The sequence below is a fragment of the Cupressus sempervirens genome, chromosome 5 (assembly GCF_028749045.1).
Source record: "Cupressus sempervirens isolate cs-2001-9-10 chromosome 5, ASM2874904v1, whole genome shotgun sequence".
Classification (NCBI taxonomy): Eukaryota; Viridiplantae; Streptophyta; class Pinopsida; order Cupressales; family Cupressaceae; genus Cupressus; species Cupressus sempervirens.
The window spans coordinates 851,245,700-851,389,878 of NC_143122.1; the positions used below are offsets into that span (position 1 = coordinate 851,245,700).

A 144,179-nucleotide genomic window follows, 5' to 3' on the forward strand; every position below is an offset into this window, starting at 1 on the left:
CAATGGTATTCATGGTTTCCCAAATGTCATTCCTAGTGATGTTAGACAAAGTTTGCCTAAGTTTGATGGGAACCATTTTGTTTCAGCCAGTCATCATGTTGAGTTGTTTACTGATTTAATGGGTGACTATGAGATTGCTCATGAGGACATTCACATGAAGCTATTTGTTTAGACATTGGAAGGTGATGCTAGGGATTGGTTTTCTTTCCTACCAGCATGTTCTATTTCATCTTGGGGTGAGTTGCATTCCACCTTCATGGAGCAATTTAGAGAATGGGTAAGCATATCTGATTCTTATGATAAGTTCTTGAATATTCATATTCAAAATGGTGAATTGGTTTCTCAATTTAACATCAAATTTGCAAGAATTTTAAATGAAATCCCTGAGAGTTACAGACCCAATGATCAAATGTGTTTAGCAGTTTACTTTGATGCATTTGAAAAGAAAATGAACTATCTACTAAGGGATAAATAAAAACAGACATTATACCAGGCTTTTATGACTACTAGAGATATTGAGAATAATTTGAAGTATGGATTGACTAGAGGTCATTTTTCCTTGAATGATTGTTGGTATAATGGTTTTGAAAGAAAGGATAAACACAGTGTTGATGTTTCAATTTCAAATCATAATGTCAAAACCCCTACTGTAATGTATGATCAAATTGAAAATCTAGATTAGAATGTGTGTGTAGAGAAGAGTGAGTTTATTACAAATAGAGACAGATATGTTCATGATGCTACAACAGTAGGATATATCTTAGACTTTGATAGGGTGCAGCATTATCTTGATTTTATGAATCAAGGTTTAGTTGCAGTAGTAAGTTCTTCTCATGATAATTATATGTATGATGATGTAACTAACATTTCAAAATTTGAAGTTGTTGAACCTAGATCTCAGTTTTGTGCAAGTGAGAAGGTTGAAAGTTATGCCCATAATCATGAGTTTGATGTTGTTGATCTAACATTTCATGGAGATATAACACAGGATTAAGAATGTAAGTTACACTTATCCCAATCATAGTCAGAAGAACTAGGCTCACATGTTTATGATGTTTCAGCAGTAGAGGGTAAGATGCATTTTCTTAATCAGCAATATAGGAAAGAAATGAATTATCTTATTGAGAGATTACATCATGTTGAAAGTGTTATTAAATATGAATTGGAAAGATATGCATCTCAATGTGAGTATGATGAAGCTGAAATTCGTCTTTCAAGGGCTAATAAAGTTGATGAATCAATGTATTGTGAAGAAGCATCATGTGAAGATAATGACAAGAGAGGTTGCTTGAGTCAAGAAGAGGAAAGTTCTAGTATGTTTTCATCTCCATGTGAGTTAGATATAGACTAGGAGGAAGAAAGAAATGACATAAGTTGCTACTCTTATGAAAGTAGAGGTATGAATTCTTTTTCTAAATCTGAAAAAGAAAGTGCATCTCAATTTTTGTGTTATACAAATCAATTAGCCAATAAAAATTTTGAAAGTGATTTTGTCCCCAAAGTATGAAGATAAAGAGATGTTGAAGTTAGTTGATGCTAATAAGTTTGAATATGAAGATTTCGGTGAAGATTTATCAAGTGTCCTTACATTAGACAGTAAAGGTTCAGCATATAGTGAGATGTTTAGGAATGAATTAGGGTCTATTCTTAATGGTTATCCTAAACAAGATAATGAAAAGGATGTTATTATAGACACTATATGTTTCGTAGAATAAATAGAAAGGGAGTCTTCGTATAGTTCTAACTTTTCTTCATATGTTGAAAGTTGCCATGAGGATAAAATGGGTAGTGAATTTAAAGTATATGACAACACTTTATATGATGATGCTTTTGAGGATGAGCAACCCATGATTTTTCCTAATGTTCAAAATGGATCACTGCATGGAGTCATTAACCCATTGTTTTAAGAGGACATGGAGTTTTCAGATTTAGCGGGGTTAGATGCAAATGGTGATACACTATCATACTTTTGTAATAAATCAGAATTTTCTTCTTCCATTTCTCATATTGAATCTTCTAATGATGCTTCATTTTGTGAGTTTGAAGATGAAGTGTTCAATGGAGTTTTCTTTGAAGAGAAACTGACACTTCAAAGTAAGTTTTATGTTGATTCACTTGAGGTAAAAGCTAATCAATACTTTGATTATGAAAATACATCAGAAGGTTATGAAATGCTTTTAGATTGTGATGATGATGTTATGTGTAAATGCAAATTTGACTACTCATTTGGCATTCAGTCGACAATATTTGAGGAAATGCAAAGTCAAGGTATGAGTGACATATATAACCCATTTGATGAAGTTGAGTATAAGACTTTTGTATTTCCGTTTGATAATGTTCATGAGTCAGTTTCTAAAGATAAGTTTCAGTTTGATGTCAATATTCATGAGCATGCTGATATTCTATTTCATAATGAGCCAGAGGTTAAATTTATGCCAAGTTTTCACATGTATTATGGAAGTGAGGGTGATGATTTTGTTTTTCCAAGTGATTCATTTTATGATGTGTATCTATTTGGTGAAACTGATACGAGTGATAATTTTAGTTTGCCTTATGAGGAAAGGAATGAAAATCAAGTATATGATAGAGGTAAACAATTTTGCTAAAGTTTGGTGGCCCGAGGTCATCATATGTACATAATAGTTGTGGTTGTTTCCTGTTTTCAATAAAGTTGTTTGAGAGAGTTTTTGAAGTTCAGGTGTGTGGTCTGCTTCTCCTAAAGATCTGAAATCTTGCCATGCCTACAAGGAACATGCATCCCTGGACAGAGCCACTATTGGCACTCAAAAGTGTAGCCCGAATTTTGAGCATTGTTGAGAAAATTGAGCCCTATAAATGCTTTTTTATGAGTTTCTACCCAGTTGTATCATTGAACCCTAAGAGGTGTTCAATGCTTATAACACCTTCCATTCAGACTATCCCCATGTTCCATGAAGTTATTTTGAGATTCTAAGCCATTTGGTGAAGTCCTATTTTGAGCAAATGTCAAATCTGCATTTTTCACCAAAGTATCAAATAGTGATAGGAGGCTATGTTCGCAACTGAATATCTTGCACCCAAAAATGTTTTGTGACTTACTACTTTTGGAATGTCTAGTGTGCATACCTGAGAACCAATGCTTTAGATTTTGAGTTGTTTCAAGTCCGTTTGACTAGGCTTTGAATCCATCAAAGTTGGTCATTTACTAATGTCATGTTAATACAGTTTGCGCATAATTCTAGGAAGCCCTATTTGATGTGCTATAAATTTTGACTAGTTGACTAAAATGTTGAATGTCCTTTTGCATTACATTATAGATCGCAGAAACTTTTTATATTTCAAGTTTTAGGTTATGACGAATCCATTTGATTAGTTTTCAAACGTGATTCCAAATGCAATTTATAACTTTTTACTCATGTCAGTATTTGTAGATTGATCAGTACCCCTGTTCATGATATCATAATTCAAAATCTGTGATTGGCTAGACCGAATGGATTGTACCATTTTGTAGTACACTAAAAATTCTTTAAGTGTGTCAGTTTTCAAGTCATGATGAATCCATTTGCACACATTTTCCAAGTCAATTCCATTTGCAAAAAATGTTTTTTTAGACATTGTTTCCTATCAGCAATTCTAAGTAGCTCACTTTGACCATTCGCCATTTGCATCCTATTATTTTTCATGAGCCCAAATCAAAAATCCATACTCTCGTCATGATAGAGCACTAGTGTCCCAATTTTTTTTCCTCAAATATCAGTTTGCCCAATTTTTGAAGCCGATTCTGAACCTAATTTAGTGTTTTTGACATGTTTTCTTGCAGGCAATTCTGAGGGGTCAACTTTGATAGTGAATATCTTTTGACCCTGAATTCTTGATGAGATGAGATTTGACAGGGTGCAATTGTGTGGAACAAAGAATCAATGCCCTAGTTTTCAAAGCTTAGTCAGGTGTTCGGATCAATTTTTAAAGCCAGTCAAAGGACCCGCTGGCATTAAATTGATAGTTTTCAATTAAGTGATAAAATGAGATTTAATTGATGATTCAGTTATCAAACTTTATTCTAATTAGTTCGAGATGATCAATAGATCAATTTGAGGATTTAGTTTTTGGAAATTGAATTTTTTTTTAGCTGGACACAATTTGGGGCCTGACTAAATTCCATCTAATTAATAAGGCATTGGGATTTTAAAAAGGTTTTAAAAGGGAAGAACAAAAAGTAGGAGCTCAAAAGATCCATCTGGAAGAAGATTCCCAATTGATTTTATGACGCATTGTAAAAGGAGAAATGGATGCATGGTATCTCAATAAGTACATAAAGAAAATCGATCAGGTACCTTTTAAATAAATTTGAAAGATTTTCGAGTAAGCCATGTCCTTAGGGAGACCAATGATATAGCAAACAAGTTATCAAAGTTTGGACAGCTGATAAAAAGAAAGTTAATGGTTTTACCTTGAATTTGCAATAAATTGATAATGGTGTTACAATACCTCCTTCTGGATGGAAACATGCAAAATGTGATAAACTTGACAACTTGTCGTTGAATCTTAAGGATGGAATGATCCTCTATGGGAGATGAAGTTGGGATAGAATAGGAGGAAATGATCATGATCTTTAACATTATAATGAAGCAAAATACCCTAAAAATTTATAGCCAAAAATATCATGTGTTGCCCCATACTATTCCATGAGTAATTGAACTTATGTATTATGCATTTTCCAAACTTAATATTCATTTCTTATTTGCCAGATTCAATACATTGCACCTCCTCTCCCTATGTATGTATTGATGATGTTTGCCAATGGATTGATAGTTCCCCATCTAATTTGAAAAAGCCCAGCTCGAAAGACTAATATCTTCTTGTTTTGATTTTCTTGCACATGGGTTATAAAATGGGAGAAGGCTACAGTCTTCTAGGTGGAAGCCGTGTAGCAAAAAGGAGCATCCATAGAAAGAAGAAGCCACCAATATAAATGGAGAGGCCTATGTTAGAGTCCAAGGAAATGTGGAATGAAGGAACACATGAATACAAGGGCAGGCACATTGAAGGGTGAACATTGCAGGAAGAAGAGGCAACATGTAAGGAATTTTTTGGCCTCCCCGCCACTTATCAAAGTGGCTTACAAACAGGGGCAGCATATGAGGCTTCATCCCTACCCTTACCACCAAAGAATGTTCTAAGCTACCAAGAAAGAGAAGTGTGACCAGCAAGGAGAAAAAGTTTGTGCAAAGAAAAGTGTAGATTCAGAAGGAGGCGGCATGAACAGAAGGTCAAAGCTATGAGTAAAGAAGGAATATCCACTCCTAGTGGTAGGTCTATGTCCAAAACAGAGGCAGTGTGAATAGTGAGGGTCCAACTGAAGGGGACCTCAATGAGCCTATGAATTAAAGGGAAGCTATGGGCATAAAAGGAGAAGGAGCAACCCTTTTCCAAGCAAGAAAGCTATAGCTTTCTTCAAAAAAAAAAAAAAAAACTTCCACGCCATAGAGATTCACATGCAAACAAAGAGCAATGTAAATTGCAAGTTTAAAAAAATGATGACATCTATAAAAAAAAATTGTAGGAGAGGTAGGTTATAAAGCCACAACCACAATACAAAGAGGGGCCCTCCATATATCTGCATATGGATATAGGCGAGCACAAACAACAAAGAAGTAGTAGATAAATGAGTGGAAAATCATGCCAATGCATAACAAAGAAGCCATCCATGAATGAAAGGGGAGAGTTTTCCTTTAAGCATATATCCCACATCACTTGCATGGGGGAATACTTTAAATTTTAAATACTATTCAACATGCATAGTGAGATGTCTTAAAGGAAATGGCTTTTTGAAAGCCAAAACCATGTGTAGAGGGTCCTAGTGTGCTAGTTGGAGGTGACTTCATCAAATTTTAACAGAACACGCAATCCAAGCATGATGATGTCAGCAAGTAGGGCGTTAGAAAAGTTAACAAATCTGGCTAGTCACTATGTCGCTAGCTAGAAAATCCAAGAAGTTCTGGCTAGCAACATAGCGACTAGCCAAAAAGTTCAAAAAAATTGGCGAGATACAAAAAGAGATTGTGGGTCCCGTGTCAGTGTGACATGGAAGATTTGACAGCAAATCACGTAGCGAGAAGTGGCAACTTGTGGGGTGTATAGGGTGAGTCAGTGATGATGTGGAGTTCCTAACAAATCAAAAGGTGCCATGTGGCACTAATTTTAAGGCACGGTGATGTGGCAAGCAAGTTTAGCAAATGCACAAGATCACAACACGTGGCGGATCATGTGGTTCTTGCTATGTCACTAAGAGGAAGTTGCTCACTCGTTAGCATAGCGATATAGCGAGTGCTTAGGTGGGAGGACTAGTTAGCGATGACATGGTGCCCTATTGTACAAGCCTGAGCCAATCAATGAGAGACATGTGTCACCCAGTCAATAGAGGTTTGACCCCAGATTCAAAGGATAGGAGAAAATTTGAAGAATATAAAAATAATTTTTAATTATTTTCTAAAAAAGGGTTTGCACGTTAGAAGTTTTAAAATTCAAAAGGTCTCTAATATAAAGTTTTGACCCTAGTTTTTTTAAATTTTTCAAATTTTATAATCAAGTGTTGTAGACAAGCCAGAGTTTCATAATAGAAGGGCATTTTTCAAACTGAATTTTTGGGCATTTCTAGAAGGCTAATATAGCGATATTATATATCGCTAGAATCATGAGAAGATAAAATTTCTAATTATGGAGTTTGTTTTTGCACAGGTGCTTCCTAGTTTGAGTTATAGCCTAAAAAGTGAAATTTGGGGCTTTCTCAGTGGAAAGGGTAAAAACTTAAAATCCAGTTAGAGGATTAGTAAAACTTGGTAAGAATGTAGTTGGAATTCACTTTGCTCACATTCACTCAGTAAAAAACAATTCATTTTGTTTATAACTAGATATTTTGTTTTCATTTTAAAATAATTCATTTATATTATGTATAAAAATGCTAATAAAGTTTTTTTTTTTAAAAATATTTTAACTTGCAATATATTATATTATATTATTAAGTGTATCCATTACACCTCTTGACATATACCAATAAATAATTTGAAACACTTAATATTTATAAACAAGTATTATATTATAAAACAAGTCAAAGTGTTAACTTTTATCTACCATATTTTTATTAACAAATATTATATGTTCTATTTTGTGTCTAGCTGATTTTCTTGCAGTCTCTAATTGCAACTTTGTAATATGCATTTTTTTAATATACAAATAATACATAAATAAATAACCCTTATCTATCCTATCAAAATTCTTTTAAACATCAAAAGGCTATCTAATAAGTTAATTTTCTCCATTTAATAAGTAAATCAAAATTTAAAATGCATTTCTATACTAATTGTAAACTGGGGATGTTTGAGGATCAAGAGTTTCTAAGCGAGACCTTAGCTTGAGGAGTTAACCATCGATGGATAAAATGAGATCATCAATCTCAAATAAGAAAATGCCTTCAAAATAATAAAATAAAATTTATCTCACCTAAGAAATTTCAAATGTTGACATTGCTCATGCCTTTTCATTTTTTCACTAAGTCTAGTCTTCTTAGAGTTTTCGCCATCAAATTATTGTCCTTTAACTGCAAGTTGTGCATAATAGTAGACCATTATAAGGCAAAATGTACCAAATAGTGAAACACACAAATGTAAAAATTGGGGGGAACAACCAAAGAATATAGAAAGCTCTATACTTCGACAAAAAATTGTCAAACTCTAGTTTTCACATGGTAGTCTATTCTTCAATTCTAATCTATTCGCTCATTTTACATATAATCCTCTCCATTTGTCATTCTTCACTCTTGTTCAATGTAAACCAATGAAATCCTCATCCTCATCCTCATCTAACCAATAAAAATCTATCTTAATAGATATACAAATTTTAATTTTCAGTCATGTGAGAAAGAGAAATTGATGGGTCAACATTAGTGTTATTTTGTAAATGTTATTTCTAAGATAAAAATGTTACAATAATCAAAATTGAGTTACTGACTAGAATCATGGCCTCAAAAATGTAGCAAGTTTTTTTCCACTCTACTAGGGTTTCATGCGATCTTTGAAACTTCTTGTGTATGGTTCTCCGTCTGAGCTTTCCTTCTGTGTTTTCCACCAGTCAAATCACATTTACTACAGTAGTTTTTAGGCTAGTTTATAATGGCCCTAGCCAGTGGTGACCCAGTTGTTGATATTGGTGTTCATGCTACTACTTTAGAAAGCCATGGCACCTCCATTGAACAAACATCCTCGCAAGTTTGTCCTGAAGGTTTGTCATGAGGTAATCCTAATACTATCCTTCCCTTGCAAGAATTTGATGCTACTTTTGATTGGTTAGAACAACATACCTTAATAGGGTATTTTGTGGGTAGGACTCCTCCTGAAGCTATGCTTTGAGAATGGGTTAACAAGAGTTGGATTCCTCATGGAGTCTACCTTGATGTTGTGCAAAACCTTACCAAAGGTTTTTTTTATTTCACTTTTCCAACCCATGATAGGAAAACATGATTTTTAGCAATGGTCCTTGGTCTTTGTGTTCTTCTCTGCTTGTTTTTCAAAGATGGTCAAGAGATTTCATTGTCTCTAACAACTAAAAGTTTAGGGTTCTTGTGTGGGTAGAGTTCCTTGGTTTACCCTTGCCATATTGGCCTTTTATTGAGTCCATTGCCAATACTCTTGGCAAAGTTATTACTAAGGAACATGAAATTTTTTTCAATGCTCATCCTCAGAAACATGTATGCATTAAGGTTGAACTTTCCAAGGATCTTAAGGATTCTATGGAGATATAGTTTGTTTCCCAAACCTTCTCTCAGAAGGTGCTTTATTTGAACCTTCCTAACACCTGTTATAGGTGTCAGTTCATAGAACACAAGATTAGGGATTGCCCTCTAGCTATGCCTAGGGTTAAACCCTACCTAAAGAGGTTCCTACCAATTCAAAAAAAGGGTAAAAAGAAGAATAGACTATTTTTGGGTGCAAGGGCAAGGCTCCCTTGGCTCCTAAACAATCATATGCAGCTATCATTTTGGTTTCTTCTATCTCAATAGGAGTGCAAACCCTAGCCAATGTAGGGATGAAAGCAATTTTTTCATAACCAAACCCTAGTGTTTCACGGGTTTCAAACCTTAGTTCATAGGGGATTAAGGTGACTACCAGGGCTAACACCTCGGTTGTGATTCACACTCCTCTTATTGCTTCTTCCATAATGACTCAGAATATGTAGCATTCTTGCAGTCCTCCTAGACATGTTGAGAAGCCAAAGGACAAATCTTGGGCCATCAGTCCAGAGGATTATCCTTCTAGCTTTAACCTAGTCTCAACTTTATTGCATAATAGCTACTCCTCTATTGAGGATGAGGAAGATATGGAAGAATTTTCAAGAATTTTTTATCATGGAATGTGTGAGGTCTTACAGACTTCTCCAAAAACTACTATGTTATGGATACCCATCATAGACTTGGTAATTTAGATTTTCTCTATATGTAAGAAGTTAAGATCTCTAGTTTCATGCTTTCTTCTGCATGTCACATCATTTGGCTGGATGAAATTATGTTTTCCTCTCAACACAATTCTGTCAGAGGTGGTGTAGTTAGTCTCTTGTCACCTCATCTTCATTCTGCTATTATTTCACATGGTTCTAACCCCATGCACAAAATCATTTAGCTTTTGTTTTCCATTAATAATCATCCTTTTGGAGTCATTAATGTTTATGTTCCCAATAATGCTATAGAAAGATCACAATTGTGGGGTTGGCTAGTGGACAACTTGCCTCCAACTACTTGGGTTATGTGTGGTAACTTCAATATGGTTAGCTGATCTCTGACAAAGATGGCATTGTCTTTTTACTAGACAACTAGGTAAAGGGAAGTTTGGTACTACATGTGCAATAAATTGGACCTTTTTTTATCCCAATACTAACTACCACCAACATAGTGGGGTTTGGCACACTTGGTCCAACTTTTGGGCTAGCTCTGACCGCATTTTAAAACATCTCGATCATGCCATAATTTTTGCACAATCTTTTTTCTCCTTTTCTGAGGATTGAGATTTACCTATCATTCCCTTTCTAGATGTGACGTTATCAGACCACTATCCCATTTATTTTTCTATTTGTGGCACATAGCTATCTAGAGAGTTGCTAGGTCTCAATTCTTCCTCAACACGTTAGTGTTGATGTATGTTTCCACTATTGCTCATATCCTACATGTCTAGAATTTGGAGCCATTTCTGCATTCCCAGATAGGGTGGATTCAGTGGTGGAATGATTCCATTACCAAAATTGCTCACTTTCTACACATCTATGGGTGGTAGTTGGAAATTTTCAAAAGGTGGTCTTATGAATCCACTACCACTGCTCTCAAAAAGGCTTCTAAGGCTCTCACCCTTAACCCTTTTGATGTTGATTTGTAAATTCAACTTGCCAACTTGCACCATGAGAAACATTTTATGGATAATTATGCTTCTTGAGGGGCCCAAATCAAAGCTCCCCTCCATTGGTTGGAGGTTGGCGATAAAGATTTGAAGGAGTTCTTTTAGGCTCTTCGAGTTTGTCATACCAATTTTGCGATTAAAAAAATTAAATAAGGCACTTCTGTTATCTCCATTCTCCCTGACATCCTACAAGCATTTGTTCATCACTATGAAATTTTTTTTGCTTCATAGGAAAATTCAGTTGCTCAAGAGGAAGCTCTCAGAAAGTGTATTTTTGTTACTCCAAACCACCTAGCAGTTGAGCAACATGCTTTTTGTGAACAACTTATTAACCTTTGAGACCTTAAAGAGGCAATTTTCTCCATGGAAGATGATAAGTTCCTCAAGTGTGATGGGTTTCCTTGTGAATTTTACAAACACCTTTAGGAGCATATCAGTCCTAATCTGCAAAAAAAAATTCTTGAAGCCTTTCATTCTAAAAGCCTAGGAGCTATTATCAACAAAGGAAACATTAAATTCATACCTAAAGCTGGAGATCCTAAGTATATTTGCAATTGGAAGCCCATTACCCTTCTAAATGTGTCATATAAGATTATTGCTAAGGCAATTTCTCTTAAAATTTTCCATCTCCTTCCTTTAATTGTGCGGCTTGAGCAAACTAGCTTTATCAAATCTAGATATATTCTTGAAAACATCATTTTTGTCTAGGAAGGTATGGAGTGCACTCACAAGTCCAATCAGTCGGCTATTTCTTTTGAAAATAGATTTTTCTAAAGCCTATGATCCAATTGAATGGCCATTCATTTTGGCTATGCTCCAGGCTCTTGGTTTTGGTTTCAATTTTTTGCAATCTGTGGAGATGCTCTTTGGAGATGGTAATTCTTGCATTACCATCAATAAATCCCAATCTGATGCCTTTGGGCTTTTCTGTTTCATTAGACAGGATTGCCCTTTGGCTCAGACACTTTATGTTCTTGTTGCTCAAGGGTTTGGCTACTTGCTAGCCCACTCCATGTCTTTAGGATTGGTTCATGGTATCTCTTTACCAGAATCCTCTTCCTAGTTGGTCAATGGTCATTTTGTTGATGATTCCTTTCTCACTCTTTTGGAGGATGAAGAAAAAATCAATAATGCCTTGAATTTCCTTGACACTAGCCTCTGGCTTTGCTATTCAATGGCATAAATCTCTTTGTTATTGCTAGTCTTTTTTGCCAGCCCCACCTTGGCTTAACTAGTTTGAATGGAAATGGGTCACTCACGGGGAGATTTTTCATTTTTTAGGTGTTCCTTTTGCCTTTCAAACATCGCCAGTGGATTTGTGGAATGTTGTGCTTGCCAAGATTGCTAAGAAGCTGGATTGTTGGCTTATGAAACTACTTTCTCTTGCTGGTAAATTCTAGATTTGTTCTAAAGTGCTTGCATTCATGCCTACTATTCTTCTTGTTGGGCTCCTTCAAAAGCCTCCTATCAGAAATTAGAATGATTGCTCTATGATTTTCTTTGTCCTTCTAGTTCTGATCATCATGGTTTTCGCAAAGTTACTTGGAATTTTTTTTGTCTCCCCAAAGAGTCTGGAGGCCTTGGCCTTCTCTTTGCATAGAAGCAAGGTCTTTCTTTGTGTGTCGAATGGATTATTTGTGCCATTAGTAGAGATGAAGCTTAGAATATCCTGGTTTGGCATTGCATTTCCTCTAGGTTTCCTATTAACAAAACTACATGGAAGGGGATTAGTTTTCAAACCCTTCTCATCATGCGATAACCCATGCACATATAGAGCTCTTTTGTTATCAAGAGCATATGGAAAGCTTGGGAAGCTCTTAAGCCTTGGCTTCATTGGTCTAGTGATGAGTTCCATGATGGGCTCTCTTTGAACAAGTAGAACATTTGGTGGTCTCCTGTGTTTGCCATCCAGGGTATTAGCTAAGATTCAAGGTGCTAGTGCTCTACATTTTTTCAAATGAGGCATCAGGACTCCTAAAGATCTTTGCTCTAGGGTCTCCATGAGTCTCAGATCTTGGGAAGATATGCAAGTCCAGTACCATCTTGCCTATTCAAATTAGTAGACTTTTGACTTATTGCTTTTTGCAATTCTAGGTCACTTAATTCATAAAGTGGGTATCTAGTTTGTTAGACCTTGGCAGAGTGATTGGAAGTGGTATTGTGCCACTCCTTTCACTAGCTACAAGCCAAGTCTAGGTTATAGATGGCTTTCTACCCATCTGTCGATGGTGGATATGGTCAATCAGAGATGGCATATGCAATCTTCCCTTTCTTAATGGAGAAAGCACTTTGACACTATTTGGAGTGCCATTATAGAACCCAAGATTGCTCATTTTGCTTGGTGCCTAGCTTTTCAAGGTCTTCCCCTTGGGCCTTAGCTTAAGCATATTGGGGTTCTGGATCCTAGGTGTCCATTTTGTGGTCAACTAGAGTCTTTCCCACATATTTTTTGGTTTTGTAGATGTGCTCAAAATTATTGGCACTAGATTCATGATTTTTAAAGCCATTTCAACCTGAACCTTTTTCTTGGCATATGGTTATTTTGGGTGATTCCCCCAGGATCCCTAGAAAATGCACCCAGATTTGGCATACCTTCAGGATGGAGATTTTGTTCACTCTATAGAAAGATAGAAATGTTGTTCTTTTCACTCACAATTTTCTTGATATAAATATTGTTATGTACACTAAGGCATGAATTTGTAATAATGTAATGATGCATATTCAAGTATAAGCAAACAAGGTGGCCCTAGAGGTGGCCCACCTTCAAGAGCTCCTAAATCACTAGGGCAATGCCCCTTGTACTATTGCTAGAGTTCCTCCAGATGCCTCGATTGATACCATACTGCCCAATGGCCACCACTGGGGGTGCAGTTCTTTGGCCCACCACTCTCACACGACACATTCATAGGCTTCCCACCGCCTCTCTCCTAGTCGTGGTGATGGTAATTGGTGGCACCGTTCAGTTTCCCTACCCCATGGTGGCACTGGCTAGTCCCTGGCTCCTCCTCTTGGTCCTCAGTGGGTGGTTTCTAGAAAGTGGCCCTTTTGCCTAGAGTTGACCATCTCACCTCTCTGGCCTAATACAAAGTATTTTGACCAAGCCCCTGATGATGCTACTGATGGCTGGACTATTCGTAGCCTACCTGCCAATCCTAAGGATGATTGGGTATTTCATGATCGAGATGAACCACCCCCCTTAGCTAGCACTACTTTAACTACTTGGGGGTTTCTTTTTATAAGTTTTTTTTGATGAATAGTTGTTGATTCTAGCTTCGGCCGTGTATATTATTTATTTATAAAAAAGAACTATTCATAAAAAATAAAATTGAGTTACTTTTTCTAAGCTTAATTTATGGGCCATCTTAATAATCTAATCCATGTTTAGAAGTCTTTGATCCAATCTTTATTTAAAAATGTACATTGACTATGGAATCAAATTTTGTATAGTGTTGATTAGTGGCATCCAATTTTCTAAGCAGTTTCTTTAAGGGAGAGGGCTAGGGATTTGTGCACCATAACTTTGAAATTATCAAATTCCTATGTAGAAATTTCAAATAATTTCAATATTTTTTTAGAGTGGTTTATTTTTCTATTCATCTCCTTATGTGGAATAAAATCATTAGTTTTCTTTTTGGAAAAAGATATATATTATCTGTAAGTATTTCTAGGTTTGATTGTGTTTAGATTTTTTCATCAAAGTTTCAAATGATAGTGGTAAACATTTTCTCCTTGATCTCTCTTGTTTTACTTAATATTGATAATGGATCACTGAATGTGATTAGAAACATTTATAAAAATCTAAACACAAACCCAAAAATACTTAGATTTAATATATCCTACAAATTTACAAATGTTGCATTACCAAAATAGAGGTGGTCCAAATAGTAGACATAGTACAATTTTTTGGTTTGATATGATGTGGCCCAACATGGAGTAGCCTCTTAAATGACTTAGATATCCTTTTTATTTCCTCTATCTTAATCTCCAGAGAAAAGTTCAAGAATATTTGCAGTCTATGAAATATAAAATCTCCATATGGCAAAGGATTTGACACTCGTCTTTGAATGCATTTTCATAGATGTTGCTCTGCTACTTCTAGATTATTTCATTTGAATTTTTTAATATTGGGAGAGTAAAATAAAACCTCTATAAAATCCCTTAAAGAGTTACAATTCAAAACAAGCGGTAAGGGAAGAGAAGCCATGGATGTAGAATTCCCAAACTCTCAACAGTAAGTATAAGCTTTTTAGATCTCATTTAAGTTACAAGCTTGAAGATGTATCTATGTAAATTATTTTCTCCTAGTTTTAAGATTTTTATATGAAAAAACACTAAGCTAGCACTATAGAATGAATATTTCACATTTTAATTGAATAAAACCCTTAACAAGAGTTTTCACTAAATGAACCTTTTACCTGTATGTTGTTTCCAGATTCAATTATGTTCAAGTTTTTCATTAATATTTGGGATTTCAATTATGTCAACATTTTTGCATCCACATTTGGAACACATTTTTTGATCTATCACAAGGATAATAGAGAATGGGGGGAGTTTTTTTAACTAGTTTTGAACTTTTCTATTATTTTCCTTATAGTTTCTATCATCCTGATGATAGGTCAAGAATTCTAAATTGAAACATTGTTACAAAAATGTTAACACAATCAAATTCAAAAACATGTTAATATCTTATGAATTTTAGAAATCTACTTGCTCTTAAGGGAACCTTAGCTTGATTTCTATTATGCCCCCATATTTGTTGTTGCAGGTTCACTGTTGGCCGGGAACTTGCAACATTGATTGCTACCTGTAGCATTCTACCTAAGGCTTGGGAGGGAATTTGTAGTGTTTCCAATAGTAAGGAAAATAGTTTTCTTCTGATACAAGATGGAGTGGTGGCTTATGTGATCTTTCCTTCTTTTCATAAAGAAGATTTTATGGTCCTAGATAGTAAATATGAATAGAGCAGTATCTAGAATGTGGAAATCTATAAAGATTGCCCCTGCAAAAGTAATGCCACATCAAAAATCTCCATAAAATGTGGAAAATTCAATGAGAATCAAAATCTTTTGAATATTGACTAGTCAACATTAGTTGATTAACTATCATTAATTTTTTAAAAATTGATACATATACATATATGCTCAAATTTAAAGGAAACATAATTTTGTTACCAAATTACCAATACTAGATACCAGATACCAAATGGTCTAACCATGATGATCAATGTTTAAATGAGCTCCAGAACTTGTCTAAGAACAGAAGGGTGAGAATATTGTAGGAGCGCTTTACCACCCTACCACGAAGCTGTTAAGCTTCCCTAGAATCTTTCCTAACATGAAAGATACCCAACCCAACATTGAGGAAGGATAACCATGCAAAACTATGAGCAATAGTGGAATTGTGTGGTAAAAATATATCATGTCCTAAACCATTTGTAATCACTCAGACACTTGCAATCACATATTTAGATCACAATCCATGTTTTGATAATCAAAATAAATTAATCATCCTTATTTCTAGTTCACATCACCACCTTCATAAACACATGTTATATATTTAAGTAACCATTGTAAGTAGGTCATAAAGTGGTATCATCAGCAATGTCACGTAAAAAGCATCTCATAATCAAAATAAGGCTTATCAACTTTTACATAAAAAGCATATCATCCTCAAATCATATGTTCAACCAATATGGTATGAAGGATAAAATGATCACCTAATTAGCTACATGAAAGAAATATCTTATTAAAATTTCTATAACAAATTATTCCTAGCATTTTCATGAATTGATCAATGTACAAAAAACTATGTATCTCTACAAACAATTCTAGCCAACCTATAGTGAAGAAATATAGCCAAATTGCGCAACAATCTATGACCAATCATTGCTATAGTGGTTCAGTTATAAGTTTAAATTTTAACTAAATTTCCAATGTTTCTCTGAGTGTCTTAATTATTTTTCTAAGGACACCATGTACAATACTTCATTCATGTAATGTATCCAAACATTGAAGCATCTTGCAGTTAATACATTTGTATCAATAATTCCATTTAAGAACTTAGAAGGATTCAATACTAATCCTAAAGGAAGAATTTCAATATAGATATTATAAATTTACCACAAAACATTAATTCTGCCTTCATGACTCTATCAAGGATCATAACCATAAGTAAAAAGTAGTCTCAAATACATAGTTAGATCAACTAAAATCACTACGAACCAAATTTAACATATCTACATAGGTACAATTTTTATAGAGTCTCCTTGTGCACATTTTCTAACAGAAAAAATCCAAAGTCACTAGGTTGAGAATTGGTTTATACTTGATTTTGTTGATCAAAGGATATGACAAAGAAATATCATATTCAAATAAATAGCTTATGTTATTACAACTACAAATGGGAATATCCTTGCATTGATTCCTATAATAGATATCTGAACATATCTACATCACTGAACATCTTACTCATTAAACATGAAATTTCTATTTACACCTATAGGTTTCTTTGTACAATAGATACCCCATCATTGGGGAAAAAAAATAAATTCAACAAGGAATATAATCATCCTAGATATTTTCTCATTAGCTAGTCACTCAAGAAATATAGTCTCTAAATGTTATCATCCTCCCATTATCTCTACGTAGTAAATTATAATTTGAAGTAGACGTTCCACTAATTGCCTTAGTCCTTTTTGTGGGTATTGGTATGATTGCTTTACTGCAAGGAAATAATACCCTACTACCCAACACAATTGAATTGTGGTTGCAAATTTTAGTTTCTCAATAGACTCTTATCCCCAACTGGAAATTTTTGGTCTAATAGTATGGCAAAACACTTCTTATTTGGACCATTGGATGACATTTTTCTGTAGTATGGTAGAGGTGAGAGAAATTCAATTTAATTTGAAAGATACTCTTAGAAGGAAGCTGAATTCAATAACAATAATTTTGAGCTTGTAGAGAATGAAACATGCAAAGTACTCTTTCTATTATACATACCCACAATGATAGAGAAAATATGCAAATCAAAAAGATGTGCACCACCATCTCACTTCCAAACTGATTTCCAACAAATAATTTTTCAAACAGAGATCTAGATTCAACCAAGAGAAAGGAACCTAATTCAATGAAATTGTAGCAAGATGTCTATTCTCTCTATAGCTTTAGAACTAGCAGGCTCTCATTAGATTTCAATATATTAAAGTGCAAATCAAAGCAAAGCAGAGCTAAGAATAGAGCAAATAGAATACAATAGCAAATTTCTAAGGATCAACCTCAATGCAATGGTAGTAATAACCTTCTCTGCATACCCCAAATTTGAAAGTAGCACAAGTAGTGGCACGACATGCCAAGAATGCCAAGATTTCTATTGTTGCAGTATGTAGCTATCTTAAGATGTGTTGGCTAAGCTAAGTATTCTTCCACTCTTTATCATGATTTTCATGTCCCACTTCTAATAAAGCTTAGTAAAATAGACAAATTAGGGCAATGATTTAGCCACACTCCCATATTGAATAAAAAAAGAAAGAAAAAACATTCCTACTTTCTACCATTTCCCTTATACAAAGACTACCCCATTTATGCCATTAGGGTTAGGTTTCAATTATGTAATAATAACTAACTCCTTCCTCACAACCCCATACAAAATTCTAAATTCTTATTAAGTTATCAACAAAATCCAGGTGGCAAGGAGATAACCAATTTATTCAAGTAAGGGGAGAGTGGGTTGTGACATCATCTTCTGATCTGCTGCCCTAAAGGGCCATGATGCTAAACTAGCCCTTGTTCATAAGGGAGCTGTCAACTGATTCTTGCATATTTTGGAAACTTTAGATTTTAAGGACAAGGTAAATATAAATTTTTATCCATATTATAAGGTTTCTTTGTGATGTAAGATCCCTAGTCTTGCATTCCAAATTTTGATTACTACACACTTCAAAGTTTTAATCTAATGCACTTTTCTTTGTTGATGTTATTAGTAAATGAAACATTGATTAGACTAATGCATGTCATTAAGTTCTTATATATTATCATGGCTGCTACACCCACAATATAATAGAACTTATCAAAAGTGTAGCAAGCTAGCCCTAAGCTTATTCATCTTGACCTTAGTAAAAGTTATAACAATTAAATAAATCCTCGAGTATGATTATCACCAATTTCTTGAATCAAAGAAATCTATTCACTTGGGAAAGCATTTAGCAAAGGAATGTTACAAATTTGTGGGTATATAACATGCAGCTTTGAGACCTATCATGATTTTATAACTGTATAATTTTTTTCAAAGTTCTAAACTGAAATAGGGCTTTGAGAAGATCCTAAGATCTTAAATGATTTACAACGTTGCTTGAGTGCCAATTCATTGTCATTCTTAAATTTATGATTATAGGGGTTTATGAGGGCTTGTTTGGTAGTTGAAATAGGAATAGGAAATTAGAATATGTTTTCTATTTTTGGTGTACTAATTGGAATAGGGAATAGGAATACATATTCCCATTTGAGAAATAGTTTTTATTGGAATAGCCATTCCTATTCTCAATTCTTATGTTTGCAACCAAATGGGCCTTGATAGAATTGACTCTAAGGAGAATAGGGTAGATGGAACCTCAAAATGTGTTGAAACCATTACATAGAAAGTCTATTAAATAAAAATATGTCGAACACTTTGCACTTGAAGGTTGTTATATATGGTGTATTGGCTAGGGAAAAGCAACGATCTAGATTTGAAAGTCTGTAAGCTTTGAAATTCTAAAGTAAATAACCCTTATTAATTAATATAACAATTTCTATTTATGATATTTATACTATTTTTAATGCAAGTGTATTGAGTTAGAGTTTATTATTGTTGGTCAGAGGTCAAGTAGTTAAGATAGGCATCATAACTTGAAACATAAATATATATAGGTTTAAATCTTATTGAGAACCCCTTGTATTAACATTTCAAAATTCCCAAGTTTTTGTGATTAATGTTAGTAAATTTTAGGACTATATCATTAGGCTTAGGGATTATCGAATAATATCTAGCTAGTTTGGTCAATAAAGGATTACAAAAAATCACTTGAATTTTTTGCCTACTTTGTTGCAACCACAATGATACAAGGACAAGTCTCTCAACATGAGTCAATTTGAGGTTTTAAAAGAGAGACTTGAACTATGTTGTCATGATAAAATAAAATAAAACTCTTGAAACCTATTGATGTTAGTTTTATGCCACTACAACACGCATAATCAAAGACTTAACAAGAAAATACCATTAGGGTGACTCATAGGCTCCTTCACATGATGCACTCCTAATTCTAATGATGTTATATGTTGGTATCATTAGAGGGCTTATGTTAGCTCACTAAGATGCATCAACCTTGACTTACAAAATATGATTCCATAATGTGTAATGAAAATATTTTGACTTCCAACTTGTAGAGCTTAAACTTATGAATCTAAACTACTTCTACTTCTATGCTAAGATAAAAGGAAATTGTGAATATCTTTGAGACTCTATAGGATATGGTCTTGTCATCAACTCCACCAACCTAGTGCAATCTTTTATAGTATACTTGAAAGATGTTCAAATCACTATTGTTTCATCAACTCCATCTATAGATGCAAATCAATGAGCAAGTATTATTTAAGTTAAGCTTACGGTTATGCCATTTGACCACAAAAGGCATACTTACAATTAGCAAGCAACTAGTGGTTTGGTCTAAGAAAACTCAATCAAAGAGGTATTTACAACAACTTTCATCCAATATAAACTAATTGAAGTGAGTTTGAAAACTAAGTACTTGAAAATAAAAATTATTTTGAGTGGGGAATGCAAAGAACAATGCAATACTCCAAAATAATCACCAATATTCATATGCAAACACAATAACAAATAGAGAGCAATTTTAGTAGTAGTTTGCCAATAATTCTCCAACATAGCTCTTTTGCTAATGAGGAGAGCAAGCCTTTATATAGGGAGCTATATTAAAATGAATGACTAGAATTAAATCAAAATAAATAACCAAAATTAAGCCATCAAAGCCTTAAAAAAGTTTCCATAACCACTACTAACAAATATTAAATGTCCAATGAATTATAAAAGAGCACATCCATGTGGGTCAATAAGAAAATTATAATCATTTTAATGGGCCGATAAAATAATAAGTTAGCTATATGGTATGTCTAGGATCATAGTATGCCAAAAAGTGGCGATGTGAAAAAAATGGAGTTTGAAAACATCTAAAAGCATGTCAAAATTTGCTCTAAATTTTTTGCACCCATCCTAATACCAAAGCTAAAAAGTTAGGACTAAGCCATTTCGGATACTCGATCGATAATTGGGTATCCAATTTATCTAATATGAAATCAGATACCCAAAACATGTAACATAGATTTTTTTTAAAAACACCTGAGAGCTCTTTTTACATTGCATTTTTTTTGGTTTGTGTGTTGACCTCCATTCATGTATCAGATTTCAAAATGGGTATACAATAAGGGTAAAAAATTTTAATTTTTTTTAATGTTTTGAATGAATATTATTATAAATTAGTTATTTTTAATTGAATTTGTTAAAAAATAGTTTTTTTTTAATAGAAATTGTTGAAATTTAGGTTGTTTTTAATAGAAATTATGTTTTGTAAATTAATAGGTATTGCTGACCCAATTGATGATACTGAGGTAGGAAACAATGTTCCTTGTAACCCTCCACCAAATGATCCCCTACCCCCTCAAAACCCTCCTTGAATTGAAGATTTGATATTTGAAAATCTCGTCGAACTAAGGGTTTTGGAAACCACATATAACACTATACCTACATTGGCTCCCATGTTATCCATGTTAAACACCATAGTGGATAATATTGAAACACTTACCAATGAACAAAATGTTGCTCTTCATTGGTTTGACCAAATGCATGCCATGTTTGTTGATGGTTTGGACTATGATGAGGTTGTGGCCCTAAATATAACTAAAGATGATATTGTTAGCCTTTTTGTAGACCCAAAAACTGGTAAACAAGTAGAACGTACAAAGCCCAAACTATCAATTAAATGGTGCAGAAATGAGGCTATGCATGCAAATTTTTGGGATCATTGGTGGATGGTTATTGACATCCCTCCATACAAAAATTTAGAGGTTCCATTTTATTTCATTAGAAAATTGAATGCCAAATTTGTGTTGCACCTCAAGGTGAACTATGGGAGCATGAAGCCTAACATGGGTGTAGGAGGAGGAGCTCATCAGGATAGCCCCTTTGCCTAGTGGAAGAAAGCTAGCACTTTTTTCCTCCCTACTGATGTCTCCCCCCCTCCTCTAGTGTAGCATCCTGATATCATTGTAGAGGCTAGCTCTCAGACTATTAGAGTCATCCATAGATTGAGTACCCTATTGATATCCCAGGCTCAGTCAATGTTGCCTCCCCGTGTTAATGATGTTGGTGTGAGTTCATCATGATGAGCTCATCACATGTTTGTGTGGTCCATACTTTCATAGCATGCAATAATATTTGTCTAGGTCCCATAGGTGATCTTTCTGAGTATCAATTTGTATTTGAGGAGGATACACTAGATGCATGTAGAGAGGCTCACACTTTGACGTGCGAGAGGAGGGGCATGTAGAGGCATGGAGTCCTTCTGTGTCGGTACATGTATACATATTTTTTTAATGAAAAATACAATTTAAATTTAATCTATATAATAGAGTAATTTTAATTTTTAACCCATACTGACTTATAAGTGTATGTGATCTTCATTTATGTTTAGTTGATGACCGAGGAGGAGCTCTGATAGGTTGATAATATCACACTCTTGACTATTTCACTTGGCCTTGAGACATCTATGGTACATTATATTTTGTTCTCATTATTTTTTTCTATTTGATATTGGAGCATATATGGTTTCTAACCTTTCTTTTCTCTTGCAAGTATCACTTGTGAGTGTGGGGCAGAGTGCGAGGGATGAGGCACAACCCATTGACAAGGTAAAGGTAATTAGGTGCTTTTAATGTGATTAAATATCAATGCATTCTTATAAAATTTTTATGGTAATGAAATTTAATTACTTTTTTTATTGTACAAGGCATGGCTACTGGTGATGAGTCTAGGCAGATTCCACATCACAAACTGTCTAACATTTCCATTTGTAGTGAGAGCCCCATCATATGTATAAGTATCATTTATTTTTATTTTCCTTATTCTCATAAATAAATTTAAAACTGATTTCTATGATATTAACAACTAGTATTGTGTATCTCATAGGAAACACCTAGTGCACAGAAGGTTGGATGCCAGAGTTTTGCATCTTTGTTGATGCAACCATTATATCCAGAGGAGGAGTCGACACAGGTAAGTTGTAGTTTGAATTATTGATTATATGTTATAAATTTAGCATGCTATGAATTATAATGTTATAGTTTAAGTTGTAGATTCATTTGACAAACATACTTGAACATACACAGGCCACAATCAACGAGGTTCAAGCATTGTCGAGGACATATGAGAGGATTCTTGACCGGTGCAAGAAGTCAACGAGAGAGGTATTTATGATGAAATTTTAATACTATAAATCTTCATTAAAAAAAGATCATTATGCATTTGAGTAATTCAATGTTAGATACATAGAATCATTAAATTTAGTAGTCTAACTTTGGGTTTTCCTTTTTTGTTTATGTAGGAGGCATCTGATCCACCTAGTGCAGTGAAGAGGCTACATTTTGATCATCCACCAATAGCATAGGATAGTATAGTTCTCATAGGATGCATCATGAGACATTTTGATATGACATATGCCACATTCTGAAGACATTATCAGCCACATTTTGTATATGGATCTATGTATTTATATATATATTTGTATAATTTGTCTATGGATACATGAAAATTGATATATATTTGTGTAATTTGTCTATGGATGCATGTATTTTGATATATATTTTTGTTATTTATGTGCACAATGATATACATATTAATTTAGTATAGTATTGTTCAATTTATCATGGATCATGTGTATTGTTCATGTTTATGGAATATCATTCATTTTGATCATGTTTGTTATATTCAATTCAAATGCAATAATTTGTGAATGACATTTTAGCAACCTTTATAATCAAATTTCGGTGCAATGTTTAATTTGAAATAATCTCAACAATCCCTTAAGATGTCACTATAGTTCACCCATCCAAAAAAACTTAGAGCACCTTGGAAATGAGATAGGTTATTGTAGGCCTTAGTATGACTATCTTATACAATTCAACATTTCATTGATAGCCCCCATGAGCTCCGAGTTATGACCCTTGAAAGATCGACCTCAAGATGCACTTAGAGCACCTTGAAGACTCTTCAATATGGGGTGGCCGTGAATGATCGAGCCTCTCTACAGTAATAACAAGGGTGTCACCAGGGTTCATCCACACATCTAGAGCTAATGGCAATGATGATTTGATGCCAAGATCAGTAGTTTCAAATTTATGCTATGATGCACCTATGAACTGAGGAACACTATGAGTTTTGGCATCAAGTGAGATCGCTATGCCAAATCCAAATGAAATGTGATCTCTCAAAAGTGAGATAGGTTATTTTAGGCCTTATCATGATTTTTTTTTACTATTTGATGTTTCATTGATAGCCCTCACAAGCTCCAAGTTATGACCCTCAGAAGATCAACCTCAAGATGCACTTAGAATAGCTTGGAGACTCTTTGGTATGGGGTGGCCACAAATGATGGAGGCTTTCTGCAACTAGAACAAGAGTGTCACTAGGGTTCACCCAATCATTTGAAGCTAATGGCATTGATTTGATGTCATGATAAATGGTTTCAAAGTTACGTTGTGGTGCACCTATGAACTGAGGCACATTGCGAGTTTTGGCATCAAGCGAGATCTTTATGTAGAATTCAAACAGAATGTGATTTCTCAAAAATGAGATAGTTTATTTTATGTGTTGGTGTGACCATCCTATAGCATTTGATGTTTCATCAATATCCCCCATGAGCTCTGAGTTACAACCCTTGAAAAATTGACCTCGAGATGCACTTAGAGCACCTTGGAGACTCTTCAGTACAAGGTAGTTGCGAACAATGGAGGCTCTTTATGGCTAGAACAAGGGTGTCACTAGGGTTCACCTACTCATCTAGAGCTAATGGCACTGATGATTCAATGCCAAGATCAATGGTTTCAAATTTACGTTGTGATGCACCTATGAACTGAGGCACACTATGAGTTTTTGCATCGAGCGAGATCATTGTGCCGAATCTAAACCAAATGTGATCTCTCAAAAATGAGATAGGTTATTTTAGGCCTTGACATGACCATCTTGTAGCATTCAACATTTCATCAATAGCCCTCATGAGCTCCAACTTACAACCCTTAGAAGATTGACCTCGAAACACACTTAGAGCACCTTGAAGACTCTTCACTATGGGGTGGCCGTGAAAGATGGAGGCTCTCCACAGATGGAAGAACCATTAACTCTACAACATAAAAATTGATCTAGCAAGTCTCTTGATGATTTTGGAAGACCTCTAGCACCACAATTCTCCAATATTTCTTTACTATGGAAAGTAAAATAGATGGAGCTTAATAGTTTATGGTGCATAGAAAACTTGATATGATATTTGCAACATGATGTATTTCAAATTTTAAGTGGCGCACAATAAAATGGCTTCATAGGTTCAAAAGCCCTTTGTGATATATGCAATCTTGGATGAATCTCTAAATTGTTTGAACAACATAGTTTGACTTACTTCCAAATAATGTTTAGGATGTGGCAAGTAGTCTCTAATGCCAATTCTCAACTTTAACACATCTTTAGCATTGGGTGATACTCTTGAGCTAGAATGCCAAAACTATGTAATTTCTTCTTTCACATCATCAGATAGCTTCTTATCAAAATGTGAAAGTCTCCCACAAAAAGCCCATGTTTCATTTTGAAGAGGATCATTAATTTTCTCTCGTCTACTAAGTGCTCTTCTCAAAGTAGTACGATTTAGGTTCAAGTCAATACAAGTTTGTCTCATATATCTACCCCTTCTCAAATGATGAATTACCAAAGAGGTTGTAATAACCCTTCACACAGTTCTCTTATCCTTCTCCCTACTATTTTTTCTAATGTTATTTAGAGCATTGAAAATATTCTTCACAATAATGGCATTTCTTTCAATTTTTTATTGACATGAATCTTCAATTTGGAAAGTATAGGTCTCATCTTTTGCATCTTTAATAAGTGCATAAAAAGTTGACATTTCTCCACCACTTTCTTGTTGTCAAAAAACATCTTATATAGTCTTCAAGCCCATAATCGAATGGTTTTTTTTTGTTTTTTCCCTTCCAAATTGGTAATAATCTTTTCATCAATTTCAATTATCCATTTTGGGGTTTTAGAACCTTCATGTTGATTATAATTAGGAGATATGTAACATTCCTGTGCATTGTCATTTTCGACATGGTCAATCATGCAATTTACATTATGAACTAGTAAAATTTCATTCTCCAAATTTTTATTCTCTAAATTTTCAATTTAGACATTATCATTATCAATTGGTGCATTTTCATTCCCCAACTATACATATTCATTATTTGACTCTATTATTTCACCTTCGATCAATACATCATCAAAGTCACTCACATTTAACATGCCTTGTCTCTTTCTTTAGTGATTTACCTTGTCCATTTCCCTATATGTTGCAATGTCTTCATTTGATACCTTCATTTTGCATTTAGCCTTTCAATGATTACTACTCCCCATTCAGAAAACAATATCAAACACCTAATCATACATTATAGAACCTTTTTCAATCGTATGGACCCCAAGAAATCTTTTTTCTCCAAATCTGTGAAAATGGCCCGCAAATAATGTGATTGTCGGATCTGTACTGATAGAAAATATTTTGGAAAAAGCATTCTAGTATTTCAGGTACCTAATCCCATATCAGGTACCCAAAATGGATGCCCAAATTTTGGAGGGAAGTCAAAATTTGGAAAGTGTGGGCAATGTAAACAAATATGAACAAATGTTATTATATATTAGTATTTTATTAAATATAATATTTGTATATAATTATTATTATGATTATTATTATTATTATGACCTATAAATATAATATATTAATAGGCAAGAGCCTACAACACAACAGTAACTTGTGAACCTTTCATGTGGGAGGTCTTGGGTTCGAATTCGCTTAACACATAAAAATAATTAATCAAGGCTTCAATCGTTTAACGATCATATATATATATATATATATGATTATTATTATTATATCTAATAGGATATTCTTAATGATTATTATATTATATTATATCTTATTATTATGATATGTACTATTATTATTCAATATAATGTAGTAATATATATTATTATAATAATTATTATTATTATGACCTATAAATATAATATATTAATATGTATGATTATTATTATTATTATATTTAATAGGATATTATATTTTATTCAATCAAATGGGTCGAAAGGGGTCATAGGCTAACCTATGACCCCTTTTAATGCATTTCATGACAACATATGTCCCTAGGAGTCCTAGGATCCCTAGGGACATCAACAAGGGTCATAGGTTAACTTATGACCCTTAACACATTTCATGACAATATTTGTCCTTATGAGACCTAGGACTCTTAAGGATCCATTTGGTTGGTTCAAAAGCGTTGAAAGGGGTCATAGGTTAACTTATGACCCCTTTTGATGCATTTCATGACAACATATGTCTCTAAGGGCTCTAGGACCCCTAGGAACCTTTTTGTTTGTTTTGAATGCATGAAAAGGGGTCATTAGATAACCTATGACCCCTTTCAATGAATTTCATCACAACATATGTCCTTATGGGCCCTAGAACCCATTTGGACCTATTTGGTTGTTTCAAATGCATCAAAAGGGGTCACAGATTAACCTATGAGCCCTTTTGATGCATTTCATGTCAACGTATGTCCCTAGGGGCCCTTGGACCCCTAGGGATGTCGAAAGGGGTCATAGGTTAAACTATGACCCCTTTTGAGACATTTTGTGACAAAATATGTCCCTAGGGGCCCTGGGACCCCAAGGGAGCCATTTGGTTGGTTCAAATGCATTGAAAGGGGTCATAGGTTAACCTATGACTCCTTTCAAAGCATTTCATGACAACATGTCCCCAAGGGCCCTATGACCCCTAAGGACCTATGTGGTTGGTTCAACTACATCAACAGGGGCCATAGGTTAACTTATGACCCATTTCAACTCATTTAATGACAATACATGTCCCTAGGGACCCTAGAACCGCTAGGGAACTATTTGGTTGGTTTGAATGCATCGAAAGGGGTCATACGATAATATATGATACTTTTCAATGCATTTCATAACAACATATGTCCCTAGGGGCCCTGTAACCCATAGGGACCAATTTGGATGGTTTAAATGTATCGATTTGAATGTGTTGAAAGGGGTCATACTATAACCTAGGAACCCTTTCGACGCATTTAATGAAAATATATGTCCTTAGGGACCCTAGGACCCCTAGGGACCCATTTGGTTGTTTTGAATGTGTCTAAAGGGGTCATAGGACCCATTTGGTTGTTTCAAATGTATTCAAAAGGGTCATAGCATAAGACCACTAGGGACCTATTTGGTTGTTTCAAATGAGTTTAAAGGGATCATAGGTTAACCTATGACCCATATCGATGCATTTCATGACAACATATGTCCCTAGGGGCCCTAGGACCCCTAGGGATGTCGAAAGGGGTCATAGGTTAACCTATGACCCCTTTCAACACATTTCATGACAATATATGTCCCTAGGCACCCTAGGACCCCTAGGGACATCAATAGGGGTAATAGGTTAATATATGATCCCTTGCAATGCATTTCTTGACAACATATATCTCTAACGGCCCTAGGACCCCTAGGGACCCATTTGGCTAGTTTGAATGTGTCGAAAGGGGTCATAGGTAACTTATGACTCCTTTTGATGCATTTCATAAATACATATGAAACCATTTGGTTGGTTCAAATGTGTCGAAAGGGGCCATAGGTTAACCTATGAGCCCTTTCGATGCATTTCATGATAAGATATATCCCTAGGCACCCTAGGACCCCTAAAAACCTATTTAGTTATTCCAAATGCATTAAAAGGGGTCATATAATAACCTATAATCTCTTTCAATGGATTTCATGTCAACATATGTCCCTAGGGGCCCTAGGACTACTAGCAACATATTTGATTGTTTCGAATGCATCGAAAGAAGTCATAAGTTACCTTTCGATGCATTTCATGACAACATATGTCCCAAAAGACCTTAGAACCCCTAGGGACATCAAAGGGGGCCATAGGTTAACCTATGACCCCTTTCAATGCATTTCATGATAACATATGTCCCTAGGGGCCCTAGGATAACTAGGGAACTATTTGGTTATTTCAAATGTGTCAAAAGGGGTCATAGGTTAACCTATGACTACTTTTGACACATTTCATGAAAACATATGTCCCTAGGGGGCCTAGGACCCCTAGGGACCTATTTGGTTAGTTCAACTATGTTGAAACGGGTCATAGGTTAACCTATGACCCCTTTCGATGCATTTCATGACATAATATATTCCTAAGGGCCCTAGAACCCCTAGGCACCTATTTGGTTGGTTCAAATGCATCAAAAAGGGTGATATGATAACCTAAGACCCCTTTCGAATAATTTCATGACAACATATGTCCCTAAGGGGACTAGGACCCCTAAGGATCTATTTGGTTGGTTCAAATGTGTTGAAAGGGGTCATAGGATAACCTATGACCCATTTTAACACAATTAATGACATGTCCCTAGGGGCCACCAATTTGTTTGGTTTGAATGCCTTGAAAGGGGTCATAGGTGAACCTATGATCCCTTTTGGCACATTTCATGACAACATATGTCCCTAGTGGCCCAAAGACCCCTAAGGACATCGAAAGGTATCATAAGTTAACCTATGACACCTTTTAATGCATTTCATGACAACATATGTTCCTAGGGGCCCTAGGAAACCTAGGGATGTCGAAAGAGGTCACAAGTTAACCTATGACCCCTTTCAATGCGTTTTATGACAACATATGTCCTGAACGGCCCAAAGACCCCTAGGGACCCATTTGGTTGGTTCAAATGTGTTGAAAGGGGTCATAGGTTAACCTATGATCCCATTTGATGTATTTCATGACAACATATGTCCTTTTGGGCCATAGGACCCCTAGGGACTTATTTGGTTGGTTCCAATGCATCAAAAGGGGTCATACGATAAGCTATGACCACTTTCAACGCATTTCATGACAACATATCTCCCTAGGGGTTCTAGGACCCCTAAGGACCCATTTGGGTGGTTTGAATTTGTTGAAAGGGCTCATAGGTTAACCAATGACCCCTTTCAATGAATTTTGTGACAAAATATGTCCCTTGGGTCCATAGGACCCTTAGGGACAAAGAAATAGATCATAGGTTAACCTATGACCCTTTTCGACATATTTCATGAAAACATATGTTCCTAGGGGCTCTAGGACCCGTAGAGACCCATGTGGTTGGTTCTAATGTATTCATAGGTGTCATAGGTTAACCTATGACCCTTTCAATGCATTTCATTACAACAGATGACCCTAGGGGCCGTAGGACCCCTATGGACCTATTTGATTGGTTTGAATGTGTTGAAAGGTGTCATAGGTTAACGTATGACCCATTTTGATGCATTTAATGACAACATGTCCCTAGGGGCCCTAGGACCCCCTAGTGACCTATTTGGTTGGTTGAAATGCATTGACCCTTTTAATGCATTTCATAACAACATATGTCCATCGGGACCCTACGACCCCTATGGACCTAATTGGTTTGTTTGAATGTGTCGAAAGGAGTCATATGATAACCTATGATGTGTTTCTAAGCATTTCATGACAACATATATCCCTCAGGGCCTTACGAACCTTATGGACATATTTTGTTGGTTCAAATGTGTTAATAGGGGTCATATAATAACCTATGACCCCTTTTGATGCATTTCATTAATACATATGTCCCTAAGGGCCCTAGACCCCTAAAAACCTATTTGGTTGGTTCGAATGCGTTGAAAGGGGTCATAGGTTAACCTATGATCCCTTTCTATGCATTACATGACAACATATGTCCCTAGGGGTCCTAGTACCCCTAGGGACCCATTTGGTTGATTTGAATGGGTTGAAAGGGGTCATAGGTTAAACTGTGACCTTTTTTGATGCATTTGATGAGAACATATGTCCCTAGGGGCCTTAGGACCCTAGGGACATCGAAAGGGGTCATAGGCTAACATATGACACCTTTTGATACATTTCATGACAACATATGTCCCTAGGAGTCTTAGGAGCCCTAGGGACCCAGTTGGTTGGTTCAAATGCATCGAAAGGTGTAATAGGTTAGCTTATAACCCCTTTCTATGCATTTCATGACAACCTATGTCTAAGGCCCCTAAGGAGGCATTTGGCTAGTTTGAATGGGTTAAAAGGGGTCATAGGTTAACTTGTGACCATTTTTGATGCATTTTATGACATTATATGTCCCTAGGGGCCCTAAGACCCCTAGCGATGTTGAAAGGGGTCATAGGCTAACCTATGACCACTTTCATGCATTTCATTACAATATATGTCCTAACCATTTGGTTGGTTCAAATACATACAAAAGGGTCATAGGTTAACTTATGACCCTTTCAATGCATTCCATGACAACATATGTTCCTCAGGGTTCTAGTAACCCTAGGGACCTATTTGGTTGAATCGAATGCATTGAAAGGAGTCATAGATTACCCTTTGACACCTTTTGATGCATTTCATAAGAACATGTCCCTAGGGACCCTAGGACCCCTAGGGACCTATTTGGTTCATTCAAATGCATCAAAAGGGGTCAGACAATAACCCATGACCCCTTTCAATGCATTTCATGACAATATATGTCCATAAGGGCCTTAGGACCCCTAGGGAGCTATTTGTTTGGTTCAAATGTATAGAAAGGGATCAAATGATAACCTATAACCCTTTTCAATGCATTTCATGACAACAATGTCCCTAGGAAACATTAGACTCCTACAGACCCATTTGGTTGGTTCGAATGCATTGAAAGGGGTCATTGGTTAACCTATGACCCCTTTCGACATATTTCATTACAACATTTGTCCCTTGGGGCCCTATGACCCCTAGGGACATCAAAAGGGGTCATCGATTAACCTTTGACCCCTTTCAATGTATTTCATGACAACATATGACCCTAGGGGTCCTAGGATCCATTTGGTTTGTTCTAATTCACATTTAATGACAACATAAGTCCATAGGGGCCCTAGGACCCATAGGGGCCCATTTGGTTGGTTCTAATGCATCAAAAGGGGTCATAGGTTAACCTATGATCCCTTTCAACACATTTCATGACAACATATGTCCCTAGGGGCCCTAAGACCCCTAGGAACCTATTTGGTTGTTTTGAATGTGTTGAAAGGGGTCATACGATAAGTTATGATCCCTTTCAATGCATTTCATGACAATATATATCACTAGGGGCCCTAAGATGCCTAGCAAAAAATTTGGTTGTTTCTAATGCATCAAAAATGGTCATAGGTTAACCTATGACCTCTTTCGATGCATTTCATGGCAATATATGTCCCTAGGGGCCCTAGGGAAGTCAAAAAAGGGACATATGGTTACTTATGGCCCCTTTTGACGCATTTCATTACAACACATTTCCCTAGGGGCCCTAGGACCCCTAGGGACCCATTTGGTTGGTTTGAATGTGTCGCATTTCATGACAAAATATGTCCCTAGGGGCCCTAGGACCCCTAGGGACCCATTTGGTTGGTTTGAATGTGTCGCATTTCATGACAAAATATGTCCCTAGGGGCCCTAGGACCCTTAGGGACCTATTTTTTCAGTTTGAATGTGTTGAGAGGGGTCATAGGTTAACCTATGACACCGTTCAACGTATTTTATGACAACATATGTCCCTAGGGGCCATCGGACCCCTACAGACCTATTTGGTTAGTTCAAATATCTCAAAAATGGTCATACAATAACCTATGACCCCTTTCAATGCATTTCATGGCAACATATGTCCTTAGGGGCCTAGGAAACCTACAGACCCATTTGGTTAGTTTGAATTTGTCAAAAGTGGTCATACATTAACCTATGACCCCTTTCGATGCATTTCATGACAACATATGTCCCTAGGGGCCCTAAGACCATTAGGGTTGTCGAAAGGAGTCATAGGTTAACCTATGACCTCTTTCGATGCATTTCATGAAAACCTATATCTCTAGGGTTCGTAAGAACCCTAGGGGCCCATTTGGTTGGTTCAAATGAGTCAAAAGGGGTCATAGGTTAACCTATTACCCCTTTTGACTCATTCAAACCAACCAAATAGGACCCTAGGTTTTAGCATATGTCCCTAGGGGCTCTAGGACCCCTAGGAATCTATTTGGTTATTTCAAATGCGTTAAAAGAATTCATAGGTTAACCTATAATCCCTTTCGATGCATTTCATGAAAAAATGTCCCTAAAGGACCTAGTATCCCTAGGGACCTATTTGGTTGGTTTGAATGGGTCAAAAAGAATCATGCGATAGCCTATGACCCCTTTCGATGCATTTCATGACAATATATGTCCCTAGGGGCACTAAGAGCCCTAGGGACCCATTTGGTTGGTTCAAATATGTCCAAAGTTTAAAGCATTTGATTACAACATATATCCCTAGGGGCCCTAGGGGCCCTAGGACCCCTAGGGACCCATTTGGTTGTTTTGAATGTGTCAAAATGGGTCATACGCTAACCTATGACCCCTATCGATGCATTTTATGATAGTATATGTCCCTAGGGGTCCTAGGACACCTAGGGATATCGAAACCTATCACCCCTTTTGACGCATTTCATGACAACATATGTCTTTAAGGGCCCAATACCACTAAGGACCCATTTGGTTGGTTTGAATGCATCGAAAGGGGTGATAGGTTAACCTATGATGCTTTTTGATGCATTTCATGAAAAGATATTTCCCTAGGGGGCCTAGGATCCCTAGGGACCTATTTGGTTAGTTTGAATGCATCAAAATGCATCATACAATAATGAATGACCCCTTTTAATGTATTTCATGACAATATATGTCCTAAGGGTCCATAGGATCCCTAGGGACTTATTTGGTTGATTCGAATGCATCAAAAGGGGTCATAATGTAAGCTATGACTATTTTTGACACATTTCATGACAACATGTCCCTAGCAGCCCTAGGACCCCTAAGGACCTATTTGGTTGGTTCCAATGCGTCAAAAGGGGTCATACAATAACCTATGATGTCTTTCAATGAATTTTATGATAACATATATCCCTAGGGGCCCTACAACCCTTGCAGACCTATTTGGTTGGTTTCAATGTGTCAAAAGGGGTCATACGATAACCTATGACCCTTTTTAATGCATTTGGTGACAAAATATGTTCCTAGGGGACCCATTTGGTTTGTTCAAATGCATCGAATGGGGTCATAGGTTAACCTATGACCCCTTTGGATGTAATTCATGACAACATATGTCCATAGGGGCCCTAGAATGCCCAGGGATGTTGAAAGGGATCATAGGTTAGACTATGACCCCTTTCGACACATTTCATGACAACATATGTCCCTAGGGGCACTAGGACCCCTAGGGACCTATTTGGTTGATTTGAATTTGTTGAACAGGGTCATACAATAACCTATGTCTCATTTCAATGTATTTCATGACAAAATATAACCCTAAGGGGCCATAAGACCCCTAGGGATCCATTTGGTTGGTTCGAGTGGGTCGAAAGGGGTTATCGGTTAACCTATGACCCATTTTGACAAATGTCATGACAACATATTTTCCTAGGGGACCTTAGACCGCTAGGGACATTGAAAGTGGTCATAAGCTAACATCTGACCCCTTTTAATGTATTTCATGACCACATGTGGCCCAAGGGGTCCTAGGAACCCTAGGGACCCATTTGATTAGTTTGAAAGTGTTAAAAGGGGGGTCATAAGACCTTTTTGATGCATTTTTTGAGAATTTATGTCCCTATGGGCCATAGGACCCCTAGGGACATATTAGGTTGGTTTGAATCCATCGAGAGGGGTCGTACAATAACCTATTACCCCTTTTGACACATTTCATGAAAACAAATGTCCATAGGGGTCTTATGACCCCTAGGAACCTATTTGGTTGGTATGAATGCATTGTACGGGATATTATGATAACATATGCACCCTTTCAATGGATTTCATGTCAACATATGTCCCTAGGGGCCCTAGGACTCCTAGGGACCCATTTGGTTGGTTTGAATGCATTAAAAGTGGTCATAGGTTAACTTATGACCCCTTTCAACATATTTCATGACAACATATGTCCCTAGGGGCCCTAGGACCCCTAGGGACATCAAAAGGGGTCATAGGTTAACTTATGACCCCTTTCAATGCATTTCATCACAATATATGTCCCTAGGGGCCCTAGGACCCCTAGGGGCCCATTTGGTTGGTTCCAAAGCATTGAAAGGGGTCATAGGTTAACCTATGACCCCTTTTAATATATTTCATGACAACATATGTCCCTAGGAGCCCTAAGACCCTTAGGAACCTATTTGATTGTTTCAAATGCATTGAAAGGGGTCATACGGTAACGTACGATCCCTTTCGATGATTTCATGACAACATATGTCTCTTGGGACCCTAGGACCCCCAACGATCTATTTGGTTGTTTCGAATGCATTGAAAGGGGTCATAGGTTAACCTATGACCCATTTCAATGCATTTCATGACAACATATGTCATTAGGGGCCCTAGTACCCCTAGGGATGTCGAACCTATGACCCTTTTAAATGCATTTCATGACAACACATGTCCCTACAGGCTGTAGGACCCCTAGGGACCCATTTGGTTGGAATGAATGTGTCCAAAGGTGTCATAGGTTAACCTATGACCCCTTTTAATGTATTTCATGACAACATATGTCCCTAGGGCCCCTTGGACTCCTAGGGATTTATTTTTTTGGTTTGAATGTGTTGAAAGGGGTCATAGATTAACATATGACCCCTTTCAAATCATTTCATGACAAGATATGTCCCTAGGGGCCCTAGGACCCCTAGGGACCTATTTGGCTTGTTCAAATATGCCGAAAGGGTTCATACAATAACCTATGACCCCATTCGACACATTTTATGACAACATATGTCCTTAGGGGACCTAGGACCCTTAGGGACCCATTTGGTTGGTTCAAATGCGTCAAAAGGGGTCATAGGTTAACCTGCAATCCCTTTGAACACATTTCATGACAACATATATCCCTATGGTCCCTAGGAACTCTAGGCACATTGAAAGAGGTCATACATTAACCTATGACCCCTTTCTAAACATTTCATGACAACATATGTTCCTAGTATCCCTAGGACGCTTAGGGATCCATTTGGTTGGTTTGAATGCATTAAAAGTGGTGATAGGTTAACCTATGACCCTTTTCAAGGCATTCAAACCTATCAAATAAGTCCCTAGCAGTAACATATGTCCCTAGGGGCCCTAGGACCTCTAGGGATCTATTTGGTTGGTTTGAATGAATCAAAAGATGTCATAGATTAAACTATGAATCCTTTTGACACATTTCATGACAACATATGTCCCTAGGGGCCCTAGGACCCGTAGGGACCTATTTAGTTGGTCTAAATGCATCGAAAGGGGTCATACGATAACCCATGACCCCTTTTGATGCATTTCATGACAACATATGTCATAGGGGCCATAAGATCCATAGGGACCCATTTTGTTGGTTCGAATCCATCAAAAGGGGTCATAGGTTAACCTATGAACCTATGACCCCTTTTGATGCATTTCATGACAATGTATGTCCCTAAGTGCCCTAGGACCACTAGGTTCCTATTTCATTGGTTTGAAAGCATTGAATGCAGTCATAGGTTAACCTATGACCCCTTTCAATGCATTTCATGACAACATATGTCTCTAGGGGCCCTAGGACCTATAGCGACCTATTTTGTTATTTTGAATGTGGCAAAATGTATTTTAACATATTTCATGACAGCATATGTCCCTAGTGACCCTAAGACCCGTAGGGATGTCAAAAGGGGTCATAGATTAACCTATGACCCCTTTCGATGCATTTCATGACAACACATGTCCCTAGGGGCGCTAGGACCCATAGGGACCCATTTGGTTGGTTTGAATGCATGAAAAGGGGTCACAGGTTCTTTTTGAGGCATTTCATGACAACATATATCCCTAGGGGCCCTAAGACCCCTAGGGGCATCATCCCTTTCAATGCATTTTATGGCAACATATGTCCATAGGGGACCTAGGACCCCTAGGAACCTATTTGGTTGTTTCAAATGCATTGAAAGGGGTGATATGATAACCTATGATCCCTTTCAACATATTTCATGACAACATATGTCCCTAGGGGCCCTATGACCCCTAGCATCCTATTTGGTTGTTTCAAATGCATCGAAATTGGTTATAGGTTAACTTATGACCCCTTTGAATGCATTTAATGACAACATATATCCATATAGGCACTAGAACTCATAGGGACCTCTTTGGTTAGTTCAAATGCATTGAAAGGGATCATACAATAAGCTATGACCCCTTTGAATGCATTTCATGATAACATATGTCCCTAGGGGCCCTACGACCCCTATGGACCCATTTGGTTGGTTTAAATGTGTCAAATGGTGTCATACAATAACCTATGACCCCTTTTGATGCATTTCATGACAAGATATGTCTCTAGGGGCTCTAGAATCCCTAAGGACCTATTTCTTTGGTTCAATTGCGTCGAAAGGGGTCATATGTTAACCCATGACCACTTTCAATGCATTTAATGAAAAGATATATCCTTAGGGGCCCTAGGACCCCTAGGGACCTATTTGGTCAGTTTGAATGCATCGAAAGGGGTCATACGATAACCTATGACACCTTTTGATGCATTTCATTATAACATATGTCCCTAGGGGCCCTAGGACCCCTACAGACCTATTTGGTTGGTTCAAATGGATCAAAAGGGGTTGTATGATAACTTATGACCCCTTTTGATGGATTTCATGATAACATATGTCCCTAGGGGCCCTAGGACCACTAGGGACCCATTTGGTTAGTTTGAATCCATCGGAAGGGGTCATAGGTTAACCTATGACCCATTTCTACACATTTCATGACAACATATTTCTTCATTTTGGTTTTGTACTTCCTTATTGACATCTTCATTTATGTTCACCTCCATAGGTTAAACTTCACCGTCATTCAAAAGGGTCTTGATGTCAATAATATCATTTTTGTCATCTTGATGTTATTTATTCCTTTGAGGGGGTGAATCTATCTCTTTCTCATTCTAATATAACAGAATGTTGTTAGAAGGCTTATTTATTTTTAAATCAATTATAGATTGCAATTGCACTTCAATCCAAATCACTAAGAGGTTGGTAAATCAGTTATCATAAGCTAATTTCCCTTAAACTCAATTGATTTGGAACAACCTTAATTCAAATAGATAAATAAAATAAATATGAACATGAAAGAACATAAGAACATCGTACACAGTGAAAACCAAATTTGTATGTGGAAACCCCAAGATGGGAAAAACCACAAAGAATACTAATTCTCAATAATGACACATCGATCAAGGTAATTTTTCCAAGGGTTTGTCACTACCAATTTTCTCACTGCAGGTGGGCTTGTAATCCAGTTATCAAAGCCAATTGGAAAAATGGATCACTATCAATAGAAGAACAATGATAAAAGAAAACCACAACTGAAATAATCATCACCAACTACAATACTGTAGGAACCCTATGATTTTATGCATCTGGTAGGACACTTTTTCATATTTAACAATATTTAGATTTATCTTTTTGGATTAATCTTTTACTTATACCATTCCATGCCTTCATAATTTTCCAAGTCAAACAATCACAATTTGAATTAGGTTACCACCAAAAACATTCCCATGGTTGTAAGGAATGATATGTGGACCACATAGAACCTTCTCATTCAAAACAACATGCTACCAAAATACCATATATTCAAAGCGAAATGAAAGACTTTATATGTTACAATACATATAATATTTTTGATGCATATTAAAAAAAATCATATCAGTATTAGACCCAAAAGAGTGTATCTCATTATGTAGTAATATTAATGGGACTAGGTTAAACATTGCCAACGATAAAGCATTACAACACATCATCGAAACCATGCCAATATCATATCACTAAAGAATTAAAAAAACCTCATCCAATTAGACAAGGTATGTTGACATCAAATCAAATTTCAACAAATTCATGCTATTGAAGTTGTGTTTGCTTACTTCAAGGATGTGCTAACTACTTGAGACTTCTGTCTCTTTGAAGGTGGTTTTGTTCCCATGTCCTCTTTTTTTTTTATCCCTTTGGTTTATGAAACCTTTTCACTACCTCTTTTACTATTTTTCTTTCCACACTACTCATTTCTTGTGACTACTCACTTGATTCTTCCTTAGTCTCTTCTACATCTTTCATCAATTCATATGTCGAAGGAAAACCTATTGCTTTTATTTTTTTCATCTTCTTGTTCAACCATGCTTTAGAAAATAATTTTACTATCACCATGTTATTGTATCAAAGATTTCATCATCTATATCTAGCCAATCAAAAACATATATGCCATCCTTTATTGATATCTCATAGTCCAGTTAGAGACAATTCCCATAATATGTAATTTGATCAAGAATTTGAAACCACTTGCTAGTTGAAGTAATGTCATTGAGAATGACAAAAAAAATCTCTTTATTTCATGATTAACATATTAATTTTCTCCATGATCTTCAAAATATGACACATGCTTATATCTTACTCCATAAGCTCTTTTAATTTGATGGTATGAATGAAAATGAGATATTACATGTAACCCCAAAGAATAATGCTCAAATTCTCTTCTTGTCACTTCTTCTACTAGAAGGGATGGACACGATTTAATGTCAAGACTAAGTGGTAATGTATCAACTATTGATTTATGCTTTTGCTTTATAATCCTTTCATATGTCAACAACCATCTTACAATTTTATGATCACTAGCTTGCTTGACAAAAACCTTGGAAATTTAATTGGGCATACTATACTCCCCAACACATAGATGTAGATAAACTTACAAAAATAAGTATACCATGACTCACACCTCTTTACAAACTCCTCTGCATCTTTTGAGAGTTTGTTTCTAAGAGTGCCTTGTACTACTCTTATAGTGCACACATGACATTTAGAAGTTATACTTGTGGATAACAATCATAAATCATGTATTATCTTGTTTCTATTCCAACTACACCCAAACATCCCAATCCTTTTTACTTTCACACTCAGATGTTATCATGTACAATCTTAGGCAAAATGATTTTGATTTCACCATAGTTCTTGATTGTATATCCAAGTTGTCACTACTTAGCATTGCCTAATGAAATTTTTTATTTGAGTTGATGATGATTTCAATAAAGTAGTACATCCATGACTCCAATAGTGCTCACCATTGGCTTCCAATCACCTTGTTCAACATGATTATAAAATCACCTATCTCATCTTTAAAGTCTTCCTTCATCAACTTTGGTAACTTGGCATTGTGATTTGTGGATTCCAATGATTTGTGGATTCCAATCATTCAATGTTGACCAAGGTGGTGTAATCATTCTCCCATATATCAAAATCTTTTATAGAAAATTCTTGTGTTATAGTTATTGCATCTTTATAATATGGTATATTCAATGCATCCCCTATGTCATTGGATGCAAATGAAAACATACATGTTCCTTTAGGAGTGAATACTGGTTTTGTATCAATATCATTTATCTGTGTGTGCTCAACTATTGGTTTTTGTCACTTCTTGGCTTGAGGAAATACTATTGGGATAAGGTGACTCAAACTTATCATGATTTACAATATTATTTATTCTTTTTAGAAAGATGTTAAATAAAGATGGAATCTTCCACAAGGATGGACTTGGAGAAGAAAATAGAAAGTTTCATGTTTTCTCTTATTTATTCTATTTGCTTTTTTCTAAAGGAAAGAATTGTGCATAAAGGAAGTTTCTAAAATAATTTTTAGATGCATTGAATTCAGACATTTAAAAAAAAATTTCCTCTTGTACAAAAATTCTATAAGTACAAGTAATTGTTATAGAGAACTATGAGATAGGGAGCATTGTTTGAAGAGCATTGCTATGTTGCCAAAATTGTTATAGATCGGATCTCACTACTCAATACTCTTGAAGTTTTGTGCTTCTATAGATTATATTGTAACCTTTGTTGTTGGTAATATAATTGAGTCTAGCTTTCTAGAGTGGTGGGTTTTCTCCTACGAAGGGTTTCCCACATATATCTAGTGTTGTGTGTTTATGTGTTGAATCTTTCTATGTGTGTATATTTAGCTTTCAATAGTTTAAGATTTTGTGAGATAAATTTGAGCATCATCTCTCCTCTTAGATTTAGCATTTGCAAGCATTTCCACACTTAGTCTTCCTTTCAATTAGTATCAAAGCTTGGCCAACTTTGTTATTGTTGTTGGGTGGAGGGGTGTTTTTTGCTGATCTAGTTTCAGTGGGAGTTTTGCAAAGATTTTTTCATAATCTTATTCTAGGTTAGGTATGAAAAGAAAATCTAGAAGAGTAGAGATGGATAAGTTCAATGGGAGTAATTTTGAGTTGTGGAAACTCAAAATGGAGGACATGCTTGTAGATAGAGATCTATGGCTACAGTTTCTTCAATGAAACCTCAAACTACATCGCAAGAATATTGAAATAAGATGAATTGAAAAGCCAAGGATTTGATAAGACTCTATTTGGTAGATTTTGTATCCTAAATATTCATGAAGAGAAGGTTATGACTATCCTTTGGAAGAAGCTAGGTGATATTTATCAAGGGAAATCCTTGGTAAATAAGTTTTTTCTGTGAAAGAAATTATATTCTTTAAGAATAGAGGAGAGGGGTTCTATCATTGATTACTTGAATGCATTTAGTATGTTGATTTCTTAGTTGAATTATATTGGTGATAAGATTGATTATCAAGATAAACACATGCTTATGTTATGTTCTTTTCTAGACTCATGAGATCATGTTGTTATGGTTATTGGAAGCACAACAACCACTATCACATTGGAGGATATGGTTGGTTCACTATTATTTGAAGAGATGCAATGAAAATATTCTAAGATTTCTAAGGTAAGGATGCCCCTATTTCTCATGGTAGAAGAATGGAGAAAAGAAAGAAAAAGGATAAGAAGGGAAAAGTCAAGTATTCTAGTAAAAAGTCCAAGGAAAATTGTTGTAATTGTGGGAAACTTGGTCATCTTCAAAGAGACTTCAAAGAGGAGAATAAAAGGAAAGGTAAAAAGGACTTCTTTGATTTTGATGCTAATAAACCTTCTCAAGATGATGTAGATTCTTGTATTGCAACCTTGGCAACACATGCATCATAAGATGTGTGGTAGATAGATTTAGGGGCTTCTTTCCACATGACACCTCACAGAGATTGGTTTTCAAAGTATGAAGAGTTTAATGGTGGAAAGGTGTATTTGGTTGATAAATTTCACCTAAATGTTGTTGGTCATGGTAGATTCAAGATTAGATTCCCTGTCACAAAGTGAAAGGGATTGATGGTGTACTGCATATCCCTAGTTTAGCAAGAAACCTATTTTTAGTTAGCAAGTTGGGTGATGTGTGCATGTGGAGGTTTTCTTTATCGAGTGATGGATCCAAGATGATAAGAGGTTCTATGGTGCTTGCTAATGGTATTAGGATGGGAACCTTGTATAGGCTAGATGCATGCACGAGTTAGTGTAATGGCACTTTTGTGAAGTCCAAGAAGAGGGCTTTAGATTTTTCATCCTCACTAGAAGATCAAGAAAATAAGAAGACCATTATTTCTACATCTGATGGTCATGATTTCTAGGTACCTAAGAGTGCTACTACTTTGGAGATGAAGCTCCTTGCTAAGAAGACAATGTTATGGCACTAAAGACTTGGTCACATTGGTGAGAAGGGTCTTAGAGCCCTAGAAAATAAGAGCCTTATTGAAGGCCTTGATGATTGTAATATGGAGTTTGACTTTTGTGAATATTGTATTTATGGTAAACAAAATTGTGTTTCCTTTTATTCAAGTTATCATAAGTCTTCTAGGGTTTTCAATTATATTTATTCAGATTTGTTAGGTCTAGTTAATGTTTCTTCAATATCTAAGTCTTTGTATGTTATCTCATTCATAGATGATTATAGTAGAAGGATATTTGTGTATTTCCTCAAAAGTAAATTTGAAGTTTTCAGTTGGTTTAAGGAATTTAAATCCTTGGTTAAAAATCAAACTTGTAGAAAAATAATTGTTTAAGGATTGATAATGGTGGTGATTTTTGTTCAATAGGATTTGATAGGTTATGTAAAGATCATGGAATTGAAAGACATAAGACAACTCCATACACTCCACAAAAAAATGGAGATAGAGAGAGGATGAGTAGAATGTTGATGGAGAGGGCTAGGAGTATGTTGAGTGGTGTTGGTCTAGAACAAAAGTTTTGGGCAGAAGCTATAGCCACCACATGTTATTTAATTAATAGATCTCCTACTTTAGCACTTATTGAGAAGACACCCATGGCCATGCACTATAACAAGAAGCCCTCTTTGAGACATCTCAAAGACTTTGGTTGTGAGGCATATCCTCATGTGCAAAGTGTAAAAAGATCAAACTAGGATAACAAGGCAGTTAAGTGTACTTTCATTGGCTATGGTGTCAATGTGAAAGGTTGTAATCTTTGGGATCCAATTCTAGAGAAAGTTCTCTATAGTAGAAGTTGATGTAGGAGCATCCTACGTGTAAGAGCAATCATGCATCATCCAAATAAATATATTTTCTTTTTAGTCTTTTCTATTTTACTAAGGATTAGTAGATAGGGTATTTACTATATATGGGAACTTTTTGTTTTTAGTAAGTTTCTCATATGAGCTCGAAATGTTCTCATTTTCTATAGGAAGGTTCATTTTAGAGTTATAAGCCTACCATAAAAATATCATTGCTCTAGCTTAAGTATTAGATAAGTTATTGCAGATTTTTGGTGGAAGAATTTGCAAAAAATTCTTCAGGCTCACTGTTGGAGGCCTTAGAGTGCCCAGATGAGGACTAAAAACTTGACAGAAGGGCACTTGTGTAGTTTCAAGCCTATAGATTAGGAGCTAGTGTTTCTTAAAAGTGGTTATAATAGCCAATTAGAGCAACAGTTTGAGAGTTATGGCCTTTTGAAGTTGGGCTACCTGAAATATCTACAATAATTGTCAAAAATGTATTTGGCCAACTCTATATGTATTGTTAGGGTCTTTTGACCCTAGGTATTAAGTTTCATTGTCTAGAACCTTCTCATGCGGCATAAAATTGCCTATTTAAGAAAGGCCCAAACATTGTCTAGGACAACTCTAGGTAATATTCGTAGCTTAGTCTTGTAGATTATTATAATGAAGGTGCCCATGTGGGTTAGAAAATTGTACTTGTGGATTCTATAATTCTACATTTATGAAGAAAATAAGAAGTCCATATTTTTTTTTCCCATTTGCTATTATTTCTTTGTTTCTATTATGAGTTTATCATTTTAAGGTGAGCAACCTTCATCAAGTGGTATCAGAACTAGAGTTCTTGAGTGTGTAGATAGATCGTCGACTATGAGGCAGTTTACACGAGGACCATGGTTTGGGCTAAGTGTGTAGACAGATCGTCTATTGTGAGGTAGTTTGCACTAGGGTTTCAATGAAAGTGTGAAAATGCCTCCTTAAAGAGAGCATGGTAGAAGAGTTGTAGGTATTACACCTTAGGGTTTTCAAGCCCTCCAAAGAAAAAAGCAAGCATTGGAAGAACAAATGCACATAGGAATAAATCTTCCCATAAGAAATGAAAGCAAGGATGAGGATGAAGTAGAAGAAAATGCCGAAGCAAAGGCATTTCTAAACCAAGAGGAAGAGAGGCTTTTTAGGGCCATCTCCAAGATTGGAAAAAGACTTAAGTTTGAACTTCCCACAATTTTGAAAAATCTTAATGCAAAGGATCTGATAGATTGGATCAATGAACTGGAGGAGTAGTTTGAGTATGAAGATATTGATGATCCTACTAGGGTCAAGTTTGTGAAGGAAAAATTGAAAGGACATGTGAAGATCTGGTGGTAGGAGGTTCAATTGGAGCAAAATAGAAAGGGAAAGGACAATATCACCATATGGGATCAAATGATAGCTAAAATTAAGCGACAATTCATTCCTATGGATTATGAGCTTGATGTATTGAAGAAGATGCAAGGAATGAAGCAAGCAGGAAAAACTATTCAAGAGTATACCAAAGAGTTTTACCAAGTTCTCGTTAGAATTAGCCATGTAGAAGCTAACAAAGAGAAAGTCACTCGTTATCTTAATGGGTTAAGTCCAAACATTTAGGATGAGCTGAATCTAGTTTGGATGAACAGTATTAAGGAGGCATACTAGTTCACCCTAAGAGTTGAGGAGAAATAGAGAAAGAAATTTGACAACAAGAATACTGGGAGAGGTCACAGTGGAAGATTTGGTAGATGATCTTATGGTGGCCATAATGATGATCAAAAGAACAAGGATGAGGCTGGAAGTAGAATTCAAAACTAGAGAGGAAACAATTCCAATCATTTCCATGATCAGAACAATAGAGATCAGAGAGGAAGAGGAAGAGGACAAGGATTTGGAGGAGGAGACTTTTGTGGGAAATGTTTTCACTATGGAGAAGAAGGGCATAGAGCATTTGAATGTACCCAGTGGCAAGGAAGGAGAAATCGAAGAACAAAAGGCCAAGCTAGAGTTGCACATGTTGATGAAGATGCCAGATTCTCACATTCTAAAGATGTTGAAAGAGGAGAAGTCCTAGTTAACAAAAGAGTCCTATTGAGTGGTGAGAATGAACCTAATCAAAGAAGAAGCTTGTTTCACACAAGGTGCAAATGTGAAGATAAGTGTTGTGATGTGATCATTGATGGTGGAAGTAATGACAATCTGGTGTCAGAAATGATGATCACCAAGCTGAAGTTGAATAGATAAAAACACCTGCATCCATACCACATTACTTGTGTGCAAGATGACCACAAGGTCATGGTCAATGAGCAGTGCTCAGTGAAGTTCAAGATTGGAAGCTATTAGGATGAAGTAATATGTGATATCATACATATGGACGTGTTTCATATGTTGTTGGGTAGGCCATCGTAGTTTGATAGGCATGTTGTACACAATTGGCAAGAAGATACCTACACTTTGACCAAGGATGGAGTGAAACATGAGTTGAAGCCATTGAAGGAGAAAGAAGAAAATGTATGTAGTGCTGTCAAAATATGTTTCATTGATGGAAAAAAGTTTCTCAAAGGTATAAAGCATGAGCATATTGTTGGAATTACAAGTAGGAAGAGTAAACTTCTAAGAGGGGGGGGGGGGGGGGTGTGGGTGAATCAGTAGTTAACTCATGAACCCATAAAACTTTCACCACACATCCATCTCATACATTTAGTTGAGAAACTAAAATAACATGTAAAGAACATACATCTAAAACATGTAAACATATAAGAAATCAAACATTTGACACCAAAAATGATTACCCAGAAACCCTCCAAGTGAGAAGGTAAAACTAGGGTGGGGATGACATCCACAAATCTTCACTATTGTAGTTGTAAAGTGTATCCAATTAAGGTTACAATGGTTTGATCATAAAGTATGATCTACCCTATGAAAGGCATGCCCTATTAAAGGCTTACAAAGACTATTAAGTCCCACCTTGTTAGAGGATTTGATCACCCTATTAGAAGTGTGCCTAGTTAAAGAACTTCTGATCATCCACTTGGAATGTCACCCTATTAAAGGATTTACTACAACCTACTAGGACTACTTTGTTAAGAGACTCTACCAAAATCACCTATTAGGATGGTTCAACATAGATCTTGTGATTGGATTTAGTTTCCTAATTAAAGATCAAATCCATACAATGTCCTTCTTTATCCTTCTAATCTAATATAAAAAATGTCATCCCCTTCTATTCTTTGTTCTCCTCTAACTGATTCTATAATTCACAATCTCTCAATAACTTCTAAGTCTCCATGAATGCTCAATTTGCACATGCAAACTTCTCTACACTTCTCCTTCAATCCTTGCGCACTCATCATAAGAAGTTTAGGGTTTTCATCTTCCTTAAGAAGACTAGGAGACTTAGGGTTAGGTATGAATCTATGGATGAGATTCATTCATATTGCCTCTTTAAATCTTCCCTTTTTCTAATTGGTTGCATGCAAATACATAGGAATTTTGCAAATAGATTCATCCTCTCTAAAGATCAAAATCTATCCTTAGGTTGATTTAAAAATGGCTTACATATGTGTTCGTTCCTTTACAAACAAATATGTCACTCTGCATATGAAGTGACTAGTGCTCAGCATATATTATAATTTTGCTTCTGGCTTAGCACCTGAACTGCTCAACATCCACTATGTTACTTGGCACTTGAATCACTTCGCATGGTCTATCTGCTTGACACTCGTTACAATTTGGTATGTTTTAACATTCATATGATGTACTTGACATGTATTACTAGTTTGGCATGAACTAAGTAAATTCCTTAAGTGTGTTGACACTCACTTGTCAAAACCAATCTAAGATTGACACATATGTGTTTTGCTATAATTCCAAAAGATAGTAAAGAAGTAGAGGTGGCACTTGTAGAAGTTACATATATGTTGGGAGAGTTTTCTAATATTGTATGGGTAAAAGTACAAAGTTGTGTCACCTTTCAGGATGACTTATCAGAACAACCCAATTTGAGTATTTCTATGTAAAAACTAATTTTGTTGAAACATATGATCTAGATAAATTCATTCTAGCTAATTTATATATGGTTGCACACTTTTCTAATTGAAAATGTCTATTAAATACATGTTTTATACCAGTTTGTATCCAATTACTAAAGAAATAAAATTATTTCAGAAAAGTGTCGTTTCAATAGTTCTTACCATTTTTTATGATATTTTTTAATAACATATAAACACCATTTTATAGAGCTCAGAGTCAAGAATATTCTATATAAAGTTATAGTATTTGAATTAGATGTAGTATATTGTAATTAAAAAAATTTATGAGCATGTATTTTAACACTTGAAAAGATGTTGATTTCAAGAAAGAAAAAATTAAATCATATTAAAAAAATTTAAAATTATATGAAATTCTAAAGGAGAGAGTCCTCTTCTAGAATGTATAATTTTTCTCCTGGTTAGAATACTTTTTTTTTCAAAAATGTGGTGGAAGATGAAAACTATTGATTTCAAGTGAGTTGAAATTTGAAACATTATAAAAGAGAAAATATAGGTCTAAAGCCAATTTTTATTTTTGACTATTCTAGCTATATATGTTATCTATAACATAGTCTGAGATGAAAGGGAAATACATTTATTTTCATATAGTTTTTTGATGGGAACTAGACCCCTAATATTCAATGTTTTTCATTAGTTAAAAAATTATCTAAAAAAATAAGGAAAATATATCAATTCTTATTCCAAATAATTATTAAAAATTATGATCCTAAACTTCATCCATTTCTACACATTTCATTAGTTTACATCATTTTCAAATTCAAAATAATAATACCAATTTTATGTCATTCAATGTGAAGAATTATACTTTTGTTAATCTTTTCCTTTACAAAAGGGTGACATAGATTTATGCTTTTACCTATATTAGATAATGTACTCAATGGATTTCCCCCCATGAGGAAGATCAGTTACCAAATGGATTTGGTTCCAAGAGCCAATTTTTCAAACAAGGCAGTGCACATAACGACACCAACAGAAAATGAAGAGTTGAATAGACAAGTTCATGAGTTGCTGTAGAAGGGGTTGATTTGAGAGAGTCTAAGTCCATGTGTTGTACTAGAAATATTAGCACCAAAAGAGTAAATAGAATGGATGATGTGCAAAAATTCTCACACTATCAACAAGATCACAACCAAGTATAGATTTCCATTACCAAGGATGGATGATATTATGGACTATTTGTGTGTGGTTGAGTATTTCACAAAGATAGATCTAAAGAGTGGATACCATCAGATTTGTATTAGAGAAGATGATGAGTGGAAGACTACTTTCAAAACTAAAGAAGGACTATATGAGTGGTTAGTCATGTCTTTTGGGTTAACCAATGCACCGAGCACTTTCATGCAGCTCATGAATGAGGTACTGAAGGAGTTTCTAGATAAATTTGTCATTGTTTACGTAGATGATATATTGATCTATAGTAAGACATTAGAGGAGCATTTGACTCATATTCACAAGGTGTTTGATAAGTTAAGGGAAGAAAATTTGTTGATAAACTTGAAGAAGTATAGTTTTGTAAAGGAGTTGTTGTACTTGGGATTTGTAGTCTTAGCAAAAGGTCTGAAAATTGACCTAGAGAAAGTGAAGGCTATCCTTGAATGACCTACTCCAAGGAGTGTGATAGAAGTAAGATATTTTCATGGACTAGATATATAGCTTTTATAGAAAGTTTATAAGAGGTTTTAATAATATTTGTGTACCCTTGACTGAAAAAATGCGAGGGGATATGAAAGAATTTAAGTGGACTATTGGATCAGATAAAAGTTTTAATCTATTGAAACAAAAAGTTCCTGAGCAGCTTGTTTTAGCACTTCTTGATTTTAACATGGTGTTTCAAGTAGACTATGATGCTAGTGGTACTACAATAGGAGCTATTATGAGCCAGGAAGGTAGACCTATTTCTTATTTTAGTGAGAAGTTGAATGATGCAAAAATAAAAAATTTTGTTTATGATCAAGAATTTTATGCTATAGTTCAAACATTAAAGAAGTGGAGACACTATCTTCTTCCTAAGAAGTTTGTTTTGTACACTAGTCATCAAGCTTTGTAATATTTGAATAGTCAAGGAAAATTAAACCAAAGGCATTTGAAGTGGGTTGAGTTTTTGTAGAGTTATACATTTTTTTTGAAACATAGGATGGGAAGTCTAACAAAATTGCAGATGCTCTTAGTAGAAGACAACTTTTGTTAACAAAAATGCAAATAGAGGTGGTTGGGTTCAAGGAACTTAGTACTTTGTATCCAAATGATCCTAATTTTGGTGAAGTGTGGAAGGATTGTACAAAATTTGTTACACTTGACAAGACAAAGTGGCTGGATTTCATGATCTAGGATAGTATGTTGTTCAAAAGAAGCCAGTTGTGCATTCCTAGATGTCCAATGAGAGAGAATCTCATCAAAGAGAAGCATAGTGGAGGATTGGCTAGATATTTTGGTAGAGATAAAACCATATCTTTGGTTTCTGGGAATTATTACTGGCCACAGTTGCAGCAAGATGTAAAGAAGTTTGTACAGAGTTGTAGAGTATGTCAGATGGTGAAAGGAGTGACATAGAATATAGGGTTCTATCAACCATTACCTATACTAGAGAAGCCACAAGAATATGTCAGTATTGATTTTGTTCCTCGATTACTAAGCACTTAGTGTGGGGATGATTCTATTTTTGTGTTGGTTGAAAGGTTTACAAAGATGGCACATTTTATTCCTTGCAAGAAGACTAGTGATGTTGTTCATGTGGTAGAGTTGTTTTTCAGAGAAGTGGTGAGACTACATGGTCTTCCAAAGACTATAGTTTCAGATTGAGATACCAAATTTGTTGGATATTTTAAGCATACATTGTGGAAGAAGTTGAAGATAGATTTGAAGTTTAGTTTATGACATCATGCATAGACTAATGGATAGACAGAAGTTGTGAATCATAGTTTAGGAAACTTGCTGAGATGCTTGGTTGGAGATAAACCAAAAGGGTGGGATATGATTTTACCATAGGTGGAATTTGCATATTATAATTCTGTCAATAGGAGTACTTGTAAATAACCATTCTAGATTGTATATGGGAGTAGTCCCAAAAATTCTTCTAAATTGAGGCAGTTGGCTAAAGGAGAGATAAGTAGTGTTGAAGGGAAAGAATTTGCTAAACACTTGAAGAACATCCATGAGGAGGTGAGAAAGAACATCATAAAGATGAATACACAATATAAGGCTAAGGTAGATGTGAAAAGGAGGTATAAGGAATTCTAGATTGGAGGTGAAGTCATCATTCATTTGAGAAAGGAATGTTTTCTAGTGGGTACATATAATAAGTTGAAGATGAAGAAGTTTGGACCATGCAAGATAGTGAAAGGAATGATTCTAGAAATGTGTATGAAGTGGAGTTGCTTGCTGAATCGAATATTTCACTAGTATTTAAAATTTAAAATTTGATAGAGTATTATGAAGGAGGTGATAGAGATGAAGTTATAGAAGTGTAGTGGCATATTCTAGTAGCTAGTTCGGCTACAAAGAAGATTGAGGAGATATTGGACAGTCATGTTGGCAAAAGTAGCAGGAACAAAACTTATGAGGAATATCTAGTCAAATGGAAAGGGAGGCTAGTTGCAAATTCATCATGGATAGCAAAGGAGGAGGTTAACTATCTTGGTTTTTCTCTGAACACCTAAGACATGATGGGGTGACTTCTCAAATTACCCTAAGTTTCTGATGTAGGAGCATCCTAGGTGTAAGAACAATCTTGCATCACCCAAAAAATATTTTTTCTTTTCAGTCTTTTCTATTTTAATAAGGACTAGTAGATAGGGTGGTTACTATATATGGGAACTTGCAATTATAGGTTTTTCATACGAGCTCAAAATGTTCTCATTTTTTAGAGGAAGGTTCATTTTAGACTTATAAGCCTACCATAAAAATCTCATTGCTCCAACTTAAGTATCAAAGAAGTTATTGTGTATTTTTGGTGGAAAGATTTGTAGAAAAATCTTTAGGCTCATCATTGGAGGCCTTAGATTTCCTGGATGAGGAATGAAAAATCGACAAAAGGGCACTTGAATGGTTTTGAGCTTGTAGATCAGGAGCTAGAGTTTCCAAAAAGTGGTCATAATAGCCAATCGGAGCAAGAACTTGAGAGTTATGGCCTTCCGAAGTTGGGCTATCTGAAATATCTAAAATAGTTGTCAAAAATGTATTTAGCTGAATATATATGTATTGTTAGGGTTTTTTAGCCCTAGGTATTAAGTTCCATTGTCTAGAACCTTCTCGAGTGGAATAAAATTGCCTATTTAAGAAAGGCTCAAACATTGTCTAGGACAAATTTGGGTAATAGTTCGTAGTGTAGTCTTGTAGATTACTATAATGAAGGCACCCATGTGGGTTAGCATAATGTACTTGTGAATTCTATAATTCTGCATTTGTGGTGCAAATAAGAAGTCCATATTTTGTTCTTGCATTTGCTATTGTTTCTTTCTTTCTATTATGAGTTTATGGTTTTAAGGGAAGCAATCTTCATTAGAAGTGTTATATTTCATGAACTAAAACATTTGAAAATTGATTTGTATCCAAAGAAGAAAGAGATGAAGAAAAAGGATGTAGTTCATATTCCTACTACCCCTAATGAAGAAGAAGTCTCAACTCTTAATAGATTTGAGCATGAGGAGAGCTTAAGTAGCTCTAAATTTTTTGAAGAAGAGTGAGAGCATGAACCTCAAAATTTGAGGAGGTCTACTCATGATGGAAAATGGCTTGATAGATTTGGTTATTCACCTGAGATTTGGATATTCTTTGTTGGATTCTAGTTGTGTTTTTTCATTGATTTCTAACAATGATGAGCCTAGGATTGTTAGAGAGGTTATGTCTATGAATCATGCAGATCCTTGGATAGAAACCATGAATGAAGAGATGACAATATTTAAGAAAATTGCTACATGGGATTTGGTACCTTAAATGCCTAGAGGACATAAACTTGTTGGATGAAAATGGGTCTTCAAGATGAAAGTGAATCCATATGGTAGTGTTGAGAAGTATAAGGAACAATTGGTTGCGAACGAGTGTTCACAGGTGGAGGGAATTAACTATGGTGAAATATTCTCTCCTGTAGTGAATCTAACATCCATTTAATTCTTGTTATCACTTGCAACAACTTATGATTTTGAAGTTGAGAAAATAGATTTGAAGATATTGTTCCTTCATGGTGATTTGAAGGAGGAAATTTATATGTTATAGCCAAAGCACTTCATGGAAAAAGGTAAAGAAAATCTTGTTTGTAAGTTGAAGAAATCTTTGTATGGTTTGAAGCAATCTCCTAGAATCTGGTATCAAAAATTTGACACCTTTATGTTGTCTTTGATATTTCTTGAGATCTAAATCTAACCATTGTGTGTATTATAAATCTAAAAATGGTCACATTCTTATCATTGTCTTGTATGTGGATGACATTTTGTTTATTGGGAATGGTAAAATAATGATTTTAGAGTTAAAGTCGTAGTTAGCAACATAGTTTGAAATGAAAGATCTAGGTATAGATATATATATTCTTGGGATTGAGATCATTAGAGATAGAGCTAGCAAAAATATTTGGATGAGCCAGAGGAAGTATGTTAACTCTATGTTGGAGAAATTCAACATGACATCTTACAAGAAGTTAGTTTTTCCAATGTTACATGGACCAAAGCTATCTAAGGAGTACTGTCCAAAATCTACAGAGATGGAGGACATGTCTTGAGTACTTTATATGAGATTTGTTGGTAGCTTGATCTATGTTATGGTTTGTACATAACCATACATTTCCCAAGTAGTGGGATTCCTTCATTGGTATATGGACAATCTTGGAAAGGTGCATTTGGATGTAGTTAAGAGAGTGTTTAGATATTTGAGAGGCACAATAGAGTATTGCTTATTTTTTCATGGGAACTCTTTTGTATCTCAATATTCTATTTGCATTCATAGATATATAGATTCATATTGGGCAGGTGATATTGATAGAAGAAGATCCACTAGTGAATATGTTTTCATAATGTTTGGTAGTATAATTAGTTGGATGAGTAAGTTGTAGGTTAGTACATGGTAACTACTCATGCTTCTAAAGAGGCTATTTGGCTTAAGAGATTGTGTTTTTATATTAGTTTTGATGTAGAATATATTACTATCTGTTGTGATAGCCAGAGTGCTATATGTTTAGCAAAAAATGATACTTTCTATGCCAAAACAAAGCATATTGATGTACGATATCATTTTGTTTGTGATATGGTGGAAGATGGAAAGGTGAAGTTGGAAAAGGTCGCTACTTTGGAGAAACTTGTAGATGCATTGACAAAGCTAGTTAACACTAAGAAGTTCAGATGGTTTGTTGGTGCTATGGACCTTGGGGCCTATGATGTGATACAATAACTCTTATAAGGTCTTTGTCAAGTGGGAGATTGTTGGAATAAGGTGACTCAACCTTATCATGATTTACAATATTATGTATTCTTTTTAGAACGATTCTAAATAAAGACAAAGTCTTCCATAAGGATGGACTTGGAGAAGAAAACAATAAGTTTCATGTTTTCTTCGATTTGTTCTCTTTTCTTTGTTCTTAAGGAAGGAGTTGTGCATAAGGGAAGCTTCTAAAATAATTTGTGGATGTGTTGAATATAGACACTTAAAAAAATGTTTCCTCTTGTACAAAAACTCTATAAGTATAAGACATTATTGTAGAGAATTATGTGAGAGAGAGTAATTTTTGAAGAGCATTGTTATGCTATTAAAATTGTTCTAGATTTAATATCACATTTGAATACTCTTAGAGAGTTGTGACTCTATAGATTGTATTGTAACTTTTGTTACTAATAATACAATTGACTTTGGCTTTCTAGAGTGGTGGGCTTTTTTTCTCGAGAAGGGTTTCCCACATATATCTTGTGTTCTGTGTTGACTCTTTCTGTATGTGTTTATTTAGCTTGCAATATTTTAAAGTTTTGTGAGATAAATTTCAGCATCATCTCTCCTATTAGATTTATCATTTGGAAGTGTTTCCGCACTTAGGCTTCCTTTCAAATAGAATTGCTTGAACAATGCCAATTTTTACTATCTTCTTTGTCTAGAGTGATGATTATGTTTGTAGTGCCTACCCCTAGTTCACTTTTCTGTTATCATTGTCAAACTCTTTTAGGCTAGCTTTATGCTTGATGTTTAGTAGCATTACTTTAACATTATCTGATATTGTTTCAGGTTCAATTGACTTTATGATGAGATTACTTGGTACTCTATATTTCATGTATGCATGATGATTATTCAGTATTTTCAATTATTAATGATGATTATCATATGTGTTCTCTTATGGATACTTACCCCATACTACGTGTATGATGTGCATTTTTTTTCTTTATGTATGGCGTTTCTGATGTGGTTAAGGAAAGGAGTTGTAGTCACCTGCTAGTTGGGATCTACATGATGTAACACTTCCTACTATTGCCTATTTAGCTTAGTATATATTGTGTTTGTACATGCATGGATTTTATGTAGGTTGTAGGTACCAAGTATCGACTTCCCTGAATTGCTAGGATGAGCGTACCCTATAGCATTATCTCAATGGTAAGAGAGGGGAGATAAATTCTTAAGTCCAAATCCTAAACCCTTAAACCATTTTTCCTAATTGACAATTAGGACAAGTATCTGAGTCAAGTACCCTCTGAATGCATCCGATGACATTAATTCATGATTGTAACCCTTAATTTGATTTTGTATGTGTTTTACTATGGGTTTTCGTATGTTGTTTTATGAGTCTTTGGAGTATTTTCTATTAATTAAGTCTAATTAAAAGATTAGATTAATGATTTAATTTAATGAAAAATTATTGTGATATTTTAATATTTAATTATATTTAATTTTTAATTATATTTAATTAACTGATAAATTAATTAAATATAAAGAATTAAATTTGAAGATAAAAGTTATAAGGATAATTTTAGAATGTGATAATATTTATTTAATTTAATAATAATATATTTAGAGTTCATTTTTAAATAAATGCTAAATATTATTATTATTTAAGTTAATAAATATTTTATCAATTAAGTTTTGAAAATAAATTAAAAAGTGAAAATATATTTATTTAATAAAAGTTTTAAGTTCACATGATTTATGCATGAGGTTAAAATCTAAGGAATTAAATTAAAAAGATAAAACAAGTAAATTTAATAAGAGTTGCATAATTGCACATGAGATTAAAATTAATAAATTAATTAATTGAAAAGTGAAGTCAAGTGGAAATTAAATAAAGTTATTTAATAATGCAATTAACGTGCATGGTAAAGATCAATAAAATTTAATTTGGAATTCGAGTCTAGTGAGAATGGAGTTCTCCCAGGTGAACGCATAATTAGTGCCCTAATTCAAGGAAAGAACTCTTGGTCACAATTGAAGGGTTCATTTTTGAGATAGAAAATTTTGGACGCGAAGTTTGGAAGTGAATTTCAGAAGGAGAATTTTGGGAAAAGTTTTAGAGAGAAGTTTTGGATAGAAGTGGATTCTCCCACGATCTTTAGGTGGTTGCGTATTAGCATTAGGTTCAGGTAGGGTCTTGTGTTTTGATCACTAATTATTACGAAAATTTTTCTTCACTATCTTCTTGATGCCTGTGGATTGTAAATTTGAATTCTTTGTGATGAACACTTAAATATTTTAATATTGTAAATTATTAAATCCTTATCAATATCTTCTGCAAATGTGGAGATTAGAAAAGTAATTAGAAATCCTCATTTTTCTAGATTAAAGAAATTAGAATTTTAATTTGGAAAGGGTTTGAATTTTTAAAAAAGAAGATTTTAGATTGAAAAATTCGAATGGTTAATAGAATTTTCTCTATCAGATTATAATTGTAAATGTTATTAAAAAAAATTAAAATTAATTGAAATAAAATAAAGATAAATTTGTTTTATTACTATTAGTGAGAATGTAAAATAAAATAAAACAAAAATTATTTATAATAATATTATAGAAATTTAAAATAAAATAAAACACACAATTTTATTGAGGGGAATTTTTTAAAAAGTTTTTATAATAAATAAAATGTAAAATAATAAAATTAAATAATGTATATCTTTTTACACAATTTGGGGGAAATTGTTTGACATTTTAATTAAAAATATATATATATTAAAAATAATTAATTAAAAAAATAATAATATAAAATACCGAAAACTTACCTCTTATCTATTTTGGTTGGCAACTTGCACATTTTCCTGTGCTTACGCATATGGAAAGGGGTCGCACGGCTTTAATTATGGCCGGCAGGCCCTAAATGCAAGGGAAAGTTTTAAACTTTTAATTTATTTTTGTTTTAACATGTTTAATGAAAGTTATATATATATATATATATATATATAAAATTAATTAATTTAATATATTAATAATAATTTTAGTTAATAGTTATTTTAATAATTGTTAATTTAATTAATAGTTAATGAAATTTAATATAGTTTATTTTAATTTAGTTATTAATAATTTTTATTAAATAGTTTTGCTAATTTTTAAGTAATTAATAATTAATAAAATATTAATAAAGTTGTTGATTATAATTAAATCTATTAATAGTTTTAAATTTTAATGATTAATTAAATGTTAATTATCTAGTTATTTATAAATAACTATTAATTAACTTTATTAAATTTGATTTAATTAACCTATTTAAATAATAGAAATTATTTAAAAAAAGAAAAGTATAGACATAGTTTTATTTAATTATTGATCATTCTATTTTTAATTGCAATTTTATCTCATTTAAAGTAATGAGTATCATTTTAATAATTTAAATAAATAATTACCTTTTTAATATTTTTAGGAAATTGACTTTAAATATAAAGGGGGTAATTTTTTATTTTATTTGAATATATGGATAGGTAAGTAGTAAGGGTTTAAATGTTATATTAGGTACTCGAAAACTTATATTGAAAACGAAAATTGAACCTTACATTAACTTAACAATATATTATCATTTTTACCCAACCAACTATGAGATGATTATGTTTTCTATGTACTGTTTATGTTTTGGGTTTTGGGGTTTATCCTAGTGTTGACCAATCTTAGGTTGTTACTAGAGACTCGAGGGTTTTGTGATTATGATGCTATGTTGTTTTTGGTCTTGATCTTTTTAAACCCAACCATGATAATGCAATGGCATGCTCTATGATGTGTGTTGATTATTTATTGTTATTTTTTTCTAGTCTTCTTGTGTGAAGTTGAGGTGTATGTTTATGAGATACTTGATTTAACCATTTTTGAGTCATCGATCAGTTATATTTGAGTTGCCTTCCAGTCACCTTCAGAGGACTGAGATGCTTTAGATGATTTGTTCTTGATGATGTCATATTGTGACATGTTTGACTTGACCATTTTGGAGTCTTCGATCAATATTATTTTGGGATGCTTTCTCGTTGCTCGTTGAGAAACAATGGATATTGTGGGATAGTTTTTGGTTGCTTATTGGAGAACTAATGGATATTGTGATTTATCATTTAATGTTATTCAGTTGCTCGTGGATAACTGATGTGATTATTGTGGATTATACATATGATGCTTTCTAATAACTTTTACAGGACTGAGGTGATTTTACTATGATTCTTTGATTTGTCATTTCATGAGCTCAGGGTAGGTAATCTATATGTAGTGTCGGGAAGTGGCTTGCAATGGGGCTGGGGCCCTAAGTGGCTGCCAGGGTAACTCATTGTAAGTTGTTTTAATAAGTGAAAACATTACACTAAATGGGGATTAAAATGTACCTAATAAGATAATTGTATGTTCTCGTCGATGCTTCGAGTGCTAGTATAGACTAGGATGGGAGTAGAGAGAACGATTGGTTATGACCTTGCATTCTATAGTATGCCTCATCAGTACAAGAGGATACTAGTCACCGTAGGGATCACTAGGGACCCAAGATTCCTAAGAGATTGCTTGGGTAACTCTGAACATGATTCGTATGATGACACGTGCCTACTTATATAGTAGATTCTTATGTGTCTTGTGTGCCTCTGGGATTTAGATGTCGATCTATCTTACAACCTTTGAGTTAGAATACTTATAGGATTTCTTGGACTTAGAGAGTACTTGTGTTATGTGATTTGATGTTCTATTTGGGACTTGAGACTGTCTCCTCAACGCGCTAGGAGTGGGCCATTTAGGTTCCACACAGTCGGGTGGTAGTGCTTTTTACTCTTACCATTGAGATCCATTTGTAGTGACCATGGCTAGAGCTTCTTGAGATGCTTTTTTTATCATGATTAGGTGATGTTATTTACTAATGCATTTCTTTATATTGATAATTAGCATGTTATATTTCCTTATGATTATGTTGTAGTATGTTTAGTAGTGACGTCCCTATTACTATAGTACTGACAATATTATTGGTGACTTGGGATGTTATGTGCAAGGGATGGCTAGGGCCCACAATGGTCTAATGATGCTATTGATGGTTGGCCATTTAGGTTCCACATAGTCGGGTGGTAGTGCTTTTTACTCTTACCATTGAGATCCATTTGTAGTCACCGTGGCTGGAGCTTCTTGAGATGCTTTTTTTATCATGATTAGGTGATGTTATTTACTGATGCATTTCTTTATATTGATAATTAGCATGTTAGATTTCCTTATGATTATGTTGTAGTATGTTTAGTAGTGACGTCCCTATTACTATAGTACTGACGATCTTATTGGTGACTTGGGATGTTATGTGCAAGGGATGGCTAGGGCCCACAATGGTCTAATGATGCTATTGATGGTTGGGAGGAACCACACACTTAGTTATGCTTTATGATAGATAGTTATATTTCATGTTGGATGTTTATATCTTTTATGATGGATGGATGTATCATGTATGGTGGATGGTTTCATTTATTTTATTGTACTTTGTATCATGGATTCGTGGAGGATGATGTATCTTTAGTTCTACATATGTATATTCTTTTAAACCTTTCATACCCTGTGACATGTACAGTGGATGATTGAGCATTCCGAATTAATTTTCCAAGAGGTATTTGGACAAATGTATATAATGGACTTTGGACTTTCTATTATTCCTTCATATGGATGTGGTAGTTGTTAGATTTAGTATTAGATTAGATTTAAATGTAATTCAACATCATGGGATCCTTAAGAAATGTAACATGTTATGTATGCTTTAGTTGATTGTATGTTATTGCTTCCACTACTATATGTTTTGATGTGTATGGTTTATCTTTCTTGTTTTTTAAAAAAAAAATGTTGGCAAACTTAGTAAAACTTTAGGTCATTTCTTTTGGGTCCTTTGGTGGGGCATTACAATGTTCAAGCATCCAAGGTTGGTATTATTGATTTTCATCCATTTGGTTGGGAAGCTTATCTTCAGAAGCATATTTTGTAGATTATATTTAGACTACTGTACTTCTTATTTCCTTGAGCTCATCCCGTCCTTGAATGGACTTTTGCTTTGAATCTTCTCCTCCCACAATTTTATAACCTAGTACCCAATGTCATTAATTAGATTTCTATGTTTTAAACTTTGGAATCCAACCCAATTTCACAACCAAGACATGGTGAGAAAAGACAAGTCAATTAAATGATGACAACTCATTAATGAATTAGATTGAAGGAAAAACCTCTATGCATCAAGTGCAAGCCTGAAATACAAGGCCATTTAGGCAAAATAGTGTTGTGCGGAAACTCCCACCAACTCAAGCAAAGCATTACAAATAGTAAGTGGAAAATATTCTCCATTTAGGAAAACTTGACAATGTATAGTGGAAATGAGGGTAGACTTAGGCTAGTGGAAATCAACATGGACTTAGGCAAGTGTATATGATGTGAAGTGGACATCATAGTTTGGTGAACTTAAAGCTTAACATAGAAATTCATACCAACTTGGGCAAGGTCCAACTGAACTCAAAATCATGTGATCAAATCTGAGTTTTTCATATTTTCAGGTTGACTTGAATCTACACCATGGATGACCTCTCTACAAAGTCACCATATTTCTAATGATTAATTGCCACCATTCTTGTGATTCTACTAAATTGCTAATCCTGATCAAAATTTATTTGAATCTGATTGCACCTCATTAAGTCTAATTTTAAATAAGTGTGATTTGAGTGTCATCCAAGCTCCTTGCCTACCATTACTAATTCTTGATCTCACTCTCACTAATAAAATTTTAGATGCTGAGAATGTTACCAAACTACTCAAACACTAAGGCAGGGGTCTCATGGGAGGGGCTTGGGCTCTATTTTTGTGGAGCAGGTGGCTTCATGATAATTTTTTAGGGGCGCAAAAGGTTTATTTGGAATATTTTCCCATAAAATAGGAGCTCCAACTTTTTATCCCTCTCGATTTAAGCAGTTGAAAATAGAGTGGGGCTGGAAATAATGCCACCAACTTAGGAAGAATTTTGCCATTTGTCAACCAAAATGATATAATTCCAACAAACAAATTTATGAAGAAATATAATTTTTATTTTAAAAATTCATAAGGAAGTGGGTGCCCATAAGACCCCAGCCTGATAATCAAACACCTACAACTGACTAAACTAACACCTACTACGAAAAGAGAGGATTCTTATATATTTCATGAAACAATGGTGTGAATACCTCACACCAAAGACTCTCTCTTCTAAAACAACACTAGTTTCAACTCACCTTCCATTTCTACAATCTGATTATAACAAAACCAAGATTAATTCCGCATTGGTACACAACAATTAGACTGAAGATTACACTAATAAATCAATGCCTAATTGATATTTGAGATTCAGATTCATGATTTAATTAGTTTTCCTTAACACCAAAACATCGAGGGTTTACGTTCAAACTACCTCACTAGACTCTTTGAAAACCACCTGCTCTTTTCATATGCAATATTCTCCTTTCCATAACACTCAAAGCTCATTGACAATACCGCAGCCCCTCCTTATGTTGCTACCTATATTTTTTTGCGGGCCCCTCTTTGGGGTTGCCTCTCACTCACTACCTCCAATTCATCACAGCCAAGCTCCTTTCCTTATTATGCAGTCGTGACTATTTCATTTTCTTTTCTACGAGCCTCTTTATCCCTTAAATTTGTGTGCATTATCTCTTCTTCCACACTGTATCCTCTTTCTTCACATGGGACATTGCCAACTCATCTATTTTGGGCTGATTCCTTCTCTCTACGCAGACCACACTTCTATGTCTCCAACGATGCATATTTTTCCATGTTTTAACTATTTTGCCTCCACAGTCTTCCCTCTTCTTAGTTGATTTGTCTACCATCAATTCCACTCTCTCGTCACATTAAAGATACAAACTGGTTCAAGTTTGTCTTACTTTAGTAGTGTTTCATTTCTTCAAAATGGAAGTTGAATGGTCATAAGACTCGCATTACACTTATTCACATGTTTATTCAATCCGTATAGAAGTTATGATGGATATTTAGGTTGGGGTCTTATGGAGGGAGATTTTCTATGAGTTTTGAGTGGGTGCTGGAGAGATTTCTTGCTGGTCTCGTGGATTTCTAATACAATCTAGCTTCAAAATTTAAGTTTCAAAGAAGTTGTTAGTTATGGATTTTAATACTTTTAAATAAACAACTATATATTCAAAATATATTTTTTTGTATTGAGAAGAAATAGGAAATTTTTTTTTTCTATCTCAAATTTTATTGTCATAGGAATGCAAATTTTAGAAATATTTTCTTTAAGTCAGTGGAGTCAATTCTAGCTTCACCATTGTTTTTCTGCTCAAATAAGCAACCCTATATTATAAGAACTTGTATATTCTCAAAGAAGATTCTAAATAATCCTATAGCAATTTGTTTCCAACACATGGGTAGGTAGGATGCTCCTCACAAGATATTGAAGGTAGAAATAAAATATTTCTAAAATTAAACTAAAAAATGTTCATCTTGGAGCCACTTTTCTTCTTGTTCTACTACCATTTTCCTCTTCTTCACATCTTGCAACCTCAAAATATCAATCCCTTCCTTTCTTACTTCTCTACTACCCTTCGTAAGGTTCAATGTATCAAATATGATTTCCCACCAACACAGTGTATCAAAATCAGAAAAAATAATTGAATTCGTACCTTCTCCTTAACAAAACAACTATCCTCTATAACCTCATTTGTTGTTTTACCTTTCCTTCTCTTTCTACCTTGTCTAATGTATGAATTTATGTTGTTTCAATGGCTTCCAGGATATAGATTACTGTTGGAATCTAGTTTCATTCACTCAAAGTAGTGTTAGAACAATAATCAAGAGACTCAAATTCCACATTTTCCTAGCAAGGAATAGAGATCTCTAATTAAGGTTCCTATGTCATTTTTGTTCTCAACACATATTCATTAGAAAACCCTTAATTTACTACCACTAAATGTGCTTCAATTTAAAGTAAATTAAGGCTATCTTCCACTGCAATGATTTCCTTTATCTCTTCACTCTTGTTCACATATAACAAACTAGTAAAATCTAATTTTATCTCTTCTTCTGCAAACTTTGTTACACTTGAAATCAACTCTTTCCATTATTTTTCAATTGCTTCAATACACATCATGCCATCTATGTCATCTACTAAAAAATCTTTCAATTGTTGCATTACTTTTCCATTAATCCTTTCAAATGGCTAACTTATGTCCCACTCCACCTTTCATCAATGAGTATATATTAGCATACCCATTGTGCACTACTCTCTGGTCAAAATGCCAAGGCCTCCCTAAGAAAACATGACAAATATTCATAGGCATAATATCACACATTTTTTCATCACAATAATTTTCTAAATTACATTTTACCAAGTTATGTTTGCTGACCAAAAACTTCTCATCATCTTGTAGCCAAACTATTCTATATGGATGTGGGTATTTTTCTTAGAAAGTAAAGTCCACCAAAATAACTAAGAGGGGTGGCAGGGGTGAATAAGTTATCCAACTATTAAAACACTTATCAAACTTATTAACCTTTAAGCATGTGAACAATGTAATCAACAACCATAACAAGATACTCATACACAATAACACCAAATATGTCAACTATTGAAATCAGATTGAAAAGATCATTGTATGAAAAAGATTGTTATGAGGGAGATTGTTATATGTTTCAATCATTATTTTGTCATTGATGTCAAGCCTGATAAGAATATTATTTGTTGGTAAGATAATTGCTTGTAAGATTCAAGTACTATCACTTAGTTGATTGATGAAGAGGATTTGATCAATAAGAGGTAACAACAACACCTAGAGGAAAGGTTGAGTTATGCTTATGTAATAAAGTACAAGGATCCGTTAAGATAGTGGTAACATGATGCATTGATTATCTACACAAGGTTACAAATGTTGGCTACACTAAGAAAGAATAGAAGAACATGTAATACATAATTTGTTTGCTAAGCTTGACTGAGTGGATTGTAGGTGTCATGCAAAGACAGTGCAAGCCGAGTAGAAAATTAGTTGGATCTAAGTAAGTGTAAATTCTAATTAATGTCAAGCAAGTTAGTTAGTGGCAAGTAAAGTTTAGTAGGTGTCGAGCACCAGTAAACTTTAGTTGATGCCGAGTGATTTTGTAGTGGATGTCGAGTAACACATTGTGTGCAGAGCATCAGAAGTTTGATAATGTTGAGCTACTGCAATAATATTTCAAAGATCGTGAATTTGATCAATATGAGCCAACAAATTTATTTTCTTGGATTTTGTGAACTAGGTGGAAGATAAGGATGATGAGCTGGTGGCATAGAAATCTAGGTAAACCATTTTGAGGTGAATTCAAAGTGGATTCTAGAGGAAGTTTCTAGAATAGACATTATATGGGGTAGATACATTTTATCCTACCTAACTCATCTTAACCCTAATTTGGATGATGGAGAATGAGCTATAAAATATATTAATTTTCTATTTATAGGAATGGCTTGTCATGAAGCAAGGTTGTCATGTGCAAGAACCCAAGGGACACAAGAGTTCAAAGGGGTTTTGCTTCATCAAGTGACCTAAGAGAAGAGTCTACAATGGCATGTTAAGAAAGAAGGCTTAAGGAGATGAATGTTTGAAGGGTGAACAAGCTATCAAAGATGCAAAGTATGAAGGCCAAACATAATAGAGGACTAAATATAGATCTGTAATCTACAAGAGAAGTTGTAAGTTGTATCAAACCAAAGCTCTACTATTATTCTCTAACGATTGTATCAGTCTAGGGTAAATCCTTCAGATTTAAGGTTGACCTAACAGTCATTTGTAAATCCTTTAACATGGTGGCATTCTAAGTGAATGACCTAAAGTCCTCTAACAAGGCTCACTTCTAACAAGGTGCTTGAAATCTTTTAACAGGGTCACATTTAACAGTGTGTATTGTAACCTTTAACAGGGTTGGCCTCTCACTGGGCATCACTTCAGAAGAGTGAAAAAGTGTTAGCATGTTACTAGCGATTTTTCTCAAATTGGGCTTCCGTGTAAATCATTGTGTTATCTGTGTTGTTGAATCTATGCTTTACATTTTTGCAAATTGATTTGATAGTAAGCTATAAGTTTTAAGTTATTGCATAATCTTATGGATGCATGATAATGGTAAATGTTTTATGGGTTCACTAAGCTATGAAATTTTTTATTTGTACATCTAGACCTTTGATAACTAATTCACCCCCCCTCTTAGTTATACAAAAGAATTCTAATAATTTGTATTAGAGCATTGGTTCCTTAAAAGCACTAATTTGAAAGTACTAGAAGCACAAAGATCAAGATGTTGAAAAGAGATGTACCCAAGCTCAACAGAGATAACTTTCCTGCATGGAAAAGTTTAATGAAGCTACACCTTGGAGGAATTACAGATCATGTTCAAACTACCATTGATGTGGAACATGTTGATCTAGCAGGTGCTCCAACTGCTGAAGATATGAAGAAAAAGAAAGAACACAATCAAGCAATGTTGGAGATTGCCTCTACCCTAAGCTATGCTAAATTTGATGATATCAAAGGTTGTGACACTACAAAGAAAATGTAGGATGCCCAAACCACTATCTATGTAGGAGATAAGAATGTTCAAAGAGACAAATCTAAAAGTCTCAGAGGTAAGTTTGATGACATGAGAATGGAAGAAGGTGAAAATATTGCTCAATATGTTGCTAGAATAAAAGAAGTTGTAAGTGCAATAAAAGGTGCTATTGGTAAAATAGATGATGATACTATGTTAAGTAAAGTCTTGAGGACATTGCTGCTTGTTTATTCTATTAGAGTTTCTACAATTCAAGAACTAAGATGTATTCTAGGAAATGATCTAACCCTTGAAGGTCTAGTAGGTAGACTCACTACTTTTGAACAATCTAACTTTGATAATTACAAACCTAAGTCTCTTGAATCTGCTTTCAAAGCTAAACTATTTTTGAAAGATTTTGAAGAGCCCATCAAGTAGAAGAAGAGGAGAAAGGTAAAATGTGTGTCTAGTGATAGTGACACTGATGAGGAAGATGGTGATCATCTTGAAGCATTTCTGGCAAGGAGATTCCACAAAGGAAAAGGTAAGTTATCTATCATTTGTTTTAACTGTGATGAGGTTGGTCATATTGCTATTAGATGTCCACAGAAGAGGAACCATAAAGGTGGTGACGAATACAAGAGTAGAAGAGATGATAACAACAAGAACTATAGAGACAAAGGAAATAAGTCGTGTTACATTTCTGAAGAAGATACTATGGATGATTCTGATGATCATGATGATGAAGTGGTGTATGTTGTAATGAAGTACAAATCTGATGAAGATGAGGCAACAACACTTGTGACGTGTGTGAACAAGAATGATAGATGGATCATTGATAGTGGGCACTCACATCACATGACTGGAGACAAAAGTAAGTTCATTACCCTAAATTTTTATGAAGGAAATAGTGTAAGATTCAGTAATGATGCACCATGTTTAATAAAAGGAAATAGTTCCATCAAACTCACAAACAAGATTTCATGTGACAATGCTTACTATGTTGAAAGATTGAATTATAATCTTTTGAGTGTGTCACAACTAAATAACTCACAATGTAAGGTTGAATTTGTGAATAAGACTACTAAGATATTTGATACTGATGGTAAACTGATTGGAAATGGTGATCAAACTAGAGGAAATCTATTTTACCTTGATATAGAGGATGCTACTTGTCTAGTTGTTAAATCTGATGATGTATGGCTATAGCATAAGAGGTTATGTCATCTTAACTTTGATAACTTGGTTAGTATCAGTAACATGAAGAAAGTTAGGGGTTTGCCTAAATTGAAGAAACCTGACAATACAATGTGCAAACAATGTCAACTAGGCAAAATGACAAAGTCAAGTTTTAAGAGTAAAACTTATATCTCTAAGGAAATACTTGAGATTGTTTATATTCACTTTTGTGGACCACAAGATGTACAAAGCTAAAAAGGAGATAACTACTTGTTGATGATTATATCAGATGAAATATGGTGTATACATCACTCAGTCAAAATTTGTTAGAGAGATATTGAAGACTTTTGGATTAGAGTATTTCAAACTAGTAAGTACACCTATGGTGACAACACACAAATTATCAAACAATGATGATTCAACTAAGGTGAATCAAATATTGTATAGGTCTATGATTGGAAAATTATAATATATGTAGTACATAGTAGACCTGACATTGCATTATCAGTAGGGATAGTTACAAGATTCTTTACTAATCTCAAGGAGAATCACTTAATGGCTGTGAAGAGAATAATGAGATATCTAAAAGGAACATAGAAGTTTGGTCTATACTACAAGAAGGATGATAAATTTGAATTGAGAGCCTACACTAATGCTGACTAGGCTGAAAAAAATGTTCCACCACTAGTGCTCTTTCTACTATCTATACTACTTGCGCAATCAACATCCGTATAAGCACATGAAGTGAAATCACTTGATCTATCATACCATAATCCAAAATCAAGTGTACCCTTTAGATATCGGAATATCCTCTTTACTACTACATAATGAGATTCCTTAGGATCATCTTGAAATATTGCTACTATCCCAACTACATTTTCCATATCTCATCTCGAGTGAGTTAGATATTGCAAACCTCCAATCATAGATCTATACTTCTTCCGTTCAATTATAGGTGTCTCATATTTTCTAAATAACTTGTAACATTTATCATAGGTGTATGAACATGCTCACAACTTTCCAAACCAAATCTTTTCTACAAGTCTTTTAAGTGCTTAGCTTGTGATATCAAAATACTATCTCTATTTTGCACAAACTTTAAACCCAAAAAAAACTTCATCTCACCAATCATACTCATCTCAAATTCATTCTTCATTTCATCAAAAAACTTATCACTTGATTTAGCATCACCTCCAAAGATTATTCCATCAAAAAATATCATAATGATCAATAAAACATTCTCAACTTCTTTCAAATAAAAATTACTATATGTCATGCCTTTAGCAAATCTAAGTTTTACCAAATACTTATAAAATCTTGTATACAATGCTTTCTTCAATCTGCATACCATATCCTTTTCTTCTATCAAAAGAAATTATTTAGGCTACTCAATGTAAACCTCTTCTTCAAGTTCTCCATTCAAAAATGTTGACTTTACATCAATCTAATACACTTCAAACTTCTTACTTGCTGCATAAGCCAAGAACATTCTTATTATTTCCATTGTAGAAATAGGGGCAAATGTCTCTTCATAATCTATACCTTTTTGCTATGAATATCCTTTGCATACAAGTCTATCTTTTTTCCTTACAACCTCACCTTGTTCATTCATCTTATTTCTAAATAACCATTTAGTTCCTATTACATTCTTGTCTTTAGCTCTAGGAACCAATTCCCATGTCTCATTCTTCACAATTTGATTAGTTCTTCCTTCATTGTTGAATCCAATGATCATCCTTACATGCCTCATCTGCATTCTTTGGTTCAAGTTGAGAAATCAATCATAATTTCTCTTGTACAATGTTTCTTGTCATCACTCCTTTGTCTTTACTTCCAATAATCTATTCAACAGGGTGATTCTTTTCCAAAATCCTATTAGGTGTACTAGTTGTTATCTTAACTCTAATCTCTTCTCTTGGTTCAAATCTTTGTTCTCCTCTTTTCTCAACAATTTGTACATAATTCTACAAATAATTATTATTCTCAAAGAAAACTTCAACATTCTCGAGCTAAAATATTTAGGATTATCTTCTTCTTCATCAAAATTATGATCCAACATTCTCTCTTTAACTCCAAACTTTTCATCTATCTTTAGATTTTCACTTTCAATAATTGTCTTAGTTCTCTGATTAAAACATATGCAAGCTTTTCTTTGCAATGAATAACCAAGGAACATACCTTCATTACTTCTTAGATCAAACTTACCAATGTCATCATCTCTCTTTATGTAACACTTACTTCTAAATATTCTAAAATACTTCACTGTTGGTGCATGTCCAAACCATAGTTCATAAGGAGTCTTGTTTGTAACTTTTCTAATCTACACTTTGTTAATGGTGTATACTATTGTATTGACTGCTTCTCTCTAAAATGTCTTAAATACATCATAGCTCTTATTGCCTCTGATACAGATCTGTTCCTTCTTTTTGCTATCCTATTTTTCTTAGGAGTCTTGGGTGGTGACAACCATCTCTTGGTTCCATTTTATTCACAAAAGATGTTAAATTCCCTAGAAGTAAAATCTCTATCTCTATCTGATCTCAAACATTTAATCTTTATACTAGATTCATTCTCAACTATATTCTTAAATATCTTGAACTTTTCAAATTCCTCATACTTTTCTTTAAGAAATGTTACCCACATCATTCTAGTGACATCATCAACAAAACTCATAAAGCACCTTTCACCATAAAATCCTCTTGTTCTGGTAGGATCACTCAAGTCTATATGAAAAATCTTCAATTTTTCCATAGTAGTGAACTTCTTGCTAGGAAAAGAAACCTTCTTTTGCTTAGCCATGATATATTCTTTGCACATGATATTAGTATGCTTCATGATTTTAGTTAAATCTCTAACTGTAAATGTACTACTAGCCTTTACAATATTATCAAAGTTTATACAACAAAACCTTCTATGCCATAGCCAATTGTTATTCACTTTTTCAACTAAAAAAGTCATCTTAGTAGGGTTTAATTTAACCTCTAGATCTTGTACTTATTCCAATAAACTGACCATCCTTATTTTTGATAATGCAAGTCTTCTCTATGAACTATAACTGATAACCTTTATCACCAATTATCTAACACTCAACAAGTTATGCTTTAACCCATCAACACAATAAAAATCATTAGTGTTAGTCTTGTCGGCTCTTGATTTAATAGTGATTTCAACTACCAAGTAGACAAGACGAGATTGTATCTAAGGGAAGCTATCTCTTATGATAGACACAAATTGTCAAGAACTTGGGCCAACTATAAGGATGAACTCCTTCTAATTCAGGCTCTGCAAAACCTAAATGGGTAGAACTTTAGATTCATTCATATGGTACCATTTCAAATCATATATCTAACTCTATACAAAGAATATTAAACCCTTATTTCTCCTATACTCATGCAATAACAAAAATATGTAGTAGAAAATTGCAAAACCTATTAAATCCACAAGTTGAGTGAGGGTATCCTTTCAACTCCTAAATAGAAAAATAAATGATTGATTAATTATTTGATTTTGAATCAGCAAAACCCCACATATACAACAACAAGCTAAATTAATCTTATAGTTGATCAGTGCCCTATCCATTGGGTATTCCATAAATCACAACAAAGATCCCGGATATCAATGACATATCTCATATGTCAAGATATTAGATCTATCCTATCACTTTGTGAATCAAGCATTGATGTTCATACTAGACCTCATATTTATCAAACATCCTTCTCATGAAACTCACAACCCTATCAAAATGTGTCAATCATTTACATGATTCTTTGAATCAAGGGAAAATCACATCAAGACATACAACCCAAAATGAGGTGTAATTAGATCTATGTTCTTTGTCCATAAACCACAAAAGATTGTAAACAATAGAGAAAGGAGACAAGGATCTAAAAGAAACTAAGTAATTTTGTTGTTCTTTATATTTATTCCTTTGAAAAAAGTACAATCAAGATGCATGAAAAACTCATAAAAATAAATAGACCAGAACTGTACTCTATATTTATTGTTCATACAAGAGAGAAAAATGTTGAAGAATGGTGGAATTAGAGCTAGAGCTCCACTCAATAGACTAAAAAGACCAACCATGTACAATGAGAGAAGAAATAAATATATAGATGAGGAAGGAATCCCAGATTTGATTTGGAAATCACACTTGTGCACTTGAATCTCCATCTAATGTTGTTGCAAAACATCTTTAATCTCTATAGAACTGAAAACTAGATCAAATATCATAACTTTGCATAACAAACTCATAAAATATCTTCTTGAATGATGAGAAAAGTCTCTTTCTGATAAACTATCAAATTTGATGCAAAAAGTTACCAAAATCCACATTTCAAAACTTTGGAGTCAAAATAACATCCCTACTAAGGCCCTCTCCAAATTTGACACCTACACATTTCACCATTTTATCAAAAATTGAAAATGAGCTTCTTATACTAGAAAGTGGTTACATAAGGAGCACCTCAGACAAAACCAAGTATAACTTTTACCCACTAATATGTGTACAAAAAAAAAAAACAACAAATATGGAAACTAGACTTTGAGAGCTTTCTGTCGATAAATGATAAGCCTATACTTGCTTAAGAAAAATGCCCAAGGTAGCCATTTGAAGTTATAGGTTGTAGATTGATTTACATGCCTTATCTTTGTAAAATTTTAGTCACATTATAAAGTTTGAACTTTATAATATAAACTTTATCCATTTTAAAAAACCATGTACATTCATTTTGAGGAAAATATTAAAAAATGAATTTTTGAAAAACTTGGAATTTCCTTCTTTTTCTCCATCTGGGTAAAACCTAGTTTGAATAGCTTGTGATAGATGTCACGCTCTGATTGATTGGTGCTTGCTAAATCACTTTCCCTATTAGCATCTTCTGGATAGCTTTTCCATGTGGGTACCATGTGGTGCCACCTAATTTGTCCTTGGACTACCATCTCTGATTGGGCCTGCTACCACATGGCAACCCTTGATTGGGTCACCATATCACCATGGTTAACCAATGAACATCTCTCCATGTCAACATAGTGACAACCATTGATTGTACCATGTGGTGCAATTTGGTGCATTTATCCTAAAACCACCACTTCAACCCCTGTTGCCACATCTCACTCTATCACTATGTCACTATCCTCATTAGCAATCACCATGTGACTAGCCATAGTGATATTATGCCATGTTTCCTATTCTTCTAGCTCATTTCCTTGATTTATGTGCCAATTCTAGAAGTGTGTACCATATGCCACCTTGCTATTTGACTACCAAGTGCCATGTGTCAATCTCTGGTTGGTCACTATGTCACCTCATCTTCTCATCATCACTGTATTTTTTAAAAATTTTCTTTAGCATACCTAATATCCATCATGGCCCCATGCAAAATTACACCATGTGTCATAAAGAAAATTCTTGAGACATTATAATTGTGTGCATTTCACCATTTAAATGCCAAAGGACACCTCCATTTAGTGAATTTTTGATTAAAATCTTGAATGTTTGTCACTGTAATACATTCATTTCATGTTAGTAACCTAACTTTATTTGCAGTCACCATTGATCTTGTTTGGAAAATATACACAAAATCTCCCCCCCCAAACCTTTTAAATTCTAAAGAATGTCATGGACTCAAACCAAAAAACAATTTACCATTTTATAGGCACTTGTGTCCATGCCTAGGAGAGTACAAAGATACTTTTTGAATCATATAGTAATGTTGCGCATAAATATTTCATCTTGAATTACATATGAAGGGTTGGACAAAGATTTAATTTTGATTCATTATAGAGATGTTTTGCACAAATACTTCATTTTGCGTTATATAGAAAAGTTGGGCATAATGATTTTGTTTTGAATTTCATACAAACAAGGGGCATAAAGATTCAATTTTGAATTGCGTACATATCTGATCACCAACTAGATTGGTCAGAGCAAAATGAAGAGTGAGATCTAGAGAAAGCTTCCACAACACATTTTGGAGACAATCATGGGCAACCTGGACATGGAAACCCTAGTGAAATTCAAGTGCGTGAGAAAAACATTCAAATTTTTTGTTTCTTACTCTTCCCTTGTTAGATCTCTTCAGCTGGAAAGTGAAACCTGAGAGGTGTTTATTTATAGTCTCTCATGGAGGACTTGGAATTGGGTGCCTTCTAGCCATCAATGGGTCTGGTTCAGGTTGGGTTTCCCTCATACCCACATTGGTGTTTTCTTACATTTGCAACATGTTAAAAGATATAAGATCCCAAATGAATATTGCACAACTATGTTGGAGGATTATTGAGAGATCCATCATTTTCCTTGTGTATATGCAAGCAAAGTTGGGAAATAAATCCCACAATGGAGTCTCTCTTTGCATGGAGACACAAATCTTAAACACATGTGTTCAATGAAAAAATGATGAATTCAAAATAGGTAGTAGAAAAAGGTGTATTTAGTTTTGATCAGTGCCATCTCTTAACACCCTAAGAAATCTACCCACACTTCAATACACTCTACAAATGAAACCTTATACCCCTATTAATATGCCATTGTGGAACAGGGAAAATGGTGGCCGATTTTTGGTCAATTATCTATTCTTCATTCATCATCTGGTGTTCCACTTGTAGTACCCATTCATCCTTTTTTTTTTGTTGTTGCGACCTTGAGTGTCAGTGCAATTCCTTTCTTGTAGTCCATTTTCCATTTTAGTTTCTATCACCGAAGTTCAACTTGGCAGCTTTGGAATTTGATCCTCTTCTCCAAAACAATGATATGGAAGAGTGTATTGAAGACAAAGTCAATGAATCTACACTTATGGCTATTGAAGAATGAGTTGCAATTGAATCGAAGATGAACTGGTCATCAAAAATGTTAGTAGGGCAGTAGTAGCAAATCCCAATAGTAAATAGGAGTACCTAAGTTTAACTTCTAATTGATCCATGGAAATTTTAAGCCTGACATAAAATATTAAATTGGTATTGACCATATTACTACAATGATATCACTCAATATCACTATAATGTTAAAGCCATCATTCCAGATATTAATTTGAAAATATGATATTATTACATATTTATAGGAGAAGGAAACACAATGAGTAATTATAGAGCTCTCATGGAAACAAGCCTGTTTGGCTCTTTTCTTCCTACACACCTAGCTAGATGAGTTCACATTATGAGTAGCACAATCGCCAACTGCATCATTTAAGTTCAAGCTCAATCCCTTTATGGAAACCTCATAATAGAAAACCTCATGAAATAGGTTTAAGATGTTTCTTTATCTTTGCACTAGGATGAATTCACATTATATCTTCAAAAGAAGCTATTGGACTTTGACTTGGATTATAAAAAGATGTGAACACTTCCTTTACTCGAATTCCATTTCACTAATGAAGAAGATCATAAATTATTATCTAATGAGATCGTTTCAAAAAAAAATCCCAAGGGTTAGAAAACAATGTCAAAATATGAATCTCGTGACTTCCTTGATATGCTCAATTCCCTTCTTTATTATTCACTATGTATAGTGACACATCATTTGATTTCAATTGATGATATTTACACTCTCAATTCATTTAATGATCATCATCATTTTAACTCTTTTTAACTTGGATGCCCCAATGCTTACCGGTTTGATGCAGTCAGTCAGGACTTAGAGTGGGTCAAGCTAAAATAAAACTTTTTTGAACAAATGACATTTCAAATTGATTCCTATGACTCCTCATATTGATTAGAATCAAATTGGATCACTTGGCTTAATTAATTACAACTTATTTTATCCCTTTTGCAAACATGTGATTTTCTGCTAGGAGGCCCCTGAAACTAGCTTTAAAAACTGATCAAACTAAACAACCTGGAGCTGAAACTTGGCACATTGATTCTCTGGTTCATATGCATATAACCTAAAAAAAATTTGCCTCATAATGAAAAATAGGTCAAAATATATTAATCGTCAAATTTGCATACTTCGACTGCTTGCAATCAAACATGTTAGAAAATAACAAAGTGTGTTTAGTTTTGGCTTTGAAAACAAGTCAAATGATCACTTGGAGGCACCAAAAATAGGGCACTAGTTTACTATCATGAGAAGAGTATAAATATATTATTTTGGCTCATGATGAATAACTGCGTGAATTTGGGAACTAGTCAAAGTTGGGTACTTGGATTTGCAGAACTGGAACATTAGCAGAACAAAGATTTTTGCAAATTGAATGGACTTGGGAAAGTGTGTAGACAGATTTGTTAACACTCAAAAATTGACACACTCAAGATATTTTCAGAGTAGAACATAGTGGTACAATCCATTTGGCTCAAACTATCATGGTTTTAGAGTTATGAAATCACAAACAAGACTGTTGATCAATCTACACTTTTAAACACGAGTAAGACTTCATAAATTAAATTTGGAATCACATTTGAAAACTAGACAAACGGATCCATGATAGGCTCAAATCTAGAACATATAAAGTGTATGATCCCTAAATTACAACTCAAAAAGAATATTTTTGTTTTTGCCAATTGGGTCAAAATTACAACTAGTCAAATTGGGCCTCCCAAAATTATGAACAATATGCATCAACATGACAATAGTAAACAACCAACTTTGAGGGATTCAAAACCTAGTCTAAACATATTGAAAAAACTTGAAATATGAAACATAGGTTCTATGATATGCATAATAAACATTCCACATGTGATGATTCATGAAACTTTACCAAGTACAATATATTCAATTGAAAACTAGGCTTCTTTTCGTTGTTTGACACTTAGCAATTATGCAAATTCAAGCAATGCTCAAAATGAAACTTCACAGAATGACTTAGAATGAAAACTTATAATTAAGAGATGCATGCATTTACTAAATTCAAGGTGTTATAAATATGAAACACTTCATAGGCCTCAAAGTAATGGTTGGGTACACATGCATGAAAAGTGCTTATAGGGGCTCAATTTGACTTGGTTTTCAAAATGGTACTCAAAATCAAGGCTTCAGTTTTGAGTTCCAACAAGAGTAATAGATATTGTCCCTTTTATGTGAAAGACTACATTGTTACCAACTCTAATAATTCCTCCATCATGATTTTTGAACTTGACAAACTTATTCATGTCTCTAGTCATGTGATGTGAACATCCACTGTCTATAATTAAATCAGATTTCTTTTCAACTTCTAAAACTGAGGCCTTTTCTTCTCTAATTTTTTTTTTAGGAGTTTCTTCTTTTATAGCCACAAATCCTAATTCATCATCACTTTCACTCTTAACTCTTTCAGATTCATCATCTTCATTTACATACAAACAATCTCTAAATCTTCTAGGCTTGAAATTTCTCTTATATATTTTCTCCCCTTTAGGACACTTAGAAGAATAATGACCAAATTCATTACAAGTCCAACATTAAAAAAATTTCTTACCATCTAGTTTTCTTCTTACAAGTAGGGTTATTCCTTCTTCAATTTTCCTATCTTCTTCAGAATTGGATCTGCTACTGCTAATATTGTCTCCAATGGTGCTTGCACTTCTTGAAAAACAAGGAAAAACACTCAATGTACTGAAAGTTGTTTCTACTCTGGTCAATTATCTGGACTGGCTCAAACTTGAATCTGCTAGTTCCAATCTTCTAAGAAAAGTTTGTTTGGTAAACTTCTTAGTGCAAGTTATCATAAGTTCAATCATATGTGCTACTTGTTTGAATGGTGGTGTTAAGGTTTTCAGAATCTTCCATACAATCTCATCTTCCTCTTTTGATCCTTCACAAGACTTAATTCCTAGAGCAATCTCAGATATTCTACCAACATAGCTTTTCATAGATTCATCTTCCATCATTTTAGCATCTTGAAACAAACATATCCAATTCTGTAATCTCACTATTTTAGCATGCTTATCTCCTTCAAAAGTAGATTCTAAAACTTTCAAAATTTTATGAGATGTCTCTAGAAATTGTACCTGACTATTTTCATTTTTAGGAAGTGTTGATAATAATGCTTCTCTAGGTCACATATTGCACATAAACAGATCTCTTTCAATTTCACTACATTCCTCAAGCTTTCTTTCTTCCTCAATTTCTTTGTTATTCTTTGTCAAAAGCTAATATCATGGACCCATACATAGAAAATGATTCTTCATCTTTTCCTTCCAACTTTCATATTTAGCTCTATCAAATTTAGGACTTTCTTTTTCTGAAGTGACTCATCATTTATCTCCTAAAGCTATTAAAATTTCTCTTCAAGGACTTGATGCTCCGATACCAATTGTTAGAATGTAAAGCCCATCAATATAATTGAGGGGGGAGGTTGGGGGGTGAATATGTTATCTAACTATTAAAACTCTTATCAACCTTTTTATCCTTTAATCATGTGAATAATTTAATCAATAACCATAACAAGATCCTCATACACAATAATGCTAGATATGTTAACTAGGGAAACCCTTGATCAGAGGGAAAACCTCGATAGGGATGGTACCCACAAAATGATGTACTAATATAAATATTTATTGTTAGAGGATGAACCCTATTAGGAGGAAATGAAATACATTTAGTATATATCAGTCCCTTTTAGAAGACTTTGAATCCCTGTTAGGAGACTCCAATCCTATTAGGAGTTGTGCCAACCCTGTTACGATTTGTATAAGGTAGATGAACCCACTGTCCAAATAGCTTTAGGGGTAATATCACTAAAATCATTGTCCAATTAATCTTCATATTATTCCTTGAAAAATAATAGGAATGAGTTGTACTTGTACTTCCTCTTTCTCTATCCTATTAGCCAAACTTCTCTTCTTCCAATCTCGATGCCATATCACCAATTTCACATTCAATCATCGCTTGGATCACTTACTGGCATTTACCAAATATTCTTCTATTGTTCTCACAATCCACACTTGATACTTACTTCCAGACAAGGAAAATATCCTTCATTTATATATTGTCCTCAAAAAAATTCCTTTACTCAACCTTGAGGCTTTCCCAATTAATTATAATAGGACCTCTTTAAGATAATTAATTATTTTACAATTACACTATATTTTCATCTCAATGTCTTTCAACTTATCACACATGTGACCTCAAACCTTGCCTACTCACTAATGTCATCATTAGGTTGTCTACTATCACCATCTAATTGCATGTATCACAATTCTATCTCTATTAGGAGATACAATCCAAACATCAAAAATTGCTTCTGAGGTACTTTGTCTATATACTCTTCCATGTAAATCAAACATATCATCTACATGTCTTTGATTCTCTGTATGCACTCTTAACCACTTCATTAGGACATAGTGTAGAACATGTCCTTAATTGCACTTTACCAAATCATCAATACTCCATCCATACAACTTCATTCTCTGTGTCCTACTCTGCCAATCTTCACAGAAATAATACTATGTTGACATCAATGACAAATATAGTCATGAATGCAACATGTTAATCATGGTAACAATCTCCTACATGCTCTAGAAATTCTTAGGATACTCTCCGAAAGGAATTATTAGTTTGTGGTGACTGATTAAGGAAGTACTATACATACTTCATAATTCTTTAGGCCTTATTTTATCATGAATATTTTATCGGTAATTTTGAGTTGACATTTTATAATTAACTATAACCCTAAAGAGGAAAAAATACTTGTATAAAAGGGCTTAGGGTTAGGGACTTTTCCATAAGGTGTGATGCAAAAATATCTTCGTACAACAATATGGAGCTATAAGGGATTACAGATTGTAATCAAGTTGTAATCACTAGATTGTAATAATATTGGACTTTCTATTTGGTGGATGTAGCCTAGGGTTTGGGTGAACCACGTTAAATCTTGATATCTTGTGTTCTCTTCTGTGTGATCTATTATTTTATGATATTGTTTATATTTGCATGTAATTGTTATTTCTTTTTGAGGTTAGTCCTAACAAGTGGTATCATATTGAGTTTTTTTTTTTTTTTTTTCAGTTATCATCTATAGGAAAGTCTTGAGTCTCATAGTTGAGCAAGAGTGATTGAAGATGAGGGTAAGCTGAAGGTTGACAAGTTTAATGGGCAAAATTTCTAGTTATAGAAAATGCAAATGGAGGACTATCTTTATTAGAAGGATTTATGGAAGCCATTGGAAGGAAAAACTAAGAACTAGGGAACTATGAAAAATAAAGACTCGAATCTTTTAGACAAAAAGGCTCTTGGAAGCATTCAATTATGCCTAGCACCATCAATGACATTTAACATTACAAAAGTGAATATGATGGAAGAGTTGATGAAAACCCTAGCGACACTATATGAAAAGCCCTCTGCTTCAAATAAGGTATTTCTCATGAAGCATTTATTTAATATGAAAATGGCAGAAGGTGGGTTTGTTTAAGATCATTAAAATGAGTTTAATACTATTACTAGTTGGTTATCTTTTGTGGATATTAATTTTGATTAAGAAATTAGAGCTCTCTTGATTTTTTGTTCTGTACCTGAAAGATGGAATAACTTGGTAATGGTTGTGAGTAATTCTATCTCTAGATCTAATATCCTACAATATGATGATGTGATCAGTGTTATTCTGAGTGAGGAAAATCGTAGGAAAACCTTACGTGCATCTACATCAGGAAGTGCTTTGACCTCACAAAGTAGAGGCAGAATGATTGAGAGAGGAAATAATTCTAAAAAGTGTGGGAAATCAAGAAGAAAGTCAAAGGGGAAGAGGTTTCAATCCAAAGGATTGAGAGATTGTTGGTACTATGGGAAACTAGGTCATAAAAAGAAATATTGTTAGACTAGAAAATAAAATGAAGGAGATAAACTAGAAGGGAATAAGGAGGCAAATGTGGTAAGTAACAAATCTGAAGATGATGCTTTACTTCTATCTTTAGAAAGTGTTGACAACTCATGGATTTTAGATTTTGGTGGTTCATTTCATGCTACACCTCATAGAGGTTATTTTATTTATTATGTCCAAAGGTATTTTTGGCTTTTTTATTTTGGGGATAATGAACTTTTTCAAGTTGTTGGAAAGGAAAAAGTTAAGATTAAGTTGTAGAATGGGAATCATTGGCTACTACATGAGGTAAGACATGTTCTAAGGGTGAGTAGAAATTTAATTTCAGTAGGGCAACTCAATGATGAGGGTTGTGTAGTTACTTTTAATAATAAAAATTGGAATATTTCAAAAGGTTTCCTTATAGTAGCAAAATGTGTGAAATTAAGCACCTTATATCTTTGTACAAGTCATATTGTTCCTTCTACTTTAATTGTCTCTAAGAAAAATGAATGTTCAAGAACATTTTTTGTAGTTGAGAAGGGAGAACAAATAGTTGTTGTAGATTCTAATACAGTGCTATGGCACAACAAAATAGGGTACACAAATGAGAAAGGTATGAAAGCACTTCATTCAAAGAAAGTTTTACCAAGTTTGAAATGTGTTAATATGGACTTTTGTGAAAGTTGTGTGTATGGAAAACAAAAGAGATAGAGTTTTTTGAAGACTGGGAAGAAAAATAAAAGCGAGAAATTAAAGCTTGTGCATACAAATGTATGGGGACCAACTTAGGTATCTTCCCTTGGTGGCTCTCATTATTATGTTACATTTATTGATGATGTAACTAGAAAAGTATGGATTTATTTTCTTAGATAGAATCTAATGTATTTCAAACTTTTTAGAAATAGAAATGCTTGGTTGAAAATGAGATTGGTAAGAAATTAAAATGTCTCAAATCTGATAATGGTGGTGAGTATTATAGTCATAAATTTGAAGATTATTGCTCCACTAATGGTATTCATAGACATAAAATTGTTCCAAGGACTCCATTGGAAAATGGAGTTTATGAATGCATGAACATGACTATAATGGAGCTTGCAAGGAGCATGAGGTTACATGCTAGGTTGCCCTTAAAAATGTGGACAAAAGCTATTAATACTAATGTATATTTGATTAATAAAGGTCCCTCTACTCCTTTGGGTTGTGGTATTCCAGAGGAAGCATGGAGTCATAAGAAGGTGAGTTATTCTTTTCTCAAAACTTCTGGTTGTGAAGCATTTCTTTATATAGATTCTAAAAAAAAAACTAAGTTAGAAGCTAAGTCAAAGAAATGTGTATGCATTGGATATGGCATTGATGAATTTGGTTATAGGATTTGGGATTTTGAAAATCATAAAATTGTAAGAAGCAGGGATGTCATATTCAATGAGAAAGTGTTGTACAAAGATCTATTGCAGCAACATGAGAAGAAAGAAGATGATTATGTAGCGCTGGATGATATTCCAAAAGATGATGTTCCAACAATTCCTCATGATGTTCAATAACCACACCAACAAATACCACACACCTCAATCAATGTTAGATGGTTAACAAGGCTAATTAGACCTCCAAAAAGATTTTCACCTTCTTTGTGTTGTATTTTACTAATAGATGTTGGTGAACTTGAATGTTATGATGAAGTTGTGTAGGTAGATACTAAGATTCAGTGGGAGTCTGCCATGGCAGATGAAATGGACTCTTTGCTGAAAAATAAGAATTGGGATTTATGCAAGTTGCCTGCAAATAAAAGGGATTTACAAAGTAAATGGGTTTATAGGCTAAAAGAAGAGGATGGAGGTAAGAAAATATTTAAAGCTAGGTTAGTTGTAAAGGGATTTGCACATAAAAGGGGCATTGATTTTGATGAGATATTATCTCCTATTGTTAAAATAACTTCTATTCATACTGTTCTAAGTATTGTGGCTACGAAAGATTTTTATTTGGAATAGCCTTATGTTAAAACAACTTTCCTTCATAGTGATTTGGATGAAGAGATATATATGGCACAGGCACAAGGATTTGAGGTCAAAGGTAAGGAAAGCTTAGTGTGTAGATTGAAGAAAATTTTATATCGCTTGAGGCAAGCACCTCAACAATGGTATCTAAAATTTGAAAGTTTTATCCATGAGCATGGATATAGTAGGTGTCATTTAGATCCTTGTGTTTGTTTTAAGAGGTTGGATGATGAAAACTACATTATTTTATGTTTATATGTTGATGATATGCTTGTAGTTGGGTCTAACATGGATCATATTAAGGGGCTGAAATACCAATTAGCCTATTCATTTTCTATGAAGGATTTTTGGGGCAGAAAAACAATCTTTGGTGTGAATATTTGTAGAGATAGGAAGAACAAGAAACTAAAAATTGACATTATTTTAGGCTGATTATATTGCAAAGGTGTTGCAACATTTCTCTATAGAGAATGCTAAAGTTGTCAGCACACCTTTACCTAGTCATTTGAAGTTGACTAAGGAGATGTGTCCTAAGACACAAGAAGAGGAGGATAAGATGTCCAAGGTACCTTATGCTTTAGCTATAAGAACCTTGATGTATACTATGGTATGTACAATGCTAGATATTGCACATGTAGTAGGAGTCGTTAGTAGGTATATGAGTCATCTAGGGCTTGAGCATAGGAATGCAGTCAAATGGATTCTTAGATATTTGAAAGGAACATACAGTAAGTGTTTACACTTTGGGGGCTCTGCTACTGATTTATAGGGATATGTTATCTTAGATTTGGTAGGGGATATTGATACTAGGAGGAGTACTACAGGTTATGTATTTACTGTCGGTGGGACATCAGTGAGTTGGGTTTCTTGATTATAGACGGTTAATGATTTATCCACTATAGAGGCATAGTATGTTGTTGTTATAGATGCAACCAAGGAGATGATATGGCTTTAGTTCTTCTTGGAAAAATTAGGACACCCTCAGAAGGATAATTATTTGTTTAGAGATAGTCAAAGTGCCATTCATCTTGCAAAGAATTATGCTCTGCATTCAAAGACAAAACACATAAAGTTACAGTACCATTTCATTTGGTCAGTTTTGGATGATGGACAGTTAAAGTTTGAAAAGATACATATAGATGACAATCTAATAGATATGTTTACCAAGGTAGTGACAAGGGAGAAGTTGAATTCCTCTTCAGATTTATTTGGTCTTCTAGACTAAATAGAATAAAAAAACAATAGAATCTAGGGTGGTTTAATCCAGTGGGAACCCCATGTGGTAGTGGTATTGCTATAGGATTAGTCTCCAAGTGGGAGATTTTTGTCTAATGTGGAGCCTAATCAGTCCCCAAGTGGGATATTTTTACTTTGTTAGATTGTTAGTTATTTTTGTTTGAGGTTAATCCTAATAGGAATACCATCAACATTCATGCTAACAATTTTCTCCTCTCTAGTCTAAATTTATTTACCATCATTTCAAAATGGATATTTTCTATGCTTTGACAAGAGATGATAACATTGCATACCTTTTCTTGACACTTGATTCTTGTTATAAATAGGTTCTTTTTTTGTACTAGATCATTAAACAAAGGTCTCTTGGTAACTAGAATTTCTCCACTTTAACATCCTTTGATTGTGAAGATTCAACTTCCTCATTAATATTCATAGCTCTTTCTTAATCTTATTTTTGTCCCTTGTGTTTTCATGTGCTAGACATTCATACACTTTGTCTATTTTATCCAAATTCAAAATGAGTTATCTTGTAATTTCCTCTTGCGAATTCTCTACCCAATCTTCCTCTACCTCTTAAACTTTGATCTCTAGGACTACGTCTTGAACTTTGATATCTAAAACCATGTGAATTATCATCTTTTTTATTTTCGCTATACCCATGGTCTTCATTTTTCTTATTTTTCTGATCTGAATCCTCATTCCAATCTCAATATGACCTTCCCTCTTTTTTTGCATCTCAACCTCTTCCTCTTTATGTAACATATCATTTTAACTAGACTAAAAATATGTGCTTAATTATGAGATTTATAACTTGAATAATTAAACTAAAAGACATAAAATAGTTAGGAAAATAATACATCTTAACTACATTTCCAAAGTAAACATCTATTACCTGCCATTTCATGTGATCATAACTGAATTAACTTTCTAACTGAAATAATTATTTGAAATATAAGGGGAGTAACTAAGAGGGGAGGGGTGAATCAATTACCACTAAAATAAATCCTAGATCCCTTAGATGTCAGTGCAAAAAAAAACTCTTAAAACTAAATATTGTTGATGCTCGACAAACAAAGAAATGATGTAACTCGGTAAACACTATGATTACTCAATAGACATAAACATGCAAATCTTTAGATATTATCTATGATTACCATTACTTTATCTTAGTTTTAAACATATAAAATTAAATAGCATAAACACATTTGATACCAAGATTTAACGTGGAAGCCCAATTTGGGAAAACCACCAATTGCAACTAGTTACTGTTTTCACTCTTCTAAAGTGAGCCTTGTTAGGAGCCAACACTGTTAAAACTTTAAAAGCACACTATTAGGTGTGATCTTGTTAGAGGATTTAATCACTTTATTAGGAGTGGCCTCGTCAGAGGTCTTAAGACAATTTAATAGAATGACCACCTTGCTAGAGGATTTACAAATAGCTATTAAGCTAACTCTGTTAAGAAATTTAGATCACTGTTATAATGGTTAGAAAGTAACAATGAGATGACTTAAATTGAATGCAATTGAATTGTTGATTACAAATCTCTATTTTGTCTTGTATTTTGATCCTTCTTGATCGAGTATATCTTTTCTGCTCCACAAGGATATCCTACTTATCCTTCACTTCCTCTACTCATTATCAAATCTTCTATTCATTCCACACTCTCATCCATTTTATATTCACAACTTGACCTTATACTTATATCATCCACATTGTCAAGTTGGCTCAAATACAAATTAGAATAATTAATATTCATCATCTCAGTCAGCTAGAGCCAATAGATATTTCAATTAAGCTTAATATGCCAAAAAAAGAAAATCCTTTATTAGCCGACCCAACTCGATAGATACTATCTTAGAAATGATTCCCTATGTTAACCAACATAAACTTAGTCAACATTGCATATTCACATAGATTCTTTTGTATCCAAGTGAGCTCAGTTAACATTGGTTCCATCCAAATTTTTCTTCATTAACTGAGTGAGCTTAGTTAACACTCATCTTCAAAAAACTTTCATTCGATGCCCAAGTGAACTTGGTAGACACTTCCTTTTGAACTAGGCAAACATAGGAATGCTTGGTCGATACAGAAAACTATCTTCACTACCCAAGTGAGCTCGGCATACATTGACTGAAACTGATATGATATTTGTGTGACATCAAAGACAACACACAATTAATCAATTGTATCAAACAATCTACCTCTTTGGCATTAATGGTAACACAACATGTCATAGCACAATGGAATTTTTAGAGAAAAGAATAAAGTAAGGAACATATCCTTAGTTTCATTCTGATTCTCATCCATGAGAACTCCCTTTGACAATGTGAGCTCTTTCCTATCTTCATATCTCTTCCTCTATTAGAAAAATTCTATCTGAAACTTCTTGCCAAGTTCATTCTCCCTTTTTGACATCTCTCAAACTTCTCCCTCTTACTGCAAATTTCTCCCTCTTAGAGAAATTTCTTAAGAGATATGACATTATAACTTCTCCCTCTTTGACAACACATGCCAAAGACAACAACTCTTTTAATATCAATGTACCTCAAGTATTGATTCTTTTGGAATGAGCCCTTGTCAATTCTACATCAATTGATGATCTTCAACATACTCCAATTGATGCACCACTAAACTTTATTTAGTGAGCTTCAAATAGGGGAATGACCCCTAGCTTACCTCTTAGAGACATGAATGCATATTTAGGTAATGGTTTGGTGAATATGTCTGCAATCTCTTCTTTTGTATTAACATATTCCAATCTAAGTTCTTTATCTTGCACTAATTCTCTTAAGAAGTGATATTTTATAAAAATGTGCTTTGTTTTGGAATGCATCACGAGGTTCTTTAATATATTGACTGCACTAGTTTTATCATAGTATATGACAACTGGATCCTTAATTTCTATCTTCATACCTACCAATAGTTGTTTGAACCAAACAATGTTTGAACAATTAATTTCTATTGCCACACATTCTTCCTCTACTATGGATTGAGATGTGTAATTTTATTTCTTTCTTGTCCAAGACACTAGTCTTTTACTAAGAAAGAATGCTTCACCACTAGTGCTTTTTCTATCATCAATACTTGTTGTCCAATCAACATTCGTAAATACATTCAAGTCCAAATTGCCTCCAAGTTTGTACCATAAGCTAAACTCTTTAGTACATTTCAAATCTCTCATGATTCCCTTGATTTTGATCATTTCATTTTCTCTAGGATTAGCTAAGAATCTTGCCACCATACCAACTTCTAATGCAATATCAGGTCTTGTATGTACTACATACTACATTTTTCCAATCATTGATCTATATGTGGTTTGATCTACTACCTTAGAATCATCATTTTTGGAAAGCTTATGTGCAATAAACATAGGAGTTCCAATAGTTTTTGAATCTTCCATTCCAATTTTTTTTAGTATCTCCTTGATATCTTTAGATTGAGTGATGTAGATACCATTTTTGTTCTGTTGTATCTATAACCCAACAAAGAATTTTATCTCACCAAACATAGACATTTCAAATTATTTACTCATTTCTTCTAAAAATGCCTTGCATGAGTAATCATTTATTGTGAATAAAGTATCATCAACAAATATTTTTGCCCATATAATCTTCTTGTCTGGTCCTTCTTTGATATACAAGCTACTATTATCATTTGTTCTTTGAAAACCAATTTGTACCAAATAGTTATGTAGTCTTTCATACTAGGATTTGGGAGCTTGTTTGAGACCATATAATGCTTTTTCTAGTTTGCAAACCATGTCTCTTTTTCTAAGATCTTCAAAAACTTTTGATTGTTCAATGTAGACTTCCTCATAGAAAATTCCATTGAAGAATGCAGATTTAACATCCATTTGATATACTTTAAATCCTCTATGTGTTGCATATGCCAATAAAATTCTAACACCTTCTAATCTTGCAATAGGAGGAAAGGTTTCACCATAATCAATACCTTCTTCTTGATAATAGCCTTTACAAACTAATCTTGCTTTGTTTCTTGAAACTTCTCCATCTTTATTTAGCTTATTTCTAAATACCCATTTAGTGCCAGTTACATTTTTATTCTTGGGTCTAGGAACAAGGGTCCAAGTTTTGTTCTTCTCAATTTGTTCTATTTCTTCATTCATTTCCTCAACCCAACTTTCATTATCCAAAGCATCTTTAACATTTCTAGGTTCAAATTCAGTAAGTAAACATGTACCTTTTAATTTTCTTCATGTCAGTGTTCCATCATATTTGTCTCCAATGATCTAATTAGGTGCATGATGTCTTCTGACATATCTTGCTAATATAGAAACTTTGGATAATGAATAACTTTTACTGATTTCATCATGAGCTTCAATGTTAGGCTCGAGTTCCATTATTTGTGACTCAGGATCAGACTCGGTTTGAACTAGCTTGGTACCCTCTGACTAAGAATCAAGTTCTTTAGACTGTGACTCACGTTGCACTATATGCAGCTTGGTGGCTATTGGAGATTTTGGGGACTTAGGAGGTGAAGCCTCTTTTCCTTCAGATGTGATTGGAAAAGTATTAGGTTCATTGTAAACGAATCTTCTATAATCTTTCAGCTCTTTGTTGCTTTCTTCTTCACTCCTTTCTACAAACTCATCAATTCTAACATGCGCACTTTTTATGATTTTATGAGTAGATAGATTCAAAAATTTGTATGCTTTACTTTTGCAAGAATATCCTAGAAATATGCCTTCATCACCTTTTACATCAAATTTTCTTTTTCTAGATTCTTTCAAGATATAACATTTGCTGCCAAATACTTTTAAGTAACTTACATTAGGTTTGTAGCCATACCATAGTGCATAAGGAGTTTTTTTGAGTCTTTCTTCAATTGCACTCTATTCAAGGTATGACTTGCAGTGTTGATAGCTTCCTTCTAGTATTTGATAGCAACATTCTTTTCAGTCATCAATGTTCTTGCACAATCCATGATGGATCTATTCCTTCTTTCAGCTATACCATTTTGTTGAGGTGTACTAGGGACTAATACCTATCTTTTGATTCCTCTTTCAATGTAGAAATTATTGAATTCTATTAGAACCATTAATCTTCACTTGGATGTATTTAATTGGGATATTCCAAGGATCCCTAAATGTAGTTTGTCCTATTATACACATCTAGAGGACATGTCATTATTTTTCCTTTATTCCACATATGAGGACAACACATTTTTATAATTCTTTAATTAAGGAATTGAGTTTATCCTCCTTAAGAGGATCTTAACACTTTACACACACCTATTATGAATGTGGCATTCATAGAAATGGGAGCTACACATGCAAACACATGCAACTCCTTTCTCATCTCTTTAAAAGAGATGCTCCTCTCTCTTTCTTCTCTAAACACATCACTTTGATGTTATTGTATTGAGCTATTTTGCTCCACCACACTCTCTCTCTATTTTCTCTAGGCATTTTTCTTCATTCATAATACTCACAAGGGGTTTTCTTTGCTTTCCTCTTATAAATCCTTGTCTCCATTGTTGAACTATTGTGGTGTATGCTCTTGGATTTTGCTTATCTCATGGTAACATTATTCCACACTTTACTTGGATTGTTTTCATTCCTTGCTCTATCTTATCATTTCTTACATGGTATCAAAGCTTGATTACTAATCCTCATTTTAAGTTTTTGTGTTGAAGGTTACCATTCATTGGAGCAAACCTTATTTGGAGATGTTATTGAGGGAAGAATTTCATGTTGCTATTTTTTTGGCTCATCCTAACATCTTGTGTGTGCAAGTTTTATTTTATCATCTTTTATCATTTTTTACTAACCCTCTTTGGAAGTTTTGCAACCAAAGGGTTTTCCTATCAATTTTTTTAAAAAAAAATTGCTCTTTTTTTGGAAGGCGTGTCACCAAAACAAGGAGCATTTCTTACATAACTGTCATTTATTGTGCATTTTTTGTAGATTAATTATTATCATTTATTTTTCTAAAAAAAAATTTCCCTTCAATAATATTAACGAAATAATAATCCTATGTGAGATTATTTTAAAAAAAAAACCTTAGTAATCACAATAGATTAGTTTAAAATTTTTTGAAATTTAAAATATTCCTTTTCATTTATTTTTCAAATTTAAAACATATTCTATTCATATTTTAAAACAATTAAAATATTTCCTAATCTTTTGAATTCAGTCTTTTTAAATCTATGAATGTTTAATTTTTTTTAGTATCTCTTTTTTTTCCTATCCTCTTTACCAGTTCTCTTTAGATCCTTTTTAGAAATTTACCCTGTCGAGTTTCTTTCCTAGATCAATTTAACATCTTTCCTTCTTTTTTTTGCCATTTGCCTTTTTCCTTTCGGCTTCTTGCCCATTAAATTTTTTTCTTTTCTCATTTTAATTTTTCTCTTCACTTGTTCTTGACCTTTCATCTCTCCATCTATCAGTTTACATGTTCTCCCCATTTAGCTTCCCATTCTTTGTTTTTGCCTTGTTGCATGCATAGTGCACTACATGGTTCTGCTCTTTGTGTAATCTTTATCACTGGTCTCACTGTCCTGGGAATTGATTAAATTTGCCAAGAGTCAAACCCGGGTCTATTTCTTGGAAGGCAATTATCCTAACCATTATCAAAGAAAATTGCGCCAAACCTCATTTGCCTTGAAATTTGCTAGCTGTGGGGTTCAAACCCATGCGCACTTCTATGCAGAAGATCTTAAGTCTTCCTCCTTAACCACTTGCGCACTTCTATGCATCAGCATTGTGCCAAACCTTCATCACCTCATGCAAAGGTGACATTTTGGTTGTATATAGCAATATTTGGCTAGCTTCAGCTCCAAGGGCATGCATTATTTGACCTAGTGCTCTCTTCTTTATTTCTACCCCTTATGTTACCTTTTTTTTACCTTGCATATTGTGAAACTTATCCTGTGTCTTGTTGGCAGGGTTCATTTCAATTTCACATTTGAGGAGTTGTGCTTTTGAATTGTTTTTTTTTTTAATTAATAAAGGTTTTAATCATTTTTTTTATATATAATTGTTTATTCAATAGCTTTTTAAGTTTTGTTCCAACATTAAGTTTCACATTAAGCTATAAAGCTTTCATTAATATCTTGTTGGTTTGTCATTAATCATTTATAACCATAGTATTTTAGTTATATTATAGAGTTATAAAATTAATTTATAACATCAAAATTTTGTCTTCTTATAAGATATCTAAGGCTACTTAATCATTTAAACTTATTAGGAATCTAATCATAACTAGTTGGATACAACTGTCATTTAGTCTTTTAATCGTGCTCTAGTTCCATTTTACTTTTTTAGTAGATTCTTTGCTCAATCAATCATTTTACAACACCCTTTTAGAATAATTATTTTCTCTTACATTGCAAAATTAATCATTATTCTAACATTTTCTTGCAGGACTATATCTTTTTTTAGTTTCATTAGCAAGTTTTTTTTTTAATTCCAGTTAACTTTTAAGTCATATTTCTATTAAGAGGGGACATTTTTTTTTCATAAAGATGTCAACCTTAGTTCCAAAAATAAAACTTAATCATTCTAATTATCACTTCTAGAAAACACATTTTTTGTTTATTTTTCATTTTAAACACCTGTTCGAGATAGCCATTGATACTTCTGTTGAACTTGGTTCAACAACCACCCAAGATGAAAATGATACTTGGAAACTTAAAAATGAAGAAGCTTTAGGTTTAATTGGTATTTTCATTATTCTAGATTTATATGTTTTAATTGCACATTGTTCTAAAGCTCATGATGCCTGTTCAATTTTGCAAACCAAGTATGACAGTGCAGATGAATCTTGCAAAATACAATTCCAGGATCAACTTGAAAATCTCAAGTATACAGATTTTAAGACCATGGATGAATTTTTTTAAAAATTTGATTCTATTAAAAGTCATCTTGTTGCTTTACATGTTTAGTTAGATGGCATTTGGTTAATTCATATTATTCTTAAAAAGTGTCTTCCTAGACAATTTCAATAGTTTACAACTAATGTTCATGCACAACTTGCTATTCCTATATTATCTACTCAGTTAACTTATGTTATTTTTCAAAATTTATTAAGCTAGGATGAAGCAAAGCTAATTCAGTTTGATACTCTTAAGTCAACTGAACATGCATTTATGTATCGAAATTCTAATAGTAATAACTTTCGTTCATAGTAATAAAAAACACTATAATAATACTTCTAATAATTCCAATAATAAAACTAATATGAAAAATAACAATAATAAAAATAACCATAACAATCATCATAATAACAATTGTAATAGCAATAATCAAAGGAATCATTGAAATTCCAAATCTCATTGTTCTTATTGTGGCAAAGATGGTCATGTTGTCAATAATTGTTTTAAAAAGAAAAATGAGAAAAAACCCATGAACAACAGTAACCATAATAAAAAATCAAATTATAAAAAAGGTAATTCTAATGGTTCTAGTTCTTGTCATGCTTTTACTTGTAGCTATAATGTTTGTCGACCTTTAGAGTGGATTGTTGATAGTGGTGCATCACAACATGTAACTTCTCATAAGGAAATATTTGATTTTCTACAACCTGATATTACCAATATTCCTATTCAGTTAGCTAATAATCAGACTTGTAAAGTTGAAAGTTTAGGTGATGTCACTATTCCTAATGGTAAATTCATGATGCATTGTATGCACCTAATCTGAAAACTAATTTGCTTTCTATTTCAAAGTTATGTCAGGACTATAAAGTTGAACTCTATAAAGATACATGTTATGTGATAGATCCTCAAACTAAACAAGTGAATGTTCATGCTAAAATGGATAATGACAACTTATTTAAATTTCATGAATTTTCTAGTTCACGATATCCTTTACATACTTCCATTGATTTCAATATATGGCATGAAAGACTTGGCCATTTAAATTTAGATTATATTACTTTAATACAAAAAAGAAATATGTTTGATGGCTTGCCTCACATTATTCCTTCTAAGATTGCTTGTACTGGTTGTATGAGTGGTAAGATGCATAGGGAGACCTTTCCAAGTGGTAAATCATGGTGGGGAACTCATAAGTTGTACCTTGTCCATAGTGACCTTTTGGGCCCCATGGAGAATAACTCCATCCAAGGTTCTCGATATGCACTTACCTTTGTTGATAATTTTTCTAGATGAACTTTGATCTATTTTTTGCATAGCAAGGATCAAGTTCTTGATATATTCATTGAATTCCAATTATATGTTGAAAGGCAATCTGGATTTAAACTTAAAATTCTCAGAACTGATAATGGAAAGGAATATGTGAATAATTCTTTTCATTCGTATTCAAAATCATGTGGAATTAAAACACAAGCTTACTATTCCTTATTGTTAGCATGTATACTTTTCCCATGCCCTTGAATGTTTCAATCACAAGTCTTCTTTTCTTGAAGTTGAACTTGAAGTTTTAGCTTACTTCAAATTCAAGTTTGAGCTCACGTTAGTCTTCATATGTCAAGCCCAGTTTCTTTTCCCAAGTCGGTCTTAGTAAAGTTGAAGTTGAAGTTGAAACCCGACTGCCCAAATCTTCAACTTCAACTTCAATATTGATTTTGCACACTAACGATAATTGTATGCAGGTTTTAACTTTCCAGGCCAAATCAAGATGGGTCCCAGTATAGCACTTCCCAAGACATAAGTGAAGGGGTTTAAGGCAGTACATTTTTGGCTATGACAAGATTTGATTAAGGGTTAAAATTTTAATGTCATTATCACTTAGCATAACATTATATGTGCGGATTTTATGGAGTATTTAAAACAAAGCACATGCAGTGTCTTTTCCAATGCATGTCGCATGAATGAGTAATTATTGCACTTACTTGCCAAATCTATCTTGCGATCTTCTACACAAATAATTCATTAAATGCATTCATTTTAGCCTTTCCCACTCATTCCACTTTCTCCAAAGAAATTCCAGCACTATCAGATAAGAAGGGCAAATTGCAGGCTATGTCTCTGTCAAACTGTAAGTGCATTTCCATAACCCTTTGCATTTCAAATTGTGTTTGCTTTGTTTTGAGATATTTCAAGCCGTATCTTGTAAACTTGTATTTCTTAGCAATCATGATGCTTTCCCACTCCAAAATGCCCAAGTTAGAGAAGCCATCTTTGCTCAGTTCACTACCTAAAATTTGTGACACATTTCTGTTAAATAAAAATTTATCTGAGGTAATTGAATGAGCCAAGAACACCCAGTCAAGCCCTATTTACCAGAAGCTAGTTGATAGTGGATTATTAGAAGCTTCCACTTTTCCCACTACTATCACATACCTAGAACTCATCCTTGAATGTGTAAGCCATTACGACCCTATTTCTGAGTGCATTAAGAAAGACTCAAGGGAAGTGATTGTTAGAATCAATAGAACCAGTGTCCATTTGAAATTTAGGATTCCTCACAAGGAACCCTTCAAGCCATGGATGTTTGAAGAAGCTGAGCACCTATACACTAAAAACAAAAGCATCTATGATAACAAGATAGCTCAGTCCTAACTTTTGAAACTAGTAGTGAGAGGTTCTAGACTGCCTAAGCCATTGACTATTGAGCATTTTATAAAAGAAATTGCAAACATCATTCTTTTGCTGAATAGGATTAAGGGACTTGAGCATGCATTCTACTAGGAGTCATGGATGTACTTTTTCATATAGAAGATCATTGAAGGAGTTAAATTCATTGATTGGTCTAATGTGATAGCAGAAATATTGTATAGGGGTTTAATAGCTATTAACAATTGTGGCCCATTTTTCTTGTCTTCTTATCTAATTTACATCCTAGTGGCATCTAAAGAATGGGACAATCTTCCACATGCAACTAGGGTTGATGACATGCCCATCTACCAATATTACGGTGATCTTCAAGAAACTACATTATGCAAAGTGTTTAAAAGGGTAAATGATGTCTTTCTAGGGAAATTGGTATTTGAACTCCAAGGTCGAGAGAATGATAGGATGTCAGAAGAAGCTATGCAGGTTGTGCAAATCTATGCTTGCTATTACATTCAATTCCCCAAATTTACATATATCAAAGTGGGTGGTTTTTTCGATGAACCTTTAAAGCTACCATGTTATTGTTCAGACTTTATAGTGTTGTCTGAGATGTGTAGGTAATTTGTTTCTATGGTTGAGTCTTTTCAAATTTCAAAAAGATCTTCTTCAATATTCTTCCCAATTGAAATTGGACACTATAGATGCCCCAGTCTAAAAGAAGCCATATTGTTAGCAAAATCATTAACCCACTTATGCTTTAAGCCTTTCATTTCTCTATTATATTTTGACTATACTAGCTTTGTTAGAAATAATGTTAAGAATGCAGTATCCTTAGTTCATTCCCCACAAGTAGAAGATTTTTTGGCAAACTACCTTAATGAATTTGAAGTAAGGAAAAGACTATGGTCACACTTAACCATTAAACATATCACTATGTTTAATGTGGAGTTAGATACTTATGGAGTAAAAGATGATGATTCTGAAGAAGTGCTTGATCAATTTTATATTGACCAAATTGAATGCATGCCCATTCCTGAAATTGACTGAGAAAAGAGGGAAGAAAATGATGTCTATTCCTATACTAAAGATGTAATAGCTAGAACTGCCAAGTGGATAAAATTAAAGGTAGTGGCTACTCCAGAACTTTCTAGGAAGTTATCAAAAAGCAAAGATAAAAAGACTACCAACAAGCAAACTAATCGAGGTGTTCCTGATTCTGCTACAGGTCCAGTTGAAGTTGAAGTTGAAGCAAATCATGAATCACTTCAACTTCAAGTTCAAGAGGCAACTCCAAAGAGCAAGAGGATAACCCTGTCAAGCACAAAGAAGGCATCAATCATTAGAAGTAAGAACACCATAACTGTTGACCTGGAGGTAGCAGAAGACCCACCTATGGTAGATAATGTACCTGAATCCTAGAACTTGTCAGTGACTACCGAAGGCCAGGAGAGTAACCTCACCTTGGTCAAATGCTACCCTACTATAGAAAAAGACCAAGGCACACCTAAATGGTTAAAGACATCAATGGAGAAGAAAAGAAGCGTAGTCCCAATATCCATGCCTATTAATGATTTGGTTAGTAGGTGTCCTGGTAAAACACCTAAAGTAAAAACAGCCAAAATCGAGGCAAGGATTAATTTTGATAAGAATTTAGGATGTTGGGTAGCAGAGATAGCTACACCACCAGATGGAAGCTTACATGATTCCACAGTCCCTCAAGACTACCAGATAACCAAGGTTGACCTGGGAAAAGGGAATCTCGAAGTAGACATGGAATTTTTTGAAGCATCAAATAAAAAGATTGCACACAGGGTATGGAAAGATGGAAAAGATAAGCAAGAGATGAAGGAAACAATAAAAAACATGGCAAAATATATTAATGCTATCTTTCATCCTGAAGCAAGGCCAATCAGTGAAATGTCAGCAATCATTGATGTGTCCACTGTGACTAATTAGTAATCATTGGAGAATCTGTGTAAGTGCAAAGTGGTAGCGAAAATAGTAGGGGAATGGGTTTAGGATGTTCTGCATGACATTGTAAAGCACATAGGTCACTTAGACCATGCTTTGAAGGAAATATAAAATATTTCTAAAAAGGTGGAGGCAAGCAATGAAGGATATCAAAAAGAGAAGAATAACTAGGCAAAGGTGGTGATGTGGTTGGAAGATGTGCAAGAACTCAGCTTATAGAAGTTCCAGGCTAAATGCCCCATAGTTGGTCTAGATGAAAAGGCCCTGTATGTCATCAAAGATTGCATTGAATGGAGAAATGAAGCACTGACACAAGGAGTAACTAAAATTAAAGAAGTGTTGCAAGAATTTAAGGTTATATACTAGATTATTCAAAATGACCTTAAATGGTTGGCCAAATAGTTCATGGGAACAGAAGATGACTATGTTACCCAATCAGATGAGATAATCAAAGAAGTTCAAAAGAAATTTTATGAATGGCAAGATAAGAAGGCACCAACTAAGAAAGACTTTTCTAATGTGGCACATACTATGACTATGTTAATCATCAATCTAAAGCACTTGGAAATGCATGAAGAAAAGTTTGATGAACTGAAGAAGATCAAAGAAATCTGGAAGCAAAGGTTCACCTATATTGGTTTGCCACATCAATCTGTTATCTCAACCTTTTTGATTGCCTATGAAACGTGGAAAATGGTGAAAGACGTGGCCACTGGAGATAGTGCTACTTGACCAAGACAAGTGGTTACACATAATTGCTTAGTTATATTTTATTTTGCCATCTATTTTTCTAGCATTTTAGTTAACAGTTACTTTACCCAAAGACAATTAGCTCCTGGTAGGAGAATTCTAGTAATTGTCCAGCCCAATGCCTATATATATGTAATAATTAGTATGGTATAGGGGTTAGAATTCTCCAACATATCGATAGAAAAAACTATTTTTGTTTATGGTTTTATTCCCAGTTTAGAAGTAGCATTTCAAAATTCTACAAATACAATAAAACTCTATAGTTTGGTTTATGGTTAAAGGCTTTGTAAGTAGATGATATCATCTACCTATTTAAATCAATATTTCTAAAGATACTATTTAAGATTTTGGCTATGTCTATTATTGATTTTGAAATTGTCAATTCAAAACTTGGGATGATATGAGAAGTTAGTTTTATCGAATTTGCATACTCGATGGTTTAATTTTCAACTATGTGGATCATCTTGATAATTAAAATTGAGTGGTTCTTTTGCATTAAATTTTATTTTATATTGATGAGATAAAATAAGTTTATTTAACACTTTCAGCAGATTGTTTTCCTAAAAAGGTCATTCTGTTGAGTCTATTAGATCAAAAATCCTCATTGTAATAAAGGTAGTTGCACCTATTTTTATCGAAGAAACTTTAAGCAAAGAATTCCTTAACCTCTTCTATAAGAATTCATTTGTTAGTTTACATTATTTTTCTCTATTTTCTAGATATGAACATTCATAAGAAAAATTGTTTAATAACACTTATACACCACAACAAAATGGTATGGCAAAAAGAAAGCATCAGACCATTGTAGAAATGGCTAGATGCATGTTGCATGCTAAGAATCTGCATTATAAATTTTGGACTGAAGCCATGTTTTGTGCAACTTATATTCTTAATAGGATTCCTACCAAATCTCTCAAGGAGATTAGTCCAAAAGAGGCTTGGTCTGGTAGGAAACCTGATTTACATCATTTGTGAATTTTTGGATCTATTTCTTATGTTCATACTCCTAAATAGAAAAGGCATAAATTAGATGCTAAGTCTTCTCCTTATATTTTTGTTGGTTATGATGAAAACACTAAGGGTTATCATGTTTATGATTCTACTACTAAAAAAGTTCAAGATGCAAGAGATGTTTTCATTGAAAAAAATGGTATCCATGACTATTCTACTACAGATGATGCAGAATTTAGTGACACTAAAATTGTGCTAGTGGAGGACTAACCTCCTTCTCTTAACTCTACTCCTCCTCTTAACCCTACAGCTCAAGCACCACCTATTATTTCAGCTTCTAATAGTAATGATATTCAAGTAGCTTCTAATGATGCTTTTATTGATAATGATTCTTCCTCTCGTGATAATTCTATTACAACTAAATGTAAACCTAAATGGGCACAAAAATTAATCAATGAAAGTGATGACTATATTTCTAGATTTAGTGGAATTAAATATAGAAGGATTTATTATTATAATTATTCTTGGATGACTACTATTATGAATTCTAATTATCCTAAGTCTTTTGATCAAGTTAACTCTCAACCTCATTGGCAAAAGGCCATGCAAGAGGAATATGACTCTTTAATTGCTAATCAAACTTGAGACTTAGTCAAGTTACCTCATAGAAAGAATATAGTTTCATGTAAATGGTTATACAAAACAAAATTGAATGCTAATAATGAAATTATTAAATTTAAGGCTAGATTAGGTGCTAGAGGTTTTTCACTAATAGAAGGATTAGATTATAATGAAACTTTTGCTCTTGTTGCTAAAATGCCTACTATTAAATTTGTTTTTGCTTTAGCATTTAAAATGAATTGGCCTATTCACCAAATGGATGTTAAAAGTGCCTTCTTAAATAGTGATTTACATGAAGAAATCTATATGGCTCAACCCCCTGGATTTGTTAAGAAAGGTAGTGAAAATCTAGTTTGCAAATTGAAAAAATCTATTTATGGTCTCAAACAATCACCTAGAGATGCTATTCTAAAATTAATTCATTCTTTATTTCTCAAGGCTTTTCTAGAAGTAAGAATGATCCTAATTTGTATATTAAACATACTGAAGATGATATTATCATTGTTATTGTTTATGTGGATGATCTAATTCTCACTTCTAGTTTAGATGCTTTGATTTCTAATATTAAGTTTCAACTTAAACAGAAATGTTAGATGACTGATTTAGGTATTTTAAATTATTTTTTAGGGATACAAATTTGGAAAACCCCTAAGGGTATCTTTCTTTCTCAAAACAAGTATGTTCATGACCTTTTAGAAAAAATTAAGATGAATGATTCTAACCATGTCTCAATTCCATGTGAATTAGGAACTAAATTAATGGCTGATATGAATACTCCTTTTGTTGATGAAACTTTGTATAGGTTTAGTTTCCAAATTTATGTCTAAACCTCAACAAACACATTTTAAAGTTGCTAAAAGAATCTTAAGGTACATTAAAGGAACTATTAATATGGGATTATTTTATGATGCCAATTCTGAATTTATTTTACATGGCTATACTAATTCTGACTAGGTTGAGATCCCAATGATGGGAAATCCACTTGTGGCTATTGTTTCTTTGTTGGTTCAGGTGCAATTTCTTGGAAAAGTAAAAATGAACATTCTATTTCCCTTTGCTCAATTGAAGCTTAATACAAAGGTTGTACCAATGCAACTAAGGAAGCCTTATGCCTTAGCAGACTTCTTGAAGATTTGGGTCTACCTCAACAAGCACCTACCCCTCTACGTTGTGACAAGAAAAGTGCCATTGCCTTGGCAAATAATCCAATTTTTCACACAAGAACCAAACATATTTCACTCAACATCACTTCATTTGAGAACAAGTTGAAAACAAGAAAATTACTCTCATTTATTGTAAGGGTGAACATCAAGTGGCTTATATTTTGACAAAACCACTTTCTAAAGAGAAATTTCAATTTCATTGTAAAAATTTGGGTTTACGACCCTTTGATGTAAGCTCCCCAAGTAAATATTAAGGGGGGGTGTTAGAAATAGTAATCTTCACTTGGATGTATTTAATTGGGATATTCCAATGATCCCTAAATGTAGTTTGTCCTATTGTACACATGTGGAGGACATGTCATTATTTGTCCTTTATTCCACATATGAGGACAACTCAATTTTATAATTCTTTTATTAAGGAATTTAGTTTATCCTATTTAAGAGGATCTTGACACTATGCACACACCTATTATGAATGTGGCATTCATAGAAATGGAAGTTACACATGTGAACACATGCAACTCCTTTCTCATCTCTTTAAAAGAGATGCCCCTCTCTCTTTCTTCTCTGCACACATCACTTTGATGTTATTGTATTGAGCTATTTTGCTTCACCACTCTCTCTCTCTTTTCTCTAGGCATTTGTTTTCATTCATAATACTCACAAGGGGTTTTATTTACTTTCCCCTTATAAATCCTTGTCTCAATTGTTGAACTATCATGGTGTATGCTCTTGGATTTTGCTTATCTCATGGTAACATTATTTCACACTTAACTTACTTGGTTTGTTTTCATTCCTTGCTCTATCTTATCATTTCTTAAAAATTCATTGGAGATGAATTCACCACCTCTATCTAATCTTAAACATTTTAATTTCTTTCCAATTTCTTTTTCTACTCTTTCCAGATACCACTTGAAACTTTGAAAGGCTTCATATTTTTCTTTCAAGTACATTATAGTCATTATTCTAGAATAATCATCAACAAAAACAATTAATTTTTTACCTCCACTATAACTCTCTATTGCAATAGTACCACATAAGTCAGTGTGAACAATCTCTAAGACTTCTTTGGACTGATAGTTTTTTCTTTTAAAACTAGTCTTTCCCATCTTAACAATTTGGTAATTCTTGCATAGACTCATGTCAAGTATCTTCAAACTAGGAAGACCTCTTACTCTCTTATGTTTGTTAATCTTAACTAGATTATCAAATTTTACATGACATAACCTATTGTGCCATAACCAACTTTCTTCTACTTGAGCAATAAAATATGAACTTTCACCGAGATCAAGATAAAATAGATTACCTTTTGTTTGCTTGCCAGATCCAACCAGATTTCATTTTCCATCCAGTAGTTTGGCCTTGCCTCTTATGAATTCTACCTTGAATCCAATTTGTTCAATTGTGCCACACTCAGTAGATTATGTTTCAATCCTTCAACCCAATAAGAATTGTCACATACAAGTTCATTGGTCAATGAGATACACCCTTTACCTTTTATGCAACAAGGTTCATTGTTTCCAAATCTCACACTGCCTCCATCATAAGATTGAATATTTTCAAATTTTGTTTTATCTCCAGTCATATTATATGAGCAAGCATTTCCAATAATCCATGTATCATTTTTGCTAACATGAGAGATAAGTGTCATCTTATTTCCTTCATCATCAGATTCATCTTTTACAACAATATATACCATTTCATCCTCACTATTATCAAAATCTTTAGCCATAAAACAAGATTTCTTACCTTTGTCCTTGTGCTTCTTGTAGTTCTTGAAATCCTTCTTTCCTTTGTACTTATTACTTTTCTTTTCATCTTTGTTTTCTTTGTTTGGACACCTTGCAACAATGTGACCAGCTTCTTCACAAGAAAAACATATTAGAGAAACTTTACCTTTGTACTTTCCTTTGCCTTTGGAATATTTCCTTGCAAGTAGGGCTTAAACAACTTCAAGATCACTATCTGAACTTTCTTCTGATCTTCCTTCTTCTTCACTTCTCAATTTACTAGACTTTGATTTCTTATCCTTTTTCTTGAGTGAGAGTTTAGCTTCAAATGTAGATTCAATAACTTTTGAACTAGGAACATAGTTATCAAAATTATCTAATTCAAAAGTTGTCAATCTTCCAACTAGAGCATCCAAAGACATTATAAATTTGGATCACATCTCATTTCTTGAATACAAAACACTCTAATTTCATCAATAGGAATAAGAGTTCTAAGTACCTTGCTTACAATTGTTTTCTCCTCAATGTCTCCTCCAGATGCCTTGATAGCACTCACACTTGCTTTGATTCTTTCCACATATTTTTCAATGTTATCATCTTCTCTCATTCTCATATGATCAAAATGACCTCTAAGACTTCAAGCCTTAGCTCTTCTTATATTTTCATCTCCTCTATAGATATCTTTTAGTTTGGTCCACATTTCATGAGTTGTTTTGCAATCTTTTACTTCATCAAATTCAACATAACTGAGAGTAGAAGCAATATCAATCATCATGATGTTATGGTTATTCTTTTCAACAATATCATCAATTCATAATGTTCTAGTGGGAGTTTTGTATTTAGCATCAAGATATTTGCAACTTGAATCACTGATGGTAGCCAAATGTTCTCTCATTAGTCCTTGTCATGCTACAAAATTGTCTCTATTTAGCTTGGGAATCTCTCTTCTGTAAGACATCTTGATATTTAGCTTAGGTCCTTGAAACCTTCTTTGCAAGCACCAAAAACTCGGATACCAATTGTTGGAAATATAAGAGGAGTAACTAAGAGTGGAGGAGTGAATTTTTTACTACTAAAATAAATCCCAGATCCCTTAGATGTCAGTACAAAAATAAACTTTGAAAACTAAATACTGTTGATGCTCAAAAAACAAAGAAATGTTGTAACTCGGTAACCACTATGATTTCTCAATAGACATTAATATGAAAATCTTTAGATATTATCTATGATTACTATTACTTTAACTTAGTTGTAAACATATAAAATTAAATAGCATGAACACATTTGACACATTTTTCTAAAGTGAGCCCTATTAGGAGCCAACCCTATTAAAGGTTACAAAACACACTATTAGGTTTGACCCTATTAGAGGATTTAATCACCCTGTTAGGAGTGGCCTTGTTAGAGGTCTTAAGACAATTCAACAGAACTACCACCTTGCTAGAGGATTTACAAATAGTTGTTAAGCTAACTCTACTAAGAGATTTAGATCACTACTACAATGGTTAGAAAGTAAGAATGAAATGATCTGAATTGAATGCAATTGAATTGGTGATTATAGATCTCTATTTTGGCTTGTACTTTGATCCTTCTTGATTGAGTATATCTTTTTTACTCCACAAGGATATTCTTCTTATCCTTCACTTCCTCTACTCATTATCAAAACTTCAATTCGTTCCACAATCTCATCCATTTTACATTCACAACTTGACCTTATACTTATATCATCTACATTATCAAGTCAGCTCAAATACAACTTAGAATAATTAATATCGATCATCTTAGTTGGCTAGAGCCAATAGATAAATAAATTAAGTTTAATATACCAAAACAAGAAAATCCTTTGTTAGCCTACTCAACTCAGTACATGCTAGCTTAGAAATGATTTCCTGTGTTAACCAATAGAAGCTCAGTCAACACTAATCTTCAACAAAATTACCTTCAATGCCTAAGTGAACCTAGTAGACACTGCCTTCTAAACTAGGCAAACACAATAAAGCTTAGTAGACACAAAAAACTATCTTCACTACCCGAGTGAGCTCGACATACACTGACTGAAACTGATATGACATTTGTGCAACATCAAAGACAACACAAAATTAATAAATTGTATGCAATAATAAATAAAATATCTCATTTCTACAACAACTAAAAAAGGAAATAAAAAACATTTCAATTTAATCTATGAATATACATTGAGTAAAGAAATGTAGTTGCAAGTAAGGATCTAGGACGCATACTAAAATCAACTAAAAATATTTGAAGGTGTTGTTCAAGCCTCTACATTTGGTAAGATGAGAAGCATTGACATAGGCTTAACCTCTCAACCTTGGACCTTATAAATACCCACACAATATTTTATCAAGAAAGACCCTCCCTACCATGGGTTAGGCTTAGGGGACTATAGTCCAACCATTCAAGCATACTAGTGTTTAGAATGTCCACTCAATAATTGATGGGCATCCTTGATTAACTGGCACCACTGACATATTTTGGTAAAATTAGGCAAGCATGCCTCTAATCAACCTTGGCTAGGGATTTAGATGGATTTGTAATACCCAATCGCCACTGTTCGCTTTAACAACAAGTTACATATTGGAGAATCATGAGCTAACTTAGATGTTTTTAGAAATCATCATGAAGTTTTCAAATATTTATACATGGGAGTTCTAATTTGTTATTACTTCTCCCTTGCAGGTATCATCTCCTCTCCACCCTCTTTCATTGGCTTCACAAGCCAGGACGAGTCCTTGGAGACTATTATTTCATATTGATATTATCTCAAGGTCTTGGAATACTATCCAGTAGTAGATATACCGTGAGCACTATCATGTGCAATGATATATTCAATTTTGATTGTCAGATCTATATTAGAAAACTCTCCTAAGAAAATACTCATAATTCAAAGAAGAAAGAAGATGAACATGCAAAATTAAAATTAGGGCTCTTTGTATATCAAGCCTCAAAGATGGTCGATTAGAAAGGTTGTAGAAATGTCAACAAAAGTAGACCATCATATAATCATAGTAAAATGAACTTAAAACATAACCTGATTGAAATTGAATAATGCCAAAGAGAAGTTTATTTTGTCTAAGGTGTATGACTCTAATGGTCAATCTTTGATGTTTGCTAAGAGAGATAGAATGTAACAAGGATGACCGATAGGAAGAAAGAAATAGATTTTTGTTTGATAGCAATCGTGTATCATCTGATGCAAGATGCTCAAATAAAAACATCCTCATCGAGACAAGCAAGCCATGAGCCTTAAGCAATCATATTGTTTTCAAGATGATAGTTTCAAAAAGATCTTTAGTTTCACAAGGTTGCTGAATTTGAAAGGTGGGACAAAGTGTAGATGGCTGCCTCTCATGAAAACATTACATGTTTAAAATTATTATAAGTTTCTTTTCTCCAAGATGCTCAAATAAAAACATCCTCATCGAGACAAGAAAGCCATGAGCCTTAAGGAATCATATTGTTTTCAAGATGACAGTTTCAAAATGATCTTTAGTTTCACAAGGTTGCTGAATTTGAAAGGTGGCACAAAGTGTAGATGGTTGCCTCTCATGAAAACATTACATGTTTAAAATTATTATAAGTTTCTTTTCTCAAAACATTATATATGTGCATATATATATATATATATATATATATATATGATTCCATCATTCTATTTATTATATCTAAAATCATACCTATAATTATACGTATATCTATATACATGTGTAGTTCAGAGAAATATGATTTATCTCTAACATTATATTCTCTTTGTATATGCACATGTGTGTGTGTGTGTGTGTGTGTGTGTGTGTGTGTGTGTGTGTGTGTGTGTGTGTGTGTGTGTGTGTGTGTACACACACACACACACGAGCGCATGTGCATATACAAAGAGAATATAATGTTAGAGATAAACCATATTTCTCTAAACTACACATGTATATAGATATACGTATAATTATAGGTGTGATTTTAGATATAATAAATAGAATGATGGAATAATATATATATATATATATGATTCCATCATTCTATTTATTATATCTAAAATCACACCTATAATTATACGTATATCTATATACATGTGTCATTTAGATAAATATGGTTTATCTCTAACATTATATTTTCTTTGTATATGCACGTGTGTGTGTGTATGTGTGTGTGTGTGTGTGTGTGTGTGTGTGTGTGTGTGTGTGTGTGTGTGTGTGTGTGTGTGTGTGTGTGTAAAAGTATGATTATAGATATCATCCTAGTATCATGGTGGCATCATACACACACACACACACACACACACACATGTATGTATATTTTAGATATTTACTATTTTTATATGTTTGACCAAGTAGCTCACAACTATCCAATGGTGTACTCTAATTTGAAGTTATTAAATCCTTATCAAGGTAGTTAGAGGTCATACTTGATGATTGAACAATGAACTAAAGTAGTGCCCCATGCCTTGATTCTCATTTATCAATGTTTTTCCCCCTTCGTCTACTCCTACAATCACTAGATCAACATTTCTATGATAATAATAGGTTCCTCCATTTTAATCAAACACTAGAATGTATCATTGATATATGTAAACAATGACTAACTACCATTATCAATAAACAAATAAACATGATAACAGTTAACCAATTCTAATATAAAAGATTTCAAGAACCTCATTTCAGACAAAATAAACAGTTAACTATAATTTGTTTTTTCACATGATCATAACAATGAAAATCTCAACTAGTTGTTAGAATGTATATAAACTTATTTTAATTAGGTCAAAATTTTGGGATGTAGCATACCCTCCCTCTTATGTTTTCATCGTCCCCAATGAATTTTCACAAATAAAATTTTAAAAGAAATACTTATGTAATTACATAAGTATTTTATCAAGAAAAATAAAAATAAATTATCATGCTCTGGTCCTGGAGAAAAGATGGGGATATTCTTGGAAAATCTCATCATAGTTCTCCCAAGTAGCATTCTCTTTAGCGTATTGGTCCTACTGGACCTTATATTCCTAGAAGTATTCTAAGAAGAATATGCACCTCAAGTATTCTAAGTGGTTCTATTTCCACCACATATAGGTCTCATACCTACAATAGGTTCCAATCAATTATATGTTTGCGATGAGTGATATATTTATTAAGATATGATGCATGGAAGACTTCATGCATCCTAGAAAGGGTTGGAGGTAGTGTGATTCTATAGGCTACCAAGTTACTACTTCAAACACCTAAAAGGGTCCCACATACCTTGGGGCCAATTTGGCATTCTTTCCAAACATAATGGTACTCTTTTAGGGGTTTACTTCTAATAGGACCTTTTCTCCCACTAAGAATTCTTTGGGAATTCTCTTCACATCTACATAACTCTTATTTCTAGCATTTTCTTTCTTCTATCTTTGATAGATTTGAGTTTTTTGTTCTTCCATCTCCCTCAACATTTCTGACCCAATGACAATTTTTTCCTCAACACGGTTCCAGCTTACAAGGGTTCTACATTTTTCACCATATAGATCCTTCAAGCATGCCATCTTAATAGCGAATTGATAGGAGTTATTATGAAAAAAATTCCACTAAGGGTAGATACATCTCCCACTAGTATTGTTGATCCATATAATAGGGTCTTAGAAGGTCTTCCAAAACATAGTTTACCCCCTATGTCTAGTCATCGATCTTTTGGATGATAAAAAGAAATAATATTTATCTTAGTCCCTAAGGCTGAGAATAGTATTTTCCAAAATTTGGATGTTATCCTAGCATCCCTATTAGATATAATCTTTTCTAGAATTCGATGAAATCTGAAAATCTCTCTCATGAACTTTTGAGCAATTTTTGGTGCTCCATTGGTCAGATTGCTAGGTATGAAATGGGCCACTCTAGTGAATCTATCTACTACTACTAAAATGGTGTTGTGTTTTCTTCGAGTCATGGGTAGCTCTTGTACAAAATTCATAGTGATTATTTGCTATTTCTATTCTGGTACCTTGTTTGGGTGTAGGAGGCCAACTGGATAGCGATGCTCTACCTTAACTCTTTGACATTCTAGACACCCACCACATAGTTTTTTACTTCTCTTTTTATCACTTTCCAAAATTACAAGGGTTTTATATCTACCATCATCTTGGCCACTCTAGAGTGTCCAAAATAGGGGGCTGAGTGAAATTCTTCTAAAATCATTCTTTGAATTTTTGGTAGTCTAGGTATGTACATCCTACCTCTATATCTCAATAGCCCATCATCTTCTACTCTAAAATATTTGTACCTTAGATCCTGTGGGTCTCTAAGGAGTGCATGACTAATCATTTTGTAGAAGTCATCCTATATTAAATATTGTAATACTTGATCCATTAGTCTAATATTTATGATGGCCATAGTGGAAGTATGTCTTCATTAACTTAAGATGTCTGCTAACTTATTATATTTACCCTTAATGTAGCTAATATCAAAGTCATAATCTGGTAGAAATTCCAACCATCCTCTTTGTCTAGCATTCATGTTGGGTTGAGTGAAAATATACTTCAAGTCATGGTGATCTAATTGAAGTTCAAAAGGCTTCTCTATCAAGTAATGCCTCCACATTTGGAGGGCATGCACAATGGAAGCTAATTCCAGATAATCTAGGGCATAGTTTTGTTCATAGGTTTTTAGCTTCCTTGACTCATATGCAATAAATTGGTCCTCTTGCATTAGTAAACCTCCTAATCCCTCTCCAGATGCATCATTTATAACCACAAATTCCTTTTGGGAGTTTGGTACTCTAAGTAATGTAGTAGTTAAATTCTATTTTAGGTACTCAAAGGTTGTCTAACATCTCCAAGCCCAAATGAATTTCTTCCCCTTTTTCTAAAGTGAGATGATAGGGTAAGCTATCTTAGAAAAATATCTAACAAATTTCCTATAGAATCCTACTAGTCCCATGAAGCTTCTGACTTTTGTGACATTCCTAGGTATAGGTCATTCCTTGATTTATTTAATCTTTGAAGGATCTTTGACTATCCCTTGAGCCAATATAATGTGTCCTAGATACTATATTTCCTTTTGATAAAAGACACACTTAGATAGCTTCCCATATAGCTTATGTTCTCTCAACCTCTGTAGAACCATCTCTAAATGCTCTTGTTGTTCCTTTTTGTTTTGTGAGTAGATCAAAATGTCATCTATAAAGACCAATACAAACTTATCCAAACAATCTTGAAAAATGCTATATTAGGTTTATGAAGGTTGTTGGAGCATTGATTATTTCAAAGGGTAGTACCATAAACTCATAATGTCCACATCTAGTCCTAAACACGGTCTTGTGAATGTCTACATCTTTTATGTAGAGTTGATGGTATCTCAATCTTAAGTCAATTTTTGAGAATACAAAAACACCTCTTATTTGATAAAAAAGATCATCAATTCTAGGAAGTGGGTACCAATTATTGATGGTCACCATATTAAGCATCCTATATTCTATGCATAGTCTCATAGTTCCATCCTTCTTCTTGGTGAACAATACCAGGGCTCCCCAAGGTGAGACACTAGGTTGAATAAGTTTCTTATCTAGCATATCTTATAATAGTATTTGTAATTCCATCAACTTTGTGGTGGTCATTTGTTAAGGAGCTTGAGATATAGGTTTTGTCCAAGGTATCAAGTCTATAGTAAAATAAAACACTCTAGATGGGGGTGATCAAGGAAGCTCTTCTAGAAATACATCCTAAAACTTTTTGAGGTATGGATACTTCTCCTCAAAGGTTTCCCTCAAATTTTCTCAAATTTCTCCATCTTCTAAGATTTAGTCATCACCATAAGTAGTATCTATCAGTTCTCTCAAGTTGCCAATCTTAATTGCAAAATTCTCTCAACCTTTCCTTCAACATCTTTTGAGTTGCATGGCAGATATCTAGCATGGTTTGGTTTTGTACAAATCTCCCTTGATGGTTGCAAGATTACCTCGATCATCCAAAAATTCTACTAATTTGGTGAGATAGTTGACCTTGGCCTTATACTCATTAAGCCAATTGATGCCTATGATAATTTCATATGACCCAAGTGGTGCCACATATAGATTTAATTCTGTAGAGAAATTTGGGAAGTCAACCTAAGCCTCAAACAAACACTTCTTTACCTTAGCCCTTGACTAGTTTGTATATTTGACTGTCCATGGTCTCTCCATGTAACTAGACCTCTTTGGGAATCTACTTAACAAATTTGGAGATATAAAATATTTTGAGGCTCCAATATCAATTAATATAGAGATAGGATTTTTGTAGAACTTACCCAAACTTTCAGTTGGGCCTAGTTGTTGTTCTACCAGCCAGTTGTTTAGTGTTGCATGAATCCTCTACTAAAAGACATATTTTTGTGGTGGTAGCAGAGGTCAAGGTGGTTAGTTGGTGTTTTTCTTTCTAGGGAATTTGTTAGCATAGTGATCCCCACCACAATTTTAGCATCCTACTGGTGGTCCTTTCCTTTCCTTTCATTTAATATTTCGATTTATATTGGAGTTACCTTTGAATTCTTTGTCACCGCTTCCTCTCGCTTCTAGTTTTTTGGGTTTGTAGTTCCTAAGTTATTTCTTGTAGGATCCATAATCTGTTCCCTCTAAGTCAACTTGTTTTCCTTTTATTATACCAAATAGACTCATCTTTTTTTATTTTATGCTCTTTACAATCAACTTTTTCTAGGGCTTATTCCATGGTTCAAGGAGTAACCACATCAACTACTCCTCTGATCCTATTTTTTAATCCCATGATAAACTTTCTAAATTTTAGATTCTTGTGTGGTTGATACAAAGGTACATATTTAAGCAAACGAGTGAATTTTTTTGAATATTTGTGTACAAACATATCCCCTTGCTTAAGGTTCTGGAAGTTCAACATATTTTGGTCAAAGAAGGTTTGGGGTAACCATCGGTTATTGAAGATGGTCACAAAATTACCCCAACTAATTTCAACTATCTTAATATTTAGTTGAACCTTGGTGTTTTCCCACCAAGTAGTGACTTTCCCTGAGAAGTGATATATTCTGCAAACTACTTTTGAGGTTTTCGAGAAATTCCTAATCTCAAAATACTACTCCGTTTTTGTCAACCAAGCTTCTATGTGCTCTCTAGATTTGAAAACCAAAAACTTAGGAGGTTTAATATTTTTGATATCTGAGGATAAATTATTAACTATTTCCAATTTCTTTTCATTCTTATTTTGTTTAAGTGAGGCTTGAACATTCCTTTCACCATGTTCATAATTTTCATACATGTTCAGTTCTGGGAGGAGGTGAAGATTGCATAACCTCTTGTCCTTGCCCAATCTAGGCTGCTAGATCATTCATTTTCTTTTCCATACTTTCTAGTTTCATTTGTGCATATTACAAAACCTAAAGCAATAGATCTAATGGAAAGGGTGGATTGTTTTCATGGTCTACAGTGTTTTCATTGTTGTTCATGTTTCCTATTTTAGTTTCCTTGAAAAAAAAGTTACCTACATTGTTTAAGTCAATTTCTATTCATACTCTTCTTTCTAAAAGATAATCACACAAGACAAGAATTTTTCTAATTACTTATTTATTCCCTTATTTCCTTAGCTACAATTGTAGTAGGTTTTATTTACAAAATTCCCTCTTCTGAGGGTGATATATTGAATTAAAAATTTGATCAATCCACAATCTTATTCTAGGGTTCTTGCTTAGTTTTACTTTTGTACACATCTCACACCATCCAAGTTATATGAAAGAGCATGAGGGAGTTAGCTTGGCAAGAAATCCATGCTTGGATTAGTTTGTCTCTATAAGTTACCTTCCTGGGAAGAGTCCATCTGACCCTTTCCTTCTTCATTCATTACAACAATTGTGTTAAGGTTTCATTGTCCCGAGGCATGAAACAATAAGAGTAGTCATAACATGACATGTTCTTAATCAAGTAGGGAAATATGGGCTGTCACACTTTCTTGTGAGGAGTCTTCTATGTCTACATCCCACTACATTTATATATAAATATTCTCAGGTTTACTAATTTGCTAAGTGATGTGCTCAAGGTTTAGTGTTGAACCCAACGCTCTAATACTGTATGTAACATATCATTTTAACTAGTCTAAAAACAAGTACTTAATTCTAAGATTTATAACTTGAACAATTAAATAGAAGGATGTAAAGAAATTAGGAAAATAATACATCTTAACCATATTTCCAAAGTAAACATCTATTACAAGCCATTTCATGTGATCATAACTGAATTAAATTTCTAACTAAAATAAACAACAAAACTAATTTCTACAACAACTAAAAAGGAAATTAAAAAACATTTCAATTTATTCTCTAACTATACATTAAGTAAAATAAATGTATTTTCAAGTAAGGATCCAAGAGACAATGAAAGTAATTGAAAATATTTGAAGGTGTTGTTCAAGCCTTGACATTTGGTAACAGGAGAAGCATTGACATAGGCTTAACCTCCCAACCTCGGACCTTATAAATCTCCACACAATATTTTAACAAGAAAAGCCCTCCCTTCCCTAGGTTAGGCTTGGGGCACTATAGTCTAGCCATCCAAGCATACTATTGTTTAGAATGTCTTCTCAATAATCGACAGGCATGCCTAATTAACTTGCACCACCAACATCTTATTATCAAATTAGGCAAGCATGCCTCTAATCAACCCTGTCCATGGAATTCAATGAGTTTCTAACACTTAATCACCAGCGCTTGACTTGACAACATGGTACATATTAGATAATCATGAGCTAGCTTGGATTTTTTAGAAATCATCATAAAGTTTTCAAATGTTTATAAATGGGAGTTCTAATTTCACGTTATTTCTCCCTTGGAGGGATCCTCTCCTCTCCACCCTCTTTCATTGGCTTCACTAGCCAGGGTGAGTCCTTGGAGACTATTATTTCATACTAATATATTATCTCATGGTGATCTTGGAATGTTATACATTAGCAGATATACTGCAAGCACTATCATTGGCAATGATATATTCTATTTTGGTCATCAGATCTATATTATAGTACTCTCCTTAGAAAATACTCTGAAGTCAAAGAAGAAAGAAGATGAACATGCAAAATTAAAATTAGGGCTCTCTACATATCAAGCCTCCAATATGGTTGATTAGAAAGGTTAGAAAAATGTCAAGAGAGAAAGACCATAGAATAATCATAGTGAAATGGACTTAAAACATATAATGGCAAAGAGAAGTTGATGTTGTCTAATTTGTGCAACTTTGATGGCTGATCTTTGATGTTTGTTGAGAGAGATAGAACATGACAAGGCAGATTGAGAGGAAGAAAGAAATATATTTATTTCTTATAACAATCATGTATCATCTGATGCAAGACACTCAAATAAAAACATCCTCCTTAGCCAAGCAATCCACGAGCCTTAAGCACTCGTCTTATTTTCAACATGATAGTTTCATAAAGATTATATTTTTTAAATTATTATAAGTTATTTTTCTCAAGACATTATATATGTGTGCGCGTGCACACACACACACACACATAAAATTTTAGTTTTTAAATATATGATTTCATCATTTTATTTATTATATCTAAAATCCCACCTATAAATATACATATATCTATATACGTGTGTAGTTCATAAAAATATGGTTTATCTCTAACATCACATTATCTTTGTATATGCACATGTATATATATACATAGATTAATAAGTATGATTATAGATAGATCATCCTAGTATCATAGTGGCATCATATATATATATATGATAAAAAAATGTATATTGATGCTATCACAAAATAATAGAGAGATAATGGTTCTAAACAAGAAGTTTAGATATTTATTGTTTTTATGTGTTTGACCATGTAGCTCATGACTATCCAATGACACACTCTATTGTGAAGTCACTAAATCCTTATCAAGGTAGTTAGAGGTCATATGTGATGATCAAAAAATGAACTAAGGTAGTGCCCCATGCCTTGATTCCCATTTAGCAATGCTTTCTCCCCTTCATCTACTCCTGCAATCACTAGAACAACATTTCTATGATAATAACAAGTTCCTCCATTTAAATCAAACATTAGAATGTATCAATGATATATGTAAACAATGACTAACTATCATTATCAATAAACAAATAAACATGATAATAGTTAGCCAATAGCCAATTCTAATATACAAGATTTCAACAACCTTCTTTCACATGAAATAAATGGTTAACTATAATTTCCTTTTTCACATGATGATGAAAATGACAATCTCAACTAGTCATTACAATAGCTATAAACTTATTTTAGTTAGGTCAAAATTTTAGTATGCAACTCTTTACCTATTCTCAAATTTCTTGTTCAATATAACTCCAATCTTCAAGAAAAAATAATAAGCATCTTTCCTTGTGTAAACATTCATCAAAACCATCTTTTCTTAAATACTTGGTTTTAACCCTTTTATGTAACAAGATGCCTTCTATTTTTTGGTCTCTGAACGACTATTTTGGATTAAAATCCTATAATATTGTTCTCTTTTTTATATTCTTTCCCCTCACTTCCTTATTTTTTGAAACCTTGCATCTTCTTTAACAAATCTAATCCCTTCTGTATATTCTTTGACCTTTCTTCCTCATTGTTTGAAACCTTGCATCATCTTTAACAAATCTAATTTATATTCAACTAGAATAAACTATTTTTTTCATTTTCTCCACCATCATATTAGATTTAGTAATCTTGTCTTTACCTCTTCTTCCTCTTGAAAGCTGCACCTCTTTCACCAAATGGAGGCATGTCCCTTCGACTTAGCCTTTGCAAATCTCACTTTGTCAGAGTCGTGAACTTCTTCAAATTCAAAATACTATCCCATGTTATTTATCCAATCAATTAGTTATTTAGAATTCATTTTTTCACTAAAAAGAGGGACACAATTCTTTGGTCTCTTTCCTAGTCTTAACAATACCTTCACCAAAGGATCATTCATATTTGCTTCTACAACTGCATATTTTTTGCCACTTGTATTACTATCATTTTTTATATCTCTATCTTCATCACTCTCTAAGTTTTCTCCTTCAAACCTAACCTATTCTAATTTCTTCTTACAATGCTTCTAATTTTCTCAAGACTTTGAAATCATCACCATAGACAACATCTTTGAAGATCTCTTCTTTCACTTTTAACATCACCTTTAATCCAGTCACACAGGGCTCCTCTTGCATAAATTTTTCATAAAACTCACAAACTCAATCTTATTAAAAACTACCTCCTATTGGAAAATATTCCTACACATTTAGAATAAACCCTAACTAATACCCCTGATGGAGTTAGAAAACTATAGCCAAAATATGAAACTCAAACACAAACATAGTTATGAGTGTAAAGATTCTCCACTGAAAAACAACATTGTCATTTCAACTCACACTCCACTTAGAATTATCTGATTTCTCTACTATCAATTCCCCTCTCTCATCATAATTAAAGTTACAAAACTTTTAGGCTTGACCCACTTTAGTGGCATTTCATTTCTTAAAAATGAAACTTGAATGGTTAGAAGACCCACATATCACTTATTTGCACTTTCCCTCGGTCCTTATAAAAGCTACGATCAATACCCATACCCTATTTTGATGCTACTATTTTGGAAAGAGGTTAAGCAAGATGCTTCTACATCATGTCATTATGGTGATGCTCCAACTCTAGCACACATTCATGCAAAATTGAAAAAATATCAGTTATATAGTCAATCAGATATTCCTCAATTATTCCATACCCACCAAAATGGACTATTTTACTTTAATTAGTAGAGATTGAAGATCATAAGTAGAATCTAATTCCCTTTCCTTATTTGTTCCATCAGATGTAGGGTTTAAAGGAACAAGACATTATATTTTTGGGCCACTCCATAGGAGGTGCAATTGTGGCCCTTTCCACTATCTAGTTTCTAGAAAAGCAATTGAGAAACTCCAATTCCTTTTACATTACATTTGGTGCCCCTTTATTTGAAAATGACACAATTCAGGAGGAAACTAGGTGTGAGGATTGGTTGGGTAGATTTTTTCATGTTGTCTACAAATGTGATATTGCTCCTAGGATGTACCTTGCACCATACAAATCCTTTGTCAATTCTCTAGAAACAACTATACCTCACTGGTGGAGCAAAATGAGCACTGACTATGCTGCTATATCATCTATTTCTATCTCACAAGCTTATGTGACTCTTATTAGCAATGACCTAAAGTGGACATCTACTATAGCGAATGATTACCCTAGGGTAGCTGATAGTAGAAGCCTATTTGTACCCATCGGTACTTATATGTTATGTTCAATCCATGGTGTAGTGCTTTTTGATGACTCCTTGGCAATCCTTAAGTCACTACATTTTAGTATGAAAATCCAAGAAGGAATACCATTCAATGAAATTGCAGACATTTGTATTTTAGAGCACACAGATTATGGGCATATATTTCGAAGGTATTGATGAATCCTTGCTAAATGTAAGAAAGTTTGAAAACTTTTCCTAAAACTCCTCATATGAGATAGGAATAGACTTGGAATTGGAAGTAATTGGCATTGCAACTCAGGGAATCTCATTTATTGTTCTTGAATTTTTTTTTATGCATAAAAGTTGTATTAATCATGCACTAAAATCATAGATAAAATATACAAAAGTTGTTTTCTTTTTGACATTTCATTAGTTTCTTTACTACATCTTTAACAAATCTTTTGGAATGCATTTATTGGTTTCTATAGCTCTTACAACTTCTTGGATCTCTAAATTCATTCTTCCTAAAGTTGTTTGCTTTCTCTAAATTTAGGAAAATCATGCATTTTTTGCACTAAAAAAAGCTAGAGAGGCAAGAAATGAGAAAGACATGAACACTGAGAAACTCAATGTGGAGTTGAGAAACAACCAAAGTTATATGGTTGAGTTGGAATGGTATAAAATGGATTGTAAGGACAACAAAATTGGCTATTATGACACTTTCAAAGAGCATGATGGAAGGCCAGATTTTTATGTAAATCTAGCTAGAAAAAAGTTGGTAGGCTTCTAGGATGGGATTGTTGAAATGGAAGATAAGCATGTGTTGCCCAATGACTTCTGAACTAGGAATAAATGGATCAAACTAAATATAGAAAGGTTGTAGAGCCACTGGACATTGCATACCACTATCATATAGTTAAGGGAAACCAAACCTACCTTTTAGATGGGATCTTGCCTCATCATCACATAGTTCTTGAGAAATGGATGAAATATAAAGAATAAACTCACACTGGTGGATGATAAAATGGATGCACAAGTTTTTCATCAATAACTAAGGATATGGTATTTTGGGCTAGTTTAGAAGAGGCTTTCAAAGCATTGGTAAGTCCTGAACAAGAAGATTTTGAAAAATATATTGGGTGTATGATTGTAGATAAGAGGATTTCAGTTGAGGTGTTTTTGGAGTAGAGTAGCTTCATTAAATGGTGGAAGCATAACAACCATTTCCAACTTCAATCTAACAATGGAAATCAAGCTCTCCCTTGTTCACCTTCATGTCAAATGAGAGTTGGAAGTAGAAATCTTAGGAGGGTTGCTTTTATGGAGTATATTGTTAGGAAAGAAACGGTGCAAAAATGCTTCCCAAATGCCAAATTGCACAGCTATGTTGGTAAATAAAATATCAAACACATGACACAAAGAAAACACTAGATTTAATGTGGGAAACCCTTCCCAAAAAATACCCACCACCAAAAAAACCCAAGCAAATTTGTATTACAGTAACAAGTTACATACAAAACTTTGATATTTGATAGGCTTAGATTGCCTTTACAATCAACCTAATTTTCAACCTCTCACATCTTTACAAATCTTGTAGCCATTAATACATCTTGTAAATTTGTTATAGAATTTGGTAAAGAAATGGTTACACATAAAATGATCTACTAGTTCAATCATCGTTCATGTCTAAGAGCATCACTTCAGTTAGTGAATGCCTTTAGTGACACATATGGTACTATTCATGGAAGTCACCATACTTAGCATGACCATACCACTTGGAGAGATGTACATAGCAACATGTACAGTGGACTCACTCATTGTACCAAATTTCTTCTTCACCATACTAGACCATAGTCCGTACGATGCACTCCTCCACCATATGGTGCACTCCTCCACTGTAAGGTCCATATGGTGGACTCCTCTAATACTTCAACGTTCATAAAAATCTATCACTTGATGAAGTGCAGATTCACTTACTTGACATAGCTAATGAGAGTCAGGGTATTAAGACCCATGGAGTTTGTGCACCATTTGAACTTAGCTATGTTTGTTGGACTAATCACCAACATTCCTCTTTAGGATTTGTGACATGGCTTAACCACCTCCCATGTTCTATAAGTATAGTGGTTGTATTGGGCATTAACAGGTTGATCTTTTGGTACAATGACAACTCTAGCTTGTAAGAAGTGGTAATAGAGCATGTTCACAGGTTTGAATCTCCTAAGGTAATGTTGAGGGTGGGATTGTTGGACTAAATTCCAATGTTCCCCTTTGGGATTTGTTACATGGCTTAACTACCTCCTATGTTATATAAGTCTAGTGGCTATATCAAGCATTAATAGCTCAATCTTTTGGTGCAATGATAACTCTAGCTTGTAACATTGTTCACCAGCTTTGTCAGTGCATTTGCAACATTCTCCTGAGTATCAACCTTTTCAATATTTACCTTTCCATCTTTGAACATGTCACTTACAAAGTGGTATTGTACATCAATATGCCTTGTTCTAGCATGGAAAGTAGGATTCTTTGCCAAACATATTGTGCTTTGGCAGTCATAGAGAATTGTAATTCTTCCTACATCATAGCCAACATCCAAACATAAATGCTTAAGTCAAATTTCTTCCTGACATGCATGAGTAGATGCCATGTATTTTTCCTCAGTTGTCAACAATGCACTTACACTTTATTGTTTTCTCATCCAATTGATAGCACCACCATTCACCATGAATACATATCCACTGTTGGATCTTCTCCTGTCAATGTCCTTGACCAAATTCACATCAACATAACCTTGAATGCTAACCAACCTATTAGATCCCACTGAATTACCTTGATAACATAATGTGTACTATGGAATACCTTTCAAATATTGCAAAACTCTTTTGATAACATCCCAATGTGACTTGCCTAGATTCTCCATAAACTGACTCAATACTCCCATTCCTTGCATAATGTTTGGTCTTGTACTAACCATTGCATATATGAGGCTTCCAAAAAATCTTGCATAAGGTACCCACTTCATCTCTTCAATCTCATTAGGAGATTTTGGATTTTCATTGACCAACAACTTTGTTCCATGTAATACTGGAATAACATGTTGCTTGTAGTTACTCATATTAAACTACTCCAGAACATTGGTAATATATTTTCTTAGGCTAAGCCAAAGTTTCCAACCTAGTCCCTTTTGATTTCCATCCCCAAAAAAAAAAAATTCCAACCCTAAATCTTTCATTTCAAACTTCAAGGAGAATTGAGATTTTAATTCTGAAATCATTTCCTTACTATTTCCTATAAACAACATATCGTCTACATATAAAGAAATAATAAGCATGCAATCATCTTCAGATTTATAATACACACAGTGATATGATTTAGATTTAAAACAAAACATATGTATCATATTTTTGGTACCACATTCTGGGTGATTGTTTCAAACCATACATAGACTTTTTTAGTTTACATACCAAATGCTCTTTACCATTTTTCTGCAAAGTAATTTGTTTGGGACATGTATATCTCTTCTTCAAGATCACCATGGAGAAATTTCATCATTACATCTATATGGTCAATTTCAAAGTCATGCACCAATACAAGTGACAAAAAAAATCTGATAGATGTTAGCTTAGCTATAGGGGAAAATATTTCTCCATAATCAATCTCTTCTTTATGAGAATACCCCTTCGCAACCAATCTTGCCTATTACTTTTCAATCCTTCCATCTGGACAATACTTCTTAAACACCCATTTACATCCCACATGTTTTCTACCATTAGGAAAGGGTACTAGATACTAGGTTTCATTCTTTTCCAAAGACTTCAATTCATCCTTGATGGCCAATGACTAGTAATTTGAATCTGACATATTAATTGCTTCTTTAACTATCCTAGGCTCATCAATATCCATAAGAAAAGAATAGGTACAATTAACATTCAACATAGAATAAGAAAATTTCTCTAGTGAATAATTGTACCTATCAGGTTTTTGTCTCTCCCAAGTAGATCTCCTCACTTCCTGTCGTGAAAGTTCATGAGGTTCAACATGAGGTTAAAGATCATGTTCTTCACTTGTATAATCACTTGAGCTCTCCTCATCCTCATTTTTAGGTAATGCTTGATTCTCATTCTCAACTTCATTTAGAGTCTGAAATACCTCCTATTTGGAAGCTAAAGGGATTTTAACTACTTCCATTCTCCTCTCAGTTTTCTCTAGTTTCTCTAGTGATTTAGGTTTCACCTCATGAAAGATAACACTCCTACTATACAAGACCTTTTAAGTGAGAGGGTTCAACAATTTGTATCCCTTCACACCAATACCATACCCAATGAAGATACACTTCAATACTTTATTATCCATGACCTACTCACTTTAGCTACATGACCATATACCTCACAACAAAATACATGCAAATGTATTAATGAGGGCTACTTACCAGACCATGCTTCCATAGGTGTCTATTCAACTAGTGTTGTTGTAGGATAACAGTTCAACAAGTAACATGTTGTTGCAACTACTTCAGCCCAAAACTTTTGTTCAAGACCAACACTTCCCATCATGCTCCTTGCTCTCTCCATTAATGATTGATTCATCCTTTCTACTACTCCATTCTATTACAAAGTATAAGTTGTCATCTTATGCCTCTTGATGCCATGATCTACATAGAATTTGTCAAAATCTGCATTGCAAAACTCACCACCGTTATCCATCCTTAAACATTTAATCTTTCTCCTAGTCTAGTTTACAACAAGGTTTTTGAATTCCTTAAAATGACTAATCACTACTGATTTTTTCCTTCAAAAAATAAATGAATGTTCTTCTCAAATAATCATCAATAAATGATACATAATATCTTGAATTAGACAAAGAAGGAACATCCATGGGACCAAATACATCCAAATGAATATAATCTAACAAACCAAAAGATTTTTAAGAACTAGAATAAAACCTAACACAATTTTTCTTTCCATAGATGCAATGTTCGTAGAAATCAAATTCAAGGTTACAATCAAGCAACCTGTCAACCAAATTTTTATTCTTCAAGTTCTTTAAACCTTTCTAACCAATGGACAAGCCTATAATGCTAGAGAATTTTTTTCTCTATAGGAAGTTTAACTTCCATTGCATTTATACCATGTGTTGCTATATTGATTTTATCAAACTTGACAGAGGCACTATTACAACATACAAGTTTTGCATCTAACTTATACAATGTTCCAATGCATTCATCCTTAGCTAAAACAATAGAACCCCTAGTCATATTACAACCACCATGAACAAATGTTACCTAAACTCTAACATCATTTAACTTGCTGACAGAAAGTAAGTTTCGAGCCAAACTAGATGTGTGAAGTACTCCATCAATTCCCTTTTCCATTAGGAAATTGAATTCTGACTCTTCATCTACCAACAATTTCTAGTGTGGAGTCAATTTATAAGAGCAACTTTCCACCATTATATGGTTCACACTTTGAGAACCATTCTTTATGAGAAGTCATGTGGAAGGATGCTCTCGAATCAACCAACCATACATCATTAGATGCGAGCACTGTCAAGGTTGCTACAAAGGCATCAGCATCACTTTGAGAAGATTCAGTGTCAGAAGCAAATTTCTTCTTCTTCTTTTTCTCCTCCTTGAAATCCCTTTGGATATGACCTTTCTTCCTGCAATTCCAACACTTCACCTTGGACTTCTTTCTAGGAGTGGTAGATTGCTCCTAAGACTTTGACTTCATGTCCTTCTTTTCACTTTTGTCCCTAGATTTTCCTTGTACACTCAAAGATTCTTTGGATGCCTTAGAGGACTTCTTTCACATCTCCTTAGATAGAAGTGTAGGAACTACTTCATCCATTTTCAACATGGTAGTCATACTTCTCATGGCCATTACCAAATGATCCCATGAATCAGGCAATGGGCATAATAGTAACATGCATCAATCTTATTCATCAATAGACACACCAACAGATGTTAACTATGTAATCACCATATTAAATGAGTTTAAGTGATCTGCCACAGCTATTTCTGAATCCATCTTCAAGGAGTACAATTTCTTCCTTAAGAAAATCTTATTTACCAAGGATTTTCCCTAATAAATGTCTCCTAACTTCTTCCACAAGGAATGCATAATTTTCTCTTCATGAACATTCAATAAAACTGAGTTTGTGGGACTCAATCTTATTAATCCTTTGGCCTTCTGATCCATTAGTTCCCAATCTTCTTGTTTCATGCCTAAAGGCTTAACACCAGCCATGGTAGTCCACAAATCTTGATCAACTATAAAATCTTCTAATTTAAGTTTCCACAACTCAAAGTTGGTGCCATTGAACTTTTTAATGTCCACTCATCCTGATGTACCCGCCATCTCAATTTTTAGACAAAAAATTACAAACTCCCACTAAAACCAAATTGGCACAAAAAAATAAAATCCTACTCGACAAGGATAACAGAACTAGCCAGGCTCTGACACCACTTGTTAGGAAAGAAATGATGCGAAAATTCTTTTTGAATGCCAAATTTTAGATATATGTAGGTATATAAAATATCAAACACAAGAGACAAAGAAAACAATAGATTTAACGTGGGAAACCCTTTTGGAAAAAAACACACCACCACAAAAACCTAAGAAACTTTGTATTACATTAACAAGTTACATACAAAACTCTGATTTTTCATAGGCTTAGATTGCCTTTATAGTCAACCTAATTTTCAACCTCTCACATCTTTACAAATCTTATAGCCATTAATACATCTTGAAAATTCATTACAGAATTAAGTAAAGAAATGGTTATAGACAAAACGGTCTATCAGTTCAACCGTTGGTCATGGCTAAGAGCATCACTTTAGTCAGCAAACATCTTTGCTGACATAGATAGTACTATACATGGAATTCACCATACTTAGCATGATCATACCACTTGGAGAGATGTACATAGCAACATATATGTTGGACTCACTCACCATACCAAATTCCTCCTTCACCATACTAGACCATAGTCCATGCGGTGCACTCCTCCATTGTGCAATTCACTCCTCTACTGTACGTTTCACTCCTCCATCGTATAGTCCATACGATGGACTCCTCCACCACTTCAGAATTCATAACATATATTTCAGAAGATTCTGGTCTACTATTCACACTCAAAAACAATGTTATAATAGTACTACCCCAAGAGATATCAGGAAGTCTACCTAACTAGTATAAGTTGATAGTATATGGACTGTCAATTCTCTTACATTCAACTTCAGTTTATTTGGGAAACAAATAAGTGACTTTTGATGTTATTCAAATTCTTTTATTTGTTATAACAATCCTATTATAGTATTGGATTTGATTATTATTATTATTTTTCTATTATATTTGGATTTCGTGCATTATTATTTCAAGGATAGTTCTTATTCTTATTAGATTTTTCTCACTTGTATTTTATATGAAGGATTGGAAAAATACAATTTCTTTATAAAGGTGAAGTTTTATTAGGTAATATGTATTAATAATATATGTTTTGTGTTGGATGAACAAGTTATTTTTTTATTTTTTACAAACTTTAGATGCACAAAAGTCAAATTGTGAATTGATAAATGACATTTTCTTTTAGTTAAGTTTGATTTTGTTCTTGATCTCTACATATTTTTATCTATTCATATTTTTATTTAGTTCTACACATTCATTCTTATGATAGATCGACCCAAGTATTTTTTTCACATATTCAGTTGCATTATATTCTATAAGCTAGCTCAAGATTAGATGCAAGGCTTTCAAGGATCATAACTTTTGACTCCAAAGTACATTTAAAAAAAAAATTTGACAAGAAGATTCGTCAAGAGGAGTTATTTGAATTCCAAGGAAGTTCATTTAGATCTTTAAAATTAGTTTTTAGTGTTCTTTAAGTCTTTTCAAAAGTTTTTGTAATAACTTTGAAAATTAGTTTCTAATTTCAAAGAAATATTAGCTCTCAAATTTTTCTATCCTAGTTTATGAAAGCTTCTGGGAAAAATCTAAATTTCTAGGGGTTGATTTGAGAATCTCCAAAAATGATAAAATTAAAAAATTATGAAAATCTATCAAAAAAAAATTATTTATTTATTTTAATTAAATTTTTATAGGTTTTCCTTTTATTTAAGAATCTATAGATCATTGTAAAAGGGTGTTTTCATCAATCTATTTGTTGTTATGGACTGTCAATTCTCTTACATTCAACTTCAGTTTATTTGGGAAACAAATAAGTGACTTTTGATGTTATTCAAATTCTTTTATTTGTTATAACAATCCTATTATAGTATTGGATTTGATTATTATTATTATTTTTCTATTATATTTGGATTTCGTGCATTATTATTTCAAGGATAGTTCTTATTCTTATTAGATTTTTCTCACTTGTATTTTATATGAAGGATTGGACAAATACAATTTCTTTATAAAGGTGAAGTTTTATTAGGTAATATGTATTAATAATATATGTTTCGTGTTGGATGAACAAGTTATTTTTTTATTTTTTACAAACTTTAGATGCACAAAAGTCAAATTGTGAATTGATAAATGACATTTTCTTTTAGTTAAGTTTGATTTTGTTCTTGATCTCTACATATTTTTATCTATTCATATTTTTATTTAGTTCTACACATTCATTCTTATGATAGATCGACCCAAGTATTTTTTTCACATATTCAGTTGCATTATATTCTATAAGCTAGCTCAAGATTAGATGCAAGGCTTTCAAGGATCATAACTTTTGACTCCAAAGTACATTTAAAAAAAAAATTTGACAAGAAGATTCGTCAAGAGGAGTTATTTGAATTCCAAGGAAGTTCATTTAGATCTTTAAAATTAGTTTTTAGTGTTCTTTAAGTCTTTTCAAAAGTTTTTGTAATAACTTTGAAAATTAGTTTCTAATTTCAAAGAAATATTAGCTCTCAAATTTTTCTATCCTAGTTTATGAAAGCTTCTGGGAAAAATCTAAATTTCTAGGGGTTGATTTGAGAATCTCCAAAAATGATAAAATTAAAAAATTATGAAAATCTATCAAAAAAAAAATTATTTATTTATTTTAATTAAATTTTTATAGGTTTTCCTTTTATTTAAGAATCTATAGATCATTGTAAAAGGGTGTTTTCATCAATCTATTTTTTGTTTTAGTTTTGTTTATTGTGTGATTATTCTATTAGCTTAAATATGTTCATTTTTACTAGATCATTTCATAGCAGAGTGGGAAGATGTTTGGGAGAGGAAGAGGAAGAGGATGTGTTAATGGCCTATGTATAGATAAATGTAGAGTCAACAAAGCCAAGTCCCAAAACTTACACAATCAAGGATTAATACAAGAAGAGAATATAAGTCTCATGAAGAGGAAAGCCAAAGGGCTAAAACTCAAGATGGAGGGCTTGGAGAAGAAAAAATTGAGGATATGAACTTTTAAAATGTGATATTTAGGGCTTTAGAAAGGAAAAATAAAAGGATGGAGATTGATGTTTCAAACTATACATGAAATATTAAGCTAAAATATTTGATAGACTGGGTGAATGACATGTGACTATCTTTTGAATGGGAGCCAATTACAGAGGAATAGAAGATGAAAATTGCACACACAAAATTGAAGGGTCGTGCAATGATCTAGTGGGATCATCTCAAAAAGGAAGAAATACAAGGAAATAGAAGAATAAGGTCAAGGTATGGAGTAATATGGAAAATAAGGTGAGGGAAAATTTCTTGCCCATAGATTATACTCAAACCCTCTTTCCAAAATTTCAAAAATTGAAGTAAAACTTGTCTTATGTGAAAGATTATACAAGTTATCTATATGTATAAAACATCAAGAAGATGATGCAAATATGGCTTCTGGTTATATGAATGGGTTGAGATTTACTATTTAAGGTAAACTAAGCATGCATTGTGTCAATAATATGGAAGAGGCAAACCAATTAGCTCTAAAAGATAGAGAAAAAAAAAGTAGGCAATATTTTTTGAGGAATAGAGAAGGACAAAGGGGTACATTAACCCCATTTCAAGGATGTTCAAATTATGGCAAGGTGGATTCATCTCATGGGTTTGCAAAATAAGTAGAGAATTAACAAGATCTTCAGAACCAAGAAAGAAGTTGAAGGGGGTTTCAGGGAGGAAGACACTATAGTAGTGAAAGAGGATGGGAAGACAAAATAAGACTTTTCACTTATTTTAGGTATGGAGAGGAAGGACATAGAGCTTTTGAATTCTCAAACTATAACATGAAGAAATAATTCAAGGGCATGTTAGGGTGGTTAGAAATGCTTTAGAATAACTGAGAGGTGAGGGGGGGGGGGTAGTTGAATCAATTATGCAAGGTCCAATTTCCCTAATAAAACTTTTTCACTAAGTATAATGAGCCCATTAAACTAACCATGCCTCCAAGCTAAACATTCATCTTAACAAGTTACTATAAAATCAACATGCAAGAATAAGACATGAAAGATCAACACATAACACAATGATTCATGTGGAAATCCAATTTTGGAAAAACCACTAGTAATAGGCTACTCCTTTCTCACTCTTCTAAAGTGATGCCCTATGAAAGGCCTTCACTGTTAAAGGCTACAAAACACACTGTTAAATGTGACCTGATTAAGGGATTTCAACCACCCTGTTAGAAGTGAGCTTGGTTAAAGGACTTTAGAACATTCATTTGGAATGTCACCCTGTTAAAGGATTACAACATTGCTATTAAACCAACCTAAGTCCATATGATTTTTCCTTAACTGATACAATTGCTAGAGAGTAACAATAAGGGCTTTTGACCTAATACAACTCACAATATAACTTGTAGATTTTATATCACAATTCAATTCACAAATTTTCTTGGCTTTTAGTCTCTGCAGCTCTAACAGCTTGTCCTCCTTTCAAGCTTTTTCTCCTTGAGTCTCCATGCTTATTATGCCAATGCAATCACCTCTGTGGTTACCTATCAAAGCACAGTCTCTATACTCTCTTCCTTCTTAATGTCTTCTTCTAGACACCACATACTCTTTCTAACCAACCACTCTTGCTTCTTGACCTATGACTCCTTAAATACAAGTCTGGAAACATTTTCCTACTCTATTCTTCCCTCTCTTATTTTAGGGTTTGAATGGATTAGGTAGGATACGATGTATCTACCCCTTATCTTGTTCCTTCTAGAATCATTATGTAGAATCATCCTGAATTATCTTTAAAATGGTCCACCTAGAATTTTGTGCCAATAGCTCGACATCCTTATCTTTCATTTGGTTCACAAACTTCAAGGTAACAAACTTGTTGGCTCAGATTTGGCAAATCTTTGACTTTTCAAATAATGCAACAGCTTGACACTATTGAATTTCTAATGTTTGATACATACTGTGTTACTTGGCATCTATTGTGAATTCACTTGGCATCAACTAAGTTTTACTGATGCTTAGCACCTATGTCTAGCTCGACACCTAAACTTGCTTGGCACCTTTAGTTTCACTCAGATCCTTTAGTTTCACTTGGCATACACTAGACTTTGCATTTTCTCAACACTTACTGATAATCTACTCAACATGAACTAACTTGCTCAACACCCACTAATGAATTTAATCAAGCTTTGCAGACAACTTTGTTACAACTTATTCTTCTAAAGTTTCTAAGTGTGGCCAACCTCTTCATCTTCAAGTATATTGTCAATACATCATTTTACCATTGTCTTAACTGATCCTTGAACTTCATTAAAAAACCATAACTCAACCTTTCCCTTAGGTGCTTTTGTTGCATCTTATTGATTAAATCCTCTTCATCAATCAAATAAGTGATAGCACTTGGATCTTATAAGCATTTGTCATTCTAGAAAATATCAAGTTTGACATAAGTGACAAAACAATGATTGAAAACATTCTTTGTCAACAATCTTCCTTCAATCTCCCTCTTTGCTTCTTTAATAATGATCTTTTCAATCAAATTTCAACAAGGGTGAATGTAGTTCATATTAAAAATGTAATATAATGGGCATAATAAGAAGTTTCAAGCAATGTAGGACAAAGTAGCATGATTAGAATATTAACTATTATTCTAGAGAAGGACCAAGCTCAAGCTAAAAGCTCTAATGTTGAATGTATTCGAACCAATATCTTCAAAACCTGATGTACTATAGATGACAATGCATTTCAAGTTATTATTGTGAGAATATAGGGTATGTGTTGATTCGATGGATATTTTTAGTGAAAATTGAAGTATCTCATTTCTCTCCAAAATCTACACCATGAGAAAGATCTCAGCGTCCTGATTCCAACGCAACTTGAACGGACAAAAATGGAGTCTGAATGGAGAAGTTATGCTCGGTCAAAGTTCTGGTCAATAGGTAGACCAGAGGGCTAGATAAGGGGCAAAATTGGACCATCTCAATAGTGGTCAACAATGGGTTTCAAATCAAAGATCCTATCAAGAGCTTCCCAACGGCATTGGTTTCATCGAAAACGGACTTCATATGTGAAAGTTATGGCAGTTTGAATTTTGGAGATAAAAGTGTCATTTGAATCTTGATGATATCATCATGACATCATGGGGTAGTTTAAAGACCAAAACATAAAAATAAAAAAAGGATTCTAGTGAGGTTTGAACCCGTGACTTCTCAACTCCACATCTCAAGCGATAGCTATTGTGTTATACGTAGACTTCATAAATTATTGGGCGCAAATGCTATTTAAAGTGTGATTTCCAAGAATCGGGGATTAAAAATAGCCGCCGGTGGGGTTTGAACTGCCGACCGGTGACCTCATAAAATGCATAACAACCGGCGTGCCATTTTAGCATTTGGTTATTTATATGGCGTATTTGCTATATATTGTTAGAAAACTGCCACCTAACCTTATTTTAAATAGGGTAACTGGTTATATGGGTGTTATTTCTAGCCCCATAAGTGTAAGGTGCCGAATCTCCTAAACTTGTAAAAGGAGTATTTCGAAGATAAATTTTGTTAAAGACCCTATATTTACATTAATTGGTTTTAGCGTAATTTTGGCTAAAATTATTTATAAAAGGGGGGTGTTAGGCCTTTTGGAAGGGCATTCAGGTGGTGAGAACAAGAGAATGTTTAAGAGATTTTTGAAGACTATTCTGCACGTCGAGGGCATGCTATGCTGATGTGTTTAAGGGAATAAGTCTTGGTGCATTTGTAATTTATTTTGGAGATTAATCAGATCGGTCATACTCTATTGGAGCTGACCCGGAGATGTAGTCACGTTTGTGGTGAACTCCAAAATCAAACTTTGTTTGCATCTTCTTATCTTCTCTCTCAATTTTGTTTCTCATCTTAAGTTTTGATCTCATTGGTAGTAAATGAATTAAGACTTCCACTAAGTTGTGATTTATTTAATTTGATTTTATTTAAGCATTCAATACTGCAATTAGTCTAGATTTGTTCTTCAGATCATGTGTAGTGTTGGCTCTTGATTTAATAGTGTTTAAACAGCCAAGTATGCAAGGCAAGAATGTGTCTATGGGGAGCTATCTCCAATAATGGACTCTCCAATAATGGACACACTTCACCAAGAACCTGGGCCAACTATAAGGCTATACTCCTTTTACACTTCAAGCTCTACAAGATCTAGTCAAGTGAACCTATAGATTCTTTATATGGTACAAGTTATCAAAGCATACACTAAATCTAATGTGAAGCAGATAAAAACCCCTAAATCTTCTATACTTAACTAGGAATCACAAGCACAAAATAGCTAAAAACATAACTCATGAAACTGGCAAGCTAAGTTTAGGTTAACATTGAATAGCTTTCAACATAAAAGGGAAAAAATGATTTAATATGTTGATAACAGCAAGACTCAGGTATGAGCAACAAAACCTAATGATCCTATCTCTGATCAGTGCCCTATCTATTGGGGAATTAAATGAATTATAACCATACATCTCCTAGAAATTTGTGACATAATTCCTAGATCAAGATCCTTGATCTATCCTTCACTTTATGAACAGACATCTACTATAGAATGAATCTCATACTCAGAACATCCTATCATGAAATTTGCAAACCTTGTGACAAACACCAAGCAATTAAATGGCTCTTTGTTCCATAAGCAAGACATTTTAACCACATACTTTCCAAAACAAAATGCAACCTAATTCATACTTTTTGATCATAAATTAGAAGAAATAACAGATCCATAATTAGGAGACAAGATTCAGACTGAACTTAAAACCTTTGCAGCTCTTTATTTGCTTTCCTTGAAATCAAATATATGAAATGTACAGAAGATAACTCATAAATCACCTAATAGACTAGAACTATCTACATAAAACATAAAATGTTTTTCAATACAATAGAGAAATGATGGGTGTGTGGCTTTCATAGCCTAAGTAGAGCTCCAAGAACTGGAAATAGAAAACCAACCCCCCTTTTTAGAGAAGAAGAAAGAATATGTATGGAGAAGGCAATTCCCAGATTCAATTTGCAATTGACACTTGTCCCTTCAGAATTCCTTACCAAGAAGATTAAAATCTTCTCTCTACCTTCTCTCTGTAACTAAAAATCAATTCCTTTCATTTTGACTCATAAAATATCTCAAAATGTAATGATGAAAGGATGTAACTAATTCTTGATACTGAAATGAATTCACCGTAAAAGTGAAAATCCAGTTCAATGTACCTTCTAGAATGTAATAATATTTCTTAAGGATAATTTTCTTCAAATTCAGGTTCCAAAAGGTCTTCAAAACTACCTTGTAACTGATTCAGATGCTCAAAGATTAAATCTGCTTGTTTTGTTGCCAATACCCTAGATTTCACAAATTGACATGTAGCTCAAATTGGTGAAAACTTGTGCATAATCTAACTCTATAAATGGAAAATTCAGTTCTTCTGGGTTCCGACTGTATATTGGAGTACGAGTTTTTGATAAAAATTGCCCTAGATATGGCCTTCTGAAGATTGGACTTCTGTTCATGACTTTGGCACATAAAAGAATAAATTTGAAATATAATAAAAAAAGTCTATAGTTCAAACTATAGAGATTCATAATTTGGAAACAAATTTTTCAAATTTGGATGAACATGTAGCATATATTTTTATTTTAAACTTCTTTATATCCCCTCCAACTCTAATAAAGCACCATGTGTCACCTTCTAAATGGCTATCTATACCCAAGTGGGACCCGCCTTATACTCTGTCAATTCTCTAATTTTCCAATGGGCACTTGCTAGAATCTTCATTTTTTGGGAGGTCACCATGTCGCTAATGGTGAGACCCTCCCATTTTCTGATGGCAACATGGCGACCATCAGAAACTTCAACTTTTCTAGCACCGTTCCCGCATGTTTTTCTAGTGACCTCACTTGTCCACATCAGTGCCACATCATTAAGGTCGCTAACTTCCTATGGTAACTTCCTTGCATATTTTGTATAGCAACTTAGCGACGGGCATTAGATTTTCCATGTGGTATGATCTGGGCACTCAGGTTCCAAATCAACATTTCTCTGACAATGTGTTTGTTCAAAATTATGACTTAACAATCAGCCAACTGTCATTATCCGTGGGGCCCCTACACACACACAACCTTTCCAAAAGGTTGTTTCCTTAATCCATATAACATTGTGCACAAGATACTATTTAAAGACTAAAACTGTTTTACCCATGGACCACGTGGGACATTTGTTTTTAACTGGTCTTTCCCCTATGGATTGCCACAGGTTTTTCATTGCATGGTCATTCATTTGATGTGTGAATAACCCTGCTATACTACAGGCTACTGCTGATATGTGGATGGTGTTTGAGTTTTACTCCACATCCTTGTGATCTTTTCCAACGAGCATGAGAAGTATAATCATTCATGAGCAGCTCCCATATGCGAATCTCCCAATAAGAGGATCCTTCCATGACTTGTTTAGGAGCTGCTATTGCCAACAAAAATGGCCAACTCCATTGATGGCTTCCTTTGTGTGGAGTACTATTGCTACTTCTACTTGTGGAACTAGGAATCTAACGTGGACCTTCCTATTCTATTTTTACTTGGGAACCATTTTGAAGTTTTACTTGTGGTGAGAGGCTTAAAAGCACTTGATATTCAGCATAGAGAACTCAGCTCCATTCATGCACTATGGGGTGTCTCTCTATGTAAAACATGAAGCCCCTTTCCCACCATCCCCTACATCCTTTATGCACCTTGTGTGGACTACAAATCAAACAACTTGGAAATAGATGGTTCCTCCTCCCATTCATGTGTTGGACTATGGCGTCCCCTACTGATAATGATGATGCCATATACACTTACTCTTCTCACACCAAGCAATGTAGACCCCATTGTCTTTCCATCTTCCTGATGTGCATGTGAATGCTTGATGGTGTCCCTTGTTCTAGACGTGAGCTACATATTAGGTTCTCTTTTTTATTGTGGATCATTGCAAATGCATGGACGACCCTTTTCTTCAACTGTGGATTCATCCTCCATTGCTTAGCATGGGTTATCTATTTTAATTGATTTTGCAAGTGTCCTTTTTCATTGGCATCCATTTTAATGGGCATTGACTATTGTTTTGGCTTTCAAACTCCCCTACCTCCTCTTTTTGGTGTTGGGTTTGAGTGTCTTTTATGTCATGGATTAACTCCTCTGCCTCCCTTGCATTCTAAAAGGTATGTTCCTTGTTTGAGAAGGCTCCATTTAACACATTGGTTGCTTCATTTCACTGGCCTACTCTTATTTAAATGGGGTGACGTCTCCTTTGCAACCACATGCTCAAGCTGATAGTGTGTGGCTTTTCTATATTTAGTTCATCAAACAACTGACTGGACCTAGGATTTAATGATTGCTTCATAATCATTTATATCACTTCTTTCATTTGTTATAATAATCCGAGCCACTATTATGAAGAACATATAGTTTGTGCTCATTTTATGAACAACAACTTCCATGCTTTGCCAATCACACAAATAATAAGGTTGATGTAATAGCTCTTAACTTATGAATCCATCCCTTGAGTATCTTATTAAGATTAATGCTTTCCCAATTCCAGACATTGATGACACATTAAATATTTCACTTGACTTTTCAAAGATTACATTCATCTTTATTTTCCAATATCTTATCAATCTGGTAGAAATTAGTCGGGCCTCAAGTGGGTTCGGCTAAAAAAAATTCATTTTCGGACACTTGAGCTAGAAAACTGATTAGTTGAACATCTACTACTGACTGGAATTGAATTCGAGCACAAACTGATCCTTAAAACTCATTTACACCTATTCTTGCAAACTGTCAATTTCATGTCAGGAGGTCCTTTGACTGGCCTCAAAAACTGATCCAAACCTTTGATCGGGTCCTGAAAATTGACCCATTAATTCTCTGTTCTATCTACTTATACCTCATCAAATCTCGTCTCATGATGAATTTGAGGTCAAAAGATATTGACCATCAAAGCAGCCCCTTCAGAATTACCTGCACAAAAACAAGTCAGAAAACACTAAACTGGGTTTGGATTTGGCTTTGAAAATAAGGCAAATGAGCACATGGGAAGATGAAAATTGGGGCATTAAATCTCTGTCATGAGATGAGTATTAATATGCAATTTGGTCTCATGAAAAATAATAGGGCACAAATGGCAATTAGTCAGAGTAGGCTACCTAGATTTGCAAGATAGAGGAGATCAACAAAATATCATTTTTTGTGAATGGAATGACCCTGGTAAAGTGTGAAGACAGATTTTTCATGACTTGCAAACTGACACACTTAAAATATTTTCAGAGGATAATATAGGGGTACAATCCATTCGATCTAGGAAATCATGGATCTCAAGCTATAGCATCACGAATAGGAGTTTCGACAAATTTGCAAATGCTGACACCAGTAAAAAGTTACAAATTATGTTTGGAATCACATTTGAAAACTGATCAAATGGATTCGTCAAGAGCTGAAACTTGAAACATAACAATTCTTTGAGCTTTACAATGCAACACAAAAGGAAATTTAGCATTTTGATCAATTGGTCAAAAGTTACAACATGTCAAACAGGGCTACCTAGAATTAGGAATTAATTGCAAAAGTATGAAAATAGTAATTGACCAACTTTGAGGGATTCAAAACCTAGTCAAACTAACTCAAAATGACTCAAAATCTAAAACATAGGTTCTTAGGTATGGACACTAAACACTCCCAAAGCGGTGAGTCCTAAAACATTTTTGGGTGCGAGATATTCAATCACAAACATGGCCTCCTGTAGTTGTTTGACACTCAGGGTAAAACGCAAATTAGTCATTGGCTCAAAACAGGACTTCACCAAAAAGATCAAAATATCAATTTAACATCATAGAACATTTAAACACACTGAATAGAGGGCGTTAGAAACATTGAACACCTCTTGGGGCCTCAAATTGATAGTCGGGTTCATACGCATCAAAAAGCATTTATAGGCCTATTTTAAAAAAAAAATTCGAAATGTGACTAAAAATGAAGCATGCAATTTTTAGTCCCAACATGTAGGATCATGGCGTGCCAAAAAGTGGCGATATAAAAAATTTGGATCTTTAAAACACCTAAAAGCATTTCAAAATATGTTTTGACTTTTTTACCACAGATCCTAATACCAAAGAAAAATGGTGATACCCTACTATTTTGGGTATCCAATCCTATATCAAGTACCCAATCCAATATCGGGCATCCAATATTATCGAGTACTCGGTATTGCATCAGATACTTGAAACCTGTGACCAAAAAATTAAATAAAAAAATTTGAGCACTATTTTCCACTAATGTTTCTTGTTTCTCGATAAAACTAGGGCCCCCATTTCGGATACATGATATGAGATTGAGTATAGGATCAAGGCAACCTCAAGAAAGTCTCTTTTTTGTTTATTTGATTATTTTCATTGAATTATATTGAAATTTAGGTTTTTAATAGAAATCATTAGTTTTTTAAATTTTAATTACAAATTATTAATACAAATAGTAATTTTGGATTCTTTGCCATTTTGAATGATGTTGATAGCACTAAGCCACAAAACAATGTTCCTCTAAACCCTCTACCAAACAATCCACAACCCAGTCAAAATCCTCAACCTCCACCAAATGATCCACTACCCCCTTAAAACCCTCTTTGAATTGAATAATTGGTACAAGAAAATCTTACCAAATGGAGGGGTTTTCAAGCCACATGTGGATAATATTCAAACACTTACCGATTAGAAAAATGCTACTCAAGTCATTGGCATGAGAAAATATATGTCACATTTGATGATAGGTTGGACCATGATGAGGTTGTGGCCCTAAACATAATCAAAGATGGTATTGTTAAGCTTTTTGTGAGCCTAAAAACTAGTAAAATAGTACAGCACACAAAGCCCAAATTATTAATTAAATGGTGCACAAATGAGGCTATGCATGCAAACTTTTGGGATCATTGGTGGATGGTTTCTAACAAACCACACATCAGTTTAGAGGCCCCATTCTATTTCATTAAAAATTGGCATACTAAATTTGTGTTGGACCATAAGGTGAAGTACAAGAACATGAGGCCCAACATGGGTGTAGGAGGAGGAACTCCTTAGGATAGACCCTTTGCCCAACAAAATAAAGCTAACACTTTTGTCCCCCATACTAGTTCCCCCCCTCCCCCACCCCCCACTCCTCCAATGAAACATCTTGATATTATTACAAAGGCTAACTCTCAAACAATTAGAGCCATCCATAGATTGAGTAGCCTATTGATATCCTAGACTAGGTTAGTGTTTCCTCCTTGTGTTGATGATGCTTGTGTAGTTCATCATCAGTGAGCTCATCACATGTTTGTGTACCCTACACTTGCATAACATGCAAGAATATTTATTTGGGTCCAAATGGTGATCAGTTTGAGTATCAATTTTTCTTTGGGGAGGAGGATACAACACATGGGCCTATAGAGACTACAGACTTTGATGTGAGCGAGGAGGAGCATGTAGAGCCATGGGATCCTTATGTGTTAGTAAATGTAGATTTTTTTTTTGTTACGACATAGTTGACTAAAAGTTTATCTTTATAGTGGAACAATTTTAACCCATAAAAACTTATACATGTATCTAATCTTCAATCATTTCTTTGAGGAGGAGCTTAGATAGGTTGATGATGTCACACTCTTGTCTATTTCATTTGGCCTTGAGACATCTATGGTAAATTATAATGTGTTCTCATTTCTTTTCTATTTGACATTGGAACATATATGGTTATTAGTCTTTTCTCTTGCAAGTATCACCTGTCAGTAGGAGGTAGAGTGCAGGTTGTGAGGCAAAACCCATTGAAAAGGGAAAGGTACTTAAGTGTTTTTAAAGTTATTAAATTTGATGCATTCTTGTAGCTTGTGTGTGCCAATGAAATTTAATTTCATTCTTTATTGTATAGGGTGGTTACTATTGATGAGTCCAGGAAGATTCAACATCATTTCCATTCACAACGAGAGCCCCATTGTATGTATATATCATTTATTTTTTATTTTCCATATTTTCATAAACAAAATTCAAAAATGATTTCCATGATATAAAAACTAGGCTTTGTATCTTGTAGCAAACACCTAGTGCACAAGAGCTTGGATGTCGAAGATTTGTATCTTTTCTCATGCAACTATTATTCCAAAGGAGGGGTCGATAAAGGTAAATTTTAGTTTGAATTCTTGATTATATGTTATAAATTTAGTATTTTATCAATTATAATATTATAGTTTAAGTTGTAGATCCACCTGACAATTGTACTTGAACATATATAGGCCATAATCAATGAGGTCCAATCACTACCAAGGACGTATGAGAGGACTCCTAACCACCACAAGAGGTTGATGAGAGAGCTATTTATGATGAAACTTTGAAACTATAAATCATCACTAATAAATAATCATTATGCATTTGATTAATTTAATGTTAGATATGTAGAATCATACAAATTCAGTAGACTAACTTTGGGTTTTCCTTTTTTATTTATGTAGAAGGTGTTTAATTCACCTAGTACAAAGAAGAGGCTTCATTTTGATGATTTATCACTAGCATAGGATAGTATAGTTGTCATAGGATGCATTATGAGAAATTTTGAAATGACATATGCCACATTGTATACATAAACTTTGATATTATACACCTTTTTTATGGCATGATCAGCCACAATTTGTATATGAATCTATATATTTTGATATATGTTTTTGTAATTTATCTATGGATATATTTTTTTTTCATTTATGTGCACAAGGATATACAATTTAATTTATTATAGTATTTTTCAATTTATCATGTATCATGTGTATTGTTCATGTTTATGGAATATCATTCATTTTGATCATGTTTGTTATATTTGATTCAAATGTACAAATTTGTGAAGAATATTTTATCAACCTTTAGTATCAAAATTTAATACAATATTTGATTTTAAATTATGTCATATATGTTTAATTTTAAATGATGTTTATAGTCCCTTAAGATGTCTATAATTAGCCAAATCCACAACCAATTTAGTCTTAGGAGCCCATCTTTGGTCTTAGGGGATGCTTCAATATGTAGTGGTTGTAAATGTTATAGGGGCTCTATGGTCAAAATAGGGGTTTCTATAGGTTTCACTCATCCATCTTTATCTAACAGTGTAGATGATTCGATGCCATGATCAACAATTTTAAAGTAGGGTAGTGATGCACCAATGAACTGACCTACACTGTAAGTTTTGGCATCGAGAAAGATCGTTGTGCCAAATCCAAAAAGAATTTGATATCTCTAAAATAAGAGAGGTAATTATAGATGTTGGCATCATTGTCTTGTAGCATTTGAGTTTTCACTAATAGCTCTTAGGAGCTCTAAGTTATGACCCTTAGAAGATCGATCTCCAAATACACTTAGAGAATTTTAGAGACACTTCAGTATAAGGTGGATGCGAAGATTTTAGTCTCTTCATGGTTGGAAAAAGGGTGTCACTATGGTTGACCTACCTATCTAGAGCTAATTATTCTAATGATTCAATGTCATAATTAGTGTTTTGAAAGTTACGAAGTGATGCACCAATAAACTGAGGCACAATGCAATGTTTTGCATCGAGCGAGATCCTTGTGTCAAATAAAAATGGAATTGATATCTCTAAACTAAGAGAGGTTATTACATACCTCAAAAACACCACCTTGGAGCATTTAATTTTTTACTGATATACCTCATGACCTCTAAGTTATGACCTATGGAAGATCAATCTCCAAATGCACTTAGAGAATCTTAGAGAGACTTCAGTATAGGGTGGAAACGTACATTTTAATCTCTCCATGGTCAAAAAAAGGGTGTCACTAGAATTCACCTATCCATCTAGAGCTAATGGAGCTGATGATTAAATTCCATGATCACTGGTTCCAAAGTTACACAGTGATGCACCAATCAACTAAGGCATAGTGCAAGTTTCAACATCAAGCAAGATCATTAAGCCAAATCCAAAAGGAATATGGTCTCTTTGAACTAAGAGATGTAATTATATACCTCAACATCATCATCTTTTATAAATTGATGTTTCACCAATAGCCCTCATGAGCTCCATGTTATAACCCTTGGAAGATCAATCTCCAAACACACTTAGAGTATCTTAGAGACTCTTAGGTACAGGGTAGCCATGAATGTTGTAGGCTCTCCCTAGTTAGAATAAGGGTGTCACTAGGGTTCAACCACCCATCTAGAGCCAATAGAGTTGATGATTTGATGCCACAATTATTAGTTTGAAAGTTATGCAGTATTGCACCAATGAACTAAGGCACACTACAAGTTTTGGCACTAGGAGAGATCGTTGTGCCAAATCCAAACAGAATATGATCTTTCTAAAATGAGAGAGCTTATTGGATACCTTGGCATCATTCACCTATATAATTCAATGTTTCACTAATAATTCTCACAAGCTCTGAGTTACAATCCTTAGAAGATTGATTTCCAAATGCACTTAGAGGATCTTAAAGATACTTTGGTATGCAGTGGGCGCAAATGTTGTAGGCTCTCCATGGTCAAAATAAGGGTCTCACTAAGGTTCACCCAAACATTCAAAGCTAATAGATCTAAAGATTTGATGTCATAATTAATGGTTTCAAATTTATGCAGTGATACACCAATGAATTGAGGCACACTATAAGTTTTGGCATTGGGTGAGATTGTTGTGCCAAATCCAAACATAAAATGGTGTCTCTAAACTGATAGAGGTTATTATAGACCTTGGCATCACCATCATATTTTATTTGACATTTTAGTGATATCCCTCATGAGCTCCAAGTTTTGAACCTCAAAAGATCAATCTCCAAATGCACTTAAAGGATCTTATAAACTCTTCAATATGTGATGGCCATGAATGGTGTATGCTCTCCTTGGTAAAAATGAGTTTCTCACTAGGGTTCAACTTCCCATATAGAGCTAACAGAGCTATCGATTTGATGGCACAATCAACACTTTAAAAGTTACGTAGTGATGCACCAATGAACTAAGCCACATTGCAATTTTTGGCATCAAGTGAGATCATTATGCCAAATCCAAACATAATGTGATCTCTCTAAACTAAGATAGGTTATTATAGAACTTGGCATCACCATCCTATAGCATTTGACATTTTACTAATATCCCTAATGAGCTACAAGTTAGGATCCTCAAAATATTGATCCTTAAATGTACTTAGAACATCTTAGAGACTCTTCTATACAGCGTGGTCATAAATGTTGTAGGCTCTCCATAGCTAGAAAAAGGGTGTCACTAGGGTTCATCCATCCATCTAGAGCTAATAAAGTTGATGAATCAATTCCAAAATCAATGATTTCAAATTTACATAGTGATACACCAATGAACTGAGGCACACTACAAGTTTTGGCATCGGGAAAGGTTCATATGCCAAATCCAAATGGAATATGATCTCTTTGAACTAAGAGAGGTTATTGTAGACCTTGGCATCACCATCCTATAGCATTCAACATTTCACCAATAGTCCTCATGAGATCTAAGTTACAACCCTAGTGAGTTGTTGTAGATGTATTCTAGCTAGGAGTTATTTAGATCTTGTGAGATATTGCAAAACTATTACTATAATTACATTGTATTTGGCCATAATTGGGAAGGCCTTACAACCCTACACATTGAATGTAGTTAGTTATGTGATCAACAAAGAATTGAATTTTCTATCAGATCTTGTGTTATTGTTATATTTTTTCAATATTATTATTTTCTAGAGATAAGCTCATCTCTTTTGGAGGTATACCTTCCTTGTACTACATCGAGTGGTCTTAGAGTGTAGTTTGATCTAGTTGGTGGTTGTTAGGGGTTTATTATAGAGGGTTTAAAAAGATCTTGGAATATCCATTTGAGAAGATTGGACCCTAGGGAGGTTGCAAAACTTTGTGATGTCATGGAGACTAAATTTTTAGAGAAGGTTAGATCAGATTTTAGATATGAGATGGAGTTAATGAAGAATCATATTATTGCTACAATAATGAGAGATATAGCTAGTATATCAGGGAACATAGGTATAAATTATGGTTATGAGGAAGCTCTTGAGGACTTTGAGGCTGCTAGATCTAGTGGAGAAGATAGAACCAACTACATGGAGAGATCTATAAAATAAAAAATTGGATAGTTGGATAGATTTGAAGCACAAGATGTATGTTTCAAATTTCTCAAGTAATTTGAATCCTAAGGACCTAGTTGATTGGATTGGTGAGTTGGGAAACTAATTTTAGTTACAAAATATTTTAGGTGTGCTTAGAGTAAAGTTGGTAGAAACTAAGTTGAAAGGACATGCTACTTTATGGTAGAAATAATTGCAAAAAGATAGAGAACAAGAAGGTGAAATGAAGATCACTGAGTGGAGATTGATGGTGACAAAATTGAAGGCTAAGTTCATTCCTTCTTATTATGAAATTAAGTTTTTCAAGAGGTTATGAAATCTTAAATGCAAGGATATATTTGTAAAGAATTATAGTAAGGATTTTTACAAGTTAACTATTTGGTTTGGACATAGAGAAATTTCTAAGGAAAAGGTGGCTAGATATATTAATGGTTTGAGATTCAATACTTAGGATGAGATTTACATGATGAAGATTGATATAGTTGATGATGCTTATCAATATGCCCTAAGTGTAGAAGATAATTTCAAGAGAAGAAAACAAGGTAATTTTTGAGGGAAGGAGAAGCATGAACACTCAGTGAAGAACAAACATATTACTAAGGAGGAACCAAAACCTATTGAGAAGAGGAGAAGAACAAGTAGAGGTGTATTTAATGATACTTGTTTCAAATGTGGTGAGGAAAGAAATAGATCTTTTGAATGTCCCAATGTTGATAGGAAGGTTAGAGATAAAAGAGCTATTGTGGCAAATAAGAATGAGGACTTGATGAGTGAGCCTGAGGTGGAGGATAACTTTCTGGTTTGATGAGTATTTTTTAGTAAAAAGGTGATGGAACCTTGTTAAAGGAGGAATTTATCTAGGACTTGTTTTTATCTGGAGGTAAATGTTGGAATGTGATTGTAGATGGTGGTAGTATTCATAACCTAGTTGCTGAGGAGATGGTTCTGAAACTTGGTTTAAGGAGAGTAAGATAAGATCTATTAATGTTTGAGGATTTGGTGATGGTGCTCCAAATCTTAATCCTTTTCTTTAAATTTTTTTGGATAGAACATTAGTTGATGGTATTTCTCTAGCTATGGTTAATGAAATATTAGAACATGAAGATTAAATGACATTTCTTATTGAATCTTGTCTCAAGCACATTATATCTTCTATTTCATTTAATTTGTGTTTGACAATGATCATCTAAAGTTTGGATCATGATTATGTTCTATACTACTAATAACATCACTATATTCTACTTGTGTTGTAGTATAAAAATGACTTGAACATTTATTTTTAAATTATTTTGCACAATTCCAAATTATTATATTGATGCATTTTGCAAGAAGCAAAAATTTGTAACCATTTAAAATAAGTAATTTCTTATTTGTTTGACTTCTTAAAAATTGCAAAGGCATTTTACAAAATATCTTGTTTTATTAATTTATATTTTCCCTCTTCTTATCACTCTATACAATCTTACCTATCCCCTTCTTCCTTTCTTTTCTTTTCTTAATTCTACCACTTTATATATCTTCTTAATGCCTCTTCAATTATAGTTTTTCAAGATAAATATTAATTAGACTATTCCCACAAATTTTCCTTTATTTTTAGACTTATTTACCATTTTATAGATAATTTAGGCATGTTAAAAGTGTTTTAGGGTTATTTTAGGGATATGTGATGGATATATTTGGTCAAAAAATAACCTAAATAGCCTCTATGGTGCCTTAGAATACATTCATTTTTAGTAGTGTCCTTATTTTATGTCAATTCTATTTTACTAGCATGATATAAAATGACTATGGATTACTCTATCCATAGGTTATTTTGTCCATGGGTTATTCTATCCACGGGTTATTATAATGCTAGGTTATTTTTTCCTTGCATTATTATGTTGGGGTTATTGTGTCCAGGATAATTTTTCCCAAGTTATTATGTCTTCATATTGTATGCTACTATGATGAAGGAAACACAACAATTCTACTAATAGATCTTTGGTTCTATGAAAAATATCTTTCTATAGGGAATTGAATTATAGAGTCAAACTTAATTATCCAATAGATTATTTTGACTAATGCTAAGTGTTCATTAAAGGTTTGTGGAACAACATATGATATTTTCAAACTAATATTAAGGGAAGGTTTTGGATGATGAGTAAGGTAAAGTGATAATATGAGCAATGAAACCTAGACAACATTTAGTGATCAATAAGCATGTTAATGCCTTGTTCATTAATATTAGGCCCTAGGCTAGTATACCCTTATTGTGTTGTGATTTTATAGCTTGTAAATTATAGGTATCATTTACAAGAAACTACTATATTTGGTCCCAAATTGTGATGGAAAACCATCATAATTGCGATGGCCACCTGTCGCCCAAGCGACTAAACCACAAATTGGCTCTCATCGGATAGGCATTGGAATTTTTCTTTCATAAATTATAACATCAAGGGGATTTATTGCAAGTGAAATGGATAGAACCATTGTAACATGAAAGAAGGAACGGGCAAGAGTTCATCTTCATGCCCTCGCAATTGTGACAATAAACCATCATAATGATGATGCCTTAATCTTTTAGTTTTTCATCACAACATTGACAGTTTTACAAAACTTGTGTTATAGGAGAGATGACTATCTATTACAAGATGTTGTTCCAATTTTGATGGGGTTATGATAGCTATGTTGTGACATCGATGACTATCTATCAGAACTGGCCATCATCATTGTGATGGGTAGCCAAATTACAAAAAAAAAAAAATTGCGGCTAAGATCAAGAATACTATGTTGATCCTTACTAATAAAGGAAAGGTTGCTAATTCCAAATGGAATTGTTCCCATAAGATTGTTTCTATCCAATCTAAGTTGTTGTAGGAGCTTCCCATTTTGTATATTGAATGGGATGATTCCTATTAGATTATTTTCCTATAAATAAAAAGCAATCAATTTCTTAAGGTCAAATCTTTGGAGGATATTTTGCCAGATAACTGATTGTCACTCACATCCAAATAAGTCAAATTAGATAAATTTGAGAGCTATCCAGAATGCTTCCCTAAAAAATATTATTTGATAGGGAAAAATCCATCAACTATAGAAGTTTAGGCAGCACATGGTTCAATGAACCAAACAATTTATTTTTATCCAACCAAAGAAACTTGACATGAGTACAACTTCCTAGCTGCCCTATAATTTGGTCATTTAGGAAGTTGTTACTCATTATTAGGTGTGTCAAAGTTTGGGCATTTGAAATTGTGGAAGGTATGCTTCCTATCAATTTATTATTTTCCATGCTTAATGATTTCAAAATTGATGAGAAATTATGAGGCATCTCTCTTGAGAGATGATTAAAGGAAAGGTTTAGATCCTCCAAACTACTTAGTGATAAAAATTGGGGAAGAATGAATCCTATCAATTCTTTGTTGCTGAGATCAAGGACATAGAAATTGTAGAGAAATTGATCTTAAAAGACCATTGTAAGAGATACACATGATTGTCAAATTTGAAAAACTTCTATGTAGTTGTTAATGAGATCAAGAAGTTGAAGTGATGGTAGTAGAAAAACATAATTCCAAATGGAAAGGAGGTGACATCCAAAATTCATCCTTCAACTCATCCTAGTTTCCATATCTAAGCTTATGAACCATGGACAACTATAAATAGAAAACCCCCATTTAGGTATCTAGTGATAAGAGTTCTCCTTTAGTACAAGCTATAACCTAGGCCTACTTGGGTCCCAATGGATTAAAAGTTAAAATTACTTGTCAACTCAATTGTTTATTACTTTATTTAAATATAGCCAAATTAACTAATGGTCAATTAAAAAGCGAAAATATAAGGAAAGAGTACTTTGATTGGATCTAGTTGGCAGAAAAAAGTTACCATAAAGGGATCACATTCCTCATTATACAACTTTCCTTTATTTTGACCATATGGAATCTTAAGTTCCAACTAGGGATTCTTAGAGTGATCCAACTTCTTCCTAATTGTTTTCATAATCTCATCTTTATGAGATATTTGAGCCTCTCCACTTTCAATATTTTTAACTATTCTATCATAATCTATAGTTACACAACTCATTAGACAGACCTTGGACAACATCTTGAACTTAGAAAGTGGTATAAATTTATGTGAGATGATCAATAATGTACTACTAAACAAATTTAAAACTTCACATCAAAATAATCACAGAACAAAAACATATTGATCCACAAACCATACTACCTTCCTTCTTGACCATGTATAGACATTAAATAATAAAAATGCTGAAATTAATACTCAAACATACCATTTAACTCCTTATACTGATCTTTGAAAACCTTTTCATATCACTCAACTTCATTGATGCAGGAGCATCCAGAGGTATAAGGGCAATCCTGTGTCACCCAAAAAAATGTACTTAGAATTAGTTTCTATTTTATGTCTTTACATTTTTGGATACCCATTTGGCTCAAATAAAGGTTCCAACTCTCATAGTTCAACTATCAGTGCATTTGAAAATCCCAAAAAAATAGGAGCATGCAATTTGACCATCATTTTGGTGACCTAGAAGGTGCGACTTGGCCAGATGAATGTAATTGAGATTTAGAGCATTCTAGAAAAAGAATCAGGTCAAAAGGCTCCACGGTTTGAAAGTTATTGTAGTTTTTCGGGTTTTGGAGACCTCCTAAGGATGCTTCGAAGTCAGGTTTGGGGCATCAAATGACCTTGAAAAGGGTTAAAAAATGGGGGAGGAGCTAAGCTGGTCCATAGGGCTATAGAGCGCTTCGAGAGCTTTCCAAAAATATAAACGGTTCGTCAATCGGAGCTACGGTTCAAAAGTTATGCCTCTCGGAAGTTCGGCTACCATTTCTAGATTCTTCTAGATTTGCACCGACTTCTAACGCGGCTTCTGGAACCTTCTGTTTTGTCGGTGGATGCCTACTAGAACTTTCTAGAATGTACTCCTAGTCCTTAACCCTTCTGGGTCTATTTAAGGAGATTTTTGGCATTGTAAAAGGCAGTTCAGGTTGGAGCTTGAGAGGAGGTGCTAAAAGGGAGAAATATTCTCCAGATTTATGCTATTGTAAGCCTGTAGGGCCTGTTTTGAAGTTTATTTTCTCTGCACTATTTGTACTAGCATATTTTATCAGTTAATATAATTCCCCTTTTCTATTGTGTCCATTCTATTGTTGGGTTGTGTCCCCATCAAGTGGTATCAGAGCAGGTTTTCCTGAGTGTGCAGACAGAGCGCCGACTGTGAGGCAGTTTGCACCAGGACTATGTGGTTGTGGGTTCGAGCTAGAAGATGCCTCCATGAAGAGAGTGTGGTGGAAGGCCTAGAGCTATTGATCCTGAGGAGGTTAGAGCCCTCTAGAGACAGGTACAAGCATTGCAAGAGGAGCTTCGTAGAGGAGCAAATATTGCCGTAGATGACAATAGTGAGGATGACAATGAAGAGGAAGTAATGGAAGTTGACGGGGAAGTTCTGAATCTTGTAGAGGAAAGGATTTTTAGGGCCATTACTAGGTTTGGGAAAAGACCTACAATTGAAGTGGGTATAT

At 33.9% G+C, this 144,179-nt stretch overlaps 1 pseudogene; it reads left to right on the forward strand.

Moving 5' to 3' along the window:
• The first annotated feature begins 14,620 nt into the window (after positions 1–14,620).
• LOC149558585 (protein EDS1-like) lies at positions 14,621–115,442 on the forward strand (annotated as a pseudogene).
• The last annotated feature ends 28,737 nt before the right edge of the window (positions 115,443–144,179 follow it).